The 144,179-nt window shown below is 40.2% G+C and overlaps 3 protein-coding genes across 6 annotated transcripts; 1 reads left to right on the top strand and 2 right to left on the bottom strand.

Annotated features, from left to right (window-relative positions):
- Nucleotides 1-24,330: 24,330 nt before the first annotated feature.
- On the bottom strand, nucleotides 24,331-31,254 carry FBXO4 (F-box protein 4). Of its 3 annotated transcripts, none has more exons than XM_068176168.1 (7): nucleotides 31,114-31,254; nucleotides 30,239-30,474; nucleotides 28,413-28,633; nucleotides 27,360-27,435; nucleotides 26,671-26,849; nucleotides 25,715-25,890; nucleotides 24,331-24,657 (listed from the first exon to the last, which is right to left on the bottom strand). In XM_068176168.1, exons 2-7 carry the CDS (start codon nucleotides 30,451-30,453, stop codon nucleotides 24,568-24,570), a joined length of 957 nt encoding a protein of 318 aa, XP_068032269.1. In that variant the 5' UTR covers nucleotides 30,454-30,474; nucleotides 31,114-31,254; the 3' UTR covers nucleotides 24,331-24,567. The 3 variants fall into 3 exon arrangements, with proteins under 3 accessions (XP_068032269.1, XP_068032267.1, XP_068032268.1); XM_068176166.1 differs by lacking the exon at nucleotides 31,114-31,254 and adding an exon at nucleotides 30,610-30,786; XM_068176167.1 differs by lacking the exons at nucleotides 24,331-24,657; nucleotides 31,114-31,254 and adding exons at nucleotides 24,943-25,331; nucleotides 30,610-30,720.
- On the bottom strand, nucleotides 30,897-34,474 carry RIMOC1 (RAB7A interacting MON1-CCZ1 complex subunit 1). Its single transcript, XM_068176169.1, has 6 exons — nucleotides 34,396-34,474; nucleotides 33,946-34,046; nucleotides 33,412-33,555; nucleotides 32,890-33,021; nucleotides 32,570-32,684; nucleotides 30,897-31,306 (listed from the first exon to the last, which is right to left on the bottom strand). The coding sequence occupies exons 1-6, from the start codon at nucleotides 34,463-34,465 to the stop codon at nucleotides 31,017-31,019; spliced, it is 852 nt and encodes a 283-aa protein (XP_068032270.1). The 5' UTR covers nucleotides 34,466-34,474; the 3' UTR covers nucleotides 30,897-31,016.
- Nucleotides 34,475-48,221: 13,747 nt separating this feature from the next.
- OXCT1 (3-oxoacid CoA-transferase 1) lies at nucleotides 48,222-133,559 on the top strand. 2 transcript variants are annotated; one of them, XM_068176162.1, is made up of 17 exons: nucleotides 48,225-48,457; nucleotides 52,311-52,419; nucleotides 54,183-54,273; nucleotides 65,546-65,681; nucleotides 69,551-69,700; nucleotides 74,673-74,779; nucleotides 81,477-81,537; nucleotides 97,139-97,246; nucleotides 99,815-99,926; nucleotides 100,390-100,484; nucleotides 101,151-101,199; nucleotides 104,346-104,418; nucleotides 105,184-105,259; nucleotides 116,645-116,734; nucleotides 121,491-121,571; nucleotides 123,572-123,673; nucleotides 129,890-133,559. In XM_068176162.1, the coding sequence occupies exons 1-17, from the start codon at nucleotides 48,392-48,394 to the stop codon at nucleotides 129,923-129,925; spliced, it is 1,542 nt and encodes a 513-aa protein (XP_068032263.1). In that variant the 5' UTR covers nucleotides 48,225-48,391; the 3' UTR covers nucleotides 129,926-133,559. The 2 variants fall into 2 exon arrangements, with proteins under 2 accessions (XP_068032264.1, XP_068032263.1); XM_068176163.1 differs by lacking the exons at nucleotides 116,645-116,734; nucleotides 121,491-121,571; nucleotides 123,572-123,673; nucleotides 129,890-133,559 and adding an exon at nucleotides 111,306-112,158 and having other exon boundaries at nucleotides 48,222-48,457.
- Nucleotides 133,560-144,179: the final 10,620 nt, after the last annotated feature.

Raw genomic sequence — 144,179 nt, 5'->3', positions numbered from 1 at the left:
ACAGGAGCATTACTAAAAATTAAATTGATAACAGAGACAACAGTTAAAACACAATCTTTTCCCACTCACTATTGGAAAAAAGCCGAAGGTTGAACAAAGCACCGGAAGTCTGCTCTGGGCTTTTGCTTGAGTAAGTGCAACAGTTGCAGGTTGTGTGTCGCTCCTTAACTGCAGTTTTAGAACTTAATTTTTGGTTCAGGGAGATTAAGACTGAGACAATATAGACCTGGGCATTTCCTGCTGAATTTCTAAAGTAATGGAATGTAGGATTGTGAATAAGGAGGCCTTCCAGGAGGAAAGAAGTGACAGAGTGCCCATCTCAGATGAAGAAAGCAAGGCACTAAAAGAAACCAGCATGACACAATAACTGCCGTGAGATCACGAGTCAGATTCACTGTGGTCCTGCAGGCCTTTCCTCATGCCTGTTCCAGCTTGGCTACCTACAACCAAAGCTGGAGGTGTAAGTGCAGCAAAGCAGATGTCCAGAATCACGGCACAGCTCTCTGAAGCTGTTGCCTGCAGTGTGTGGGGAGGATACTGCCAGCAGGAATTACCAAAGAGATGCCTGAAGGCATCTCTGGACATTGTGGGGTTTTAGAGGAGTTCTTAGACTTCTGGCTCAGGTTGCAAAGACTGTCCCAAGACAATATTATTCCATTTGGAGTGGTGAAGAGGAACCACTGAGCTTCTCACCCTTGTCCCTCTCCTCTGCACAGCAGCTCCAGCTCCACCTCTGGGCTGTCTCTCATGGGGCTCTCAGCAGCCTCTGAGGTACCCCACCTCCTCCTGAGAGGGCAGCCCAAGCTCTTTTCAGAAGAAAGCTGTGCTTCAACCCTTGAACCAAGCCTCACAAACTTCTGTTGTATAGACATCCACACTGCACTTGCAGCCCTGCAGATGCACAGGTGAACTGAGAGCTGCAGTACACACGCATGGCCATGCCCTGCAGTGCCATTTCTGAAATGCCTCGGCTGCTTCTGAGGGAGCTGACATGCCAACATGCCAACATGCTACTGCAGTAGGAAAACACCTCTGGATTCTGGATTTTGGGCTGCAGCAAAAACCGCCCCTGGGTTTCTCCTTGTGTGTTCGTCTGTTCAGTTGCCAGTCCCTTGGCTTCTCGCTGTATCCCTGTTCTCTCCCACTCCCTATCTTGCTGTTTCTCCAAAGCTTCTTCAACAGTCTCTATCCCGCCCCAGCCCAGACTTCGTTCTCTCCTGCTCATTCTGCTCCCTTCTGCTCATTCTGCGTCTCTTCCTCTGTCCCTGCTGCGTCTTCCGGCAGCTCTGGTCCCGTTCCCGTTCCCTGCCCCTCTTTTGCTCTCATTGTCTCCCCGTTCTGCTTCCGGTCCCTGTCTCTTCTGTCTTTATTTCTCGGCTCCGCTCCCTTTGCCAGGCTCAGCTCAGACTCCCAGGCGAATTGCCGCGGCAGCCGGAACACGGCGGGGAGCTCTCCTGCAGCAGCGGCGAATCGGGCCCGGGAGAAGCGCCTCGGGCCGGAGCGGGGTCGCTCCGAGCCAGCGGGAGCAGCTGGAGCTGCGGCCCGGGAAGCGGGGCCGACACAGCCCCACAGCCCAGTGCCCACCGCTCACGGCCGCGTGCGAAATGGCGGCAGCGGGGAGCAAGGAGGCCGCGGGCTGCGGGCAGCGCTGCTTCCCTGCCGTGCCACACGCGGCAGGCGGCTTCAGCAGCACCACAGGTGGCCTGGGGACACTGGTCCCACAGCTGGTGACGAGCCGCCGAGCAGCACAATGCTTCGAGTGCGTTAAGGGAGAGACTGGGTGTGTAGCCAGTTAAGGAACAAAGAAGGGCATCGGTACCTCCCCTCGAGCAAGGCGCCGAGGCAGCTGGGCAGCCTGCCTTGCTTCTGGGCAGAAAATGTCACCAAGAAACCTTCCAGCCTGGTACGGCCCTCTGCTCATTATGTGCCGCAGCCTTCAAGGTGGGCAGTGATCTGTGCTTGATTCCAGAGGATGGCATTGGCCGAGTTAATGCAGCTTGTCAGCTGGAGACTGCTTATGAGCCTTGGAGAGACACCCTAAAGGGGGAAATCTGTCAGTGCCTCTGTGCTTGCAGCTCTGAACACCTGGGGGTTAACTGGTGTTTCGTGGGCAATTATACCAAAGGTGTTCTAGAAGGCTTTCCAAGAGATTCTAACGCATGGCGCCTGGCACACCTAAGTCCTGAATACTTCCTTCCCAGAAGAGCTGCTAAGCTAAAAGGCCACCTGCGTGACGCTGCGCCCCCGAGCCCGGGAGAAGGTGCGCATCTGGAAACCGACCAGCCCGTCCCCTTTCCTCGGCGCGCGCCAGCCTGCGGCGCTCCCCGCCTCACGCCACGGGCAGCGGGAGGGCAGCGGTCCGGCCGCAGGGAGGAACCCGTCCTCGGCCCCGTCCGAGCAGGCAACCAAAGGGTATCTCTTCGTCTGACTGCAGTGGAGGAAAAAAGGAGGGACTCGCTGTCTGCAGTTCCAAGTGGCTTTTTTCTTTCCCCGAAGGGAGAGCAGGTGACAACACCAAAGCAACACCAGCAAATAACACAGGTGGAGAACCAAGCACAAGCCATTAGTGACAACTTATAAGGGGGGGGGGACGTGGCTCCTGGGAGGAGACAGCCTTACAACCACTGGGCTAACGCTAGAGAGGAGCTAGAGGAGGGACTAACACTATCATACAATCAATAAGATAGATGAGGGGCGGAAAGTATATGCGAGGAACCAATGGGAGGATTGGAGCTACATAAATGACATTAAAGGTTCTGGATGGAAGGATAGCATTTACATTGAGAGGGAATAGGGGCTGGATTACATGGATTGGCATAGAAGGGATTGGAAAGGGGCAGGTACAAGGATTGATGGATACATATGAGGAATGGGCACAACATGGGAATGAACCATTTTGTGAGGAGGAGCAGGGGCAAGGGAACAAGCCGTTACAAAATTGTTGAACTACAATACAGTAGAGACTTAACACATAATAGATAAAAAACACAATACTACACCCATGTTAAAAATGTTATCTGCAGGAACTGACACATCTGTGTGTGTCCCGAGGCAGTACAACATCGTGTCCGAGGACAAGCAAGAGGGAGCTCAGGGCCTCTGGTGACTGCTTGAGAAATCTGGGCCTCATGTGGTATTTACTTCTGCCGCATGCAGTGACCTAGACACAGGAAGGTTCCAGAGGTTAATACCTGGCACCCTGGTGTGCCCAGCAGAAGTGTGGGGCTTTGACCGTGGGTTACTCTACAGGACACCAGGCCTGATGGTGGCACATGGGCTACACCTGCCTCCAAGGCAAAAATAATCTTGGCTCCGACATTAGTGGGACTCCTTAAGAGAGCTTTACGTAGGTTTGGAAGTGGAAGGGGAATAAAGCAGGCTCATTTGGGAGAAGCATGAGCACTGCACACCCATGTTTCCATGACAGTGGAGGATGGAAGCAGTGCTGCCATCAAAGATCATGAAACTGTAGAAGTAAAGGGAAAAGCAGGTTTCTTGCCAGAATGCTGTCAGACAAAAATACTACCAAAGAAAGACACTTACAAGTGGGTTTTTTACAGCAGCCTTCATACAGGGCTTCTGATGGGGATTTCTGAGGAACAGGACCTGAGTGCCTTTGCATTCCCATGCACAGTCCTGTCTCCCAGAATTCATCAACCCTTCTCCATTTTACTACTTCCATTCCTACACAGAATAAGGAAATCAATAGAGAGCAGGGCCAGGTATTCACAGGCAACATGGGCGTACATTAGGGAGTTCACAGACACCACTTTGTTATGAGGTCACAGAGCCCTGTTTGATGTGAGGTTCCAGAGCCCCGCAGTGCTCTTCAGTGCTTGCTCTTGGCAACACTACAGCAGCAGCAGCGGCTGGAGCAGCAGAATCATGGTCCGAAGCCACTATCTCCTGCTTCTCTTTCTCCTGGCCCTGCAAGCCCAGAAGGCCCCGAGTGCTACAACACCTGGGCAGGGAGCAGGTAGGCAGGCAGGGGCCCTGGCTGGAAGCAGTGGGGCCAGGACTGGGGCTGGCAGAGCCAGGAAGCCACCATGGTGCAGGCAGTGGGGCAGACAGACCAGGGGAGGTGTGAGGGGCTGCAGCAGCTTTAGGGTGTAGCATGGAGAGAGGTTCCTAAGGAGCAAAGAGGTGGGAAGTGGCAGTTCAGGCCCAGAACCTCAGCATGGGTTATCACTCACTTCTGGTTATCCATCACTCAGCTCTGGTTATCCATCACTCAGCACTGGTTGTGCACCACTTAGTACTGGTTATCATCACTCAGCTCTTGTTATCATCACTCAGCTCTGGTTATCTGTCACATAGCACTGCTTGTCCATCACTCAGCTCTGGTTATCCAGCCTCCTGTCCAGGCTCCAGGCCTGAGGTCCCCACAGGTCATGTGGGCACGCCATGGCTTTTCACTTCATGTGAGAGCTGCCAGCTCTCAGTGTCCCAAGGGCAGCCAGACCCCCCTGCAGCTGTGAGAATACACACCTGCCTGAGCGTGCCCTGTCAATACCTTCCCACATCCAGGCCTTGAGGTGTGACCATGAGAGCAGTGCATGTCATGGTAACTTCTTGTGGGTGTTTGGTTGTAGTTGCGGACACAGAGAGAACTCTTTCAGCCTCTGAGCTGGAGCCAGATGCCATGCTGATTCCGAGCTGGTACCTCAAGCGTGAGTCAGTCTCTACCGCCTTCACAAGAATGAGCACTCCTTTCTCCTTTTCCCCATGTTATTAATGAGAAATACACCTTTATAGGTATAACATAATTTCATAAATCTAACAATAGGAAAGAATTATGACAAGGTGCCTGAAGAATTCCCTGAAGGATTCCCTGATGTTCCAGAGGAGCTCCTGAACACCTTGCATGAAGCCCCATCTGGTTAGTTTATCCAACTCTTAACCCTGCGACCTGGGAAGCTGAGTTTTTGGTGTCCTGGACAGCCAGAAGTGCTCAGTCACTGGCCTGCTGCAGGGACACTCCATTTCACACCTCCTTGAGTGAGCCATAGAGATGGTCCTGCACGGCGTCTGCTCACAGCTCTGCTTCCAGATGATTGCCAGGGTTATCTCCAGCTGCTGCTGCAGTTGTACCATTACTGCCCAGAGCTGCTGTGTGCAGACACTGGCATTCAGATTTGGGGAAAAGGCCTCTGCTGAATTTGTGTTCGCCTCACACTCAGCACAGCATGGAGGCAGAAATGATATCCCACAAAATCTTGGCTGCCCCTGCCAAACCTCAGGCTCAGGGATGGGCTGAAGCTGGATGCCCAGTGTGAGGGAGAACCTCAAGGGATTCTTCTGTGGGTCATTTGGCTGATTAAGTCTTGGCTGGTTTGGGTCTGCATTTCTTATTGCACTGCAGAAAATCCAGCTATGGATTCCTCTTGTCTCTGGGGACAGCGGGCTCCTCACTGCCACTTGCCAGAATGCCTGGCCATGGTACTGTGCTTCTGGTAAAAGACAGTGGCTTCTGGTTACAGTGCCCAATGTCTTTTCTGAAGAGACGGATTCTGAGACTGTGCTGGACACCTTCCCTGTGGAAGAAGATGGCAGCGTGCCAGGCTCAGATGAAGAAACGGAACCAATAGAGGACACCAGCACACTTGCTGAGCCTAAGGAATATTCCGGTGAGTGCTTAGGCAATGCTGTCTTGGAAGAAGAGCAGCTTTTCTGCTGAATCCCTGCAGTGCTCTCCAGGGATGAATTGCAGCGTCCACCACACAGCCCTGGCCTGCAGCTTAGAAGAAGAGATGGGAACTGTGCTGGTGCAGCTGCTCCCTAGCACACACTGGGCTCTTCTCCAGGAGAACTTTATGGGATCTCTCTTGTTCCTTTGTGCTGAGACACCAGAGCCAGAGGAACAGATCTCTGAAGACAATAATCCTTGGGCATCTGAGGCCCACTATGGGATTATCCCTAGTGCAAACTACAAACACTGTCTCTTGCATTGTCTTTTCTCCTGCCAGGGTCAGCTGCTGGGCAAAAAGCCAAGTCTGCTGGACAGTGGGAATTCAGCAAGAACTATGTTCTGGCATCTGTAGCAGTCTCAGCTGGGCTGCTGCTTGCAGCAGTGGTTGGGTACATAATCATGTACCAGCTGCTGAAGAGAGACAGGTGAGTTATTCATTGCTGCCATTGGCAATGAAGGGTTTGCACCATGCTGGAGTGCCCAGGCAGCTCCTAGCAGGCCTCTGTGGAAAGCACCGCAGTGCAAAGCTTTAACTGTGCTCCAAATTCATATCTATGATGAGTCTTCTTGGAAATCTGTTTCTACAGCAAGACTCAGGAAGACAAAGAGGCAACACCACAGGACTGGGACTCTTCCAGGGAAAGCCGTGATCTGCCTAGAGATGAAGCAGAGTCAAGCTGCCGCCTGTTTCCTGAGGTCTTTGCAGCAGAGCTTGCCCAGCTGTACAAGAACATGGGCACAGACCGCTCACCTTTGCCCCCATGTCCGTTCTGTGCTCTGGCTGATGGTGCCTCTTCACGGGACCACTGGATTTCCCTGGACTCACCTCAGCCCACACCATCCTGGTGCCCCTGCTACCAGTACCAGCAGGAACACTTTATATTAGAAGAAATGTTTAGTGATAGTGAGGGTTATTAATAGTGATAGTGATACTTTTAGTGGTAGTGATACTTTTAGTGGTAGTAATAGAGGTAGTTTATATTAGAGGACAATGATTATTTTAATGATAGCATATAAATAAATTTATTTCCAAAATCAGTTAAGTTCTTGCCTATTGCAGATGTTTCTTGTGGGGTAGAATGCACAGAGCTGGGAGCAGGTCTGGGGCTGGTAGATGAGCTCTGAGCAACTTGCACTGCAGTGCAGGACCTGTTTGTGCCAGCCTCAGCCTGCTTTCCCAGCAGTGGCCATTAACAAGGCTTTCCTGCAGCAGAATAGGGACACGCTGGTGAGGAGTGATGTCGCTGTAGAGCAGGACGGTAACGAGAATGACTCCAAATCGAAGGCTAGAGAATGAACTGATTTATTTCAAATGCACCGCTCCATATATAGAGAACATTGTGCAGACTAATTTTATTAGTCTTAGAGTAAAAACATCTCACACCATTGGTGTGCAGTGAATGATGCACGGTGGCAGAACATATCTATAAACAATGTGAACAACAAGATAGATTAGAGAATTATTTACATTCTTTCCCAACTGTCTCCCAGGCTCTCGCCTGGTTGGAAAACCTTTTCTCTCTGACTGAACTGAGAATATCCACAGAGTGACATGCAAAAACTCCTCTACGAGCTCATTTGGGATGCTGCCCTGAATCAAGAAATCTGGGCAGAGAGGGAAGGATGTTATGGGAAGGATGGCTGTCCAGTGCTGGGCACATCAAGGAGGCCTGAGATGGTGACTTAGATCATGGGGAATGTGGCAGTTCCTCCCCAAGGAGCTCAAAGAGGATCAAGGAGCAGAAAGCTGGAACTGGGAGATACAGAGGGGAAGGAATATGATAGTAGTCACAGGAGCTTGGTACAGCCCTCTGTTCTTTATGTGCTGCTGCCTTCAAGGTGGGCAGTGATCTGTGCTTGATTCCAGAGGATGGCATTGGCCGAGTTAATGCAGCTTGTCAGCTGGAGACTGCTTATGAGCCTTGGAGAGACACCCTAAAGGGGGAAATCTGTCAGTGCCTCTGTGCTTGCAGCTCTAAACACCTGGGGGTTAACTGGTGCTTCGTGGGCAATTATACCAAAGGTGCTCTAGAAGGCTTTCCAAGAGAATCTGTGCCTGTTGCATATAAGTCCTGAATATTTCCTTCCCCAAAGAGCTCCTCAGCTAAAAGGTCACCTGTGTTAACTCTTATCTGCAGGAACTGACACATTTGTGTGTATCCCATGGCATTACCACATGGTGTCTGAGGACAAGCAAGAGGGAGCTCAGGGCCTCTGGTGACTGCTTGAGAAATCTGGGCCTCATGTGGTATTTTCTTCTGCCACTTGCAGTGACCCAGACACAGGAAGGTTCTAGACGTGAATACCTGGCACCCTGGTGTGCCCAGCAGAAGCGTGGGTCTTTGACCGTGGGTTACTCTACAGGACACCAGGCCTGATGGTGGCACATGAGCTACACCTGCCTCCAAGGCAAAAATAATCTTGGCTCAGGAGTTAGCAGGGCTCTTGAGAGAGCTTTAAGCAGGAAGTAGAGAGGGAAGCAGTGCTGCCTACAAAAGCCATGAAAATGTAGCCGTGTGGGGGCTTCAGCTTCTGTGACCCCATGATGGTGTCAGCCAAGAGCAGTGGCTAAATAGAAGGATAGACATGACTGGGTTAGCCGAAATAGAAAACTTTAATAAGGAGAAAATAACAAAGTGGGAGGCCGAGCACAGTATGGGGTTAACTACAAAAGGCCAGGAACAGGGTATGTACAACAAGATATATATGGATGATTGCCAGACCCTGGGAGACCCTGGGGGACTGACTCTAACACTGCAGAATTATTGGGAAAAGCAGATTTGTTGCCAGAATGATGCCGGACTAAAACTAGCATCAAAGAAAACCACTTGAAGTTGCCGGACTAAAACTAGTACCAAAGAAAATTACTTGAGGTTATATTTTTTAACAGTCTTCATACAGAGCTTTTGATAGGGATTGCTGGGATTTCTGGATGCAGAGTGCCTCTGCATTCCTATTCAAAGTGCTGCTTCCCAGCATACATCCACCTTCTCTGCCTGTGCTCTTTCAAGGCTTGTGGAGAATGAGGAAATTGATGAACAGAGGGGAAGTCCAAGGATACACAACCAATATGGATGTGTATTATGGAGCACTGGAAGAGGGGTGCAAGGCTGAATGGTGGTGTGAGTGTACAAGATGCCACTCTGTTGACACTGTGCCATTCCTTGTGTCCACTCAGAGCCTCCCAGCTCGCTCCGGCACAGCAGTCGGTTGGAGACAGTCTCCCGTTCTCCAGGGGGCTAAGGCTTTTGGCCTTACAGAGTGAGACACTTGCGACGGTGGTGAAAATAAGGAGTCGACTCCGGTCAGGGGTTAAGTCCAGGTTTTTTGAGGAGAGCTCCAGAGAGATCCACAACCCAGGGGAACCAGCCGACAGAAGCCCCGAACTGAGCTGTGTAATGCAATATACATGGGGGTGGAAGTGTAGGAGGGGATCACCTACCCACCAGTGGGAAGATTCAGTGTGTGGGGATCGGGAATACAGCCAATCAAGGGGACAAATAAGGGTGCTTCAGAGGAGGGACCCCTGTGCCCTGGCCTATCACTCGACACCCCTAGTAGAAGTTTCTAGATTGGTGGGATGGGTGATTGAGTGATGGGCAGGACACCCGGGAGGAGTTGGGGGGATGACTAAGCATTCTTTGGGAAAACTGGGTGTTGGAATAACAAGATTGATAGAGAGGAGGGGAGGAGGCAAGAGGGGCAGAACCATTACATTGGGGGAGTACAGGAATGAACCATAGGGAATCGTAACTTAACAACGCAATACAACACTCTGTCATGAGGTCACAGAGCCCTGTTTGATGTGAGGTTCCAGAGACACACTGTGCTCTTCAGTGCTCGCTCTGGGCAACGCTGCAGCAGCAGCAGCAGCAGGAACAGCAGAATGTTGCAAGCAGGGGGGGTCATGGTCCCAAGCTACTACATCCTACTCCTCTTTCTCCTGGCTCTGCAAGCCCAGAATGCCCAGAGTGCTACAACACCTGGGCAGGGAGCAGGTAGGCAGGCAGGGGCCAGCACACAGCCCTGGCTGGAAGCAGTGGGGCCAGGACTGGGGCTGGCAGAGCCAGGAAGCCACCATGGTGCAGGCAGTGGGGCAGACAGACCAGGGGAGGTGTGAGGGGCTGCAGCAGCTTTAGGGTGCAGCATGGAGAGAGGTTCCTAAGGAGCAAGGAGGTGGGAAGTGGCAGTTCAGGCCCAGAACCTCAGCATGGGTTATCTATTACTCAGCTCTGGTTATCCAGCCTCCTGGCCAGGCTCCAGGCCTGAGGTCCCCACAGGTCATGTGGGCACACCATGGCTTTTCACTTCATGTGAGAGCTGCCAGCTCTCAGTGTCCCAAGGGCAGCCAGACCCCCCTGCAGCTGTGAGAATACACACCTGCCTGATCGTGCCCTGTCAATACCTTCCCACATCCATGCCTTGAGGTGTGACCATGAGAGCAGTGCATGTCATGGTAACTTCTTGTGGGTGTTTGGTTGTAGTTCAGGCCAGAGAGGGTTCTCCTCCAGCTCCTCAAGCAGATTTCATGCTGATTCCGAGCTGGTATCTCAAGCGTGAGTAGTCAGTCTGTATTTGACTTCATTGAATAAAGACTCATTTTCCTTGTGCAATCCATGGGAAATTTACCTTCATACTTACCTTCATAAATGATCTTTTATAAATCTAACATAGGGAAGGATTCCCAGAAGATACCTGTGGTACCAAAGGGGCTTCTAAGAGCATTGGTGAAAGCTGCATCTGGTTAGTATATCTCACTCTGTTAACCCTGCGACCTGGGAAGCTGAACTTTTGGTTCCTGGAGGGATGTGCTGTATCCTGGACAGCCAGAAATGCTCAGTCACTGGCTTGCTGCAGGGACACTCCATTTCACACCTCCTAGAGTGAGCCATAGAGATGGTCCAGCACAGCATCTGCTCACAGCTCTGCTTCCAGATGATTGCCAGGGTTATCTCCAGCTGCTGCTGCAGTTGTACCATTGCTGGACAGAGCTGCTGTGTGTGGAGGCCTCTGCTGAATTTGTGTTCACCTCACACTCAGCACAGCATGGAGGGAGACCTATCAGTCAGGGACTGGTTGAAGCTGCACCTCAAGCATGAGGCTTTAGTTGAAGGGATTCTTCTGTGGGTTGATTAAGTTTAGGGTGGTTTGGGTCTGCATTTCTTGTTGCATTTCAGAAAATCTAGCTGTGGATTCCTCTTGTCTTTGGATACAGTGGGCTGTTCATTGCCACTTATTAAAGTTCCCAGGTCATGGTACTGTGCTCTTGGTGACAGTGACTTCTATTTATGTCCCATGCTCTTTCTAAAGAGACAAATTCTGAGATTGTGCAGAAGGAGATCTATCCTATGGGAGAAAGTAACAGCGTGCCAGGCTCAGATGAAGAAACAGAAGGAGTAATGGATACCCAAACACCTGCTCAGCATGAGAGACATACAGGCAGTGAGTGCTTGGGAGATGCTGTCTTGGGAAAAGAGCAGCATTTCTGCTATATCCCTGCAGTGCTCTCCAGGGATGAATTGCAGTGCCCAGCACACAGCCCTGGCCTGCAGCTTGGAAGAAGAGATGGGAACTGTGCTGGTGCAGCTGCTCCCTAGCACACACTGGGCTCTTCTCCAGGAGAACTTTATGGGATCTCTCTTGTTCCTTTGTGCTGAGACACCAGAGCCAGAGGAACAGATCTCTGAAGACAATAATCCTTGGGCATCTGAGGCCCACTATGGGATTATCCCTAGTGCAAACTACAAACACTGTCTCTCGCATTGTCTTTTCTCCTGCCAGGGTCAGCTGCTGGGCAAAAAGCCAAGTCTGCTGGACAGTGGGAATTTAGCAAGAACTATGTTCTGGCATCTGTAGCAGTCTCAGCTGGGCTGCTGCTTGCAGCAGTGGTTGGGTACATAATCATGTACCAGCTGCTGAAGAGAGACAGGTGAGTTCGCCTTTCCCTTGAGTGATTTGTTGGTGGTGTGTGCAATTAAGTGTTCGCACAGTGCTGGAGTGCCAAGGTAGCTCCTGGCAGTGCTCTGCAGAAACCTCTACCATGCAGTCCTTTAACTGTGCTTTTTTCTCATATCTGAGGAGTCTTCTTGGAAATCTATTTCTACAGGAGGATTCAGGGAGAAAAAGAAGCATCAAGAGAATCCAACACTTACTATTTTTGGGACGGCAAAGATTATAGCAAAATTAAAGGTGAAGCAGAATGAGGAGATTGCCGAGGAGGGCTCAAGAGAGCCCAAGCAAACAAGTTCAACCACAGTTGCCGCCTGTCACCAGAGATCTCTGTTGCAAAGCTTGTCCAACTGTACGAAACCATGGATGCAGACCCCCCACCTCTGCCTGCCCCTTGCAGGTGCCATTTGTCTGATGGAGCCTTTTCACAGGTGTTCTAGGTGACCTAGGTGGTTTATATAGATATATTTATATATTTATTATATTTCTTGTATGTCAATACATGCAGTCTGTGTCACTGTGTTTTTAAGACCCAGAAACCCACATAACGGAACCTGTGTGTTTTGCCCTGGGTTCATGGATGGGGTGATGTGCTGGGTCCCTTGGAAAAAAGGGAATGGACACATACAGGCACTCCTTTGTTTCTCTCTGGGCTCTGGATGGGATTGCCTGGCACAGGTCTGCCGCGACAGCAGGGGGGTGGTAAGAGTGCTGCAACCTTCTTGAAGAGCGTCCTAAGAAGGATGGCTCAGAGGCACAGGCACGTCCTTCTCCCAGCTTGGCATGTGATGTTCATCTTCGGCTTCCTTCTACAGGTGATGTGGACAAAAGAGACTGGAGCTCTGTATGGCATTCCACAGAGTAGTAGCCTTTATTAAGAGCAGAGTCCTCAGTAAAGGGAGCCAGGACAGAAGCTCCCTGAATCGGGGAAAAACAGGGGTTTATATAGGGAAGGCCAGGGGTGGAACAAAATCGGTAACCATTAGGGTATGTGTTCAGGGGCTGGGCACAAGGGGAAAGACCAATGGGTAACAAGGGATTAACACAGAAACGCAAAAGCCCCGAGGGTGGTATTTGCTCACCCTAACTAGAAAGTGGGTAGTTCAGGGGTTGGCTCTCCAGGGGGGTGCAACAAGCTTTTCTTTTGCCAGATCTCCCATCCCCAAACTCCCCCTTATTGATTTAATAAAATAGCTTCCCCCAGAGACCTTGTGAGTAACTTCTTAAAACAGCTGAACATGCATAGAAAATACAAACAACTAGAAGGACCCAAAAAACATTTTTTAGGAGGGAACCAACCCACCCCTTGAGTCCCCAGTGTCCAAAGAGATTTTCGAACCATTGAGGCTCTCTCTCAGCCTTAAGTTCCTGGACTAGATTTTAGATCTTCTGGATTCTAATGTAGATGCCTTTGCTGTGGCTGGATAAGTTGAAGTAGCATAGCCCCTCGAACTCTTTGGAGCCGTGTCCATGGGCAAGAAGGAGAAAATCAATTGCAATTCTGTTTTGGAGTGTGGCTTGCCTGATAGTTTCCTCATCTGACAGGAGGTCACAATACAGCAGATGTTAAGTTGGCCTGCTTACCCAGCCAACACTCCAGGTTAGAAAGCTCACTGAGGGCTTTAGCGGCGTGTAGCATCCCATGAACTCTTGCTCTCAGTCAATTCCCAAGTCCTCTGCCCTGGCGATGGCAGTGACTAACTACCATAGGGTAGTCCTCCAGGGGGGAAAAGACAGACTCCCCCATGGACTTCCCCTGGTTTCTCCTTTCCCTGTTCCCTCACTGGTTGGATACCCCTGGTGGCTGCGCCCTTTCTCCTGGAGACAAGTCCCCTCTGCCCAGCCCTCAGCCCCACCCCCCACCCCTTCCCCTTCTTAAGCTGCCTGCAACACGTGGTGGTTCTCTTTCTCGCCAGGTTCCCTTTAGACTCATGTGACCTCGCTGGAATAAAACCTTGCAAAAAGAGCCTTTCATGCCTCTCTCAGATGCAGTGAGTGTTGTGTGAGGGTCTGACTGTATTGCCTGAATGTTAACTCAACCTGCTTTCCTACAGGAGAGGTTTGTTGGGAACAGATAATAGGCAGCAGCACCCACCATCCATCTCCTGCATTTTTAATGCAGCAGCAACCCAGGGTAGAAAAATGGATATCATCACCCTCTTCATATGTGGCCAATCAACAATTTGGTTATCGCAAACTTCATCTAATTGAGCTCTCTTTTTTGGCTGGCCAATTTATTCTTTTTCTGCCAATCATGAATCAGTGTTGAGTTTGGGGTCAGGATGGTAAGCTGGCCAAGCATACATGGACCTCCCTGCAGATGGGAGGGGATTCCTCCCCACACCCTCTCCCCACAAATCAAGAACACACCCCGGAGCAGCACACTGGGATGACAAGAGGAAATGGATAGTGTGTTGCTGGTATAATTGCACCAGTTAATTGAGTTGTAGATCTTGTTGGTAGGTGACACGTCTTTTATATAGATTAATTTTTGGTATTCGGAGGCAGGCCGTGCTTTACCTGATGGTCTGTAATAGAAATTAACATAGTAGGTGGCCTTGGAAGACCCCAGAAGCTCTAATTCTTGGGGTTCTTCTGGTGCATAGGGCAAAATCCTCATCCACTTGTCCCAAGTGTCCACCAGGATGGGCTCCTTCCCTGTGAAGGGGTATTCATTGGGCTTCAAAGGAATCCTTATAAAGCATTGGCTAAGGGATTCCTGGCACTGCCCATGGACAAGCACATGCTCTGTTGAAGAGTCTTTGCAAGTGTGGTCCAGATGTTCTCTTTGGGCTGTGCTACTAGCCAGGCATCCACCGCCGATGGTTTCAGGAGCATCCAGAAGACTAGGAACTCTAAGAGGGCTTTACTCGAATCTTCATGAAGAGTTGGAGCTTCTGTGAAGGGGGGTTTAAATGAGAAAGTGTTCGTTTTGGAGGGGGATCATTTTTTTCTGTCTTCTCTCCCGCACTTTTTCTAAAAATTGTGAAAAGGGGTATTGGGTTTATAATAATGAAGAAATTAACAGTTTTTTGAGGTAGTGGTTTGCCAGTGGGATCATTTTGCGCAGAGGGGACGCATGATCGGTCAATGGCAGCGGAAGCATTAAGCTTTTAAGCATTAAGCAGCATTGTAAGTAGAGGTTTGCATGGGGAAGGTAAATATTGGTTTCATGGGGAAAGGGAAAGTGTTGGGGTACACAGGTAAGTGGTGGAGTTTTTGGGGCAGGAAAGTAGGGGGAATGGGAGGAGGATAAGGGGAAAGGAGTTTTAGGAACTTTGCTTATTGTCTGTTGTTGGAGGGTAGCAGCTTCATCGTGTTTGGTTCAGTGCAGAATTTGGTCTGGGCTGAGATCTGGTGGCAGGACGACTGGGTCTCTGTTGTGGTCATTTTTGCCAGTGTCTCCATCTCCAGGTGGCTAACTGTTCGTCTTGAGGACTTGTGTGGGTGTCAGCAGATAGTTAGTGGTCTGTTGTAGGGATAGTGTTTGCAGGGCCCAGGTATGGTTTTATATTTTTCCCTGGGAGCCATTTGGGACCAGATGGTGTGGACACACAGACATACCCTCTTCCCCAGTTAATCAATGGGAAAGGCCCAGATGTTTGTTGTGATTCGGGGTCCTTAATCAGCACCAGCAGCTTCTTGGTGATCTTAGCTGGGGTCGAATTAGTGAAGTGCTGCAATACAGGGGGGGTCAGGCTCTGAGGATGAACAATTTAGGAAATTGATGACATAAAGAGCTTTGCAGAGCCTCTCAATGGGAGGAATCGTCTCTGTTCCTCCCCACTGCTGATCAAGGACCCTCTTAAGAGTTTGGTGAGTCCTTTCCACAGTTGACTGCCCCGATAGAGAGTGTGTTATGCCCACAGTGTGCTTCACTCCCCACTGATTGAAGAAATCCCTCAATGTGTGGGAGGATAAGCAAGCCCATTGTCTGTTTTTATCTGCTCTGGGACTCCCAGGGTGGCAAACACAAGGAGAAAATGCCGGATGGTGTGCTTGGCGTTTTCTTCCATATGGGCCAAGGCAAACACTGTGCCAGAAAAGGTGTCTACTGACGCATTTACATATTTGGACCTTCCAAAGGAAGGGATGTGCATGACATCAGTTTGGCATATTTGGCAGTTGTTGAGACCCCGAGGGTTAACCCCAGAGTTCATGGATGGAATTTGATATATTTGACAATTTAGGCAGGTAGTCACAATTGTCCTGGCCTGGTCTCATTAAAGCTGGACATTTTGGTGAAAAAAGGAGTGCAACAGCTTGGCCTAGGCGAAGATGTCGGGAACATAGGATGTTCCTGCAGGCATGGCTAGTGCGTCTGCCCTCTTGTTTTCCTCTGCAATGGCACCTGGGAGGTCAGTGTGTGACCTCACATGCATGATGCAATATGGTTGCTTTCTGTGGGAGATGAAGTGTATTAATTTAGAAAACAACTTGTACAAATTTGGGTTGGAGATCTCTTAGAAAAGAACATTCAGCCCTCATTGCTACTCTGGTGACGTAAGCCGAATTGGTCACCAAATTAAAAGGTTCTTTGAACTTCTCAAAAACTCTGATGATGGCTGCTAGTTCTGCAATCTGTTGTGATGCTTTGACCACCTGGACATCAGACTCCAAATTCTGTGTCCCGGAATCGTCCAAGTCATCACTGCCTTGTGGGATTTCCCTGAGCCATTGATGAAAACAGGGCTTTGAGTGGTGTTCCACTTTGTACTTTGTCTGTTTTGGGGACAAATTAAATACTGGTTTAAACAGTTTGTGGCCAGGGAGATGGATGGAAATTTGGCCTGTGTAGCTATCTAGGGTGAACTGGAGGCTGTTGGTTATGCAGTAAAGGCTCCAAATCCCCAGTCTTTAATGGAAGGAAAATGCATGTGAACTCACACCCTACAAGAGCACGGAGGCGGGCTCTGGCCCTTTTAATAAGTTCTGTCATGATTTTCTGCAGAGTAGTGATGGTTTTGGTGGGTTGGTTATGTGTGAAGACCCACTCAATGATAAGGAGTGGGTCTCTCAGTGCCCAGTCCCACTGAAAAATGAGCACATAGAAGCAGGAAACCTTACCCAGGATGGGCAGTTGGAAGGGCAGGCTGGGCTTGTATTGATGGGCTTTCTGCAAAGACAAGGCCTCCTGAAGCTTGACGATGGAGTTCCAGGCCTCCGGCGTGAGGGTGCGTGGTGAATCCAGCTCTTTGCTGCCACAGAGCAGGTTGAAGAGTGGCGCAAGGACCTCTGTCGTTATCCCCAGCAGAGGAGATAACAGAGGGAATGAAGAATGAAAATCTTGGGGTGTCCTGGGGGTGGAGAGGAATGTTGAAGAAGCAGTACTTTGATATTTATTATAGTGAGCTTCCAGCCCCAAGGCAACATGGAAGGTGAAGGCATGCCAGGTTGCAGGGGACCCGTATCTTTAATCACTTGATTTATTTTCCTGAGATTGTGGAGGAGCCTCCACCTATCTTTGCCAGGTTTTCCTAAAACAAAGATAGGAGAGTTCCAAGGGCTGTTGCTCTCAGTAATGTGGCCCTTGGTAAGCTGCTCCTCCATAAGGGCCACTAGTGTGCGCAGCTTGGTATCAGACAGGGGCAGCTGATCAACGTGTTAAAAATAAACTAGGCCAGCAACCTTTAAAAGGCGAGCCTGTTTATTGTAAACAAGGAAAAACGTTGGAAACTAGGCCCCAGGATAAGCCCAGGGCCTGTGCGACAAGCCAGAGTAACAATAAACTGCATGACATGTAGGGTGCTCCCTTGGGCTTTGAATTCCGCAGGAGGACCAGGTGCCGAGCACCTGGGGGGCTTTGAAGTCTTTTGCACCACTGGATTGGTGTGTTTCTCAATCCTTGCACTGGTTGGTCTCCTTTCTGTTCACTGGTTAGTCTATACTGCTGTGTAATCTTGACCAATCATTTCGGAATAAGTCCATTTTATTGGATGGCTTGTTCTCCAGTCACAGTTTAAGGTGTTCTCGTCATCTCTTGTACCTCATGAGGTAATATTATAGAAGGTTTCATCTAGTCAATCTGTTTGGTTCTTGTTATAGCCCATCTAGTGGTTACATACCCGTACATCAGTGCATTTAACTTAACAACTTATTACCTTAATTATATAATTAACAATTCATAACTTTTTAATATTACATTGATTATATTAATAAAAATTCATAACTTCATCTACAAATGCCAACTTATCCATAACAACTCCCCCCTCTAAATCTTTGATCAGGCTTTAGCCCACATCAAAACTTTTTATTAAACGGGCTTTCATAGGTTTGATAAAATTTTCTCAATTTCTGGTATTTCTCATAAGTTTCTCTGGCGGTTTCCAGGTTTTTTCCTCAATTATTTTCTCGCTCCATCATGATCTTAATTTTCTTGTCACTTAACTTCTCTAAGGAATTCTGAACAATGTTAGTAATCATATGGATTAAACAAGGTATAATACAAGGGAGAAGAATAACACTCATCAATACCCCTCCTCCAACAAGTAAGATCTTTTTCCACCGCCTTCCTTCCAGAAGGTTGTCCCGCCAATTAGCCTTTAATAAAGGGGTCCACTTCTGTACAGGTACATGCGCCAGCTTTCTGGTTTTAGTAGTGATATTTTTAATGGCTTTTCCATAATCATCAATCTCAATACAACATTCTGACGAGTTGAGTTTCCCACATACCCCTCCTTCTTCTGCTAATAAGTAATCAAGTGCTAGTTGATCTTGGTGGATAACTGTCCTCATCTGATGTGACTGCGTGGAGATTAGATCTAAGAACAGGGTTGATTGATTAGTTATTATTTCCAGTAAAGCTTGTAACTGGATAATTTGATTTAACATATAAATGGGAGTTCTATAACCATGAACCATCTTGGACCCAGATGGCAGGGCCATATGTGGTAAATATTCTTTCTGGGGGCCATTTATCTTCCCTCCACTTTTGGATTCCGCCAATTAAATCTCTTTTTGTGTTCCAGTTCATCATATAGAGGTACTCCTGAATGCTGACCTTCATCTCTTGGGAGTAAGAAGAAGGAGGGTCTGATAATACCTAGGGTGCAACTCCCCACCCAATCTTTGGGTAACATAACATAAGCCATTTTTCCACAGAGCTAAAAGAGTTCTTTCAGGGCCCTCCAAAACTTCAGAGGTCCTACAGTAGTAATTCAATTCTTACTCCAAAATTTAGAGATTTGGGGTTCATCACAGAAAGAGTTGGGCTCTCTGGTAATGCACTCATATAATTGTTCTCACTTGATGTAAGAGCATCCTTGTTTTTGTCTTTTAGACCAGTATAAATGAGCAGCCCGGGGAATCCACCACTGATGGGTGCTGTTGGTTTACTAGATACTGTTTGCAAGATAGCTTACCTACATAAGAGATATACTTTGGTCCCCTTCTTCATAAACATTCCTCACCAACCGCTTCTGACCTCAAGCTCCACACTTCTTCATCATCCCACTCAGGTGGTGATTCCTTTGCTCTGTCCTTCATCAGTTTCAGAATTTCCTGTGGGCTCAGAGCTATTCCCTCCCATGGTCAGATCTCTGCCATTCTAGTATCTCCACAAATCCAACAGTCAGTAATATTAAATTCATTACTTATTCTTTCAACCAGGTCTAAAACCAAATTTTTTCCTCCTAGGATCCTGATTCCCATCCCTTTTTTGGTCACCCTGTTTACTTCTTTTTCTTTTATTAAGTCTGGTTCATATACTCCCTTCTTTACTCTTTTTCCCCCAAGATTCCCTTCTGAGTATATCCATTTTTCTCTTGTAGAGCATTCTCCCAGCAATTTTTGTTTAAAATTCTCGATGTTTTCAGAAAGCCAATGGGTTTTGTCCTCCTCTACACACAGTTTTAGTTGTAAAAAGTCAATACAATTGGGACTCCGGGTTTGTGTGGATCCTTAGGACGGCACTCCAAGAGTTTCCTGCATAGAGAGGGTAGTAACATTTATCACGACTTCCCTGGATGTTTATTATTAGCAGTGCTAACATCAGCAGGGGTCTGGTACAGGACACTCTCCCAGCTGCCATGTTTCCCACTTCCTTTTGGGACAGTCTACAGACTATCTGTGACTCAGAGCATTTTTATGGTAAGAGTATAACCTGATCCAGTCTTGCCCCCTGTAATGTGTTCTTACCGGTTACTTTGCTTTGCAGTGACTCACTTCCCTTCTTGTATTGACTTGTATGTTTCTTTTTGGAGCCTGATTGCTAAGTGAGTGGGAAGATGCTCTATTCTTTGGGATCTCAGGTTTTTAGATCTGTAATGAGAAATACTAGAAATTTAAGATGGTCCATAATAAATATTTAAATAGCAATTAATAAATAACACCTCAATTCACAAATAACTTCTAACTTTTACATTTTATACAGGGTTAAAAATTCTGCCTCTTTTTTTACTCTACTTCTCCTGGAGTTTCTTTTTCAGGGTTAGTTTCATGTCTGTTGCATTGATCAGTGTCCATTCGGTAAGGGCTCATACCAGATCTTTAACCCTGGTGACATGAGTACATCCTCTCTCTTGTGTCCTTTCTGCAGTTTTGGTGGTTAGAAGGACCTGGAAGGGACCCTCCCACTTGGGGGTTAATGATTGTTCTTTCCACATCTTTATTAAAACCCAATCTCCCAGCTGGAACAATTTATAATCTCTTTACTAGTCAATGACACTCCTGTGGAAACTTGGGGTATTAGGGATATACTTGGGAGGAGGGGCTGAAGTATAGAAGGAGCAGAAGGAGGTACAGAAACTTGGGGTATCTGCGGAGGATTGAAGGGGAGAGGCTAGGGGCAGTGAGAACAGGGAGGGGCATAGGGTGAATAACAGGAGAGGGGGCTGTTGGGGATATTTGAGGGGCAGGAAAGGGCATGCGTTGGATAGGAAGAGGTGCTGGAGGGGCAGGGAGGGGTAGGGGTTGGATAGGAAGAAGTAACGGAGGAGTAGGAGGACGGGCTGCTGGGAGCACAGGAGAAGGAGGGGTGGGAGACAGTCCAATGGGTCCAAATTCCTCCTTTTCCTCTTTAGTCTCTTTATATACCCTAATCTTCTTATCCCAAACTTCATTTTCTAACCAACAAGTTGTGTATTGCATCTCTTCTTTGCTTAGAATCTCTCTTAAATTGATATGCCTATTTAGGGCTAGGCATAACCACTTCTCTTTTGACCTGTACCAAGGCAAATAGACGGGTCCTTCTTTAATACTTTCCTGTGGTGAAATTTCAACACAGTATTTTATCATTTTAATTTTATCCAATTCCTTTAAAGTTTTATCATTATCCCGATTTTCTAACATTTCTCCCAATGGACTGTTAGGTGGAATATCTCTTTGTTTTTTTTTTTTGGTTCTTCCCTTATGGCAATTCTTGCCTGCAAATTGGCCCATAGTTGTTCCTTATGAAGACAATTAAATAAATTAATTAATTTTTGGGGTGGTGACCAGAAAATAGTTAAAACTACTAAAATAAAATAAAATAAAAATAAATATCTATATGTGAGTAAAGTATAGAGGTGTGAGAAACTAGAGTAGTTATGGAAGGGAATAGGGATTCAAGTAAAATCTACAATGGGAAAGAAATAGACCAGGGGAGCTAAAAAAGAAAAATGGTAGCCTGTGGGAAAATAGTGCACCATGGGAACTTGACGTAAAACAAGATGGCTGCCTGACTGGATACATGCCCAGACCCTTCCAATCCCTCTGACGCAACCCCCAGTGCCAGTCAGCCATCACCTTTTCCCGGGGCTGAACCATCCCTTTCCAAGAGGTCTCTCCTCAATAACAAAATGGCTTCTCCCAGTTGCCAAGGGGAGCCATACACTACAACCCTTTATTCTGTACTAGTTGTTGCCCTTCAGTTATCACTTAGATCTTATCCTCTTAAAACTAAGAACCCCAAACGTAATGAACAAATAATTTTGAACATTCCCTGTGCTCAAAATAGGAAAACTAAATCCTCACACCAAACAAGAAGCAAAATGTTTACTCCAATACCTAATCCCACAAAATCACAGTACACACCAAAGCAAACAAAAGCCCCAACACAAACTAAAAACTCCACATTCATTCAAACAACTCTGGGAAGTGGTCTGAGAACTTTGGGCCTCTGCCTCACCCCAGAACTTCACCAGTCTCCTCCACACACCCCAATGAATCTAAATGAGCAATAACTAATAATAAATAAAATGAAGGAATATATTAATAAAACAAATTCCTCTAAAAGAATGCGCTCTAAAAGAATTACTTTGAATCCAAGTAGTCTTGGATTCAAAAGTAAAAGATAACTCAAATATATGCACAAACTGTAACCCTAACTGGAAGGTTCTAAACCTCCCTCTCACTCCTGAGTAAGGAGATTTCTCCCAACCGGTGGCCTTCGCCCTCCCCGGCCCATCACCACGCTGCGAGGAACTCTTCCCTCAGCCAGTCCCTGACTTGCCGCACACAGAGTCACTGGTTTGAGGTCCTAAGCCTTGGTCAGGCACCTGTTTCCTCCCCCTGCCCAAAGAGGAACAATCCCCAAACTGAGTGTGTGGTGGCCACACACTCAGTGGGTCTCCAGTTAGGAGTCTCTTACCTTGCCCCCAAGGGCCCTATTTCCCTAGACTCCCGGGACTTTCCCTGCGCTTGTCTTAGGGAACCATCCTCCAGGTTGTCTCAGTCGGTGGAACCCCCCTGCGCACCCCTGTCTGGGCCCCACCACGTGCGCCAGCTTCCCGATCAAGGGTCCAGAGATGTCCAGCCCCTCTCAGCCAGCCACCCCAATGCCTGTCACTGCTGCTGAGAGACCCTGGTCCTGGAGGTCTTTCTGACAAGTCAGAATGTGGTCCCAACCAAAACCCCACCTCCTTTGCTGCTTGGTCTAAGACACCCCTAGGAGCCCCCACCCTGGGGGAACGGGAGCCTATGTGGGTAAGGATGGCAGAAAGAAAGCACTCTCCCCCTTCTCCCATTCCTGGAGTCCCTCGGGGTACCACACTCACTCGTAACTCCACTCGCTTCCCTCTTTTCCCGGCTGGGCTCTTTGCGGAAAACCAAAACTGCGATGCTCAGAGGTCTGCATTTACTTCGGAAGTCCACTCTAGCTTTAAGTTAATCTAACAGGCGTTCTTTCAGAAAAATTACATACTCTACATTATCCTAAAAATTTGAAATGACAGTGAGTTATCTTAATTAAACTAGTAACATACAATAACCTTGTTCATTAATGACTGTTGATGACAATGGTTATTTGTTATGACAGTGTGATTGCAGTGTGTGAGCATATGTGCACACATGTAAGGGGCTTAACACACATAGGGAAGACTCTAAATATCATTCTTTAAAAAAGTATTTATTCCTTATTAAGAAAGTAGAAAAACAATCTTCCATAATCCCTCCATATTCGTAGCAGCTAACACAGAATCAGGTTGCTGCATTCAATCCCCTACATATAGACCACTACGAAATTAATGTGATTAGGAGAAAAATCACATACACCCAGCCACAAATCATGGAATTTTACCCCGAACACTCATAATCCATTGTGTCTGCTCTATTTTAAAGGGCAAAACACACATACATTATTTAATTAAAAAAAAAAAAAAAAAAGGACAAACCACAAAATTTTCATTGTAATGTTCTTCCGGATTTTCCCTTGAAACTCCCATGTGTCCCTGATTAGGACACACCAAAAAAATCAGCAAAAATGTATTAATTGTACATAAAGATGAAAAAAAAATATACTTTCTAGTTCATTAAAATTCCCAAACATCTTCTCAAATGTAATGTTTCTGACATGGCTGTGTTGATCATCACCCAAATATCCCAGATTGAGGGCAGTTACAGCTATATGTGCGCTATGCAATCATTTATCGAGGTACCAAGAAAAAATTGTGAGACACTTGAATTTCCATGATGACAGGAGAAAAAATTTTAAAAGCCCAGAATAAAGCAAATAAATGCCCTGGCAAGAAATCCAAGTGATGTTTCTGAACACCCAATAGTAACAACATGAAAAGGTGGAAGACGATGACTATCCTGAAAGACACCAATATGGAAAACACAATTCCAGCTTTAAAATGTTGCTTTGCTTTTCATAAAATTATTTGCAACTGTATAGAAAATTTCAAGACAGGTATAATTCACATCTGCAAATGGCCACAACTGTTTGGGAAACTTGATAGTCTATGTGTGCAATAAAGTCCTGAATGATCCTATTTAACATTTGTTCATGGAATCAGAGGCATATCCAGTTCAAGATAATGATTTCAGTGCAACAGAAAGCTAAAGATGCTGAAGTCTGTTGTGGTTGGTTAGTAAGTAAGATCGTAATAAATAGACAACAATTCATATGCAGGAGTGTTTGTTTGCTTCTAAGAAATTTGGTCTGGGCTGAAAATTCCCCCCACTGTTTTTTATCTAGGCATTTTTTCTAGAAAAATGCAGGGGGACTCACTTTTCTGAAATCAAGAGTTACTGTCTTTCTGTCAGCCTCCTACTGTACAACCTACAGTATATCTTCTTTGGTTAGGAAGTGTCACTGTGAAGATCTCCACTGAATATATTTACTAAATGTGTGATAGGACTGTGCTGATAAATTCACATAGTATTACATATTTATTTATAGAAGATATTAGGCCATCAAATATATTGGAAAAGATTGTACTCTAAAGGCCTCTGGTTGAAATGAGAGAAAAACAACAAAACAAAACACTCAGATCGTCCCTCCAAATCACTTCTTTATCGCAGCTGGAATCAAGGCAATTCTACTTGTACTTCTAATTGAGGACTATAGTTGGAAATATGTTAAGGATTTGAGTATGTGCAGTGAAACATATGCAGGTTTGCCTTATTAGTTTTCCCTTCTGACAGTACTCTTGCAAGACGGACAAGATTCTTACTTCAACTGAAATGGAAAATACCAAAATGTTTATACAGTGCAACAATGCCTAAACCTACTACTGAGCACTTTTATAATTTGCTTCTTCCAAGAGCCACTCAATTCCATTTAGCAATCCATCTAAAGTTGCAGCTACAGTGTCCTGCATCTGTGAAAATAAAATTAAAAGTCAATGTATTGGAGGTAACAGCTAATAGGATCTTACAGTATCTTAATACCACTTTCTGTCTATCTGTAAAGTCAGAAACACTCATATCAAATCTAAATTTTTATCACTAGTGTAAAGGTCCCTTAGACAAAAAAAAAATTATAAGAGTAAGAAAGCAAACAAAAAAAACCCCTCCTCATGTTAAGAAAGCTTTCACTCTTAGTATCAGATTGAATTTGTTTCAATTCACTTTGATACTAAGAGTATCAATTCACTCTGATAAAATCAATTGTTTCATCAGCTGTTCTTGAAGTTTACATTTACTTTACAGATGGCAATCCACTTGAAAAATCTTCTTGTTACTCTTAAAGCAAAAATGCCGTGAGCTTTAGACTTCTATGCATAGCATTAACACTCAGATTTTGTAATATCCCATCCAGTGGCTATTATAAATGGTATGTTTTTTAAAAAGCCTGTAAATATTTTCCTTATAAAAACAAAGAAATTACCTCAAATCAGTATTTTTTTCTGATTAAGTTATTCCTCAGCTACAGAACATCAACAAAAATTAATTCTGTGTGGCTGAACCAGGGTGATAGATACTGTGTTTGACAAACATAAAAAAAAAAGGTTCAGGACCTCACATCCTAGGTAGAAAACTGATCTGTCAAAAACTGAAGACATCACATCAACTGAGTGACAGTAAACAGTCTTTTAAAAATGTCACAAAAATTCATCTTGTGTCCAAGGCTGTGATTCAGGAAATTTATATTTAAATGAACTGAAGCTTCCTTATTCCCTTCAAGACCATCATTTGTCCTTCCAAACATTCTAGCTCCATCTTAAGTCTCTTGTGTGCTTTTGGGCAAGTCACTTAGCTCCTTGTTTTCAGACAGGCTAATAATTCATCTTGGAACACCAGAGAAACAAGATACTTCACTTAAATGGAAAGCTCGCGTACTAGTGTTCGGTTAGGTAGGTATAGTTAAGGAAACTCAGAGCCTAAATTAAATTTAAACCATAGAGAAACAGAAAATAAATGTTTAAGAGCAAGTACCATCCAGGGCTGATGCAGCAGATTTAGTTGCAACTGATGTGCCACGTAAACACATGGAATTCTTTTCACACCAACATGAGACACACAGGACAAAACCAGCAGAGGTCTGTTTGGAGGCCCAAGGGCTGGATCAATCATTGCCAAAATACGAGCCAGCTCCTCCTGACGATCATGCTCTAAGAAACAATTTTTAATATATGAGTCTTAAGTATATAAGGTGTTTTCGTTTTGGGTTTTTTTGTTTTTTTTTTTTTTTTTCAGAGGCAATTAGACAGAGGGCTGGAAGGGCCAAATGATCTTGTTCTGCTTATCACAAGACTTACTCATCTGCCCTTATGTTTCACAGATATTGATGACATTTAGATGTTAATCTCCATACATTCTACAGGCAGCCTATTTCAATCCTAACATCAGAGTGTTTTCTGAGTACCTCACAGAGATCAAAACTACAAAACGTCATTCAGAAATACTCATACACTGCACAGTCAGCAGCCCTTCCCTACTGAATGCACTTTTCTCTTAGTGTATCCCTTCAAAGTTTTCTTGCCTGTCTCTTTTCTGAGATAGCTCTCTTCCTCCATTCAAAGCTGATGAATGTAAAGACAATTACCGTAATTGTTAACTGGATTATCATCTTACAGGACTAAACTGATTTAGGCTAATTGCATTTTTTTACTGTTTTCCTGGTGAAGGTTGTTTTCACAGCACAAACAATGTATTTTCAAGTTTCTCCTATACACACCCGTGGGGTTTTTTTTTAATCCATGTAATTTCCCACATGTAATTTAGATAGCAACCATATCAGTATGTGCCAAAAACAGAACAAGGGGCCACAATCATTGACATGTTGATGAGAGAACGTCTAGAACAGGAGACCTCTTCAACAGCATACGACATAAAGAAATAGATTATCTAACACTCCAGTTATTCACAAAATATAAAGAGAAACCACTTACCTCTATGAGCTTCTGCATTAGCAACATAAATGAATCCATCAACTACTTCGCACACCTTCCTCACTTGAGCTATTACACTGTAGTGCATGGCTTGCTGGTTCCCTACTGTGCTGTTCTCTTGGTAAAACATCTTATTCACAGCAACAGCTTGCTCCTCCCTTGCTCTCCTCCTTTCCACACTAAAAGATATTTCAGTAGTCAGATTAACTGAGAATGCCAAAAAAGAATCTTGAAAATCGAAGTGGTGAAGGAAAGGGACAGGAAAATGGGCTAAGCCAGAAACATGGTTTCATTTCTCCCTGTCCCCTCCTGCCTTCCTTTCTTTCTGAGTGCACAGAGATGGTTGGCAAACTGCAAGATGCTTATGAAAATACAGTCCAGGATGAGTTCATAGAGTGTTTCCAAAGGGACTCAATCAAGGTATTAAGAGGGATAGAAGCACCTGTAATGTACCTGTTGTACACCTTTGGTACATACACTGTTTGGAAAAGCTTTATTACTTCCATGTGAAAGCTTAGTAGTTGAAAAAAGAAAGGAAAAGCAAAGGCAGGCATTGAAACTTCAATTTATAAGGGACAGCCATGCATGAGAAAGTGCACATGAAAGTCATATGAGAAGAGTATGATGAAGAGTCTGAAATAAATTAGAAACTGTACTTTTCATTTGGTGGAGAACAGATCTTATCTTACCTTGTGGTGGAATACAGTGTCACAATATTGAATTTTTGATTGCTGTTAAACTGGAAACTGACTCCTGATCCAATTCCTACAGTGAAAAAATGAATCTATGAGATTACAGCTATTTGGCTACTGAATACAATTAAGTGGTAGTTCAAAAATTCTAGTGGTGCCATAAAATGAATATATTCAAACCTAGATATTGCTGTTAGGGATAGCAGATTTACTGTTTTACAATTAAATTTTATACATGCTCCAATTGATCAGACTTTGAATTTCATGAAAATCTAGTCAGTGGTATTAAAACCATTTCCATATTTTTGATTATTAGATTTGAACCTAGAAATCTAAATCAGAAATTTGTATTTATTAGCTGAAACTGGCGTAGAAAAGGCTCCAGTCTGCTTATGAAAAGCTGCATTGAAAAGGACATATGAGAGAAATAAAAAACCCACTAAAAATAATTGTCATGCTTCCTATAAATATAATTTAATTATTCAAGTTCTGCTGTGATGAAATTACCATTAGTCAAAAAGTAACACATTTTTGTCTCTGGCTTGGACTGAAGTCAAATTAGACTTTCAAAGCTACTCTTTCAAACATCAAAAAAATCCCTCACCTGCTCTTTTAACTCTTCTAAGTCAAATTTACATAATTTGATACCAGAATGTAAGGATCAGCCTTGAGTTTCTGTGTAAAATCACAAATGTGGTTTTTAGCCACTTACTGCAAGCAGTACTGACAGAAAGGCCTGTCTGCACTTACTGATCACAACAGCAACAGTAACATGGAATTTTGGATGAAAATAGAAGTACAAGGAGCAAAATTATTCTTCTGACAAAATCCAAATTTAATCATAAATTCACTGAAGCTATTCGTTTGTCCCAAATGTTCATTGCTTTTAGCCTTCTGAACAAATCAGAGAGAAAATGGTTTGTTTTTACCATGATTCTACTGAATTTTAAGGATACAAAAAATCATTCCTTTTCATTATTTCTTCCTCAAAGTCTTTTGTGTTATATCTATTCACAAAATAAAAAGGCCAAAAGCCAAAACCGTCCTTACCATGAATTTGTCTATGAGGTAAGCCAGCTACCAGCAGAATTTCTGGACATGTCATCATCTTTTGTACTAAAGAGTTGTCCAGCTCTTCCAAACCTGGCCCAAACATAGCAAAGCGAGGTTCTGCCTGAGTGACCAGTGATTGCAAAAAGGAAGTCACAGTCCCATACCGGGGACGGCTTGATTTCAAACTTCTTCTACCCTGAGGACAGCTCCTTTTATATCTGTTTAAAATAGATGCAACTAGAAATTAAACACAAAATACAAAAGGGGTATTAATCAAACAAATTAATTTAGGTCCCACGTTTCTTATGCTTTGCTACTGGTACAACTCAAAGCATAGGTAAAAAATTATAAAGTTCCAAACTGATGGTTTCAAGCACCAATACAAAGCAGGCAAATCATCAGTTCTTTTGACATCTCAATACTGACTTTTTGGACCTCAGTACACTTCTATCTACAGATTTTTCAGTTTATTTAAAATAAAATAAAAATCACAAATTCCCCATCCTCATTGAATACACAATATAGGTTAAACAACATCAAAGCAGAAGAGTCACATTAAAAGTATAATTTTAAAAGTGAGCCTTGTGAGTGCATTTTAAACCCTAATAAAATTCTTTTGTGTTTATAACAAGTAACCACCTGAAAAGAAACATTCTCCCTGTAGGTAGAGAGCATGCAAGCTGTGGAAGGAGACAAGGGTTTCCTGCAAACTTATATGCTCATTTGGTGTGGATGCTAGAAGGCATGGAAAAACTGCTAATTGAGGGGAAGAAGAACAGTCAGACATCCTAGAGCAGCAGCTTCAGTTTGCTTCTGGAGTCATGGTAGGCTGCTGCTGAACAAACCTCTTCAAGGAAACATCACATGTGGGCTGCTTTATACCCACAGTGAAATGTTTCAGTTGAGATCAGCAAAACTGCTAAGTGCACACAGACACAATGGAAATCAGTGACAGGTATTTCAAATTGGTGGTTCAGACCTAAACAGATTTAAATCCAATTTCAAAATCGGTCCATATTTTGCACATCAAATTCTGGGTGTACTGTTCCCACCTTTTAAAAGGGGATGAAGTGCATGGATATTGCAGAAGTTAAGGCACTTAACACAAAGCAACGTGTTAAGGACCATCTTTGGAAAATGTAACTGCAAATAAATCAAAAATCCCAAACAAATCCACAGATCACTACTGCAAATCAAGGGAACTGAATGAAGTTTAGAAAATAAATCACCACAAACTAACTTGTTTAAAGAGTTCTTCTCAATCATCCAAACATATTTGTTGTGTTGCTATGTTTTTCAACTCTACTAGCAAAAACCAGTCTTTGTCTTACAGCCTTTGACAATCAGACCTAAAACAATACAATTTGTTATTCTGTGCACATTCTATGCACTTTTTTATTATTAGGTCTTCCAAATAAGATGAAAAACAATGAAGATTCATTTCATTTGCTGTAGTTTGAAGACTTCTTGGTACTTTTATGAAAGTAACTGTTGTGGCACTGAACCAAGATCAACAGTATGCTGTATTTCTGTGCCACAGCAGACAGTCAGTTTACAAAAACCTGCAACTTTTTATAGCATTAGTGTTGTGTTTTTTACAGTATTTTACATTCCTCTTGAGTTCCAAAAAGAAAGAGCTGACCAGATGATGGGGCACCAGGAAACTGTATTTCCAAAATAAACAATGGATTTGAGACACATCAAAATTTAAACAGCAGCTTACAACACAGCTTTATTTCTGTAAATATGAAACATGCCTGTGGGCTGAATATTACTGCTGTAGGCACACTTGAAGTCATGTAAGAGAATATGGAGATACTTACACTGCCATGTAATCATAGAGTGCATTGTCGCTGACGTCTGAAAAGGCTTTATTAAAAATATCCTCATCTGGAAGTGATTTCCAATCAATAGATGTCCAAGAGGGGAGATCCCGCAGGAGAAAATACCTCCATAACAACGGGTCTTGCACAGCTGCCCTCCAGTAACAACTCGTGCTTCCTAAGCGGCACAAATCTTGTGGCGAGAGGAAGGACATGATGTTCAGCTGCACGTCGATCTGAAAACCATTGAGAGGAGCGGTTTAACGACTCCCGAGCTCAGCAGTGAAGAAGGACGGGGTGGCACGCAGCGCTCTGCCCCCTCCTCCCCCACCACATCCCTGCCCCGCCCTGCGCCACCGGGCCCCGCTCACCGGCAGCCTCTGCAGGACGCTCACGCCCTCCGCGCCGTCCGGGGGCGCCGTCAGCGGGGCGGGCGCGGTGCCGCCGCGCTCGCGGGCGCCCCGCATCCCGCGCTCCCGGAGGACGCGCAGCCCGGCCCGCACCGCGGCCTCCCGGCCGGCGCCGCGCGGCTCCGCTGCCGCCGCCATGGCGCCGCCCCGCGCACGCTCCGGCAGCGCCGGGCCCAGCGTGGCCTCCGCGCCCTCACCCCGACAGCGCGCTGCACTTCGGACCGCAGGCCGGGAGTCCTTGGAATGCGTGTTTTTAATGCAACACAAGTATACATTTCGGTTGGGAAAAGAAAAAGGAAAGAAGTCAGTGACGAAGACTGTGCTCTTATGCCACCAGTTTTCTTTTAGCACAGACAGTGTAGTGGATCTTAGCCGTGGGATTTCACAAAGTAATGCAGCATTTGTTTTGCAGTTGTTGTGTTCCACCCTTGACCTTTTAAGGGTCCCTCACACACGGCCACATACTTTATTAACATGTTTCTCCCTGTTTCTTGGAAATCCAGCGATATGCTCTGTGATCTGCTGCCCAGGTCACTGTTAGACACAGGATCTATTGTCTCAAGGCTTTCCTGCTTCCCTTCTCCACAGTGTTTCAGTCCCCAGTAGCACATTTCTCCACTGTACATCATTGCCAGTAAGTGAGTGTCGCTAAATATACCTGCGGAAATAATTTAGATCAAGTACTTTATTGTTCTGCTATAAGCAAGTACACAGCTTGTTAATTCTTTTTCAGCAACAATGGGGAAGAAAATTCCAAAAAGACAGTATAAGTATATAATTATATAAACATATAATGCCCAGAAGAAAACCATGGATCAAGACCATGCTCATTTCTCTGTCCAGTTTGGCCCTCCATAATGTTAAAATCTTTCAAGTCTGCCATATAAATATTATTTCTATTAATTTTGTTTGCCTGATTATCTCATAGAATTTCAGTATTTCTTTACAGCCTCTTTACCACAGACAGGACTATACATATTTACTTTGGAGTATTTCTGTGCCTCCCACAGTTTAAGCCTAAAAGATACTGTCTGAGGTCATCGTAACTCAGGTTAACCAGCAGCAGCTTTATTAGTATTTGAATTCAAAGGCACACGTGTTGTCTTTCACCCAAAAAAATAATCCTGCTAAATAAATCCACAACTTGACTTTACATTATGGAGCTATACAACAGCAATGCCACTTTCAGATGAAATTAAACAAGAAGGTGCTGCATATCTTGCTACAGTCAGAGTAGAGCTGTTTTTGAGTGTGCTCAACATGGACATCATGTCCTCAGCACCAGGTGGTTTACCTTACAAATCCCCTCCTGCTTTATCACCCTACCTACATCACACTGATGCAGCCTAAGATCCTCCTAGAAACACTCAATAGGAATAAAATTTACACAAAGCTACATAAAGTGGTGACAGAGAACATTTGCCAAATCTAACCAGCTTATAGTTTTTACGTGCAAGAAGTCTGTAATTGTGTTTGTACCTGTGCTGTCCTAGAGCTAAAAGGGAAGATCAATACGTGAACCTCTGGCACCCTCTGCAGTCACGTTTGTGCCTTAAACATCTGTCAATTGTGAACTGGATGGTTCACAACAAAATACTATGTATAAATGCTGCCAGCGTAAAACACTACTGTGCATCAAACAGTCATTGCCTCAGTTCACCTCCCTCCAGTGCACTCATAAAACACCCGGAAAATGAGCACTGACACCTCCTAAAATTCACGAGTCAATAAAGAAAAGGGGGGGCACTCTTGCCTGTTTATTTGCCTCATTTATTATCTTCTTGTTCTAGTAAGTGTTAAATCTTGAACATAAACTAGGTCAAACAATAAAAACACACAAAAAAGCATTTCATAAAGTGAAGCAGTTATTAAGAGGAGTGGGTTAAAAGGTTTTTTGGAGTTATTTTTCGGGGTTTTTTACCTTCGCTGAGTAATCTGGCTGTGTCTTTATCTTCAAGTGAGATATCTTCATCTAGCTGAAGAGGGCATCTAAAGCTAAGCATCTTCATCAAGTACTGAACTCCATCATTAAGACACTGAGTACAGTTAAAAATGAGGAAAAAATAAGTTCTCATTAAATTAATTATATGCTGAAATACTTCCTATGAAGCCCCAAAATCCTAAATAAAGAAAAAAAAAAACAAAAAAAACACCCCAAAAAACACAGCCATATTTTAAAAGTGAAGAGTCAAACTTCAAAGCTGTATTCACAAGCTCATAGAACATTTTCATCTCCTTTACCTTTTTATATGTGGCAAGATTTTCTTGTAGCCATTCATTCCTTTCTTTTGCTGTGTGGCAATACATGTAAAGCAGGGCTCCTTTTCTCCAGTAAAGACATTCTAACAGCTCTGCACCAAGGATATTGATGGGCTGAAATAAAATCCAACAAACAGGTCTAACACAAAAATAAACCACCTGAACTACTTATAAGCACTGGCACACATGCAAACACTGCGTGAATCTCTTACTTCAGGGACTGTGTTTGACAGCAACACTCAGAGCAAGCTTAGCCTAACCTAACACTGTAGGTCAAATAGAAGTGTTAATTGCCTGTGGAACCATGAAATGTTAGCAAGAGAAATTCTGAGCACACAACAAGGCATTTGAAACAATATTTTAAGGAATCACTATTTAAATACCAAAAAGACTTGAAAGTGTTTCAAAATACTTTAAATTCTGCCCATCAAAAATACAAACGCTATGTCCCACTTTAGACTTTTTGTTTTTAAATAATGAATAATTCGCTCTCTGACTACTCACTTCTTTTATGCCGCATTCCCTTACTAGGTCTTCTGGTTCTGAAAGAACAGAAATAAGTTCTTTAAGTTTTTGCAAGGCAGATTCTTCTGGAAAATCTTCATCCACAAGCTGGTTTTCCTCAAAATATGTAATGTCTAGGACAGCCTATGAAAACAAGAACATATACAAAATAGAAATCCTACCATCAAAATAATCAAATGGATGTGTGTTGTAACATAGAAAACATGTTTGTTTATAAAACATTGCAATTTGAAGGTATTTTTAACACCTACTTGACAAAATGTGCAAGTTAGAAGTATTGAGGGATTAGTGATGATGAATGTTAAGCCAAATCCCTTTCTGTCCCTAAAGTAACAGCACAAACGACTCCAAGTTATCCAAGTCAAAAGTAGTTCCGTGCTTCACAGACGCTCACCACAAACCCACAAAGTAATGGAGCCGCCTTTCTAGCCCACCCTCCTTTTTTACACCAAACCGTCTTCCACACCCTACATACATTTTCTTGAAAGGCAGTTTGATGTCCATAACAAATACCTGGGTATAGAGCTGAAAAAGGGTGGAAGGATGTTCTTTCCCTTCCTTGCAGAGGTCCTTCAACTTGTCCAGATTAGCAGAGCCTTTCGCTAAGAAGATATCTGAGGGAAGATCACAATGCTCCCTTAGCACCGATGAGCACTCAGCAAGAGCTTTACTCACGCTCCTTTTCCACATGGCTTTATCATCCATCCCTGGGACATCTACAAGAGCGGCTGAATAATACAGCACTGAAGCAGGCCAGTCATTCTGTCAGACCGCACCTTTCATTATTAAATTAAAGCCATCCGCGGCCAGGCTCTGATGCTCCCACAGCGCACACGCCGTTTGCGACGATGCCATCGGGGCTGCCCGTGCCCTCGGGGCCACCCGCGCCACCCCCGGCCCCGGCCCCGGCCCCGGCCCCGGCCCCGGCCCCGGCCCCGGCCCCGGCCCCGTCGCGCCGCTCACCGCGGGCCCCGGGCGCCCCGAGCCGCCGGCCCAGCGCCGCCAGCCGCGGCCGCAGCGCCGCCGCCGCCATGGCCGGCCCGCGCGCAGGCGCAGGCGCAGCAGCGCGCCCGAGGGGCGGGAGCGGCTCCGGCCGCGGCTCCGGGGCCTGGCGGTGCCGCTGCCTTCCGACCCCGCCGGGACAACCTGCCCGGGACACCCGGCCCTCGATCCCGGCCGGACACCGCCAGCCCGCCCGCCCTGCGCGCATGGTTGGCTGGGACTGCAGTTCTGGGCTTGTGTGGGCGTGAAAGCTCTTTGATAACAGAAGGGTCTGGCGTATGCAACGCCCTGTCCGTCCCCCGGGGAGAGACCCTGTGTTTACAGAATTTACGGAATCAGTTTACAACTTGGAAAAGACCTCTGAATCCAACCTATGACCGAATATCACCATGTTGACCAGACTATAGTACTGAGTGCCACGTCCAGGTTTTCCTTAAACGGTTCCAGGGACACGCTTTCCGTGAAGCAATTTGAAAAATGTTTTTTGAATTGTTTTATGAAATACTTTGTGAAACAGTCTTACATTCAACCTAGATCTCCCGTGGCATAGGTTGAGGCTATTTCCCCTCTTCCTGTCGCTGGTTGCCTGGAGAAGAGGCCAACCCCCACCTGGCCACAGCCTCCTCTCAGGCGGTTGTGGAGAGTGATAAGGTCACCCCTGAGCCTCCTTTGCTCCAGGATAAACACCCCCAGCTCCCTCAGCTGCTCCCCACAGGACTTGTTCCAGACCCTGCCCCACCTCCATTGTCTGTCTCTGGACTTGCTTCAGCACCTCGATATGTTTCCTGAATTGCAGGTTGCAGAGCAGAATTTGAGGTGTGGCCTCACCAGTGCCCAGTACAGGGGGACAATCCCTGCCCTGCTCCTGCTGGCCACACCATTGCTGATCCAGGCCAGGATGCCAGTGGCCTTCTTGGCCACCTGGGCACACCCTGGCTCATGCTCAGCTGCTGTCACCAGCACCCCCAGGTCCTTTTCCACTGCAAAAATTTGACTGGGGTTTTGCGCCTATCAATGAATGCTTTCCAGCCTCACTGCAAAATAGGTGTTGCCCATAAAACAAACTGAAACAAAGGCAGCAAAGATCAAGCCCACACTTACTTTTCAATATATGGGTTTTTTTTTTTAAACTACATTTTAGCATTTAATTACTTAAAATACAGAACTACAGCCGTAAAAATACATTAAATAATCCTGAAACGAAATACCTTTGATTAGAGAAATGAAGCACTTGCTCCAACATTTTGTCCAGCTTTTAATAATACTCTTCATGAACTTCATAAATAATAAAGAGTTTGTATATATGAGGGGAAAACTGTAAGCTTTCCTTTTATTTTAACATCTTCCTACTATCTGACAGTCAATCATCAAATACTTCATGTTGTCTAGTTATAAAAGTGCTACATTTTATGATATTGTTTCCCTAGCCCTCTCCATATCTTTACCTACCTGTAAAAAGCTAATACCTCAGTGCCTATTCTAGTAAAGTAAAACAAACTCACACGATATTGAGAATTTTGTCAACTTGAATATTTTGAAAGAATAATTGACTAAAGACTTTTTCCCATTTTGAGGTCATATGCTGTTCATTCTGTCACTGCCTATGTTCCACCAAAGTACCTAAAAAAACCAACCAACCAACCAACCAACCACTCACTCACTCACCAAGCCTCCCCCTCCCTGCATTCCCCAAAAATAAAGTGTCACTTACTGGAGTGCTTTAGAAGTGAAAAGCTGTCTGGTTACAGGCAGAGTTATTTTTGCTGTTATCTGTCTTATGAAAGAGTTGCCAAACAGATTAAATACAACAAAAAAGTAGAACCTAAAAAGAAAAATTGTGTTTCTTCCCAAAATGGTTGATTTATAGAGGAAATCAGAGTTTTGATTGGATATGTATTGTTGTTCATTCCTGCATGGTTGGTTTTCAGATGCAATTTTTCATCAAAGGAACAGCTGTGTTAAGAATGCCAAAAAGTATTCTGGTAGCTAACCTGTGAGTGGAGGAGATGATGCTTCATGCCGTAAGTGAAATACAGCACTTTCCCTGTTGCCAGTTTTGGGACTGAAAAAGGCTTGTGAGATTGAGACATCATCCCCTTCTTCAGACCCTTTGCTTGCTTGGTCCTTACTTCTCCTCTTCAACCCCCAGCTATGATTTAAATGTTGCTTTTTTCATACCTAGTCAAGTGGGCAAGTGCATCAGCCCTTAATAGTGAAGGAGATGTCACGCAGCCTTCAAGATGTCTCCTGTAAAAAAAAAAAAAAAAAAAAAAAAAGTTAAAGAGCTCCAAACAACCTAAACCAGAACAAAACACGAAATGGTTGTATGTTGATTCCTTTGATAAAGGAAGTGGTATTTTTTCTTCCTGTGCTTCAGGCACTGCTGCAGCTTACTTTAGTTGTATCCATTTTAAAACTATGTGTATATGCAGTGACTGTTTATTCCCAGAAATTGTTATCCACTCTTTCTGTAAATATCCATTGAAATTGGTTCTGACCTTATCAGTTGCTGAGATGAAAGAGGTGTGTTTCTGTTAATTCCAAGCTGGTAAAATAGAAGCTGCTACAAAGGTTAAAAAGGTGGTGACCCACAATTCTCTTGGATTATTTGTAGTGTTTGGTTTATTTCCCCCAACTTGATTTTTATCATGAAATGTGTAAGGGAGTAGAAGACATCTCTAGAGGCATTTTTCTTGGCATTTGTTTCTCTCATACTGTACATACTCCCACTGGGAGCTGGTTTGTGAGCAAGAGAGATGACAAGACTTCTTGGCAAGTAACTGAGAGACTGCAGAGCCTGGAAGAGGGTTGAGGGGCTCAACCAGCCTGGGGTGCTGCCTCCTCACTACAATTGGCAAGCCTCGCCCCTGGCAGTCTCTGCTTCTCTCCTGCCTGGACTGGGCTCTGAACAGCCTCGTGCCCATCCCTTCCCCAAGCTGTATTCCCTTAGGCACCAAACCCCCAAGCTCTGTTTTGAAGTTTATGGAGCTGCTGTGCCTGCCTTTTCCTCACACCATGCAAAGTGCACCAGTCTGAAGACTGGTGAAAGACAAGGTGTCTGATTATTTGAGGGAATGGTGACCTCAATTGCCTTATTTTTTGCTTTTTCTTTCAACCTGTTAGAATGAAATCCCTGTCTGTCAGATATTTCAAGGAGAGTGGACTGGTTCAGGGTTTGCTGAACCTCTCACTATTCTTCCTCTCACCATTTCTTGGGAAACATAGCATGCAAATTTCTAGAGCTTCACATGAAGGTGCATCAAATATTTTTCTGAATATTTCTGTTTAAAAAGAGACTCCGAGTGACACCATAAATTATGTTGAAGCAAAAAAATATTTCACTTCATATTCTAGGGAACAGTTATGATGAAATGATCTCTGGTGAGGGAATTCAGGTGAGATTTGTGCTCTTTCAGTGCCTAGCACTACCTGTTTTAAGGCTACTGTTATCAATATGGATGAGGTAAGGTGTTTGCTGTTTAGAGACACGCTCTGTTCCTAAATTGATGGAAGAATAACAGGAAGAGTGTTATTGTGTGTCAACAGTGCAGTTGATGGAAGAGGGAAAGCTAGCATGATTTTGTCCTTCAGGGGCAATTGCCACTACAGTTCTCCTGATATTTTGGATCGGTATATAAATGTATCTCTATGTAAATGTGCATATATGTATACATGGGGTAAATATAAAGTAGATGCTGTAGATTGCTACATTGGATTCTGTAGCTTCTTCCCTTCCAGACCACATGCTCTTCTTGTTCTTCTGGTGTGTGTGTGTAAATGTGTATGCTGATAGAGAACAGGCTGGTTGTAATGATATGCTTGGGAGTTTTTTTTGTCCTATGGTATTCCATCAACAATTGCTAACTGCTCTGATATATGTAACTGTGAAACTGGGCTAGCCCGACATGTCCAAATACCTGAAAACTTGGAACATACTAGAATAAGTAATGTATTGGATATACATAGTTACTCTGCTTTAGTAGCTCTAGGACACATATTATTTATATTGAAAGTTAAAGAAACAGTGCTTAAACACAAAAGAATTGTTCCTTTGTGTATTTAATATTATTTAAACTAGGGAAATGTCTTTAGCTTTAATCAAAAATACAGTATCGTTTAAGAAATGCAGATTTGCACAGCAGGGATTGATAAATTTTTATCATTATTAGCAGCTTCAAGATCTTTTGAACTGTGCAATTTTTCTTAAACTGTGACACTTAAAATAGGTAATATTTATAATAACCTTATATGAATTCTTGGGGAAAGTAGCCAAGAGAGGAATTTTGGTGGGTTCAAGTGAACTGTATATGTTCATAGAATCACAAAATACCTCAGGCTGGAAGGAACCTACAAGGATCAGCAAGTCCAACTTCCTAATGTCCAGCCGGAACTTCCCCTGGTGCAGCGTCATTCCATTTCCTTATGTCCTGATGCAGGTCACCAGAGAAGGGAGATCAGCACCTTCCTCTCCTCTTCCTCCCTCTTCCTGGTTAGGAGGGTGCATATTCCTGTGAGGTCACCCCTCAGCCTTCTGACTGCTGACCATTTGGATCTCTGGAAAGAAAGTTAATTTGCTTCCAGCAAATTAGTCCTCTGACCAGAGGTTACAAAGCCTGATGCTGATGATCACTGGATTTCTTAATGCTTGCTTTGATTATGAATTGACTCCTAATGTTAAAGGAAAAAAAAAAAGATTGGGGAAAAAATGGTTGTGTGGAGGTGGATGTAGTTAGTAATGGAAAAAAAATAATGGAATTAGAGAGATAGAAAGATTAGATCAGACCTGATCAGACAAGACTCAGAAGTTGTTAGATTTATTCCTTAACTAGCAGATTCCTAACAGTTTTTGAGTCTGTGGTCAAAATTTGTGTTTAAAACTAAGAAGGAGAGTACCATGGATGTTCATACAGATGTATTTGGCTAGTTTGAGTTTGTAGCAAATAAAGCAACAGAGCATGCTTCAAGTCCTGTAGAAAATGGCAGAAGTTAGAAGACTGTATTTGGTACAGCGTCTTAGAATGACACAGAATTACTATGATTTCAAAAATAAGTATTTGCCCTTATTTTGCAAACATGAATAATTAGTTGAGGAGTACAAGAAGAGTTGGTTATAAAAATACTTGAGTAAAGCTAAATTTATTAAAATGTATATTTGGTCCTCCGCTTGTCTTTCATCACCGTATTTTTTGAAGTAGATATTTCTGTTATTGAATATAAGCAAAATAAATATTTGTATTTATGCCCAGACAATATGAAACTGAGGTATTTATTTACTGCATGTTAGCTTCATGGGGGTTGTTGTAACTAATAATATCTCTAGTAATATCTGATGGACAATAGTATGGTAATCGCCTTTCAGACACCCTTCATGTTCAGAAAAGGAGACATATATTCTACCTCTTTTGTTTCATGGCTTTGCAATTATCAGGGAAGGAGAATAAAACTGGAATTTACTCAGAATAATGCTAAGGAAGTGGAAAATTATTACCAAATATTTCCTTCATGTTTGTGGGATTAAGGACTATGAAATGATTTCCAGAATCTAGACTCATATGGAATAATGTCATGGGATTATTCATAATGTCATTATTCATGATATTATAAAGGGCAGTATCAAATTCAGTCATCCCTCTTAAAATTAGGCTGTGTAGTCTGAAATATATCCAGGTGAGAGCATCTGATATTCATATTGTCCATGCCAAATGTAAAATCAGAGAATAAGGGTGATCTGTAATGGAATTTTACCTTTGTGTCAATAGATGTGAAATATATTTATTTTGGAGAGGCATATGAATGCCAATGATTAGAAGTTGCTGGTGTGTCATATTTCTGTTTGTCTGATCTTATATGGCTGTTCTTTCTTCTCCCTGCTTTCTATTTTGTTTACAGTTCAGGTGGTGCCCTGACAAAATATGAACCAGCTGCTTTCTTACAGCCTGCCACTGGAACAATGTGGAACTGGATTTGAAATAGATTCTAAACACAGAAGGTAATTTAGCAGTTTGATATCTGGTTGTTAGAGTGGCATACACTGAACTTTGATCTTGGAAGTACTATCTTTTAAAGTGACCTCCATAGAAGAGGGGAGCATTAAAGACAGACATATAGAACTTCTTGCTGTTTGAGGGAGATCTGAAGTAATTTCTTTTTAGAAAGGAATCATAAATCTTCTGTACAATCATCTATAAGTAATGAAATGGTTTATTTTCAACAGGCAGGGAAATCTGGGTTTGTCTGTTACATGGTTAATGAACAAAGAATGGGGTGTACACTGTATGCCTTCATCCAGAGGAATGCTGCGCCTGCCACGTCTCATTTTTTACCTTCTGTCAGTGTTGGTCTGGGAGAACTTGCTTACATCAGTCTTCATCCCTGTCTCCAAATGTTACAGACCACTGTGTTTGTAATTTATAGTATTATTTCACAACTGACTTACAGCAAACACAGAAGTAATGTTCTTTGGTCAAACAGACTCTTGTTAGTTACTACATGTTCCCATCTTTAAGTGTATTAATTCTAGAGTCTAGTGTGATGCATTGGTTTGCAGCATCAGCTCTCTTGTTTGACTGAATGCTGCCCATTTCTTGCACAGACCTAGTGTGCAGCTGAATCATCAAGCTGATATCTGAATATGAGACTGTAGCTTCATTCTGAAACTGTTATGTGTAGCATTCCCAGAGAGAATCTTTATTTGGCATTTACTGATTTTTTTTTTTGCCTTTGTAAGAGGTTTTATACAGTTAATTCCCTTGGATCATAGCAAAATTAAATCCACTAATTGGGGTGTTGTATTAATCTATGTAGCACTTAGCACTGAAGCTTTTCTTGTTCTTCTGGGGTTTGTCTTGAGGGCAAAAAACCCAAACCAACATTCCTGAAAGGATCATGCAATGGATAAGAATAAATGAATAAAGCGTACTTGGGGTGTACACGAGACAGATGTCATGCCTTAGTCTGGCAAGCTTTACTCTTGGAAGAAAATTAGTTTAATCAACTACTTGGGTCTCTTGACATGTCTTCCCACTCTCTATGACACTGACTTTTAAACTGTGCTTACATGATTGCATCAGATTAATGTGGCTGGAAGGCTCATCCATGTTAAAAGCCTCCTGACCCCTCTTCCAGTACTACAGTGGGATGTTCAGCTATGCAAATCAATGCACTGCCCTTGCTTGAGCAAGAAGTCCGTGTTTGTTGTATGTTAGATGTGGAGGAGAATGTGAGGTATCTGTGGTGTTCTGGTTGGTTTGCTGGAAGTCTGCTACCTGTAAGTGCAACTGCCAAGAGTACCCTCTTGAGCCTATGCTCAACTAAATACCCCATCTTCTGAAGTCCTAAGAAAATAAATACAAACATACTGAATTTGATGACCTAATCTTGTCAAAGGTAATTCCTCTGTTACAGCGTGCAACTGTTGAAGTGGCAAACTATGATAAGTGAGGTTTTACACTGTGAGGTAAACAAAAAATTCAAGATTGTTGACAAATTTTCTGGTTCCTCTTGTGCATGACTTGCAAGCTAAGTGAAATTTCTTCAAGTGATTACTTGAACTTATTAACAATATAAATGTGCTACAAGCAAAAACTATCATGTTTATCACTTGGATAAATTATATAGTCATGTGAATTATACATTCTAAAATGATGTGGGAGTCTAGAGACCTTTTTGCCATTCCCATAGCAATTCATTTCAATCCAGTCTTACTGGTTACCTTTGCTACCTAATGTTCTCTATGCCAAACTTGCTACAGAAGTAGCACTTCATTGGTGCCTGCTAGTCTTAAGTGAGAACGGGCATTGGTACTGAGAAGACAAATGTCAAAGACCTCGAAGCCATTTATGTTAGAGAGTTCAGGAGGATGCCACGGGGTGTCACCAACGCGCTCAGTACAGTCCAGCTTTTAACCAGGACATCTCATGGAAGTGATGTCAATGTGAAATGATTGTGTTTACTGAAACTGCAAAACTCGAAAACCAGAGCATGGAAGTCTTCATCAACCTGGCCCCTAAAAAATACTATCAGGATCTCTGATGAGATGGTCAGATATGCTGAAATTGAGAGCAAGAAACCCAAGAGGTTTGCAACAAGCAACTGTGTGCTTGTAAATGCAGGGAATCTACTGCTTAGGCTTAGCAGACTTCAGAGCTCCTTATGAGTGTGTACTTGTAGAACTAGTTTTAAAATCAGACAGATTTACTTTACCGAAACCAGGGGATGGCTGAAGGAAAGCATGATCCTCTATGACTCAAGGATTCTAAGACGCCTTTTAAAAAGATGGAGAAGTGAATTGTAGCAGTTCATTTGAAACCACCTTCCAAAAAATTAACAGCAAATGTTTCATATTTTTCCATCTATCTTGTGTGCAAGTTCTTATATTTCTTATTAATTCTGTTAATTTGCTTGTGACTGAGAAATGAAATGTCACTGTAAAGGGCTGTCTGCTTTTAGACATGCAAGCTTTGGATTGTTGAGAATGCTAACCAAGCCATTGATAAGCTGCCCACTGTAAGGGGGAAGCGGTTCTGCAGAAGGAGCAGCTGTTCTGACCTCCAGACAGCTGCTCCTTCTGCAGTTGGATGGACTAGAATAATTAGGAAAAACAATTAGCATCCAAACCAGTTCAAAGATGTATTGGCACTTGCATGCATTGAATTTTCTCCCTTGTCAATAGATGGTAAAGTAATTACAAGGGCTTAGACTCCATGCATGAGTTTGTGTGCGAGATTCTTGTAGACAAGAAATGGTGCTTTCTAATTAAGCTCCCATGAAATAGATGGCAAAGTCCAAGTTTCAAAGAGGAAACCACAGTTGCAGGCGAAACCTGCTGACCAGGCAGGTGTTCCCTTTCTTCATTTACAGCTCTGGCAGCTTGGCCTTGTAGACTTATTGTATAGCACTAGCGAGGTGTGGGATAGGGTGTGTGCATGTGATCTGTTTACTCTGTACAACCTCTGCAAAAGAATACCTGCATAATCTCATTAAGGCTCTGTATTCATTCTGTATGTTGTGTATAAAATGGAAGGAATAAAATTGGTTTACTAGCAGCTTTATAAAGTCTACCTCCATTCTGTTTTTATGGTACATTCTGTTGCTCTTGAGCCTTATTTGAAAAAATATTCTGCAACTTATTAATGTAACATTGCATTGCAAAATCCAGAAAAGCCTGTTACAGTAGTGCTACCAAACATGAACTGACTTGTCGTGAGACAGCTGCTCAGAATTCCTGTTTACAGTTTATTGTTTCTGCAGCCACTTTTGCTATATTTACCCTGACAGCACCAGGGTATGGAGTGTAAAAAATCCCATTCTTTCAGTTCGATCAGAGGGTGTGGGTGGAAAGACTTTCTGATTCTGTTGCATACTTGCACCAGAAAATTCATGGCAAATGTGAGGTGTCAGAGGGTAGTAGCATTTTCTGAATAGGCATTTATACCGTCCTCCATAAATATCAAATACACAAACATACAGAACTTGTGCAGTTGATGTCTGCAAATACATGCTGAATAGACATTTTGGGGTTTCCTCACTCCTGCTGTAAAGGAATGATAAGTTACTTACCCTTTCTTCAGAACTGTTAGACATACTGACTGTCACTGTCAAAGGTTATTGCACTTAACTTTTTTAGACAATATTAACACCAGTTATTAAATGAGCAATATATAATTGTGAATAGAAGTGCTGAGGATCATGCTGAGTAACAGACTCTGTAGTTCTGTTTAAAGAAAAATGACACTTCAAGTGCTGTATAATTAGACCTTGTAAGTACTGTGGTTTTGAATTGAGATGCAGCATTGGCAGTGGAGAGAAAGTTTGAAGTTCTGCCATTTTTTAATACTACAAAATTTTAGTAACTACTTTATTGTTGATTTAACTGTTGATATTTCAGTGGCTACTTGTCAAGTGCTGTCAAGGTTAATAATTTGCAGTGGTAACTTAATTCTCAAATTTTGCTGAGTATAAAATATTCAGTGGCTTCTAAAAGTTATGCATAATTGCTTAACTTAGCTTGTAACAATAATATGATCATCTGACAAGATACAGAATATAATTTATATGAAAGTAGGGCATTCTAACCAAAATATGAGTCTGGTATAAGGAAAACTGGACAAATATGAAACCAAAAACAAAAAAAACCTTAAAACCCTAAGACTGTTTTTCATTGTATGGAACTCCTCATACAGTTAGGACGGGATGCTGTTTGTTTGGTTTGGATTATTTTTTTTTTTAGTTTTATTTTAAAATTTTAAATTAAAAAAAATATTTCTTAATTAGATGAGCTCTAGTATTCTACTGCAATTTGCACTGTAACAAAAATATTTGAGGACTTACTATTATCTGCTCAAGAAGTCCTTCATGGATGAAGAACTGCTCTTGCCAAAGGGGTGTTGGTTCTTCCTTATTATGTAGCTTCACTATCCTTTCATAATTTGTTATCCCTCTTTACCTTAAGCTAAGGACTATAAAAGAAAAGTTAACAAAGAGATTCCTCAAGAGGTTCAAGTGTTGTTTGCTTCAAAAACCTTGGCTCTGTGCTTCTCTTATTTGCTTTACATTTCCATAAACATCTAGAAAATGGCTTTTAGGGTTTTCTTATTGTTTGTTTGTTTTCCAGTTTAATTTTTTCTTTGGGATTTATATTTAATTATGTTTGAACTTATATTTGTTTAATCCCTGCTGACTTTCAACATATATAGTTTTAATTAGACTCGTAAATACCAATTTTTCTTTGTAATGACCTTCCTTTCACTGAAATCTTGTTAATAAGTAAGTTGAATATTTAAGTTCCCATGGCTTCCTAGTGTGATCATTAGTGATGCAGGTAGCAGCCCTTTTGTATTCCCCTAGTTATATATTCTGTAAGTGCTATGAGTTGATCTTAAAATTGTTGTATGTATCACACAGAGATCATAAGTATTTTCTTATTCTCATCATATTTGTTATTTTTTAATATTTTTGGTGAGTATCACGAGTTTTATATCCTCTCTTTGTTTGTTTTCCCTGTAGCACTCCATTCTCACAGGAATATGAGGATGCCATGAAATAATGTTTCGATTTTTGTCGACTTGCTATCCCATGTCAAGGGAATCAGATTTGTTGCACTTTTCAAAGATGAGTTGCAAGTGCTCTTAAATTAATAATATAAATAATACTTAACATTTTGAGTAATAACCAAGAGTACTGAAACACTAAATTCTATTAACATGTTGAAGATAAGTTTAGGTGTTGTCTGTGTGTTCTAGTTGCTGCAGAGTTAAATGAGCTTTCCCTTCTCTGTGGCTCCATATATGGTTTTCATGCCTCACTAACTGAATTTTCCTGTCAAGTTCTAATGGGTCTGAAAGAAAAGTAAATTGCTAAGTTTTAATTAGCTAAAGCCTGGGTGAAGTATAAATGAATTTAAGAAAAAAAATCATTGAGAAACAAAGTTATTTACCTCAGAATTCCAGTTCTTCCCCCTGTGCAGGTAAACCTCTGAACTACCTGCTCACTCTTTGATGTCTTCTTTGGACAATATTATTTCACTATATTGGTGTGCTGACTTTGACATCTTATGCTTGGTAGTAGTATAAGTAGAGCTGGTGTTATACAGTGTATATAATGATTAACCTGTGGTAGCTCCAGAATGTCTACCTGCTGACTTGTTTGGGCACCAAGGGTTCAAAACTCTCCTCATTCGTAAATGCTGTTGAATTTGGAAAGTGTTTTGACTCACATTTACTGCTGTCATGTGATTTACCTCACTAAACAAAATAATATATTGAAAAATTCTTAGTCATTTTAGAGACTAGTTTCACACTGGCTGCTTAGTTGTAGTTCTCATTGTATGAAAAGCTTTCAGAAATCTTAAAAAAGGTTGATCTACTGTCCTTTCTAAGCAACTCCGGAAGAAATTATTTTATCTACTCTTACAGTAATGTTTGGAACTTTTCTAAGCCAAAATAAAATGCTTACAGTCCAAAGCATGTGAACACAAAAAAATTGTGTTAACATAATCTGTAGCACCCGATAAGGAAAATTTAGTTCATAAACTAATTTATGTAAGTAGAGTAACCAGTTTTGCATAATAGATGTTCCAAGGAGGTATTAATACTCATCACTATACCTACTGCATGCAGTTAGTCCCCTTCTTTCAGTCTGCAAGGAGGAGCACTGCTGGAATCCCAAACAGTGCAAACTCCATGCAAAATAAATGCTAGTTCGGTATCTAACAAATACTCACTGCTGAACACTTTGATAAATTCTAGAGTGCACTCTAGAAATTGGTTTAAAGGAAGATAACTTACTGAAGAGAATAAACTTTCTTTAGACAAGTTTTTCTATGCCTTAGGAAGTTTTGTCATGAAAATAAATATTACTTAAGGAATTTACTTGTTTATACAAGATTTAGATAGAACTAAGGTTCAGAAATCCAGTGAAACTTTTATACTAATGCTTAGTCCTGGAAAAATACAAGCTGTACTGTTATTTTGGTTTTAGTTCATCATGTCCCTGTAATTTGTAGCTTTTTTTCACCTGGCACCATCTCAAACTTAACTGACTTGCTAAATATGGTGAATAACTAGAAAACTACTGAAAACTTTCACAATAGTGAAGGTGTCCCCACCACATTTCACTGGTATCTGCAAGGTTTGCCTGTTATGTGAACTGTAAGTACAGGAACCAGCAATTTTCAAAATGCTTACATAGGAGAGTGGCATGCCACAGGCCATGGACCACCAGCAGCAAGGCTGGAGCAGTGTTCTTAATAAAATGGGCGGGTTCTGCAGGAACACTTCACAGACCAGCAGCACACTCTGAAGACCTCGTTTTCCTTGTAGCTTATCCTTCCGCATGCTGATTACCACAATGGCAAATTACAGTGAGGCTGGCAGCTGCATTGGAAACTGCCTGGAAACAAGACAAGGGTCAGCATGACCTGCCAGAAGTGTGACCTCCCGTCATGTGCGTGAGGAGAATTTTTCTTTTCCTGCCTCTAAACAGCTTCTCACATTTTTTCTGTAAATCCTTCTGTTGCATTGGGCATCTTTAGGGCATGCACTGATCATTAGGGGTATTTTTAGGAAGTGTAAATAATAGCAGAGGCATATTTTGAAATTTCCTTCTAGCAGCAGCAAAAGGGCCAGCAGTTCACATCATGTGGCTGCCACTTCAACAAGTATACATCTATTCTAGTAACATTTTCCCACCCAAACATAGAGTCTCGGTGCTCTGTGAGAGCATGTGCTTTTTGGAGTCTGGGTCACCCTGAGGACTATGCACTGGAAACTTAACCATTTAGGCTCTGCCCTTTGCTTAATTCTTGTGTTGCTAGTCTTTGGTCACAAAGTGACAACATAGAAATTTAAGCAACCTTAACTTTATGGGGGAAACGGCTGAGATAGCACATCTGAGTTGCCCATCTGTGGCAATCGTGGAAAGGAAAACAGGAAAAAGGAAAGAAAACCATGAAAAGCTCTTGTTTTCTGAAGTGATTGTAACATTGTAACACTGATGTGCCTCTGGTTGATACCGTTTGCCCACACCTGTGTTTTGCGCGGGTTCTTATGGTTTCTATGAACAAACCACGATGGACCACGATGACGACGGAGCGGAGGTATCAGTGGAGCTGCAAGGAGTGGGGGCTGCTCCCTCCCGTGGGACAGCACCCGGGACGGGCTGCCTGTGCTCGGCAGGCGCGGAGCGGCTGGACAGCTCTCCCGGGTCCCGAGCGGAGCCGGCGGCCGAGGGGAGACGGGAGGCACCCAACCCTCCGGCCCCCCTCGGTCGGCGGCCCCGCCTCGGGCGCATCGACGTCAGCGCACGTCAGGGCCGAGCCCCTCGCCCTCCCTCCGCCCGCAGGTTCCGCTGTCCCGCCGCTGCTGCTTCCCGCGTCCCGCGTTGGGCTCCCGCAGCCGCCGCCCCAGCCCGGCCCGGCCCCCGACCCCGCTCTGCTCCCCGACAGCCGCGCAGCGCGAAGATGGCGGCGTTCAAATTCCTCCTCCCCGGCCGCCGCATCCTCCTTCCCGCCGCGCGCAGGGCTGAGGTAAGGGCGAGGGGCGGCGGGGAAGGCGGGTCCGAGCCCCTCCGCCTCGCCCTGCCCTCCGGGTGACCTTGGCGGGGCCCCCACCCGCAGCCGCCCGCGCCGGGATCGGCGTGTGTGGCGGGGGGTACCGAGCCCCGGGTGGGCGGCCGCCCTGCGCCCCTGGCGCGGCGCTTGCCGCCCCGCGGGAAGCGATGGCTTTGTTCGTGAGGGGTTTGTCCCGCGCAGCCCCGCGGGCCGGGCGGCGGCAGGAGGAGGGAGGGCAGAGCGCGGCCGCGCCGCAGGCCCGGGCCCGGCAGCGGGTGGGGATGCGGTGACCTTGAGAGGCTGGCAAGGAGGGCTGGCTTTGAGTTTTTTTGGTTTTGTTTTTATATTTAATTTATTATTATTAATTTAGATCCCCATCATTTCAAAAGGCAGCACAGTCACAGTGTGTTACTGTGTTTTCCCACGTTGGTCTCACCGCCTCCTCTCCCGGAGGTGGGCAGCAGGTGTGCGCAGCTCGCTGGCAGCCCCGCCATCTACTGCTACCCATAAACGTGTGCTGTGCAGCCGTGCAGCTCTCTTCCTATGGGAAGCTTCTGCGAAATCTCACGGATTTAAAGGTTTCCAGCCCACATGTAACCATAGCGAACTTATTTTTTTGTTTCTTCAGCCAGAAGTGTCTCTGTGGCTTTTCTTAATTTATTTTATTTGAAAAAGCTCACCTTCTCATGCCTATGTTTACTACTCCAGATATCCTTATGAACAAATCTTAGCACTTTCAGGTTTTGTTTTACTATGTCATATTTTTCCTTTTCCAGATAATTAAAATCTGGTGATTATTCTTAGAAGGAGCTCATCTGTCCCCATGTTACTTCCTTAAACCTGACAGAATTGCCACCAGTTCCTGAGGTCTTAGCTTGCTGCCTTGGTGTGCAGGAAAGCATGGGTGATCCCTGGTGCCTCAGGTCCCTGAAAGCCCATTGCTCTCAAGCAACGGGGTGGGTAGGAAACGGACGAGGAGAGGAACATATTTAGGATAGAAGAGCAGATACACTCATTAGAGATATCCAGCCTGTGAATGCACACTTGTGTAACACAGCGTTTCTGTTCACCACTGTTGCACACAGTCAGGAAGATGAAAGAAAAGGTACCATTTGTCCTCTGAAATACTTTACTGTGCGTGGGTACAGGGACACAGCAGAGGCCTGGCTTCCTTCCAGCCCTGGCCCTCAAGCCCTCTTGCAGCCCTGTTGTACTGTGATTCCCAAAGCTGCCAGCACTTAATACTCCTCTGGATTTGCTCTGACAGGTCCATGTCTTTCCTGTTCAGAGGACCCCAGAGCTGGATGCAGTGCTCCAGGTGGGTCTCACTGGAACAGAACAGAGGGGCAGAATCCCCTCCCTGCCCTGCTGCCCACAGGGCTCTGAATGCAGCCCAGGACATGTTTGGCTCTCTGGGCTGTAAGTGCCCATGACTGGGCTGTCGCCCTGATTTTTAAAAGTGTTAAGTTTTATTTTATAGTTCTTTTGAAAGTTTTAAAGTTCTCATAAAACTTCTTTAGCCTTCTGATAGTGTTTACATATTTGAGAGTCAGAGTTCCCACAAAATTTCATGTATAAATAGAATAGTTTACGTATTTCTCTGTGAGTGGAGAGAAATGATTGATTGATCTTTGGACCAGTGTGGTTGGAGAAGTGGTAATTCCATCCTCCAATCCACGGTCACCTTTGGAATTCTATAAATACCAGTTGTTTAAATAAAACTAGCTCTTTTTCTCTTTTGAATTTATTAAGCTTCTGTGTACTCATTTCGTGTCCAATAGTGACAGCTGGGGCATGTCCAGCCTCTCACCCACCAGCAGCACCAATTAGTCAGTGAGTTCTTCTCCCAGTCTGTACAGGCCTGGAGTTTCCCTGATGGAGGTGCAGCACCAACATTTGGCCTTGTGGAGCTCTTTAAGATTCCCATGGACACGCTTCTTGAGCTTGTCCAGGTCCCTCTGGATGGCATTGTGTCCTTTAGGGTTGTCAGCTGCACTGGTTAGCTTGGTGTCACCTGCAAACTGGCTGAGTGTGGAGCTGATCTGTCTTTGTCATTGATGAAGATATTAAGCAGTCTTGGTCCCAGCACGAACCCCTGAGGAACACCAATATCCATCAGGACTCTGAGCCTTTGGCCACACCCCTCTGGTTGTGGTCATCCAACCAATTCCTCATCCACCAAATCCATGCAATCAAATCCATCTCTCTCCAAATTAGAGACAAGGACATTGTAGGGGACTGTGTCAAAGGCTTTACAGAAGTGCAGATGAATCCATAGCGCTTCCTTTGTCCACTGATGTGGTCACTCCATCACAGAAGGAGTATGATCAGGCAGGGCTTGCTCTCAGTGAAGCTGTGCTGTCTGTCCTGAGTCATCTCCCTGTCCTCCTGTGCCTTAGCACAACTTCCAGGAGGAGCTGTGCCATGGCCTTCCCAGGCACAGAGGTGAGGTTGACAGGTTGGTAGTCCTGGGGTCTTCCTTTTTTACCCTTTTTAAAGATATGCACAAAGTTTCCCTCAGGGAAGTCTCAAGGGACTGCACTTGACTCTGTGACTTTTTGAGTACCATGGATCAGTGGAGAAACATTCATGGTATAATTTGGCATGCAGAAGGCTGTTGCAGTTTTTCTCACATGACATTGTTTCTTATGACCCACATACTGATTTTTTATTGAGACCTTCAAAGCAGAGGAACATCAGGGTCTCCACTGGGAAGGAGGTAAGCTTCCATTCAGAAGGGTTTTCTTAATATTCAGTATAAACTCTTGCAGCTTTAATTATAAAAAGAGAACAGCTTGTGTAATACTGAAACTGAGGCAAAATTTGTTGCCCTGGTTGTAACTCTGGGTAACTCTTAAGGTAACTCTTCAGCGAAGAATTTGACTATTGTCTTCAAAATGTGTAGATTACCTTGTTTATTTATTAATTTTTCTCTCACTTTCACAATATAATTTTTTTCACTCCTGCTATCAAGCTAGAACTTGAAACACCAGTAGGTAGTACTTTAGCTTCCAGATTTTCTGAATTTACTGAGACTGTTTCAACATCGTGACTTAGGTGTTAATTTTTCTTCTGGTGCCTGAACAAATACTTGAGTAGTACTAATGCATGGTATTAGTGATAAATATTAAAGAGAAAAAAGGTAACTGTGACTACGTACCAAACATTACATATATAAGTTATAATGACTGCTGTGTAATGGCTTTGCACTGTGAGGTCCACATTCGGGGGTGGGATTTGTATTGATTTCCCTCTTGCCCTCCATATTTCATATATTTCAAGGAGTCTCCTTGTTTATGGGCTGTTCTTCAATAACACATGGATCACTAAGACTGCGTTAGAAAGCTGTAAGATTGCACAGGGAAACTGGAGGAGGGTTCACTCTGTGGAGGGGTGTCCCTGCTTACCATACTGCCAGTACAATGCTGTCTTTTCTGTTGTTCTGTGGCTTCCACTCAAATTTCGTGGTGGTGCTGTCTTTCTTTCAGCAATTTCTGTTTGTGTTTAGTGTCTGGATGCCTTTGAAGCTTATGTAAGGAGACTGTGGATGGCTCCAATTTGTGCTGAGGAATTGCATTTGTAAATCTGTCCTCTGAAAGGAACAATTTGTCAGTAATTCAGGATGGAATTCTCTTGTTTTGGAGACCCATACTTTCCTCCCTTCTCACCTCTGCTCTCCCTTCCCCCCATACCCCCCCCTTAGTATTTACAGCAGCAATATCTTTTTGTATCTATTTCCCCCTTATCTAGCCAGAGGCATGGTCTTCATTACAAAGCTACTGTCTAATGCCTTTTGTTCATTTTCTTGTTCCTTTTATTGTTGTTGCAGATCTGTGGATGCTATTTTTCTACCAGCTGTCATCGCAACACCAAATTTTACACTGATCCTGTTGAAGCTGTGAAAGATATACCCAATGGGGCAACTATACTCGTTGGTGGTAAATATTTAAATTCTTTATGGTTGCAATCATGTTATGTTAACGAGAAACTTTTTACTCATTTACCATGTTTCTTTTACTGTTAACTAATTTGAGTATCCATGGAATTGCATGATTTATTAAACAAGTGGTTTCCTACTCTGCTCATGAGGGGCATACTCTTTCAGTGAGAAAGTCCAGGTTGTGTCCTAGGGAAGGGGAAAAAGCCTCGGAAAAATAGATTTTTTCCCCCGCTAGCAAAAACTAGACTCTATTTGATTGAATCCAGAAAATGAGCTTGGGAATTTTCAAGATAGCATTGTTATTTTCATAAACTATGTTATTTAGCATGGTTTCACATTGTCTGTCACAGCGTGTTTCGGGGTGGGGCCCCCCTCGGCTGTGAGTTGGCTGGTGGCAGCAGGCAGGCAAGGAGACTCCACACGGCTTCTGAGGGTGCTCATTAGATGAGGGGTTATTGGGGTCCTACCCCCGGGAGGCAGCATGGTTTCTGAGGGGGAGAGGGGAAAGGGGAGTGAGGGGGAAAGGGGAGGGGGAGAGAGGGGCTGAGGGAGCACAGCCAGGAGAGCCGGCAAAGAGAGAGAGAGAACCGTCCCCCCGGCACACTGAACAGGGAGATTCAAATTGGGCGCAGAACAGATCGGGCCAATGGGATTACAGACACAGGATACTGCAGGGGAGGAGCACAGGCTTGGAATAAACCGTACATTTTCCAGGGGTGAGACAGAGCATACCATTTAACTAAAAGATAACACCACAATTGTCATTTCACATGGTTTGATTATTTTGTTTGCATTCTCTGTATCTTTTGTCTGCCTAGTCTTTGGGTCTCTGTGACCTTCAACAAACTGCCTAACCTGTTTCTGTGTTAGGAAGTGAAGATAATACTTATCTATGTAACACCTAATGCTTATGTGTGGTATTTCCAGAAGAGTCAATAAGTTGCATCATACTAACTTTCACTGTGACCTGAACTTTTGGATATTCTAGACACTTTCCACAGTTTCATGCTGTGCAATCTGTATTTTAAAAAAGTGATTTATCTATTTCTTAGGTTGTTTTAATATTGCAGAAGTAATGAATGTAACATTGTAAAACACTTCAATGGAGATATATACCAAGGCAAAATTCCTTCTGCAGGAATTTTGTTTGTTTTTGTTGTTGTTAATTCGTGAAGAAAATAAGTTTTGAGGCCAAGGTAGGTTGGTCTTGAAGATTTTAGGGGTCTTTTAGAACCTAATTGATTCCATGATCCTGTGAAAAGGTAGTGCTTTTAGTGTGACATGTTATTTCATTTTAGATGTACTGGAGTCTTGCATAATAGATGGGAGTGTGAGGCTCTTGTACCTTGGTGGAGATCTAGATTACTGTGATTCCAGACAGATATCATCCCAAGGGTGTTCAGACTCCAGAGTTTTATCACCTAATTACACAGGCTAAGATATGGGGTGTGCAGCAAAGATGGGAAGATTAAATGGGTAGAAAGAGAACGAGGAATAATGGGTACAGGGAGGACACACATAAGGAGAGCCATGGCCCTGGAACACTTCCCTAAAGGCCCACCCTGATGGGTAAAGAGCTTTCTCCACACTAGGAAGTGTCTGGAGAGTGGGAGATTCCAGTACTAGAGTCTTTCTGGAAATGTTGATTTATTTAGTTAACTAAGGAGCTTCTCAGAAAAGATTTTTAATTCCCATACTTCTGAACATTCTGTGTTCTTTCAAACACTTGTTACATATTTTTTTTTTTAATATTTTCTGTAGGTTTTGGATTGTGTGGGATTCCTGAAAACCTTATTGGGGGTTTATTGAAGACTGGAGTAAAGGGAATAACAGCGGTCAGTAACAATGCAGGGTAGGTATTCATATTTCTGTGGTTTAATAAGTACAGACTAAAAATTCCAATTTTGTGAAAAGGTTGATATATATGAAAAAATCTTTCTTTTCACCATCATAATTTTATATTAACCAGGCAGCTTGGTTTGAAAGTGTTATTTTTGGAAGGAGCCCAGGAAGCTCGGTACTATATGTATACATGACTTTGTTAGAGACCAATTGTCATGATGTAGAGTTGCGGTTATATTACTATAAATATTTATATTTGAATTTATGTATATTTAACTGGTTGACTGTAACTGGAAAGTCTAACTGAGAGGCTTTAAATCTAGTATCAGTGATTTTGTATGTATGTTTTTTTGTGAAGTTCCAAATAGGGACATATTTTTTAAACTTAATTTGGTGCTTTCTGACCCTGTTACTGTATTTGTTACTTAAAAAAAAACTCTAAGGAACACAAAAACAGCAGAGAATATCTATGATGCATGAATGGAGAGTCTCTTTAATAGGTCTTCGGATTTTTGATTTATTTTTTTAAATGTTTGCCCCTTAAGAAATTAATGTGGAGTTGAAATTGAGATTACATCAGTCATGTATAATCTCTCATTTTCTCATTCAGGCTAATTTTTACACAAGATGTTCATTGTCGTAAGCTCCACAATACCTAATGATTTCCATATAGAGAAATAACCACAAACACTTCTCTTGAAGTGCATTGATGAAAATATAAATGAAATTAAATAAAAATATTAATATGTAAAATATTAATTGCACATTCATTGGATAATAGATGATTTATATTGGTATTTGGTACATACACTGTCAAGCTCCTTAGAATCTTGTGGGAAACAATTTCTGCTGGATAATAAAAAGGAGAAAGAAAGAGAGAAATAATTTTGAGTAGAAAGATCAAGCACTAGAGTAGAGATCATTAACTTTCTTCATAGTCTTGTTTTTGAATAACATACAAATATTTGCAGATAGAGAGATTGCACACATGTTCCTTAAGAGGAGGTGAAAGTCTGAATATGAGAAAAAGTAGAAAGAGGAGCACTGTGGAATAGGATGAAAAGGAAGACATTTTGTATTGTATTCTGAATATAGTTGCTGATGTTAAAGGTTAGAATTAATTTATGTTGAAATAATGTTAACTTTCCTGAAAATTCTTTGGGTTTTGAGGCAGAAGTGATTTCTGTAAAACTATTGGCTGTTGGCAGGAGAGCAAAATTTAATTTCTGTTCCCTTAAAATTAGTTTTGTATGAACATTCATGGAAGTCTGGAGAGTTTCTCACAGAACAGTGTAACAATTTGAAAATGCTCAAGGGCATCTAGAGTTTTTTCTAAAAGTCTAGTTTGCAAAAATACAGTTTTTACTCTCCTGTTGAACAGTATAATTTATTTTGAAATGTAATTAATAATAAAATAACTGTTTAATCTATCTTTGCATTTACCCTATTACTACTGTGTGGAACTTAGCCTGCTATAGTATGGTAGTGTTCGGGAGCCAGGTTAAAACACAGCTGTTGTCAGAAGTAAAGTCAGAATTTTCATCACAGCAATTGATGCAATTTCTAATCTTCTAATTAGCCTGAAAAAATCATGCTTTTCTAATACCATGCATCCTCTTAACATCTTCTAATACCATGTCCAAAATTTTAGTGATATTATCAAATATTGGAACGCTAATAAATGCTTTTACAACTGAAGTAGAACAGCAATCATATACCCTAGAGCAGTCATGTTTAAAGGGTCAATTTTTCCTGTAATGTTGAGGTGTCAGGCATTTTGTGGAATGGGTAATTTGCCACTTTCAAATTACCATATGGTTTAGTGTGCTTTTCTTTGGTGACCTTGTGTTGCAGTTGATGCCTGGCTGTGTTTCAGTTTCTTGACTGCAGCTGCTTTCTTTTCTCCAGCTCTTCCAGCACATAGGAGGTAATTGGTTGTGGTCAGGTTTTCTTGTCCTGTGGGGGTTAGCAGGCAGCTTATAATTGGAGCAGGGAAGGAGCCAAGTGCACAGACAGACAGCCTATTCTGGAGAGCAGTGCAGCTACATGGATTAAGTCACATGCCTTTCAATATGTGAGAACCACGGAATGTTACAGAGCTGTTTATAGCTAAAATAGCAGCAACGGAGACAGTGATTCGCATACATCTAAGGGAAAGCAGTAATTAGGAAGTCCTGAAGTGTTCTTGCCAACTTTTCTAGCTGGAAACAAGGTTCAGCAGAGCCTAGAAATGCTTGGCAGTGTCTGGAAACAACTTTAAAGGAGTAGGATGTTCACAAGTTCACATCCTACTTACTGTTCTGTGCTGCAGTGTAATTGGGAGACGATTCCTCCTGCAAAAACTTGTTCAAATCATGTAATTGCTGTCAAGTGAAGTCCTGTTTTTGACCTATTTAAGGCTTTTCAATGACAGGTTGTACAGTAGTGTATGGGGTGCTCTTTGTCACACTGCTCAGCTTGCTGTCTGCTGCTGCACATTATGCTCGTGCTTATGCTGTGTGCTAGCCAGTGAAACAGCGCCTTTAAGAGCAGTTACTCTTTTGCCAAGCCAAACAAGGCAAAGTGTTTGAAAGTAAAGCAGTTCAAATATCCAGTACCTCTGGTATTTACACAACTTGCTGCAGGGGAAACTGAAGCTTGTGAACCAGGGCAATAGTGCAAGATAACTGCGATAGATAGGTGTGCTTCTAAAATACATCCTCTCACACCTTCTCCTATAACTTGTTTTGCTTATATTGTTCATGCTGTAAATACTTTATTTACACTGTGTTTTTGTAAGCCCTTTAAATTGAGAGTATTCCATTTTAGTAGGCTACTAAAATACATTTTGTTACAGATTTTCTTAATTCCTGGTTTAATTATATTCGTTCCACATTTACTAGTATTAAAATTAATAAAAATATATTAAAATAGTAAATAAATGAAAGTGATTGGATTAATAAATAAATAAATAAATAAATTCTAAAAATCTCGTTTTAAATATTGATTCAGTAAATTCGCAACATAGCTGTGATTAGTATTTAGTACCTTTTTGGCTGTTTTCTCCTCCTCATGTAACGTCATATTATCTTGTTGCATACTGATTTAAAGTTACTTGGAACTTGGGACTTGGATGTATTGGCTCAGCCTATGCTAAGACCTGTTTTTTCAGGACCTGTGTTGCAACAAAAACTATCAACATAGCCAAATATTTAAAATGAAAGTTAAAAAATGTACATGAAATTATTATTTTTAATTAATTGTGCTTAATAAAATGGATAAATATTTTTGGCTATAATCACGTACTGAAATCAGCATTTTCATTGTATTTGCCACCTGAATAGGCTGAATTTTGCAGACTGAAAATGAAACCCATTATTTGTGATAACTGTGTGTGTGGTTTCATTGTTTTATCAGTCTTCGGTTTTGTCTTATTTTGAGACTTAAAAATGCATCCTTTTTGAATGCAGTAGTGTTGAACAAAAGGTTTTCACTTACACTAAAAATAGAGAAGTCACAGTTAAGATCATAATTGCTTATCACCTGGGTGATCATCTGAAAGGAGATTGACATCATCTGTCAGATTATCACTGGTTCAGACTGTGTTCTTATAAGGCATTATCAGTTTTTTGAATCTTTGGTCTCTATATTCTTTTTGAAGGTCTTTTAAAGTTACAATGTTATACGTTAGGAAGGAAAAGATGACTTTGAGATAAGCACTTGTACTTTTGAGCATGATGCCTGAGTGCCATTACTTATCTCTGTTAAGCATAATACTCTTGTTTTCTTAATGGGTTGGGCTATTTGTGGTTACCAAATCTCCAAAAGGCAGTACTCTCTGGGATCAGTTGCAGTGGTAAACTTACTGCACCCCATATTCTAAAGCACAAAATGTATCTTTATATTCCTAGCAATTAAATAATTTGGATTTAAGTCAGGTTTGATAAATGTTCTGTAAGTTAAGGCTATCTCATTTATTTGTAATAAATGTAAATTTATTTGTAATAAATGCACTCATTAATGTAAGTTAAGGTTGTCTCATTTTTCAGTCGTTATTTTTCTGTTAAAACCAGAATGTGTCTGCCATCTTTGCCATGGATTCCCTGGTTTATCTTGCATGTAACTCATGTGGCTTAATTCCACTGTTATTCTTACTAAAATATGTATCTATCTATCTGTCTTTATATTACTTATGCTTATTAAAAACATATTCAAATGTAAATGTGTATATAAAAAAATATTGTCATGTGGAAGATTGCATTTTAAATTCACAGAAGGTTGTGAAGTTTTTCCATATAGTATTAAGCACTGAGTGGTTTTAGTGGAACAAATTAGATAATCCCTTGGTTCAGAACGTTAAACGTAACTGAAAATGTCTGAGGAACAGCCAAGGAGGCTTGTATGTACACAGAGATGGGATCAAGGTGATGCTCAGAGTGTCTTACATTGTGTTTACCATTTTTGTATATTCAAAAGAAATTCTTCAAATATCCCAAATTAAATATATTTTCAGAAATGAAAAAGGCTACTAGTGACTCTTATCTCTCTTGGTAGAGAGAGAAGAGTGGAGTTATGTAAAATCCTATACATGGCAAGTTGCCAAAATCAGGAGACTATATATTTTCAGTGAATTTGATTATTTGAATTTGATTTTTTTTAATTGTCTGCATTCTTTATAAAGAATCTAATCAGATGCTTTATTACAGCTGTTAAATTGCTGACACTGTTTGAACTGCAAATCCCTGAAAATCTGCCTAGATCATCTAGCTAATTTTAGTGTGGAGGTGATTTAGGAGGAGGTGATTTAGGAGGTGATTTTGGCAGGGCAAACTGTACTAACTTTGTACTATGTGGAACTATTGAGAAATGAGCTGTGGAGATGACTTTCTGGTTGTAATGACAAATGAGAAAAAAATAGATATAGAACTCAGAATGGTTGAGGAATTGATTATAGAAATGACAATGGATGTTAAACCTCTGTCTTTTGGCTAGGTGACTTTTGAAATCTGATACATTTATGATGAAATTTAAATATTTATCAGATTACTTCTATACGATATACTTTCTCTATGAAGGAAAAATGTGGTACATTTTAGACATTCTGAAAAGAGTTGTTTTACTTGTTATTATAAAGACACAGTACACCATTTCATACCAGAAAGGAATGTGGAGAGAGGAGACTGCTGCTGATGTAACCATGCAATGTACAATATTTCTCCTCTTCAGAAGTTATCTGCCTTGTATGGACTTGGCCTATATGCCTGCACCCATCACTGTCACAGGAGAAGAGCATCATTTTTGGAGGAGGATGGTGGAGGAACAATACTGCCATTTTGCTGTGAGACTCGAGATGAAGTTATGAGGGCAGAGAGGACAGAGTTTCCATGAGAATACTTCAGTAGCAGAAGGACAAGGGTCCCGTGCAGGCACTGCAGAGAAGGAGTAGACAGAGAGGAAGGCTCAGGAACATCAGGCACACAGGGCTTTGTGATTTTTCACAACCAACCACCCTCCCTGCCTCCCTGCTTCCCTGCCTCCCTCCCTCCCTCCCTCCCTTTCCCGCTTCTCATTCCTGCTTCTCATTCCTGCTTCCCATTGTCTCCTGAACAGGACTGCCATAGCATATGGCAGCACCCTTACTTCTCTCTTCCTCCTCTTTTTAGTCTACAGAGAGCTTCATCCTCTCTTTTTTACTTTCCATTTAGTAAGTTGCAATCAGACATATGGGAAAATGTCCTAGGAAAAGAAGGTGCCTGAAGACAGTGTCAAGACATTTGGCTAAAGACAAGATACAACAAGGCAAATAAGCATTATACCTCTGAATAATTTACCTTTCTGTGAGCTGAATCTGTTTTTCTCTATCTGCTAGTTAACTCCTATTCCTCATCTTGTTCTCATTCTTGGTACCCTTTGGAAAGTGAGGGACAGAGAAGGAGAAACACAGTATCACCTGAGCTGGCTCTTCAGTAACCTTACAGATGGGGAAATTATTGTGGGACATAGTGTCATTGTTATGAGCCAGCTGTAAGACTGGGGATGATGAGCTATAAAGAATTGTTATATGATTGTCTACATTTTGCCCTGGGTGTGCCTGCACTTTTGTTCAGTGTCTTCCAGCAAACACCATCTAGTAGGCATTTATTAATTTTCTGCACAAAGGCCATTAAGGATCTTTCTAGTGCTGCCAGGATTATACTTTATTTTTGTGAATCTAAGAATGTGTGTCCCTAAGAACTCAGGTGGTATCTCTATCCACATAACTTTCATGTTGGTAAAGTTTCATGCTATAGTCAGGCACCCCTGTGAGCCTGAAAGCTTAAGTTTCTGCTGCTAAGAAATGCCACACTGGTAGTGATTGATTCCTTTTAGTTGGCAAGCATATCTGGTCTTCTTTAGGAACTGTGGATCTAACTGTGGATATGTCAGAAGGCATAATTTCATGTAACTTGGAGCAAATCCTCTTGAAGACTGAAAAGCTGATGTTGCAAATAAAATCAGCCTCTCATCTTCTACATGGAGAATGTCAGAGGAAATAGTTTCCTTTCCTCACCCCTAGCCTATTGCCAAGAAAATTTCTAGCTCTGGAACAGGTCCGTCTGTTACCAAGTTTCATGCTTCATTATGTAACACTTGGAGCTGATGAATACCTAAAAAGACTGCTTGTCTATCTCCAGAAGCTGACTGGTGTCTTTACATAAAATGTTTTCTAGGAGTAGGACCAACCATTTATGTGCATTTTTTTTCAGCAACAGCTAGTTGCAGAAAATCAAGTTTCTGCCTGAAGTGGAACCTTGCCCCAAGATTCTTATTGCATGCTTTTCCTTCTCAATCTGTAGTCTTCAGGGGTGGTGTAGTTTTACCCTCCTATCTTTCCAGTCCCCAGATTATGAGAAGAGGAAGATCAGGGGTTGTATCATGTTAGCTCCTTGATCAACATGTTTTAATTATCCAAAACTCAAGATATTAATTTAAATATTTTATAACTAATAATTTCTGGTCATGTGTAATCTCCTAGGAATATCAGCTTCTGGAGATTCTTTGAACAATTAGTGGAGGAAGTTATCTCTTCAAGAAATTTTGAAGGAGGCCCTCATTCTAATTGATGCTGCTTTCCATCCAGTAAAGGCAGCCAGTCTGTTTTGACCACACCCACATGTTTTAGAAACAAATATGTATCTTTACAAAGGCAGAGAGAGAGGAGAGTTGTAATTGTCTTGTGATGTTTCCTTTTACTCAACCCCCACTAACAATAAGCCATTGTATGTGTTGTGCCACAGTGTGTGACATTCCAAGTAGCCATTTTTTTCTGCATAAGAATGCAAATTTTTATTTCCTGCTTCATCAGGCTGTGTAGGGCTTGTTGGTGTGTGAAGCTTTTTTATCAGTTTGGAAACTTATGTAGTCTCTTCCATGTGATGCTGTAGAACGTGTTACGCTTGAGACACCAAAGAAGAAGGGCTGAGAACAGCAGATTATTGTTTATCTGCAGTGAAATACTGACATGTTGCCTTTGACTACTTCCAGTACACTGGATATGTGTGAGCTAGATCTGTCTGGGAGTCATATTTGGTGAATTTTTTAAATTAGAAAAGGCAGACATAGTTTTTAGCAGGAAGTTTTTGTAGGTCTGAGAGGGACAAAACAACTGGAATGAATGTTGATGATCAGAGCTCCTTAATTTTTCTTGTCTGTATCAATAATTTGGCATAACTTGGGTCACTGACATCCTTGATGAATGCCTAGTTCTCTTTTCCTATATGCATTTCATGTATTCTGTTGATTCACTTTTCATCTTAATACAGAATGGGCAAACTTCTAGAAATCCAAACACATCTGAATGTAAAAGAATGCATTCAGTGTCTAGCAGTAATGTGTACTTTCCCTTTTCTGACTGCACTCATAACAACTAGGTCAACTTTTGCCACACCTTCTTCCTTCCTATCTAGGGCAGCATATTTTTATTGCATTTAACTTTGTTTTAATTTGTAAAGGACCAAATCCAGCTTTTGAAATAGGTGTATGGGGTGAATTCTTTTCATGCACTCAGTAAAGGTTCTTTGTTTTTCTTTCTATGGTTGCTGTTTGATAGGTGGAGTGTTGCCTGCAAGGCAAATTTTTATAGGTAACATTTTGAGGGTAAACATAATTAAAGCTGAAAAGTTCAAAAAGCACTTGTGCTTAAAACAACACAATCAAGAAAGCAGCAAAAGACAGCAAGGGAGAACTAATAACTTAAAATTGCCATAGAACTGTTATATTGAGAGAACTATCCATAAACCAGAGGGTTTTTGAAAGTTGTAATCTTGGATAGAGATGTCACATGAAAATGAAAGGGTAGGGAAAATAGGAGTAAGAACAGTGTTTTTTATATGAAATATGTGTTCCGTGGGACATTGACATGTAAGAGAAAAACATAGGAAACATAAAATATGCTGAAGTGCTCAAAATGGGTTTTTGGAGGGACATGAAAACTGATGCATGTGAAAACAAAAGGGTTATTTTAGCTGGAACCTGAATACAGATTGCATCCTCAAAAGAGAAGGATGGCAGTGTATTTTCTTTCAAGAAATGTACATCTAAAAAAACCCTATATGAGTAATGGCAACAGGATTTTGTGCTGCTGCTCTGAAGATTAAATGCATGTGGGAGTTGAAATAATTTTGTGTTACCAGGCAGGCAGAGCCTCCTGGTGCATGGCTTTTGAAAGGTGAAATTCCTGTTCTCATTGTGCTAGGGAAATAATGTTTTATATGACCTTGTTGTATGCTCAGTAGCAGATCCTCACAGCAATTTTATTTTTGGACAAATTGGCTACATTTGAGGAGAAGAGAATGAAAGAGTGACTTAAGAAGTGAAGAACAACTTGGCATGAGTGTGATAGAATAACCTTTGTACAACTTTCTGCTTGGTTTCTTCATAACTTCTGAGTTTCATTTGATAGAAGATACCTCACAGTAGTAGATCAGGGAATTAAGTGTATCCACATGGAATCTTGCTGGATGATATGCAAAATCCTGTTAAGGACAATATGCTTCAGTATGCTTCTGAGAATGTAGGAGCAAGGATTGTGGATTTTAGTAAAATGAAGGAGAAATTCCTTTAACCATTACAAATCTGCTCCTGACCCTCTGTTTCCATCCTTTCTTACATCAATGCACACGGTATTTCATTGTCTTCATGCAGAAGTTTATTTTTCTATTTGGTAACTTCCAAGTCTTGTAATGATAAGAGTAGTGTTAACCACCTGAATGATACACAGAGATTGCAAACTCTGGCTTGCAAGCAGTTCAGGAAGCTTCCTGTTGTTCTTGCACTAGAAAGCACTACTATAGTTTTGTTTAAATTCTGCACTTTTGTCATACAGTGCCATAGTTACACCAACCCGTTTAACTTCCATCAGATGTTGACTGGTCTTCTACATTTATTTCCTAACTTTTATAATGAGACATCACAGTTTGATGGTTTTCATGTGAGAGGAATTGTCCTGCTTTGAATTAATCTATACAGGAAATTCTGGCTTTTTTATTTATATTCTATTTTGTAATCTCTTTTGCCCACAAGACTTCTCTTTCTTCTCTATTCTTAGCTCTTCTACTTTCAAACTAGGGGGTTTTCTTCTTGTGGAGGTTTAGAAACATGAGTTGTTTCTAGGCAACATACATTTTAGTCCCAAGGCTTTGGCACCAGAACATTTTGGAAATTGCATCGTGGTTAGATTTTTAACTTTTTTTTTAACCTGTCAGAGTTGGAGAGTGGAGCAAGCTTTTATAATAAATCACATTATTTTGTATCTAGATAACATAGAATAAATTCAGAGAACCAGGTCAGAGAACTTCGTTTCACTTCCTCTCATCCAAAGTGCTTGAGTATGCACTGAAGTGGGCCACCTCCTAAAAATAGTCCTAACCTTAAAATAGTGCTCATGATGCATGCAGTTGCGAAGGCATGTCGGTCCGTACAGCTCTCAGAGTATTGTGATGGGAGAGGAAGAGCTGGTGCTGGTCCTGCTCACTCATCCTCTCTCCCTTCACCTGCAGCACTGCAGCCTGTGCTATGGCTTGCAAGCATTTCCACTTTTATATTTGAAAATGAACACTGCATAATAGTAAAGTTTTTTAATCTGGTCTTTCTTTGGAACTCTTCTTCAGGAAGGGTGTTTTCAACAGGATTCATATATTGTAAGCACATATGTGTTAATTACAAAGTGCTGAATGATTGATATCTTAAAAGATTATTTTAATATTTTTCTGTATTTCTTATCTTGAAATGTCAAGCCATTGTGTGGATAATTAAATCATATTGAATTGAGCCAACTCATGGCAGCTATACATCATTTTTTGTGAGGTAATTCTGCATCATGGCATTTTTTTTCTAGAAGGACTGAGTTCTCTGCTTATATAATGCAGAGACTAACATAAATGTGGAGGAGCTTCACACACATGTACCAGTCTGCTGGCATTCTGCATAATGTGCTAAAAAAGTGAAAGAAACATGTCTTTATAGTATCATCTATGTTTATTTCCATATTTATATGTTAACCTCATACTTCCTTTAATTGAATTTTTTACAGAGAAACCTTGGTTGTAGGAACTCCTGAAAATTTTTTCTAATCCAGTAGTACACAATATAGCATACAAACATAATGAAGGATATCAGGATTTTAGAAGAACTGGCACAAGAAAAATGTTGTCTAGTATCTCTGGCATTCAGTTTCAGTTTACATAGACAAGAAAATCTTGTTTGTAGTGCCAAAATCCTTTGTTGGACTAGGCAGTTATTTAGTAAGAGATTTAATTATTTACTATTATAAGAAAATTTAAATACAAGCATTCTCTTACCTCATATAGAAACTAGCATTATAAATATCAATGTGCCTTTGTCCTTGGCCTGCTAAGCAATCACTTGTGTTTTTCCCAGTGAGCAGGAGTGTAAACAAAAATATGCCTTTATTCACTCAAAGCCATGTATGACTTTTTATTAATTTGCTAAGGTTTTTTAAAGGAGCAGATACGTAAAATAAAACTACTTGTCAAGCTGGTATTTTTGTCTGCTGACATGTGAAATGACTTTAACTGGAAGTTTTGGATGTATTTTGTGCCTTGGAAAAGATGAAGTCTGAACACTAACATATTAAATTTTAATTGTAGCTTTGATGCGTTACCCTCAAAATGCTGGAATTTGTTTTTTTGTCTTCAGTTCCTTATGTGTGGGGGAGATAACTCTTTTCTTTTTTGTTAAGTCATTACAGCTTATCAAGTGGGGTTTTTTTACAATGAAACTGTTTTGTCTGGTATTTCCTACAGTGTTGACAATTTTGGACTTGGTCTTCTGCTTCAGACAAAGCAGATAAAACGCATGGTGTCATCATATGTTGGAGAGAACGCTGAATTTGAGCGCCAATATTTATCTGGTGAGCTTGAAGTTGAGCTTACACCACAGGTAAGGAGTGTCTCTAAGAGGGTGATTTCTTTTCATCTAAAATACTGAGTAGAATAATGCTTAAGTGCTCTTATAAAATTATTTTGCAATACAAATGTTTTGCTTGTGTGCAGAAGACACTTGCCATCTGTGGTGGGCTGACCCTGACTGGATTCCAGGTGCTCACCAAAGCCTCACTTATAACTCCCCTCAGCTGGACAGGGAAGAGAAAATATGACAAAAAACTCATGGGTTGAGATAAGTAAAGAGAGAGATCACTCACCAATTATGATCTTGGGCACCATAGACTCATCTTGGGGAACTTAATTTTGTTTATATCAATCAAATTAGAGCGGGCTAAGAGAAGTAAAACCAAATCTTAACACCCCCTTCCCCTACACATACTTTACCCCAACCCTACCTTCTTCCTGCTCCATTGTGGATTCCCTGCAGGGTCACAAGTCCTGCCAGCAAACCTGCTCCAGCATGAGCTCCTCTTTCATTGTGGTCCCAGGTCCTGCCAGGAGCCTGCTCCAGCATGGGCTTTTCATGGGGTCACAGCCTTCTTTAAGGCATTTACCTCCTTGGGTGTGGGATCCTCCAGGGGCTGCAGGTGGATTTGTGCTCCCACGTGGCCCACCATGGACTGCAGGGGCACAGTTGCCTTACTGGGGTCTTGCCAAGGGCAGCAGGGGAGTCTCTGCTCTGGCACCTGGAGCACCTCCTGACCCTCCTCCTTCACTCACCTTGATGCCTGTTCCTCTCACATATTCTCACTCCTCTCTGCTCTGGATGCACTTGCATCTGTGCAAGAGGTTCTCCTTCTTCAGTACACTGTCCCAGAGGCGCTACCACTGTTGCAGATAGGCACAGCCTTGGAACCAGCAGGCACTGGTTCTGTGGACACTGGGGGAAGCTTCTGGCATATTCTCACCCTTCTAGCTACCAAAACCTTGCAACACCAATACACCATCTTAGGGTCATGCATCTGTTAAGAACTGACTGTCTTGTTATTTGTGTGAATTCCTTTAATTGAATTAGTTAATTAATAATAGATTATATTAATCTGAAGTATATATACACACACACACATACGTAAATTGTAGAAAAAGGCATAAAGTATGCTCAATACTGTGGCCCTATATAAAGGGAAGGAAGTCAACGAGCTGCTCTGTTCCCATTTGGTGGCAGGCTTTGGGGATGTTGCATGTGCAATGCCTGCCATCTAGTGTGTAGGAATCAAATTCGGAGATTTCATTCATTGTGCGACAAACCCCTTTTTGGCTTGTTCATTAACTCTTAGTGAAATTAATCTGTGTAAACTTGTTATGAGCAAATTTAAAACTTTACTTTTTAACACCTTATTTTTAATTATTTCAGCAGTGCCAAGCTACCCAAATAGCATGAATGTAATGACATCCTAAAATCATCAATATCAGTCATGTTCTATTGAGATCAACTTCTGTGAAGTTGGTGTTCTAACTTTAAAGACTACAGCATGTTAGTGTCTGGCATTTTCAGAGCTGACACATACAATTTGGGCTTTAAACAGCTATTTATATAAGTGTCTGGGAAAAACAACTGTGTTAAGTTTTTATTAAGAATAGTACCTTGAGTTCCCTGTCTTGTGAATCACAGAATTGATCAGGTTGGAAGGTCCAACCTCTTTACTCAAGCAGAGTCATCCCAGAGCACATGGCACAGGATTGTGTCCAGATGGTGCTTGAATATCTCCAGTGAAGGAGACTACATGACCTCTCTGGGCAACTTGTTTCAGTGTGTGGTCAATGTCACAATAAAGAATTTTTTCCCCACGTTCAGGTGGAGCTTCCTGTGCATCAGTTTCTGCCCCTTGCCTCTTGTCCTGTTGCTCAGGACACCTAAACAGAGCCTGGTGTCTCCTCTTGACACCCCTTCTTCAGATACTTACAGGCATTGATAAGGTCCTTTCTCAGTCACCTCTGCTCAAGGCTAAATAGGCCCAACTCCCTCAGCTTTTCCTCACAAGAGAGATGCTCCATTCCCTAAAGCATCTTTGTTACCCTTGAAGATGCTTTTCCTGATGCACCCCAGGACACCACTGGCCTTGGCCACAAGGACGCACTGCTGGCTCATGCACACCAGGAGCCCCAGGTCCTTCTCCACCAAGCTGCTTCCCAGCAGGTCAGCCCCTGGCCTGTACAGGTGCATGGGGTCATTCCTCCTCAGATGCAGGACCCTGGATTTTCCTGTGCTGAATTTTGGATTGTTTTTCTCTGCCCATCTCTCCAGCCTGCCAAGGTCCTTCTGAAGGGCTGCCGAGCTCTGGGGTATTGGCCACTCCTCCCAGCTTTGTGTCATCAGCGAACGTGCTGAGGAGGCATCTGCCCTTCCTCCAAGCCATTGATGAAAAGTTTAACAATACTGGGCCCTGTCTTGACCCCTGGGGGGGCATCACTAGTGACAGGCCTCCAACTAGATCCTGTGCCACTGATTGTAATGCTCTGGGATTGCCATTGAGCCAGTTCTCTGTTCATCTCACTGCCCTTTCACCCAGTCCACTCTTCATGAGCTTGCCTATGAGGATGCTGTGAGAGAATGTTTCCTAGAATTACAGACATTAGTGGAAAAGTTCCTTTTATATCCAGTCAGCAGACCTGAAGATAGCCAGACACTTGTCATGTCTGATGTTTCAAATACCACAAATCTCACAATGCATTTTTTTCCTTCCTATATAATGTTCAGTACTTTCATCTAGGGGACCATGAACTCCTTAGACACATAGTTGGCTCTGTGGACTACAGATAAGCTATGTAGATCCAGCATGGAAATAATGTGTCTACAGTATATAATGGGCAACAGTAAGGTGAATTAATTACCTGCTAGGAGATGTGGGAATTTAAAATACTTGTGTCAAGAAAAACAGTCTTTCCTAAAATAGTGTGGTGTAACCTTAGGCAAAATGGGAGACTTTTATATTATTGTTGCACAGTAAGGAAGACATCATGGTGCGATCTTGAAATGATAAGGCTTCTTAGAACACAGAATTCTGTATCATTGCATGGTTTGCATCTGCCTCTCACCACAATTTTGAAAACCAAGCAGAAGCCATGGTGCTTCTTGCACGATAACTGGGGAAAGTAAAATCTGTGTTGTAGAGGCTGTTAAACTGGGTAATTGGCCATGATATTTTTGTCTTGCTTTGAATCCAGGAGAATATAAAAAAAAATCTGGGAAATGACACTAATGAAAAGCAAACACACATCTTTGGCCTTACGTACATAATTAAGGCGAATGAGGAGTTTTTGCTGTTCGTGTCCTGTACTATAGCTGGACACAGAGAAGCGTGCAGACAGAGTGGTCAAAGAGAGTATAAAAACTGCTCTGTTAGCTTTTTGGTATTCTTGGCATGGGCAACCCAAATTACTGGACTCCTTCTTCCTTTCTCAATCTGCCATGCTTGGCTGTTTCAACTAGGAGTGGGTTCTGAAGTTTTTCTTAGAATATTGAAGAATGAACATCAATGTTCAGGACTGTTAGAGAAGAAAAATCTTCTAGGATATGTAGCCAGGTAGGAAAAATAACTCTGTACTCTTCTCAAGCATAATTGGTTGGGAAACAAACTGAAGGAGAGGAGACATAGCCAAGTGCTGGCATATGGGAGGTAGTTGTATGACTGTGTCATCTTGAGCAGTTCATGACTGTGTGTCAAGCATTTCTTGACATATCCAGTACTTGTCCCACATGGGGAAGCTAAAATGTGAGGAAGAAACAGATGATCACATCTGTCTATTGTGTGCAGAAGGAATACCTACAAATGACAGGATATAAAATAAAGTTATTGCAAGCTATTCACCAGAGTTTGATTTGTTGTTCCCAAATGATGATTTCTTAAATGTGTTTTCCCATAGGGTACACTTGCTGAACGTATTAGAGCAGGAGGAGCAGGAATCCCAGCATTTTACACCAGTACTGGCTATGGGACGCTGGTGCAGGAAGGGGGTGCACCCATCAAGTACAACACAGATGGCACCATTGCCATTGCCAGCCAGCCAAGAGAGGTAAGAGGTCTGATTGCCATTAGGAAGCCTTCAGCATTGAAAAATTAATTTCTAACATATTTGCAAGATTAACAAGTGTTTAAGACGGAGTTAAATTTAGCTTTACTGTATTCAGTTGACTGGATGTCTGTGGTACCAGATAGATTAGCTTTGCTTCCATTGCTTAATGCTGTCCTCTGTGATGTGTTGAAGAAGTTCTTACAGTTCTAGAGTGATTTAGACCTGGTCCAAGTGAAAGCCTTCCTTGCTGAATTACTTTTCACTTGACAGTTCTTTGACCAGGTTCGCCGTGTATTCAAACTAAATTCAAACTAAAACCTGTTAGTGGGGCAGGTGCTCCTTAATAAATACTGCACTATGCAGTAAGCAGCCCTGCAGCTGCACATGGAGCTTCAGCCTTGGAAGAAATGGGGCATTCTCACATTCAACTGGGAAGAGTTCAGTTGACACAAATTTCAGGAAATACATTTCCCAATATTTGAAATGAAATTTAGTCTCAGTTTTTAAAACTGCAAAGACATAAAAAGACTGTGGCTTTCAAGGGATAAACAAGGGTTTCATTTTGAAATTGGATGTAGAATTTGGAGAATCACAGAATCACAGAATAATGAGGTTGGAAGAGACCTCTAAGATCATCAAGTCCAACCTATGCCCTAACACCTCAACTAGACTATAGCACCAAGTGCCATGTCCAGTCTTTTTTTAAACACATCCAGAGATGGTGATTCTACCACCTCCCTGGGAAGACAATTCCAGTGCTTTATTATTCTTTCAGTGAAAAAATTTTCCTAATATCTAACCTATACCTTCCCTGACGTAGCTTGAGACTGTGTCCTCTTGTTCTGTCAGTGGCTGCCCGGTGGAAGAGACCGACCCCCACCTGTCTACAACCTCCCTTCAGGAAGTTGTAGAGAGCAATAAGGTCACCCCTAAGCCTCCTCTTCTCCAGGCTAAACAACCCCAGTTCCTTCAAATGTTCCTCATAGGGCTTGTGTTCCAAGCCCCTCACCAGCCTCGTTGCCCTCCTCTGGACACGCTCAAGCATCTCAATATCCTTCCTAAACTGAGGGGCCCAGAACTGGACACAGTACTCAAGATGTGGTCTCACCAGCACCGAGTACAGGGGGAGAATGACCTCCCTGCTCCTGCTGGTCACACAATTCCTAATGCAGGCTAGGATGCCGTTTGCCTTCTTAGCTACCAAGGCACACTGCTGGCTCATGTCCAACCGGCTGTCAACCAGCACCCCCAGGTCCCTTTCTGCCTGAACACTGTCCAGCTACACTGTCCCCAGCTTGTAACCTTGTAGGGGGTTTTTGTGGCCAAAATGTAGAATTCGTCACTTAGACTTATTAAACGTCATGCTGTTGGACTCTGCCCATCCATCCAACCGATCTAAGTCTCTCTGCAGAGCCCTCCTTCCTTCCAGTAGATCAACACAAGCTCCCAGCTTAGTGTCATCTGCAAATTTACAAATGAAGGACTCGATACCCTCATCCATGTCATCTATAAAAATATTAAACAGAACTGGTCCCAGTACAGACCCCTGAGGGACACCACTGGTGACTGGCTGCCAGCTGGATGCAGCACCATTCACAACCACTCTCTGGGCCCGGCCATGCAGCCAGTTCCTAACCCAGCGAAGAGTGCTCCTGTCAAAGCCATGGGCTGCCAGCTTTTCCAGGAGTATGCTGTGGGAGACAGTATCAAAGGCCTTGCTGAAGTCTAAATAGGCAACATCCACAGCCTTTCCTGCATCTACCAGACGAGTTACCTGGTCATAGAAGGAGACCAGGTTGGTCAGACATGACCTACCCTTTGTAAACCCATGCTGACTGGGTCTGATACCCTGGCCATCTTGTAAGTGCTGTGTGATAGCACTCAGTATGAACTGTTCCATTATCTTACCTGGTATTGAGGTCAGGCTAACTGGCCTGTAATTACCAGGATCCTCCTTCCTACCTTTTTTGTAAATGGGTGTCACATTGGCCAGTTTCCAATCATCTGGAACCTCACCAGTGAGCCATGACTCCTGATAAATGATGGAGAGCGGCTTTGCAAGCTCATCTGCCAGCTCCCTCATCACCCTAGGGTGGATCCCATCTGGTCCCACTGATTTATAAATATCCAAGTGTCCTAGCAGTTCTCTGACTGCCTCCTCTTGGATAACAAGAGGACCATTCTGATCCCTGGCACCATCTACCAACCCCTGAGGACAGTTGTCTTGAGGACAAGCTGTCTTGCCACTAAAGACTGAGGCAAAGAAAGCATTAAGCATTTCCGCCTTTTCCTCATCTTTAGTTACTAGCTTGCCTGGTCCATCCAATAAGGAACGGAGGTTGGTTATACCCTTCCTTTTACCATTAATATATTTGTAAAAACTTTTTTTATTATTTTTAACAGAAGTTGCCAAGTTAAGTTCAAAGTGAGCTTTGGCCTCCCTAATTTTTTTTCTACATGCCCTAGCAGCTCCATTAAATACTTCCTGAGAAATCAGTCCCTCCTTAAAAAGATGATACATCTTTTTTTTATTTCTAAGTTCCTTCAAAACCTCATTGCTCATCCAGACTGGACATTTGCCTCGTCTACTCATCTTTCGGCACACAGGGACAGTCTGTTCTTGTGCCCTCAAGATCTCTGCTTTGAAGCACACCCATCTCTCCTGGACTCCTTTGTTTTTAAGGGCTGTTTCCCAAGGAATTTTCCGAATAAGTCTCTTAAATAGGACAAAGTCTGCCCTCCAGAAGTCCAGTGTAGAGATCTTATTGATATTCCTCCTTATTTCACCAATTATCGAGAATTCTATAATTTCATGATCACTGTGCCCCAAGCGGCCTCCAACCTCCACATCACCTACCAGTCCATCTCTATTTGTGAACAGTAGGTCTAACATAGTCCCTCCCCTGGTGGGTTTGCCCACCAGTTGTGACAAAAAGTTATCCTCCACACATTCTAAAAACTTTCTAGATTGCTGTTTTTCTGCTGTATTAAGTTCCCAGCAGATGTCTGGTAGGTTGAAGTCACCTACAAGAACAAGGGCTGATGATCCTGAAACATTGTTCAGTTGTTTATAGAATAAGTTATCCACCTCTTCATCCTGATTGGGTGGACGATAGCAGACTCCCAGTAGGATGTCAGCCTTGTTGGCCTTCCCCTTAATTTTTACTCATAGGGACTCAACTTCATCATCATTAGTCTCAATACCTGTGACATCCAAAACCCCCCTAATATAAAGGGCCACCCCTCCACCTCTTCTCCCTTTTCTGTCTCTTCTGAAGAGCTTGTAGCCATCCAGTGCAGTGCTCCAACTATGTGAGTCATCCCACCACGTTTCTGTGATGGCAACTACATCATAGTTCTGCTGATGCACCATGGCCTCCAGCTCTTCTTGTTTGTTACCCATGCTGCGTGCATTGGTGTACATGCATCTCAGCTGGGCTACTGATTTCTCCCCTAACACAGTCTTACCACCCTTGGGCCTGCTTCCAGACAGCCCAGCTGCATCCCCTTCCCCCTTCAAACCTAGTTTAAAGCCCTCTCAATAAGGTCTGCCAGTTCATGAGCTAAAAACCTCCTGCCCTTAACAGAGAGATGTATCCCATCTGATTCCAGTAGAGCAGGTGCCATAAAGGTTGCTCCATGATCAAAGAATCCAAAATTTTGCCTATAGCACCAACCCTTGAGCCATTTGTTAATGATATGAGTTTTCCTATTCCTTTCATTATTTTTCTCTGCCACCAATGGGACTGAGCAGAACACTACCTGTACACCTGTCCTATCAACCACTTGACCCAGTGCCCTAAACTCCCTTTTAATCACCTTGACACTCTAGAGAAGGGAAGAGATGTCTCAATGCCATAATTTTTCTTGAAGAAATGGGTGGGGCTAATATTGTGGGTTCCAATTTGGCTGCATACAACATTAAATTTCACCTCAAGAGCATTTCTGGTGTAAAGGTAACTCCACCCTAACCCATGGTTTTCATGTATTTTATACATGACTATTTGCAGTATCTATACATTGTCTTAATCTTTTATATTCCCTTAATTTTTTTACTGCATACAGTAAAAAAAATTAATTAATTTTTTTTACTGCGTACATCATTATGATGTTTTACCACGTGGAAGAATGTTTTGTTAGTTGAACAGCTTATCATTTTAATACAATTTTTCTTCATTTGTTTTTCTTTTGACACTTGTGGGAAAATCTCACTTACTCTCCTTAGTCTAATAACTATGGGGTGCTAATAACATGTCTAGCATGATTTGTGCAATTCCATTCTCCACATCCATTTTACACAGAAGTGTCATTTTGTAAAGGCTCAGATCTCCTTTTATGGTACTGGCATGCTGATGTCTGATACCCTTTTCTCATACTTCCCCTTTCAGCAATTTTAAGCTCTCAAGTAATATTTGTGTATACTCTTACATTCTACATTGTTAAGAGAGGTGGTCTTTAATCTCTCTATATAGGATTGAAAGACTAGATCTGTCTCTCTTCTATATTTTGATTTCAGGCACAGTATCATTCATTCCAAATATTGATCATAAATGCAGGGGAAAGCAAATGAAACTCAGCCTGTTAGATGACATGATTCGAGATGTCTGTCTCAAATTGACTTAATTTTGGATTTGGTGGTGGGCAGTGCTTATGACCTTTTTCAGTAATTCTGCTTTAGCACTTCAGTTTTTGGTTAGCTGGTTGATGTGCAGGACAAAGCATGTCTAATTCCAGTAGATGGAGCAGGAAGAATATGGATTCTCATGATGTTTCACTCGAGACACTATGATAAAACTGGGGTTTATAGCCTTTCCATGCCTCCCTGTTATCATACAGCTTTTCAGTAAAAACTTTACAGAGTACAGATAGAAGTTGAAATATAATTGTCTGCAAAATTAACCCCTAAAATAAGTATTCCATGTGAAATCTGTTGGAAGAAACCTACATCTCAATTTTGGACTTTTCTCTGTAGGTGAGGGAGTTTGATGGCCGTCACTTTATTCTAGAGAAGTCGATTACAGGAGATTTTGCTCTTGTGAAGGCATGGAAGGCTGATCGTGCAGGAAACATAATTTTCAGGTATGACTTGTTTACTGGTGGGAAAAGATTATTTTACAATTTAGGTAATGAATGGGAAAGAGAATCCTGTCTCTTGTGTTATGGCAAAATAATGTTTTACATATTTCACATTCTTTCATATTGCCTTTCCCTACTGTCAAATTACACTGCTATAAAACACCAAAATGTAATTGCTTTTTCAAATGACTTTTGAGAATTCAAACATAGCTATGAAGTAAAGCATTCATAGTTAAAAATGAGATGCAGCAGACCAAAATCATTATGATGACTGTTGAGAAACTTAGTGACATTCTCTTTCTTTCAATATTCATGTTAGTTTGGGTCTATTTCTTGAGCAATTAAAGGCTAACCCAAGAAGTACAGGTTCATGTACAACAGAAGAGAAGGAAACGGAGTCAGTCTTCTGGCCAGTCAGTGATGGGAAAACTGATTCTGTCTAAAGAAAACTCTTTTTAAAATATATTTCATCTCAGTGGTGTAGGTAAAGGCACCATATGAATTTAAACATCTTTGCAATGAAAAGTTTGATGTTGTACTACTGAGAAAATCTTTTCTATGAGTTGCTCTGTTTTGTGTTCTGGTTTGTCCTGAACTGAAGCAGGAGAATGGTTTGCTTATGATAATGCCTGGTTTTTATTTGTTTGTCTTGTGGCTATCAGATGAAAAGGTGAGTGTTGTAGTTATCATGTGAAGTTTATTACAAGCACATGCTGATTGAGAGTCTGTCTTTGGATAGAACAAGTTGGAAAAGCAACTGAAAAATATGTGTATAATATAACACCCATAAAGTAATGCTTTTCTTTATGTGTTTATATGTGTGTGTATATATTTTTTTATATCCCACATAATTAATACTAAATTAAAATACTTGAAAATTTATAAATAAGTTTTTTTTTTTTTGCCCAACTCTTGACATCCTGACTTGCCCACTTACAAGACAATATAGTTTCTGATTGAAAGCTGAACTTTCTTGTATGTGTGCAGATGAATTTGATGGCTGCTAAACCACTCTCCTTAGGCTCTGGTACCTTGAATACAGGAAACACTCTTCCCCCCGGCCTTGTCTTTGATTCTGAGCCACTACTCTCTGTGCTTTTATCCTGTATCTTTCTACTGGTGCATAGTAGATACCTCTCAAAAGTTCTTTCATTTTCCATGGAAAGACTGGTTGTGTTCTCCTTTTACCCTCTTCCTTTATGTCCTTTTGTTGTCTATGCTTTTCCTTTTTCCTGTTCCTTTCAGAAGTCTTCATTATGTCTCCCACATTCACACAATACAGCTGATAATAGACACTTCTTCCATCTGGAGTGAAGACCTAAAAATCTTGACTACTCCCTTCAACTGTAACTAATTGAAGATGGAAACTAATCATCCTCTGGTGTCCTATTCCATACAGAATATTGCTTGCTCAAAGGAATGTGCTTATGATAAGCAGTGACCTGTTCTGTTTCTGGATGAGACGTGATTATCTCATAACATAGAATAAAGAAACATAGGGTCATCTTATAACTTGCTGTCTGCTACCACTTTCACAGCAGTGTGGTACTATTCAGAGTGTGTTTCCTGTGACTGTGTGAAGCCAATAGCAATGGTGTGTCTGCCAAACTGTTAATCTCCCTCAAGCTAAGAGCTTTGATAAATTTAGAGGATGTAAGTGTAAGTATACTTTAGGTACACTTACTTGGACCACAGGCTGGCATTGATTTTTGTCCTATTCTCATACATCAAGGTATACTGTTTTCTTGGAATTCAGAATAGCACCCACTTCTTTTAAATGGTTTGGTGGGGTTTTTTTTTTTTTTTTTTTTTTTTTTTTCTTCTCTAAAGTTCTACTTCATGAGTCCTAGATCTTTTGTCCCATACAACACGTGGTGACATTCATTTCAGGCATCTTCATGCTGAGTGGACTGTTCTGCAGCACTTAGCAGTTGTTAGCTTTTGTATAAGAAAGGTCTTAACCTCCCTTGGGGCTTTGTTCATTAGGGACAACATCAGGGAGTACCACTGCTTCTCTGGATAGCCAGAGAATCCCAGATTTGGAAGGGATCTTAAATACCATCCAGTTCCAGCCTCCAGCTGTGGGCAGGAACACTCTTCACTGAGTTGGGTTGCTTAGAGCTCCGTCCAGCCTGGCCTTGAACACTTCTGGGGCCGGGGCATCCACAACTTCTCTGGACAACCTGTTTCAGTTCCTCACCACCCTCACAGTAAAGAATTTCTCCCTAATATCAAATCTAAACCTCCCCTCTTCCAACTTGAAGCCATTCTCCCTTGTTTTGTCACTACGTGCCCATGTGAAAAGTCCATCTATATTGAATACTCCCTTCAGGTACTGTAAGGTTCTAATTGGTCACCCTGAAGCCTTCTCTTTTCCAGGCTTAACAATTCAAATTCTCTCAGCCTTTCCTTGTAGGAGATCTTTGATCATCTTGGTAGCCTCTGGACTTACTCCAGCAGGTCCATGGCCTTCCTGTGATGGGACCCCAAAGCTGAATACAGTGCTCCAGGTGGTTCTCACCAGAGCAGAGCAGAGCAGAGCAGAGCAGAGCAGAGCAGAGGGGCAGAATCCCCTCCCTCCCCTGCTGCCCACGGGGCTCTGGATGCAGCCCAGGACACGTTTGGCTCTCTGGGCTGTGAGTGCCATGGCTGGGCCATGTGCAGCCTCTCACCCACAGCAGCCCCAAGTCCTTCTGGGCAGGGCTGCTCTGGGTCTGTTCATTCCCAGCCTGTGCTGGTACCAGGGCTTGTCCCAGCCCAGGTGCAGAATCAGCACCTGGCCTTGTTAAACCTCTTCAGATTCCCATGGGCCATTTCTAGAGCTTGTCCAGGTTCATCTGGATGGCATCCCATCCTTCAGAAGTGTCAACAGCACCACTCAACTTGGTGTCATCTGGTAATTTGCTGAGGGTGCACTTGATTCCTTTGTCTGTGTCATTATTGAAGATATCAAATAACATAGTCCCAATACAGACCCTAGAGGGACACCACTTGTCACTGATGTCCACTGGGTCTCTGAGCCATTGACCATGTGTGACTATTGAACCAATTCCTCATCTACCAAACAGTCTATGCAATCAAATCCATCTCTCTCCAAATTAGAGACAATGATGTGGTGGGGCTGTAAAGCCATGTCAAAGGCTTTACAGAAGTGCAGATAAATGATATCTATAGCCATTCCCCATCCACTGATGTAGTCATTCCATCATAGAAGACCACTATATTGGTCAGGCAGGACTTGCCTAACAGATGAGAAGTTTTGATGGCTGTCCTGAATCATCTCCTTGTCCTCCCTGTGACTTAGCACACTTCTAGGAGTATGCACCATGATCTTCCCAGGCACAGAGGTGAGGCTGACAGGTCAGTAGTTCCCGGGGTCCTCCTTTATGTAATATTTAAAGATGGGAACCATCTTTCCCTCTTTCCAGTCACCTGGTATTTCACCTGACTGCCATGACTTTTCAAGTATCATGGAGAGTCATTGGTCTGCCTCCTTTGGCTCCCCTCCCTTTTTACCTGGTTCCATTTTGCTAGTTGTTCTAGCCCAATGTACCTCAACTTTACAAGCAAATATGTGGCTTGTTGGTGATGAAAATAGACTATTGACAAAGAAGCAGAAATGTTGAAGGAATAAGCTGAGCCAGAGCCTCTTCTATGATAGTCATGTCAGGTCATCTCTTCATGCTTCAACTGGTTCTACAATACATAAATTCAGCTCATACCTGAGGTGTCTCTGCATCTTCATATCACTAGATATATACTGGATGTAGTTTGTTGGTTTAGTCTGCTATGAACTAGTTTGCTATCTTTTGCCTCTGGGAGAAAAGATGTCATGCCTTCGGGTCAGTTTAGAAATCCAGTGGAACAATTGGAACTTTGTTCCAATGGAACTTTATAGATGTTGCTAAATCTAGATGTCCATACATTTTTCTTAAAATAAAAAGGCAACTTTGTCTAGCTAATTTTTGAATTTCCTACTGCTACTCCTTAACATTATTCTGCGTTGGAAAATAAGTGTAGTGCTTCTGGTTTTTTTTTCTTCTGGATGATGTGCTCTTTAGAAATAAGGCCTTTGATCCCATAAAACTTCTGGATGCTGTATTCTTTAGAAATAAAGCCTTTGATCCTGTAAAAGACTGCTGCTTCTGAAACAACTTTACTAACTCAAGAACAGTTTAAATGGCAGAAGCTTTTATAAATTACATCAGATTAGAGACCATTAGCTCTTCTCAATGTCAAATTAACATTGAAAAGCTTTCTTATAGTTTTTTTTCCCTATGTAAAAATAATTTTTTATCAGTTTCTTTTACTGATAGAGTAGCCACTACAATATTGAGAAAGTCTTTGGCTCAGAAAAGTAGTTACATGGGATGAAATAATGAATTGTTAGTTTTGTCATCTTCTCCCCCATCTGTATCCATTTCTTAGCTATTTGAATTCAGGTTCTATATCTCTGTTTTTCTTCTCATTTGCTACTCTGCCTAGTTTAGGGGAGTTTTCCCTAAATCACTACTAACTAGTATTGTTTTTGCCTCTCAAAGGAGAGTATAAATTCATGTTGTGGGGTTTTTTTCTTTTGTTTCTTATTATTACATCCTCCATTTGGGTCTGTATGGCCACCAAAAAGACCCATGGGCAGAAGATATTAATAGAAACATAGAATATGTTGAGTTGGAAGGGACCCACAAGGATCATCAAAGTCCAACCCCTGGCCCTGTACAGCACCATCCCCAGGAGTCACACCCTGTGCCTGAGAGCATTGTCCAAACACTTCTTGAGCTCTGTCAGGCTGGTACTGCGACCACTGCCCTGGGGAGCTGTTCCAGTGCCCAGCCATCCTCTGGGTGAAAAACTTTTTTCAGATGTGCAACTTAAACATTCCGTGATTGAGCTTCAGGCCATTCCCTCGGGTCCTGTCACTAATCATCACAGAGATCAGTGCCTGCCCCTCCTCTTCCCGTCACAGGGAAGTTGTACCTGCAGTGAGGTGTCCCCTCAGTCTCCTCCAGGCTGAACAGACTAAGTCCCCTCAGCCACTCCTGACTTGGTTTCCTCTTAAGGCCCTACATCATCCTTGTGACCCTCCTTTGGACAATCTCTAATAGTTTAGTACCTTTTTTATGCTGCGGCACCCCAAACTGCCCCCAGCACTCGAAGTGAGGCTGCTGCAGAGCAGAGCGGGACAATCCCCTCCCTTGCCCGGCTGACGATGCTGTGCCTGATGCCCCCAGGATAGGATTGGCCCTTTGTTAGAGGCTTTACAGCTGCTATGTATTGCCAACAAAACGGCGTTTCCCCAAGATACGTGTCTTTGGCTCTGCTTTGATTGTGTCGCTGTGTGCGCTGGAATCCCGTCCGAGCTGCCTGTTGGTGCCGGGCCTTGGCCGCGTCCCCGCCGCGCTGCGCCCGGAGCCACGCGGTGGCAGCAGCGCCCCGAGGCTCGGAGCGGCTGCGGCGCCGGGCACGGTCCTGCCGCCGAGGGAGGGAGAGAGCGCCTTGCAGGCCAGCTGTTGGACTTCATCGTCTTAAGGGCTTTTTCGCAGCTTAAAGGATTCTTTGAGTGTGAAACAAGGATGGTTGGGGGAAAAATGCTTCTGTAGAAAACGATGTGGCAAAGGAGGTTTTATCTTGTTTTGAAACCTGGTTTCATGGATTTTGATGAAACATTTTCAAGAATTATGCTTTTTAACAGAGAAAAATGCTGAGAAGCTAGCTGTGGAACACCATTAAAACTTTCGTAGTATTTCTTAATTATTAAATGCGCTGCGCAGCTTTGTTTGGTTTCTGAAAAACACATGGAGTGGCTGACACAGATCACTTGTTTCCCCTGTGCTCCTAGGATCTTGGTGCAGTTGCCAACACAGGTATACATGTTAAGTGTTGCTTTTATTCTCTAGAGGTTCTTTTTCCTTGGTACAGAAATGCTTTGTGGGCATACTTAGGATAAATGCCAGAGTCTTACAGTGAGTGCCAAAACTGACACAGCTTTGGTTTTTTTTAATCTTATTGGGTTTTTTGGTATTTGGTTTGGGTTTTTTTTGTTTTCTTTTGTTTGTTTTTTTGTTTTGTTTTATTGGGTTTTGTTTGTTTGTGGGGGGTTTTTGTTTGTTTTGTTTTGTTTGTTTTGTTTGGACTTTTTGTTTGGGTTTTGGTTTTTTTTTTTTTTTTTGGTTTTTTGTTTTTAGTTACGATAATTGGATTACATTTACTACTGGATAAAGTGCTATCCCAAGTCCTAGTCCAAGTTAGGAAAGCATACTTGAGAGATTGTTAGGCCTGGAGCTTGTCCCCTGTGGAGATTAATTTCATTCTTTGTGCAGTGAAATAATGGCACTGTACAAAGTCCAGCTTGCTGCTGCTTTTGGATCCAATAAATGAAGATATCAGTAACATACTCAATTTCAATTAAACGGTGTGCTGATTTAAAGTCAAAAGAGCTGTAATAAATACTTTCTAATGTAGCAAAATATAATTTCATTTCAGATGCATCTTACACAATTCCATAATACTTTTTTCTCCCTTACACTTTTTTAAAATTAGTTTTTCAGCTATTTGTATTTGGCAAAAAGCTTTGTGATACTTAAAATACAGACATTCCTCTAGTAGCTTATCTCTGAAGAGTCTTTCATTGTACTATTATGGCCTTTAATATTATTGATTTTCTTTTTTTTCTGGTGTTGTTTTTGTTTTTGTTTTTCAGGAAAACTGCAAGAAATTTCAACCAACCTATGTGCAAAGCTGCAAAGACAACTGTAGTAGAGGTAGGGAATTGAAACATAGTAAGCCCTATACTGGTATAGTCAACGTACCCCTTTATCTTACACGGTATTCTGGAGACAGGCTGTGGGGATTTCAGGTCATTTCAGGATTTCAAATCAGGGTCAGTGGTCTAACCTCTCTCCTTGGATTGACTTCTCCTGACACTATGCTCTGCTTTGGTGGGTAATTCCTTTGTTGCTGTACATATGATGCTGACCAGGACTTTGTGTTCATTGTGATCAGCCTTTGAAAGGGAAACAAAGCAAGAGCCTTTAAAATTGTTAAATAAAGTAATATGTGAATGAAAGAGGAAAAGAGTAGGCTTAAGCTATGCTTGAGAAGATTCACTTAAGACTTTATGCAAAAATTCTTGAAAATAAAGTCAAGTACATAACATTATAGATTAGGCAAACCACAGAGCTATCACGGTTGTGGTCTCTAAAATTTAATAAATTACATAAATATCAGTCCACAATGAGATACAGACATTTGGCTGTGTCTTGAGAAAGAGGATGGATTAGCTGATCTAGAAGTTTCTCCCAGTCTTTTTGCCCTTTTTCTTTATCTGAAATAATAATATTTAAAAATATGAAGCAGCCTACACTGGAAAAATATTGGTGCCTGGAGAGTTGCTAAGGCATAGCAATATGTAAAAGATAGACTGCTCTCTTAGCTTTTTCTTCACTCTTGGGTAAGTTTTTTTATATGCCTAATAAAAGCTAAATGCAGTTAGGCAGTAAGATCAAGACAAACTCTTCTGGACTATTTCTAGTAAACGGTGTATGGAAGAGGTTTTATTTCTTCAGGGCTTTTTGCTTGTTATGTTTGGGGCTTGACTTGGGTTTTTGTTTGTTGTTTGTTTGTTTGTAAGATGTTATTTGGAGAATATATTTGTTATATAAGCATCTCTGGATAATACATTTGGGAACTTACATTATTTCTTTGTGCTTTACAGAATTATCACAAAAAAATACCATGATAATTACCACACGACTTACACTGACAATACAGCAAAACATTCTCATGTTTTGTTTTTAAGAAAGGTTTCAAGTATTTTTCTATATAAAAATTAAATAAAGAATCCTTTCTTCTAGACACTTGTCCTTTATACCTTGTTCAGTCTGGCATTTAAAGAATTTAAGTAGATCAAAGCCTTCCACCTACATTCCATCTCATTTTCTCTTTCTGCTCTTCTATCCATGTATGATAGGCTAGAATTTTCTTGTCAGTGAGCAGCTGATGTGACATCGTTCTTGCTGTAATTCCATTTATCAGTTGTTAGTAGATCTGCTGTGAACTGTGTCCACTCTGAGTCTTATTGCATTTTCAATGCCATTTTAAAAATCGTCAATTTTTTTGCAAGATGCATTATTAATATTACTTTGCAATTCTGTTTTTTATGGACAAATTAGATGAAGATGCAAAACCACAGATTTAGGACAAATATTTTGAACCATCCTTGACTTAACTTCTAAATGTCATTCTTTCAAATTGGAATTCAGAATGTTGTGTTTGGGTGTAAGAGTTAAAACTCAGGGAATCAGAAGGAAATATCTTTATATGTTGTCTAGTACATCCTCAGTACTGAGCACTATAAACTGTCTCAGCTTATCAATAGGGAACTGAGGCAACTATAAATTTGAGTTTTACCTGACTCCTTACTTAATGTTGCTCAAGGCTGAAGGCTGAAATTCTCAATCCCATTTACAGGGAGAAGAAAAAGGTTTGTATAGGGTAGTAATTCAGATACTGTCTTGGCAGGAGGGATTTCTAAATTCTGGTGTTTCTTGCCAGCTCTGTTTCTGTTCTTCACTGGCTGAACATTTAACTGAATTCAAGCAGACAGTTCTAGTCTCTAGGAGTAGAGACGTGAAGCCAACCCTGTTCCTTTTCATCAAAATAGCTACAGGTCAGGCTTGTCTTCAAAGATAAAGTGATTGACTGGGGGTTTCAGAATTGTTTCCCATTTTGCTGAGATTTACTTTCGTTTCTGATCATTGATACAAATATGGAATAGTATTTGTTAAAGTAATATACTAATGAAAAATAAACTACTGGAAATCCAATCTCAATGTATCTGTGAACTTGTTGAAAAGAGGAAGTTAACTGGAAATCAATTACATTTGTTAACATGTCCTGCTAAGTTAACCTGATGACATGTGAAATCTGACATGCATACACAGTGAAAGACTTTTTTTCTTTACTTAATGCTGTTGTTCTTTAGTTTTAATCTGTGTGGTGTTTTACACACTCTTATCTGAAGTACAGATAAGACACTTAATAATTTGTAACAATTCAGAGGCGGACAAATTTTGTCGATGTGAAGGATAAGAGAAAAGAAAAAAAGATAAGAGATAAAACCGCCTCACTTCTTAAACTCACAGACTGATAGCTATTGTTGCTTAAAAATTCTCCTGTGTTGTGAGAAGCGAGATTGGCTGTGCATAGAGGCATCTGAAGAAGGAGGAAGTCAGGCTATACTATTACCTATTATGTTTGGGACACTCAGTGAAGAATTACTGATTTTTAAAATGTCAGATTAAACTTTCAACCTTGTTTATTTTGAATAGGGAAATGGACAGAAGTAGCCATTCAGTACTCATTTTGGGATCCAAAATATATTGATTGTAAGCTTCTAATTAAATGCAATAAGTGCTTGCTGATCTGCACAAATTTTTTGAACTGTTGCGTGCATCTCTTCTGTTTATTGAAGTGAGAGGGAGTAGAACCTGCTATCAAGATAATAAGGATGGGTTATCTGAGACAGACGGGTTATCTGTCTATAAAAATTGAACTGTGCCAAATCCAATGGAATTTCTACTTTAATTTGAAGGTGACCCATTATTAAAGGTCAAAAAATTTTCAACTGAATTGCATGATTCCTGATATTTGTAAGTTAACCTTTGCAGAGACAAATGGTAAATAATGTTGGTAGCATCAGTTATTTTGTCTTTATATAAAAGTGAAATGATGCAGGGAGTTCATCTGCTTCTTGCTTCAGCTTGCAGAACTTTGCAGAAGTTAAACATGCTGTCAGTCCTGTAGCTTTGTTTGAACCTAAGCTCTCACCCACTCAGCCTGTAGCTTTTAGGTTGTTTTTTCAGAGCTATAAACACTTCTCTGCTCCTGTAGCAAAGATGGGAGAGTTGAGAAATTGGCTGATACAAAAGAAACTCAATGGTCAGAAGTTATATACAAGCCACCAGTGCTTGTAAAGACTGAAAGGAAGAGCATGGCATGTGAAGAAACTTGAGAGGTTGTGTGGTGTTATAGATGTGGTAACACATCCAACACTGTTGAATGATGGTGAAACTGAGTTGAGGAGATGTCACTGCTGTCAGGACCCTCAACAGAGCTGTTGAATTTTGTAATGGGAAATGAACTGCAAGACAGCTTGGAGTTGCAGGGAGGCCTCTTGGATGTGTGCCTAGACTCCTAGGGTAGGGGCTGTGATAACAGGGTGATTCTTAACACATGCATCTCCCTGTAGAGACACCTCTGAGCAGAGCCCCATTGGGGCTTTTGGTCATGACGCTTCTTTTTTGCAGGGAATTGAGGCTACCCAAAGCTACGGGAGAAAATAAAGTGTGACCTTGCCAGATGTGGTGTCATGACAGCATGGGAAAGGGTGATAAAGGCTTGGGCTCTTGCTTTCTACCACAGAAGAGTATATAAATGTGTGTAACTGGCCCAAATAACCCTGAGCTCTTACCTGTTTTCTTTTTATTCTCTGCTGTGAGACCTACTGAATATTTTTACCTGGTGAAGTGGTTTGAGATGTCAGCCACTGCCACCGTGAAAGTGTTTGGTAGTGGTAATGGTCAATATGTTTAGAAATATTTATTGACTTGCTGTTTGAATATCCAGTTTGAATAATTTTCTTGTTCAGATCACAGAAGATGGCTAAATATGTCTCCTTGGGTAAATAGCATTTACACCTCAAATAATATCAGGGGAGGGGAAAAAAAGAGAGTATACTTTCTCATAAAAGTGCATTAAATAAAAATCATTAAGCCCTGCATTTTATCTCTGGTTGCCTAGTAACAACACAGCCACATCAGTGAGACCATTTTCTCAGGTACAATGAAATGCGTGGCACTAAGGGACAGAATCAGACTGAAATAAGCGATTTGTATCCTGTTATCTGTGCTAAATCATGGCATTTGCTTTTATTGAAGAAACTCAAAATGAACTTTTTTTGTGTGTATGTCTATACCTCCAAATGCTTTAACAATGGCAAAACTTACCTCACATGCATAGCTCTGTTCTGAGGAATTCTTCAAGATTTTTAGACAGTGATGGTTTAGTGTAAAAAATCTGTAAGTACCACTTTAAAGTGAAACAATCATCTAATAGAAACTTTTTGTTACCTGGGTGCTCCAGCCGTGGAATTCAAAAGTGAGCCCTGGTAAAGGATGGCTTTGGGAAAGGCACAGACTTTACATCAGTTTGTGTTTCTTTGAAACCACAGATCAGGATGAAAGACATAGAATTAAAATCCCGTGCAAATGGTGTAACCACTGAGCTTTTGTGTTGCTATAGCTTTTGTTGATATTATTTAACTGCTCAATGATTAGTCTGTATATGCTTAGGCAATAGTAAGGGAGTGTCCCATGGATCTGCAGTGGGGGAAAGCCTTTTTTTGAGAATCCTGTTTGTCACAGGATGGACGCTGAACTTATTAGTCCTGCCACATTACCAGCTGCTTTTGGCACAAGTGACAGTAGAATTCTACTTGCTATTATATGCTCCTATAATACATTATGTATATACGTGTATATACATATACATACAATAAATATATATAACTTTGTATCTTGAATATGTAGGTAGTTAGTCAGGGCTTTTGACTGCATAAGTGTATTTAGCTAGGCCTTAGGTAAATCCTGAGTCAGGGCTGCCTGTGGATCTGAATTTAGATAACCCAAATATAATGTATAGACATTACAATAACTTTTCCCAGAGGAATCTTAGTTGAAAGATTTGAGTGAGCACTTGTGGGAGAGCAACTTTGAAATACAAGCTTATGATTCTTAGAAAGTATAGAAGGGAAAATAGCAAAATATCAGGAATGTCTCTTAGGAAGACTGATTTTATCAACTCAAATACTTGGATTGATGAAGCCTTCTGGGAGGCATAGCAAAGAAAAAATGAAGTTAGGGAAACACTGTGTTAAATGATTGAGAATAAAATTTTCCAACATGGAGGAAGTATTGGAAGAGCAGTAGGAGTTTGACCTTGATTACAATCATTGTAATCTCAAACACAGAAAAGAAACATGATAGAAAGTGAGATCCAAGCTCAGATGTCTGAGGCTAAGCATTACAAAGCCAAAGCAAACCAAAAAGCTTAAGCTTCTGAAAAATATCCAGCCCAGTACAAAATAAAGTATACTTGAAAGTAGCAAGAAATCTTTTTAAAAATACATACATAGTTGACTGGGAGACCAAGAATACTTCACCACTCAATGAAGGGACTAAAATTATCAGTGCAGATTACAACAAAGGCTGAAGAGTTTAATGCCTTTTCTCCTACAGTACTGAGGAATGTTAACAACCAGTTTGGTGGCTATAATAATGCCAGTCATAGAAAGTTAAAGAGAAATTAGAGAAGGTTTGGAGTTGAAATTCAAGGACTACTAATATTGTTTTGGAAAAACAGCTCCTAGAAACATTTGCACACCACTGCCACAACAATTTTAGTTTCCCAAAAAGAATCCCACCCCTAGACTTGAATATTCTTTTACTGGTTTTATTTCTCTTCATTGTATTTGATTCCTTGCTTCTGTGTGTGCATGTGCTTATTAAAAACAGAATAGAAAAACAAAACATTTGTACAGCTGTGGTGCAGACCCTCTTAGAATGATTAGAAAAGTACAGGAATATAGGTAGTACTGGGCTAGAAGGGAGTTCATATGGTAGTTCTTGTCACATTTAGTTAACATGCTTCTAATTCATAGTGTGATTATTGGGGTGTCCTCTGCTGAGCCAGGAGTTGGACTTGATGATCCTAATGGGTGCTTTCCAACACAGCATATTCTATTCTCTGACTCTGTTCTAGTCTATGATTTTCAGGGGAATAAGCTTATTTGATAGTTAATTTGTCAATATGGGGTTTGTTGATGTTTTTTGTTTGGATGGGCTTTTTTGTTGGTTTTTTAACTGTTGTTCTTTTATTTCCTGGTTGTTGGTTTTCTTCCTACAATTGCTTTTCTTTTATATCTAATGTCTAATTAAATGGCTTCAGATTTGGCACTTTGTTGCTGAAGTAGTGAATAATAAGTAGTTAAAATTCGTAGCAGATCAAATTGTTGCTGACTGCTGTTCAGGTAATTTTACTTACTCATTATATACTGCTGGAAGATTTGAATCTGTTTTCCTTTTATCTGTCTATTATATTTTATTCCTTTCTAAATTGTATTTTCTTGAATGTGTATCATGAGTTTTCTCAGCATTCAGCTTCATAAGTTCATTGCAGATGTGAATGTATTCTTCGATGAAAAAAATTCCTTTTATCCTTGTCACATATGTTAAGAACAAATATGACATTCAAAACGAACAAGAAAAAGCAAGCTTATGGTTGATCAGTAGATACTCTAGATTGCCAGGAAATAACTGTGCTGGAGAAACTGATGGAAAGCTTCTGCTTCTAAAGCTAAATTTAGAGAGTTTTTCATAACATGTAATAGAAAGCCTCACAGACTGTGCATTTGAAGTATATTTCACTAACAGTACTCATGTCTTCTATCATGAGAATTTGAAAACTAAATTTAAAATACTCCAAATTTTCAGCTCTGCTCTGTATATAAGATGTGTAAATCAACCAATGACTTACCCGTCATTGCATTTAAAATCATGCATTATTATAGGACTGAAAAAATGGGAGAGTTTTAGCCATTATTCAAGGAATTTACAAGCTTATATCTGGGTGTCTGAAAGCATTAATTTGTTTTCTGTGCTATTAACAACACTGATTAAGATTTCTAGTATAGAATAAGAAAGATTTAACATCCAAACTGAAAGTCTTCCAAAAAATTGTATTCGGACACAAAGCAAATGTAACTTTTCAGGTGATCAGCATAGGAGATTTGAAAAGCTGCAGCTTCATAACTATTGCTGGAGTGAAAAATTTTGAGTAATTGAATCAGTAGCTCAGATGTTAGCAGCATCCTTTTAGCTCATGCAGCATCTCTCCCCTGCAAATTACATTGAATTACTCAGTAAAAAAGTGAATATTTAAAGAGAAGTAATGGGTTGAGATACCAAGATTGACTTGACTTAAATCATACTGATTTTTCAGGCTGTAGACAATGGTAAAAGAATGAACAAGGACAACAGAGTAGTTTTCGTTTTCCTTTTCTGTGTCCCAAAAAATTTCCTAGTCTTCCTCTTTTTTTTTTTTTTTTTTTTTTTTTAAAGAACTTGCACTCAGGGTGTCCAGTGTGTAGAAATGCACTCCGGACACCCTGTCATTTACCCTGAGTGAATTTATATTCCCATGAATATAAACAAAGATCCTTAGTTTGCAACTTCTGATTCATCTGGAGAAAGTAGTAACTATACAAATCTTAAAGCAACTTCATGTTTAAACAGGTGTTCCTGGATGTTCCTTTATTACAGAGAAACAAGCACACTCCTCCTTTTTTGTTAACCTTTGGAATAAGTCAAATGTATTTTATCAGCTTTCTTCTTGTTGCTGAAAGAAGTGGAGAAAGGCAAAGAGTTGTGGGTTTGATCCCCATAGGGACCATTCACTTAAGAGTTTCATTCCATGATTCTTGTGGGTTCCTTTTGACTCAGATGATTCTGTGAAATAATCCCAATCAGAATGGAGAAGGTGTGTAGCCGGTTGGTTCTGTAAGCAATGGGATAAGGAGTACATGTGCTCAGGACAATTTTTCACCATTTCTAGTGAAATCAGAATTTTCTTGTAAGGCTATGATAAGCAAAAAATTCCATTTTTTTAGTTTGAAGGACTGATTTAAATGTTTCTGCCAGCTTCAAATAGTAATAAAGTGCTTTTATGAAGTACTTTATATGTGGGGTTTTTAAAATTTCCATATGTGTCTATTACTCTCTTTTCCAGGCACCTTTTAGGAAGGATAATGATAAAATGCAAGAAAACTTTAATTCTTCTTAGAATATGTTACTGACAATCTCTTTATATACACATTTCTGTGGTCTGTTGAAAGTGTCTAAGCCACATCAATTGTTTTCTTTCTTTCGAACTTTTCCTTGAAAGATACTCTAGCTACCTTCTTCCTTGAAAGTGCGGAGAAGTTTATTTATCTTGAATATTTTGGGAGGTTGGGATATCTGCTATGGTTCGGAAGGTGAAATGGACCACACTAATTCCTTGTTGAGAAACAAAGCGGTAGCATGTCAAGTAATTTCCAGAACTCTTTGTAAATTACCACTGTCTCTAATGAATATCTGAAATAAAGAGAATGGATGTATGCATAGAACATGCCATTTTTGGATGAAGTTACCATTTTGTTACCTTTGCTGAAATACCTGCAAGGCTTCTTTTTCTTACCAGAGAGAACCAGCAACAAAATTAGCTACAAATCAGCAGCTAATACATTGTTTTATGTTGCTATTACTTTGCTATGTAACTCCTGCTGAGCATGCTCTGGTCTGATCCTTAGTTAGAGATACTCATTTAATCTGAGGGGGGTTTAGTTGCACTTAAATAGATTTTAAAGTACTAAACACACCTTCTTGGATAGTGCAATTAAATCTCTGATTTATTTTTTATTTTTATTTTACTTTTCTACTTCTCACTTCAGTATTTAAATTCCACTTAGTTAATTTTTGAAAGTAAAGCTTAAATTTCTCTCCTGACCTTTAAGTTACATTTCTTGGAATGTGTAGGATATGAGAGCTCTTCTAGTCTCTTTTAATTTGTCATTTCTCTGATATAAGTAAGAAGATAGAATCTTTTGTTGTGATTATGGTTGGGGTTTTTGGGGCGTTCAATTATTGCAGGTAAAATGTGAATAATTTCAATAAAAAAGTCAGTTATTTATGTTTACCTTTTAATAAGTTCAAAGGTTGTCAATCTAAAGCAATTTGAAAATAATTAACAAGGTATGGCAATAATGAATTTAAAGCAGCATATGCTTTTTTTTGCAAAAATGTTAAATTACATTCCAGTACAGTTAATATAGTTAGCAGCTATTCTGTTCAGGAGTGGCAGTATTTGGGATGTGGTCATTTCTCTTACTCAGCTGAGTAAGGATTAAACAGGTTCTTCTGCTATTAACTGGCCCTCAGCAAATGAAGACAATAATCACAAGTTGCGGGAGTTTTGTTTGTTGTCTTCAGGCTCTTCTTCCATTATTTAATTCTATGATTGAAAAATAATTGCATCATGTAAACAAAAAAAATATTTTCCAAAGTTTCTATCTCCAGATGTGAGATGATTTTGTATATATTCCACATGGATGGTTATGTCTTAGTTTGTGTTAAGAATCTAGATATTGAATACAAATTTGGTGCTTTTTCACCTCATTTCATCAAGAAAGCAGAAGTCACAAAATATGATCACAGCCAGCAGGAGTTCACTGATGACTTATATCAGAGCAACCACAGGGTTTTGGAAAGAATCACTCCCTAGGTGTGCCTGCTGTAGGAGCCTGGGTTGATTGGTAATGCTGGGGCTGCTGGACTGCTGATTCTTGAAGTAATCTCTCATGCTTTCAATTCAGGTAATTTTACCATAAAGTAATAGAGTAAAATCCAAATGAGTGAATTTAAGGAGGTAAGAAAGCAGCTACTTAATTTTCACTTTTTAGTGGATACAGAATTATATAGACATATTAGTGCATCAAACTCATCAAAGTCATCAAACAAGCAAGCCCATCAATTTAATGGAAGAACTTGCTTGAGAAATATCAGTATCTTCAAACTTTGAACATGTTCTTGAAAGTTAAGACTGTTGTGTATCCTCGCTGTGCTAATATGTGACTAGCTCAAAAATTTCTCAAGTGTAGTTCTATGTGAATGGGAGAACCTCTTTAGAGACTGGTGGTTAAACTTTTTGTATTCTTCCATGCATGCACACAGCTTTACATATACATAACCTTTGCAGATAATCAAGTATACTTCCTCTTTTCTTTGCGGTATTTATCCTGGAGCTGCTGTGTGTGAGTACCTAGAGCTGGTAATTTACTGCTGTCTGTTTTCTTCTCTGCTGTCAGCAGTACAATATGGAGGAAGATGTCAAATGTGTGGAATGGAAAGAGGCTGTTGGAGGAAATGGAGCAGGTGCAGAAAAGTGTGAGAGGAGATTAAACCTGAGGCAACTACAAGTTGAGGTGGTAATTGAGGAGATTCAGAGCAGAGAAAACATACGTGAATTGAGTATATTCTAGCAGGGGCTCCTGATTTAGGAAGATCTGTAGCCACATGACGAAAAACCTGGAGACAAATATAGGAGATTTATGTCAGTTTTGCTTTCCTAATCATCAGATACAACATACTGGCAACAGATCTCACTGTTTTTCTCTGTGGTGTTTACAGAGGATAAGAGTCTACTAGAAAGAAGGAAAACACATAAAGGTACATAAGATCTGCAACAGCATGAAACAGACAAATAAACAACTGCTGTGTGCTATTTCTGTATGGCATAGAGAAGGGAGCACAGTGAAATTACAAGAGGTAATAAGAAATGTTTTTCATAATAGTTAAATTTTAAGAAATACATCAATAGAGTCTCTTGGGTTCTAAGAAAATAATTAGTTCCTGGCTCATCAGAAGCTATTAAGAAGGTGATGTATGTCTAACCTCCGAGTGAGGACATCCTGCAACTGACACGTTGCTGGCAGCTGGGAGAATATAACTAGAAGTACCACACTGCCTTTTAAGATCCTATTGCTTTGAGGAAGGGCTGTTTGTCTAAGTGGACCTTCAGTGTGACCCAGACCAGGCTCATTGTGTGAAAGGTTCTCTAACAAATATGAACTTTACAGGTTTTTACTGTTCCCTGCCCCTCACTAAGCTTATGAAAACATGTTTGAAGTCTGATATGACCACAATGCGGTAATTGTTGATCAAGATGTGCCTTTTTAAGGCTATTTGGTAGTTGCTTGATTTTAAAGTTATAAAAGTCTCTTTTCAGGATGGATATTGACTGGCTGTCATTCCACTACTGTAGGATTTTGACAGGAGTAGAAATTTCATGGTCTGTCTGATCTTACACAAGGAACGAATTGAACTCAGAAGATCCTCTGTTTCATCTACCTGCTTGCAGAACTCAGTAACCTGCTTTGCTTTTTTCTGTAGTTAATAAAGTTTGTATAGTGTCGTCTTAATTTCTAGTGAACTGTTTTCAGAGTATATTTCGCAGTTTTAAAATATCACAGCTACTTGCAAAATTCAGTCTAAACAATTAATACTAACTTTTCTTCCCCTCTTGTTTGTCATTAACCATCATGAATGGTTGATCACAGTTTCTGTGATCTTGAATGCAGACACATAAAATTTATTCTTATAACCCTTCCAATGTATTTTAAGTTTTTTTAATTTTAAGATTTTAGAAATGTTACAATGGATTTTGCAGTAACATTCTGACTCTTCCAATAGTGAACTGAAGATGTGTACTGATGAGTTTGTCTTGAGCATCTAAGTGGCTAAATTTTATTTCATTCCTCTTCTTATTTTGGACATTTAACTGACTAATGTTTTATTTTACTAACATTCTGCTAGGAATGACCATTATTTCAGTTTGAAGAACTGAACTAAGATAATTAAGGTAGTGATAGAGAGATTGAATAAAGTTAGTATAAAAATAAGCTACTTAAAAATGCTTAGGTTTGTTAGGCTCTGATTTTCCCCCCGATCTCTTTTTTTCTTTCATACTCACATCTTTTTGGGTTTTTTTCTGTCATAAGGAATTAAATTGCAATTTCCAGTTATAGCTTAGTTTTAGGAAAACTGAGATTTAAAACCAAACCAGGTGAAAACATTTAACATATCATAAAGTACATAATTAGGTTGCAGAAATAGATAAAAGGATCACAGAAGCAAAGGCTTTTTTATTTTTGAGTGTTTCAGCATGAGTAGTTTGTCATTGTTATTTCCGTACCAATTTTTGGTAAGGACCCATCATTTTTTATTTTACTTATTTCTTATTTTCCTTACTTTACTTACTTTTCTTACTTCTATATCTATCAAGGTTCCCTTTTTCTCTCTATAAGCCTTCAGAAATTCTGGAATAAAACTAGAAGAATAGCTGAATTTCTGTAAGGAAAAGGAATTCAAATTGCTTTACAAAGGAAAAGTCGATGCAAATTACAGAAGGAAGTGATATTGTGAAGCAAAAGACCACTGCCTCTGTGAGTGCTGATACAAAAAGGAATGGCAGAAGGCTCTTGTGAATCATAGTGGAGAACAGCTTTTATATTCTGGGTGTACTTACAGATAAACCAGTGTTTAGGAAGGACTGAATTCATTAATTCTCCTTCCACTGTCAGCAATCGGAGAAGATTTGCAAGAACACTGTCCCCAGGAAGAAACCTCCAAAACCGTGCAACTCTTAAAACAATGAAAGGATTTTTAAGTCAGGCATCAAAGCCTTCCCCGAATAGGGAATTCAGACCTCGTGGATGTAAACATTTTCTGTCCTTTTGCACATTGATGAAATGAAGATTTAAGATGAATGCATGTGATCAAGGTCATCTAAAAGGTACCAGAGGATTTTGATTTTCTTATTACAAAGAGTACAGGAGGTGGTCTGCCCTGATTAGTTCCCTCTCTATGCTTTGCCAGACTTGGTGTCTCTCGGGTGGGATGACACATATTGATTTTTGATGTTTACAAAGATTCTTTTGTACGTTACAAATTAAAGCCTGAGGCAGGGTGAGTACAGAAAAGAAAGAACAGAAGCAGAGGTAAGATGAGAGCAGAGCAGGAGAAAAACTCACAGGCATCCTTTGAGTCATTAATATGGATGTGCTCCTGCCCTTCTCCTCGAGGCTTCATCTACAGAGGTGTTACAGGGCCGACTCATAAAGAAATAAGAAATCCGAAAGGGAAGTAAATACACCCACTGATCGTACTATAAAATTTACAGTATAATTGTTGTCTAGAAAGATACTTGGGCAATACCTTGCAGTGGCCAGAGGCACTAGGGTGCTGATTCCCATAGCCATCAGATTTCCTGGTGTCACTTCAGCTGTCTCAGCTTGATCTCTGGCAGTGCTGATGGCAGGCAGCCCATGTCTCATCATCCAATTCCCTGGGAGAGAGAGCTGAGCACTTAGACAGCATTTGTACTTCCTCTGCTTGAATTCTTCCTTTTCCATGTAAATGGGCTGATTATTTCACTTGCAGAACTGGAAGACAGTTAATTTTTCATACATCACATGCAAATTCTTAAACCCTTTTCAAAATTCCTCTTTACTGCTGTGGAGGTATTTGAACATACTTAATTTTAGTTACATTTGATGCTTATTCCACATAATGGTAGAACATAGAAAGGTGTTCCAGTTGTCAGGGATCCTTACTCTTATCTGAAATTCCTAGGACAAAATAGAGTTTGCAGTGTTATGTTCATTGAGGATAATGTTTGGAAATAATAGAGGAAAAGTTATCAGCCTGACTGCTGTGTCCCAAGAGACAAAATACAAACCAATTAGCAGAATGGCGTGACTGATAACAAAATCCAACAATTTATTGTTGGATGAATAATTTATTCGGTGTATTCTATGGGGGGAGAAACTCAGTGTGTCAAGTTTTCTGACAGCATAATTCTGTTCGAGTTTGTTGAATTGTGCCAAGATTTTGGTTTTTTAATCTCAGCTGCTGCAGCAAATAAATGTAGTTATTCTGTGAGAAAGTTCAAATCAGGAGCAATTAGCATTCCCCAGGCCTAGTTTTCCATCTGATAAGTGAAGACAAATTTAATTAGAAAGGGTGAATTTGGGAATTCTGCTGGTAGCAGATCATCTTCTTGCCTATTGCTTCATTGCAAAGTCTTGTCTCCTGCTTCTCCCCTCTTTTGAGGATGTTCTGACGGTAGTCACTATACCAAAAGTGCAGGGTGTTTCAGCTGTGTGCTTCGGGATTCTTTAATTTTACCTTGTGTTTGACTTGGTCTCCATATTAATCTTAAAGTGAGTGTATCAAATTAGAAACTTCAAGTGAGATGGATGAAACTGTAGCATTTTTTCATGAATACCTAAATCAGAATTTTCAAGATACTTATTTGATGGTATCTCCTTATCTTGTAGGTAAGGGCTGTCTGGATGTGAGGCTCTGTTCTCCATGAGCACTGAGGCTGGTGTTGCTGTAGCTGTTATTACCTTTTGCTTCGGATGTTTGCCTTGCAGATTTCACAGCACATCCTTTCTGTCTCATTAACCCAGGGCTTTTTTCAGGGATCATCTGAACCTGATTCTGTGATCTTGAGTTTTTAATTTTTCTTTTCCCTCTCCTGCTTTTCGGGTGGATTGGTTGGTTTCTTTGTTTGTTTATTGTCACATTTCAAGGCACAGTAGGAAGGTAATTGTCTATCAGATGTACTGTAGATTTTAGTATTGATCATATTGTCCAGCAGGTTGTCAGACTGAGTTTTAAACTCTTTAATGTTGCTTCACTGGTGACAGCTGTTCAGAGATTTACCCTTACCATACCCTGGGTTTTGTTTTGGGGTTATTAGGCTTTGGGCACTCCTAAGAATTTAATGAATCCCTGGTGATATGGCAGTTTGGAAATTGTCTTTTGATCTTTGAGTATGTTGTTATGTCCTGTGTAATAGATTGTTGTATGTTATCTTTGACTGTTGGGCTAACATTACATATTTTCCCTGTGGTTGGATGCAACTGCAAACAACACTAACATTAGGCTCTGTTTTGTGGCAGAGTGAGATGTGCTCTGTGTACCCCAGACTTGTTAAGGAAATAACCAGCCATGGCTGAGAATCTTTGCTGCAGGTATCTGTCCATAGCAGGATCTCTAACTAGATTACCCCCAACTCAGGTCTAGAAAGAAGGAAACCCCTATTGTCTGGGATGCTCTGGATAGGTGACATTTCAGATCTACTACAGATGGATGAGTGCCATTTTGTGCTGAATCTGTGTTTCACTAACTGTAAAGACTTCTAGATCTTCATTTTTTGTCTTCTTTCTTGCAATCCATTATTACAGTTCAAATGTTTCTATTTTAGTTTTGAGTACACTATGGAAAACTTTTGGTTCAGCTTCTGTGTTTGTGTCCTCTAAATTAATACTTCTGCCTTATTTTTTTTAGTACCTTGTTACTAGCATATTGTTTTCCTCTGTTTGGGCAGAAATTTTTTGTAGTTACAAATAACTCTGATGTAACTGTACATGGTATATTTCTTCAAGTTGGCCATACAAATGGGCCTGTTAAAACATAAATTACCTTCAATTTTTTTGAAGAAATATACTTTGAAAGAAGAGAACAGATAAGCATCTAAGTTAACCTGTTTTAAAGACTATATCTATTTTGTCCCATTTGTTAATTTTCTTGACGTGATCTGCTGTATATTTAATGTTTCATTTCAAAACTTCATTGGTATTAAAACCTCTCATTGAATAATTTTTTCAAAATATTTTTCCTTTTCCTTTTCACTCTGTAGGTAGAAGAAATTGTTGATATAGGAGCATTTGCCCCCGAAGACATTCATGTTCCCAAAATCTATGTTGATCGTCTGTTACAAGGAGAGAAGTTTGAGAAGAGAATTGAAGTAAGTAGCTGAACTTCTCAGTCACAACATATTTCAGCTTGGGGTGTATTTAAAATTTGCATGGTGTTTAGTCTAGCCACCAAGTCTTAGCACTGAGAAAATAGTGTGAGAAACACCCATCAAGTTTTGCTAAAAAGTGTAGCTTAGATAGGTACTTACATAGTTGGGTGGAGGCCTGAGGCATAAGAAATTCTTTCTTACACCTGAGACTCTATGGGTCAGCTCCTGAATAATTTAGGGCAACTGCCTGTAGCTCCGGATGACTGTACTGCAGTTGAAAATTTAGTGGAAAATGATACTAAATTCTCCTTCCCTCTCTCAGTTCACCCATTGTAGATACAATAAAGGGAACACCTAAACAAGGATCTGACTTTTTTTCCACTGGACAGCTTTTAATGGGGGCACGTAGGGCCAGCCTCAGTCACTTTTGTGCCTTACATTGAATTATGTTATGTTGCAAAGGTTCTGAAAACCTTTGTTCCCTTTTCTTTAATCAGGAACTTCTCTAACTGGTGGTCTTTCTGGTCTGAATAAAAGATGTCAGTAGCTGTTAAAATTGCTGCAATAATACTCCACCACTGAAAACACCCAATAAAATGATGAATATGTAATTGTTCTTTGTTGTTTCTATGACTTTGCTGCACTCAGACTATGTCCCTACATTCATTTTGGTGATGTGACAATGCTTTTAATGTGCAGTTGAAAATTTTGTATTTCTTCTGTGTCCCAATAGTCTGGAGGTGGGAATTGTTCATCAGAAAAGCTGGTAGAAGTGAAGATATATGACACAAGGAGAGAAAATCTGTGAGAAAAAAAGTGCATAAAGGAATTGTAATAATTAAACTTCTGTTATTAAAATCAAATAGTCCTAGGAAGTTGTACAAGGCCTTTTCTCCGAGCATTCTCTTTTGTGAATGCTAAGGTTAAGAAGTTCTTTTTTTAATTCTGTCTGTTAATTCTGCAAAAGCATATTTCATGTTGTTGAGTAATTGACTGCAAACAGATGGGTCAAACCTTTTTTTGCTTTTCCCCCTCTGGTTGTGTTGGGTCAGATTGCAATTAATGGCCTATTTTCTTCTTCTGAATGGCTGCATTATCTCCCAGAAAAGCTTTTTACCTTTTATTACAAATCATTTTTCATTTATTAAACTATTGGTTCTGCTGCATCTTGGCTGCATAAGGGAATACCTCTTTAGTCAATACCTACTGAATACCTGGCGAATACCTACCTAGTCGTCTGCCCCCTTCCCTATATGCTTCAGAAAAAACGGTGGCAGAGGTGAGGGGGTGAAAGCTACTATAAACTGCCAAGCAAAATTGTAACAGAGATTAATTTTGATTATGCAATTTTGTAATTCTGGCAGTGGCACCTCTCACTAGGTATAAGTATAGGAAGGAAATGGCAGATTTATTTGCTCTTCTGTTAAATTTTATAAATCAACTGGCTGTACACAGAAAAGCAGTGGGTAATGGTAAGTGGTGAGAGAAGAAGAAGAATATAAGAAATAAAGAAAAGCTAGTCTGTCATAATTCTTTCTGGCTTTAAATAGCAGTTCTTGTCTAATATGGCTCAGAAGTGGTCTCTCTAGCACCAGCTATAATTTCTATCCAGCCTTCTCTTTGCTGTATAGAAACCCTCTGTAATTGTTCCTACTTTATCCACAGTCCACAAGTGAAGCAATTCTAGGGAAAATCACCAAGGCATAAAAAGGAAGGTGATGGGAAATTCAAGAGGATTGATATTAACTGTTTCTGATTGCTTAAGGAGAAAATGACTCTGCAAAAATTCTTTTGTGGTGATGAAAAGTAACAGGATATTTGTTTCTGATGTGTTAATTGTAGCCTGAAGTAGGAGAAGATAAGAAGACATATGGGGGTGCAGGACATTATTTTTCCCAGAGGAATTTTATATGCATAGGAGAGATGTGCAAAGAGCATAATCTATGTAGACAGTAATTTAAAAGAAAGATGTTATGAACTTCTTGAATGTCATGGCATTTTCACCTACATGTGATTTACAAAACATGAACTTAAGATGAGAAAATTCCAGGAAACAAATTCATGCAGTGTGCAAGATTATAGAGAGTTATGTTTGAAGATTTTGATTCTTAGCTCCCCAGTATCTGTAGATGAATGGCATTTGTCTGTTTCATCCTTATAAATCTAGAATAGCTCATTGAATTGAATGAATGCAGAAAGAGAGCAGTATTTGTATTTTCAGCTGACATTTTATGAATCTATTTAGGTATCTCTGTGGTAATGAATCTCAGACTTGCTAGTATTTGCACTAGTGCTTGGTGCCTTCTTCACCACTTCTCTATGTATCAGGCTTGGCAATACAGACAAAGAAATAATATTTTTCTCTAAGGCTGTCACTGGCAAAATTTGATGACTCCATTGGCTTAGCTAAGCTTGAATGCATAAAATAAAAGGTCGGGTTTTTTGTAGAAGATGAATAAATAGCTTTATTCTTAGACCAGGTATCTCAGTGCAATCACAAATCAAGCTTTTGTGTCTTGAGAAGCAAGAATCTGTTTTCTAATCTTATGATTACTTCTTATTTTGCAGCGCTTATCAATCCGAAAGCCTGAAGACTCAACAGCCAAACAAAAAAAAGGAGACAATATGAGGGAGAGGATCATCAAACGGGCTGCATTAGAGTTTGAGGATGGCATGTATGGTATCCTTAAGCTGCTGTAGGTTAAAGTGATTGCTGACTAGAATAAGAAACCCATCTGGTTTGTTTAGAACAGGTTGATTAATGTGCTCATTGTCTTTACCGGACCCTGCGATTCTCTCATTTTATTAATACCCAATTGAAATAGAAGGGATACTAAGACATAAAATTCAGAGTTTTTATGTCTGGTGGCTTTGTTAGCAGTTGAATGTGTTACAAGAATTTCTCATAAAAGTTGGAAAAGAAGCTTTATTTGTACTGTCAATATTTTTATCCTATGTAGGATTTGACAGAATGCAATTAGACAGTCCAAATGGCAAAATAATTCATCACAAATATGAGGTATTTAAGTAAAAACAAAAGTGCTTGTGAAAGGAACAGTTCTAATCTACTCATAGCATAGCAGTAATTTTTAAAAATTTACTAGTTTGCAGTAAGTGTTTCTGCCTTAACCACCTTTTTTCAGCTAATCTGGGTATTGGAATCCCACTGTTGGCCAGTAACTTCATCAGTCCAGACATAACTGTTCACTTACAGAGTGAAAATGGAGTCCTGGGTTTGGTAAGAATGTATCTTGGTCAGTTATTATAGTGTTTTTATTTTGCTGTGGCTGAGTTTTATTTCCTGCCTGCCTCCAATTTGATTATTATATTATTAAACATATATGTACTATATTATGTCATCATAAAAATCTCACTCTACTGCAGAGAAGTTTTCTAGGAAATACTCATTTTGTGATTATGGTGCTACTTTGCTAAAGATGTCCTTAAGTTTCTGGACTCAAAACCATCAGGAATTTGCAAGACTAAGCATTGTAAGCCTTAGCAAACATAATTTTAAATAAAGCTTAAAGTGAATATTATTTTTACTGTCATATGGCTTTATGAAGTTTCAGTTATGACCTTTTTCTGAAAAAGTCTGTCGCTTTGATTAAGTACAAAAAGAAACCCAAATCAACCAAACCTCTCGCTTCATGATTGTTTAGTGATTCTAATATCCTTGAACGATATGTCCAACAGACCTGATATGTTACTTAATATAAACTGTGGCTTGTAATGTCAGGATTTTTGTCTGATAAAAAATAGAATTCTGGTTAAAAAAGATAAAAAATGCATGTCTGCCATGATCTGGTTTTGGTAATAAGCATTAGAAATAATATGAAAATTATTAATTGTATTTTAAAGGTATTTTATTATAAAGCTTGACATACATCTGTATTATTGTCAGGGTCCTTATCCACTTGAAAATGAAGTAGATCCAGATCTGATTAATGCAGGTAAATACTTAAATTTAATTAATGGAAAATTAATAACCATGTTAATTAAAAATTTTTCTTTTGATACAGTATTTGAACCTAGAGACCTGTTTTATTTGATAATAAATATTAATGCATTTGTCTTTTTTTAAGTGACAGTCTTCTTCTTTGGGGAGAGACTCTCTTCCAGGCCTCAGTAAATGGTCAAATATCCTTTTCAGAAGTGAGATTGTTTTGAGCAGCCTGTGAGGGCATATGGGTTTGTTTTCCTGCTGCTTTTCATTGAGTCATCTTGAAAATGGTTTTCAATGATTTATGCATGGGACATGTTTTAAAACATCCTGTGTATAATGGCTTGGTTTATTCCCAACCAGGAATATAACTAATTTGCATTCAGAGAGGGAGTGGCAGCCAAGGCAGGGAGAATGACCTGGGACCTGGCACACTGAGGGCACTACTGTGGGTGGCTGCTTTTGCCACTTTTAGCAGGGAATGGCAGTTCTCACATACTGTTGTTGCCCAGCTGTTTTAGGGCATTTCAGCTCAGGAGATGCTCTTCAATATAAAAATGTAAATTTCTCATTATTTAGTGCCCCCGTCTGATTACTATTTTTTTCATGGAAAAGTTGTGCTTGTGTACATTCTCTGTTTCCATGTAAAAATACCCTTAAATATTGCATTGTGACAAACAGAAGTAGGCCTTGTGACTTTGTTATTGATGTTAATGGTATAGGTTATACACCTGACATTTTAGACTTGTTTTTTCATGTGGAAAATATACACATTTCATATTTTTTATTCAAATATACACATGCATACATATAAATACATGTATGGGTGTCTACATACATACTTATACAGAGAGTACCTTTCTCAATGACTGTTAGCAACTACAATTAAACTCTAAAAAGTCAAAGGAGATAAAGCACTGACATAAAATAATTTTAATTTAATATCAGTCCAGCAATCGTTCACTGACTTGAAACATTTGCTGCTTGGCTCAGCTAAATTATACCTATCATAGTGCTATGTAATTGCCTCTGTTACTATATTTTAAATGTGGAGTTATTTGAGGCCATTTTCTGGTTTGAAATAAAAAATTATTTAAGAAATTGAGTCCAGCATTTCACCAGTATATATGTAATTGTTTCCAGCACTGCATGAAGGAATATATCAGAGGAGTCACTGGACAAAAAAAATATTTAGAAGAAGAAAATACTATGAATGAGTTATATGCATGCACATTAGAACTTAAGTTTTAAAATGGGTGGGTATGAAAAATGAACATGCTAACAGAGTGACAGTGAAAAAAAATGCCTAAGAACCTAACAGATTCTCTGAAAAAAATTGTACTTTAACATGGAAGTTGAGATGGTCTGGAATTGTTATTTATAGTTGATAAATATTTTTTTAAGGGTTAATGTGGGATACATGAAGCTAACATAACAGGTTAGAATGCAACAAGAAAATTAGATTATTGTACTATTGTTAATTCAATGTTAAGCAGCTTCAGATGTCCCCCTGAAGCTGCAATAAACAGGACATGGTATAGACAAACATCAGACCTACCACCAAAATAATTATTTCTGTAATTTTTGAAACATTCACATGGTTGGATTAGGATCATTCTAGGTCCTTTCCAATCAAATTTGTAAAACCATGTGAAGAAAACAGAAGCTGAATGGCAAAGGAATAGAAATTAATCTTGTTCTCATTCATTAACTGGAATGATCCAGTATCAGCTCCAAAGTCCAGTTTAAAGTTTTTAAAATATATACATGTTTTGGGCTTTTGCCAAATTTCTCTCTGCAAATGTAATTGTATTGCTCTGAAATATGTATGGGTTTTTCTGTTTGTCCCATTTTCTTAATGTCTCACATGAAGTATATCTTGACTGCAACTGAAAGGTAGAGTACTTTATTACAGCAGAAATAATTTAAAGTACTGACCTCCTGAGAGCATTTTAAGAAGTGGGTAGCGTGGTGCTCTTTTTACATTATTCTGTGGTCCTATGCCTGTGTGTCTTTCTTCTCATTATTACTTTGTCACTTTATCACGGGCTTCTCTCTCCATGTTGCTGCCTGCAAACCCTGTTTTCTCTTTCACTGCATTGGGTGGGTGCCCTGTAGGGAAAGATAATTCAGGCTGTCTCAGCAGGTCTGGGTCTTAGCATGATGAATTCTTGAGAAGTGTGCAAGACCACTTGTATGACCTTAATTCTATACTATTCTATTTAATGTCCATACAAATGGCATAAAATATACCTCAGATGAGTTTAATAATTAAAGCACATATCTTAGATCTCTAATTTAAGTTTTATGCACTGTTTCTTTTCCTATTCTCTTAGTTAATCTCATTGTCTTTTTTCCTCTGTTTTCTGGAAACTGTTTACTGATGCATCATTCCCCTTCCCCTTTGTTGTTGCAGTATGTCACATGTTGCTAAAATATTTCGGTTTGTTTTTTTTTCTCTCAAGTTTGCCATGCTTCTTTTATAATTTTACCTTCATCTGTGTTTCTTCTGCCTTATCAGAGGCACCCTGTGTAAATGTTTCTTGCTTAGACTGATTTAAAGAGCAGGCAGAAGAGGAAGAAAAGAACCCTGAACAGTCAAAATAAGACACATCCAGGTGTGCTCCATTGCTTGACTCAAGCATTGTTCAGAGCACAGTACAGAAAACAGAAGCGCATTTTCTTGTGCCCTTTAAAAAAGCAAAAATAGACCAGACTTGTCTTTTCTTTTTTTGTATTTTTCATCATTAGCACTCTAAACTGTTCAATCTGATCTGCTTGCTTTTCTTTGCAGCCTCTCTGTGTCCTGACAGCTTTATATTTCTGTGTTTCAAAAGACAGTTACTTCTCACTTTTTCTGTGAATGGAGAAGAAAGCTAAAGTCCATAGATATTTCATACTCTCTGGTGATCATGATGCTTGCCTGGAGCTGCTGGTGGTCAAACAACAGGCAATCCTATCATTAGAAGCTCTAACAACCTGCTTCACAATTCAATAGGATTGATTAGGTTTACATGTGATGTTGTAAGTTTAATCAGGTCTGTAGTTGTACTGAATCCAAAGGAATTTGATAAAAACCTCTTATTTCTTGGTAAATAGCTGCAACTTCATTTGTCAAAGAAACAAAATGCATACTGTAACTTATTTCTTTTACAGGTAAGGAGACAGTCACTGTTCTTCCAGGTTCTTCCTATTTCTCTAGTGATGAATCATTTGCAATGATAAGAGGGTATGTAACAACACAAACTCTGATATTTTTGAAATGGGGAAAGAATAAACTGCGTCAGTGGCAGAACTCATTAGTATTTCTTCCAAATGTGGTTAGCATTTAACAACCTGTAAAATTATCATGGACTTAATCAGTGATGGTTTACAGAGGGTTAAATCTAGCTATTGGAAATAAAAAACCACTGAACTAATAGATACCATGGTGATGTTTTTGCCTACCACCACCTGGCCATCTATAAACACATTTATAATGACATTTTAACAACTATTTTTTGGTCATTTCCAAGTATCTAATCTCTACCTGCACTCAGTATATTTCCTTTGCTCAGCTTGCAACTGTGATCCTCATTTCACCTCCTTAATGGAAATTCAATGTCTGCACCTGTTTTTTGTTTGTTTTTTGGAAAGGAGTTTGGGTGCAATCAAACACTAAATCCTAATGGCACTGAAAAGATAATGGGTGCATGTAAATATATTAAGGAGTGCATTAAAAAGTACAAGTTCAGAGGTGATTGACTGCACATGCAATTAACCAAACCAGACAAAAGTAGGAACATTTTTGAGGCTTAGTAGGCATAAAGAGACATTTGCATCAGTTATACATCTAGGGGGAAAAAAACCCCAACTACGTGTGTGACAAACAGTTGCTACCTTTGTCATATGCCACCATTTAAACATTGATGTAATGAGCATGAACAAAAGCTTGTTAAGATTTGTGGGCTGTTACTTGAACATGATATGCTAATTACACACTTTCTGTTACCAGAGGCCATGTTGATTTGACAATGCTTGGAGCTATGCAGGTGTCTAAGTACGGTGACCTGGCCAACTGGATGATTCCTGTAAGTAGGTTTTTGAACTACTGGCAGTGTACTGTGTTTAGTATAACACAAATGTAGCTGAGGACCAGGAAAAGGAGAAATGGGCAGAAAGTAGAATGGGGGTTGTGAAGCTAAAAGTAGTAAAGCAGAGGATATGTGTATTTTTCCTGCATACTGCTGGCACCAAGCAATCCATTATCAGAAGTCAGCCTTCTAAAATTATGCTTGTGCATTGTGAAAAGCAAAACATTATTTATGCAAGCCCTTTTCTTGCCTTTTATGTCCATGCCTTTCAAATATCTTTTTTTTTGACTGAGGACTGATGCTTTTTCTTGATAGTGATGACTCTTGTATGGTTGTACCTGGAGCAGTAAGTTGAAGGAAAGTGTAAACCAGCATGTAGTTCATTATAAAATCATAAAAAGAGCCTGCATTATTTTTCTGTATTTCTGTCAAAAGATTGTAGCATTGCCCTTTCAAATGCATTAAGAAAAAGCAATAATACTGTATTTAGCCAAACAGACCTTCAGGTTTCAATGATAGAAATATAAGCTAATTCCAGCATTATTTAAGCAGCTGATAACATTATGCCATTCTTTGAACTTTATGTTCTAACATTAAACATTAATGACTTTCATACTGTTGACAAGTTTGATATTTTCAATGGCTTTCAGTATGATACTTTCCGATATGGTTTGTATCAGAGATGTCTAGAAGCAAACTTTCTTATTAGCCTTGTTAAAAGTAATGAGACATATTTCTGTCTGTCTGAGCAGTGTTAAAGGCCTTGGGAAACTGAATAATTAGAGGAGGAAAAAAACCCAAATTAATGCCCTTGTCTCTTGGAGAAGCATTAGTTGGACCCAGAAGTCTGTGACTTCTACAGTAGACCTTTGAGCATGGAAGTCATGGAGCAGTGATTGTAGCATAAGGAGCTTTTATTGAGAGGGGACGGTGTCTGACATGGGAGCCATACAGGCAGATGTGGGAGAAAGGGTTATGTGAAGGGCTAGTCCAGGTGACTGTGTGAGTAATTGTGGAGAGTGAGAAGAATTATGGCTAGGTTGAAATGCATCTTTCAAGATCTGAACTATCAAAAGATGAAGACAGCATTTTGTACTAATAAAAAGATTTATTTACACATGCATTTCTTGAAACATTGAAGCTAAGATTGTAATCTTTCTCAAAATGGTGCAGATTTACATGTTCCTCCCTAAGTGCTTTATGTTCTCTAAAATATAGTGATTTTAGTTTTGCATTCATATATATCAAGAAGATTATTTGTTATATCTGGTACTGCTTATTTTACCTATGAAGTTACCTCTCAGTTCTGTTCAACCCCAAATTTATGAGTAAAAAGGTATGTTTTCAAAACAGGAAAGTATAAAATGCAACTTTCAATAATGTTTGACTTTTTGTTACCTTTGAGATGTACCTTTTTATTATATACTACAGCATGCATCAGATGGATCCTCATGACTTTTTGCTGTTGTCATTTTCCTCTCTTACTGATCTTTGGCTGTTTGGAAATTTGCTTCGCAGTGAGCTGTATTTACTTGTGAGTAAATATGCCAGTGACACTTTATAAATCCAACCAGGAGCCTTTCCAAGCAGCAATAATTTCTCTTTGGTTACTTTTATGGAGACCTGTTGGATGGATGATTCTTAATCTACTTTATTGATGTGTTACTACTATTCTACAGTACAGATTTTAAAAATGGGATGAACCAGCCCATAGGTATACAGATCTCCCTGCTTTTCTTGTAAATAAGGTGATATATTATTGTCAGTTAAATTTAATTATGGGCAAGGTGTGTTTCTTTTTTAGTTACAATATTTGTGTATGAATGATACAAAGATTGACTGCTGAAAACTCATAGTGTAAGGAAACTTCAAGCTGTATTTTATTCTAACATTTTTCACTTTTCATTTAGTTTTGGTTAAATATTTCTTATACACTGTAGCTTTTGGATTATTGTATTGATGGTATTTGCCATTTTTTCAGAGGCAAGAAATAGCTCTATATGTTTTGAACAAGTACCATTATGAAGCAGTCCTTTCTGTTCCATAAGAGCTTGATTACACTTGAGGTCTAGTGTGTGCATGTGTGTGTGTGTACATGCACTTACTATTAGGAACTGAGCTGAGGAAGTCTCATTGCAGTAATTACAGCCTTTTCTTTGCTCTTATCTGCTGACGTTTAATAGAGAGAAAAATCCCGTGAGTAAAAGAAGAAGAGGGTGTGAATATTTTAAGCACATGCAGTAAACAATGCTGTTTGCTTAGGCGGAAGTTGCTTCCTAAATACTGGCATTTATTGATAATTTTATTCCATTAGGCACTACTACTTAATGGCTTTTCGTCTTCCTCACTTTGGTATTTCTCCAAATAACTAGAGGGTTTCTGAGGAGGGAAAGGAGAAGGAGGCAAATTTCTGTAAATCCCCTGGGAACAGAATGCGGTTATGAGAAGTTGGCCAAGAGAGTTTGAAAAGAAACACGGAGGTCATGATCATGGAGTAGGTCAGATAGGCCAGAACAGATAACCCGTAGCTGCTGGTTGCAGCTGGATGGAGCCACATTTCATTTCATGAGTGCAGGACACTTGTAACCTATCTATGTGTCTCAAGTTAATATTGGAAATTGCTGCCAGCAGGGCAGCTTCCCAACATTTTCAGAGTGGCAGCATTAATCGTCTCACATGTGGTTTTAAAAGCTGTGGGATTGACTGCACATATCCCTGCATGTACTTGCTTCGTTTCAGTTCCTTTCAACTAGTGTCTTCTTGAAACCCTAAGAACAGAAGCATTTATGAAACAGCTTCTGCTGCTCTTCTGCAAGGGCCAAGTTTACTACGAAGTACTACAACTGCAAAATAGTGATTTTCCCCATCCTTCCTAAGAGAACACAAGTAACTATGATTATTGTTGTGACATGTATCAGTGGCTGGGAATAGGTCAAAACAAAACAACAGAACTTCTCCCATGTTCCCCTGTGACACCAAGGCTTCTGTCTTTTTAATATGCATTTCTGAACAACCCATAACATTAAACAACACTAATATGACTATTCATACAGCTGACACACTGTAGCAGCAGAAAAAGTATTGGAACAATAGTGGAGGGTCCCTGCAGCTGTAAGTTGATGAATCTGAAAGCACAAAATGGATGAAATGTCCATGACATCAGATTTCACTAGGCAGAAATTTCTTGCAAGGGACAAATATAACTATGTAGTAAATCATTAATGAGAAGGTAGCTTACTCAGGATGACTACAAGGATTTCATGAAGTTATGTAGGGAGATTATCAGAAGAGCCAAAGTCCAACTTAATTTGGCTAATGCCATAGAAGACAATAAAAGGTGCTTCTATAAATACATCAATAACAAAAGAAGGGATGAGGAAGTTGTTCATCCTTCATTGGAGGCAGGGACAAACATAGTGATAAAAGACATGGAAAAGGCTGAAGTACGTTATAACTTCTTTTCCTTAGTCTTTTATGGTAAGACCAGTTGTTCCCCAGGTACTGAGCCCTCTGAGCTGGAAAACAAAGGACAGGGAGCAGAATAAAGCCTCCACACTTTGGGGGAACTGGTCACTGACCTGCCACACTGCTTGGACACACACAGTTCGATGGGACCAGATGGAAGCCACCCCAAGGTACTGAGAGAACTGGTGAATGTGCTCACTGAGACTTTCCATCGTTTTCAAGCAGTCCTGGTTAATCTAGGAGGTACCAGATGACTGGAGATTTGTAGGTATGATGGCTGTCTGCAGAAGGGGCAGAAGGAGGATCCAGGGAATTGCAGGTCTGTCAGCCTTACCTCAGTGTTAGGGAAGGTCACGGAATAGATCATCCTGAGTGCCATCATGCAGGGCATACAGGACAACCAGGGGAGTGGACAGATGGGTTTAGGAAAGGCAGTTCCTGCTTAAGAACCTGATCTTCTTTCATGACAAGATGTCCAGCTTAGTGAATGGCGGAAGGGCTATGTATGTTGTCTACCTGAACTTCAGTAAAGCTTTTGACATAATTTCCCACAATGTTCTTCTGGACAAACTAGCTGCTCATGGGTTGGGTGGGGGGACACTTGGCTGGGTAAAGAACTGTGGGTGGCCAGGTCCAGAGAGTGGTGCTGGATGGAGTTGCATCTATCTGGGGCTTGTCACTGGTAGAGTTCCTCAAGGCTCAGTATTGGGGCCAGCCCTGATTATTATCTTTATTGATGATCTGGATGAGGGCATTGAGTACACCCTCAGTCAGTTCGCAGGTGACAATAAGTTGCGGGGGAGTATTGATCTGTTGCAGGGCAGGAAGGCTCTGCAGAGGATCTGGACAGGCTGCATCGTTGCGCTGAGGCCAGTGGTGTGAGGTTCAACTGGGCCAAGTGCTGGGTCCTGCCCTTGGGTCACAACAGCCCCAGCTAGTGCCACAGGCTGGGACAGAGTGGCTGGAAAGCTGTGCAGTTCTGGAAAGACTGTGATCCTGGAGCATGTCCACAAAAGAGCAACAAAACTGGTGTAGGGTCTGGAGCACAAGGCTTGTGATAAACAGCTGAGGGAGCTGGGGGTATTTAGCCTGGAGAAAAGGAGGCTCAGGAAACACTATTCTCTACAGTTCCTGAATGAGGTTGTACCCAGGTGGAGTCAGCCCCTTCTCCCAGCAACTGATAGTACAAGATGAAACAGCTTCAAGTTTTTTCAGAGCAGGTTTAGACTGGATATTAGGAACACTTTCCTCACCAAAAAGTTTGTCAAGCATTGGACCAGGTTCTCTAGAGAAGTGGTGGAATCAGCATCCCTGGAGGTATTTAGAAGATGTGTAGATATAGCACTTAGTACCCACCATCAAAGAGGACTGAGGACTGCTAGACTGGATTTGTGTAAATTCACAAGGGCAGACAGAATACATCCAAAGGTGCAAAAGAAGCTGGCCATTTCCTAAGGCAGCAGGCTCAAAGCCCAGTGTCCAGAAGTTAACAAGTAGCAGCCTCAGAGATGATACAGGACCTGACACTATTTACCATCCCCGTTCTCTACAAACAAAACAAATCAGGAAAATAAACTTTAGCTTTGTATATTCTTCAACTAGAAAATTCAAAATTAATGTTTAGATTGCTAAGGTAGTGCCATTAATTAACACTAAGAGAAGAAGAGAGTAATGTAATTTGTGCAGGAGGTGAAGTTTGGATACATAAATCTGTACCATTCTTTGGAAAAAAAAAATCTTTAAATTTTAGATTCAGCAGCCTGAGATTTTAATGCTCTAATTTGGACTAGCCAAACCTAAAGGATTAAAACATTAAGAATTAAATAAAATTACAAGAAAATTCTAACCTTTATCAAAGAAGATTATCTGAAAAGAAGAAATGAGGAAACCCATTCAAATTCAATAATAAAACATTTTAATTTACAGTCTATAGAGCTTACTATAACCTAAGGCATTAAGAATATAATTTTATAAGTTATTCATAGCTTTTCTACAGAGCTTCAAAGTACATATTTTGCACAGTTTTGGACACTTTAACCTCATTAGTAAAAACGTAAATTTGCAGAGACCAGCCAGCTCTGTGTCTGCATGAGGGTTTTTTGATTTTATTTTTGCCTTTAGCTATTTGTAGTGCCAAACCTGGAAACAGAGGGCTCCATACCAAGAGTTTTTCTTATACAAAATTATCATTTTTAATGGTGGAAGAAAGGACGCGTATCCCTGATTGCGTCCCTGAATGCCTGAGAGCGCTGTAGGTCTTCTCTGAGGAGCCCTACTACTGCTTATTTGTCGCTTTGCTTGGGTAGCAATGTCTTGCATAAGGCATATTTTCATTTTTAATCGAAACACATTGTCTAGTTACTCTCCTAGTTCTCATATTTGTGGCACTGAATGTAATAAACTCAGTGTTTTGTTTCAAGATGTACAGCATTGCAAGAAAAGTATTTTACCTATTAACTATAAAATGTGTGAAGGACTAAAATTGGGCTAAAATATGTATAAATAGAAAATATGCAGATTAAATATGCTCAATGACTGAGTTTCTCTGAGCAATAATATCAAGTTGTCTGATGTCTAGAACATGAGTAGGGCTACATCAGTATTTCAGCAGAGGAGAAGGATGGGACTTGCAGTTAGTCTCTTCCAGAGACTTCTTGGAAATCTACTTTTCAATGGGACATTGGTTTAGTATGAGAATGTATTGGGTTTTTGCAGATACACATCTTGAAATTACACCTACAGTAATATAGCAGCCTACTGCTTATGTCCCAACAAACATGTGCCTGAAAGCCCTGCAGAGCCTTTGCAACACAAAATTATAACTATTGCAAAAGTCCTGCATCCAAAGAGGAGAAAGAGAGTGTATTGTTTTGGCTCTACTTCTTCCACCTTTTTGATGGCTTTTTCTATCCATTTTCTTCATGTTTATTTCTCTTCAGACTGCATAGAATGAATGTAGGAGCTCCCTATTGGTATTTTATTCATATTCTTAAATTTTCAGTGTGGGAAGTGGCAGCTCTGTTTTCTGTATAATGAAAGCAAGTGAAGAAATTCTGCCTGTCTCAAAAATACAAGCATATGTCAAAGGACTTCTGATCTATGGGTTGGTGGTGAGAACTGTTACTATGATATGGAACCATCACTTTCAAGTGAGACTAGTATTATGTTGGCAATAAAATTAAATTATTGCATGCAGTGCTGTGTGTTTTGGAAATGGTATGCAAAGGTAAATGGACAGCTTAATTGTCCCATTACACTGAAATAACATTCATCACTGTAAAGCAAATCCATTTCAATGAAGCATGTCACAGACTGTTTTGCATTGCTCCTGAGATGCAGCTTTTCAGTGTATCCCTTTGAATTTTACTCTGTCATTCAAATCTGTTGCCAATGGTTATTTCAAGTTATGGGAGAATAAAGGAATTAAATTTCCCCAACTTTCTTAGCATGTGTCTCACGCAGCCCTAATTTTCTGCTTATGGAAAATAAAAATATAAATATAGTTAGTGCACATATTTGTGTATGTTAAATTTTAGGGAAGAGTTATTATTACATTTTGCCAAGAAACAAAAGTAATTCAAAAACTTATACTCCATTCTTTCAGAAATCAGACTTTTTGATTTTGCTTTTCACTATGTGTTTGTGTGTGTGTTAGGAGATCCATGGTTAACATTCTTCAAAACCAGGCTATTTCTTGTATGATTAAACCATACAACTAGAGATTTTTTATATCTTTTAAAAAAATAAATTTACTCAGTTGTGCATGTAGAGTGTGCTTAGTTCTGTTGTATTCTGCCAGTATTAACTTCTTGTTGTGTTGTTGCATTATCCACTCTTCTGAATGAAAAAACCTGTTAATGACTTCCCACTGTTTTTTTTTCTCAGAGTAATATGTAATCTAGCTGTCCTAATTGACAGTATAATTACAATAATTCTGTAAGTGGAACATATGTAAGGATATAAAGTCTGTAAAATAGAACAAGGAAGTATAGTTCAGAATACCTGAGCTTTATCCATCTTTTTTTGATACAATCTTCATCCAGTCTTTTTCACTGGAAAAATGGAAAGTGAGATCTGGAAGAGTTGTGACTTTCATTTTAGAATCAACCACAAATATACCCGTACTTTATATACAGGACAGGACTGTTACCAAGGGGCAAAGACATCTACATTTTTATGAAGTTAGAGTAGATTTAAGCATCTGCTTTTTTTTTATATTGCCTTCTGAATGTTTTGTGGTTTTTTTTTTTTTGAAAACAAAGTTTTGAGCTAATGCACACTTTCCCAAACCAACCAGGTGTAACCCCACAACTGATGAGATCATTAGGTATGGATCTGATGACCTCCTTCGCTGTGCTGTGTTGATGCTGACACACCTGTGCTTGCAGACAGTGTCGATGCAGAGGAAAGCTGTGTGACTGATGTGTGTTAGCAGTCCTGCAGAGAGGGGCAGAGCACAGATCTTTGAAGGGGCCTTCAGTTTATCCTTTTGATTGCATCATTAGCACAATTGATGGTTGTGATGGCAGTACCTTGTGTCCACTGCATTACCTTAGCTTCTGCTTTTCTCTGTGAAGTTTATATTGTTCCTGTTGCTCTGAATTGTAGTGTCTGTCCCTGGCATGATACAATAATTTCCTTTGATAAGGACAGCTTCCATACCTTTTTTTCCTTTCATACCTGACACCTCATCTGTGTCTGTGGCCAGGAGAGACAATGCTGATATCTTTAAATTCTTTGCTTTGTCCTCCTAGGCATCTTGTTCACAGTCTTTAGGGGGATGCCTGAAAACTGAGGTTAAATGGGAAGCTTGCAGTTTAAACTAGAAGGGCTTGTTATTTTCTGTAAGACTTTTGGAAACAGCAGTTTCACTAACTTTGAGCATAGTATGAGGCATGTGTATTTTTTTATCTAATAGAAGGAAGGAGAAATTTCAGACTGAATGTTATTTGTTTAGTACAGTATTATGGCAGTTGGTAACATGGGCAAGGACTCTTTGGAGGGAAATGGCTTGATTCCTTTCCAAGCAAGGGTACATTTTCACCTTGCCTGTGCTTTGATACTCAGTTTTAAATGGAATTATTCAAGATGCATCTACCACTGCCAAGTTTTCATTGTTTCTTGAACTCATCATTAGCATCTGCTCTGCTGTATTGTGGATGACCTGTTTGTCTCAAAAGATCATGTTATTTTAACTTAAGCAAACAGTTCAGGTGCATTTTTTGTATGATATTGGGAGCAGTTATAAAATTCAGTTACAGAAGAAAAGTCCTTCCCCCTGGGAATATAGAGGAAGGTGTTAAGGCACCAGCATGGATTCAAGACCTTACTAGTGTTAGAAGGCTCCTGAATTTTTCTCTTTTTTCTCATCTAGCTTTTCTTTTTATGTTTATCTGCTTGGATTTTCTTACAAACTGTTTCCTGCTTGCTGTAGCACCTTTCCAGATTGCTTGAAATACCATTTAGGCAAAATGTCACATTTTCTTGAAAAATATCTTGACTGTCTGGCCCACATTGGAGTACTCACAAGTTTCCATGGAATGCCAGGTTGTCTTGGGTGCCACATGTGACCAAACAAATACGAAAGTTCCTGTTTAGGAATTACTGTTAGGCCAATTTAATTTCTCAGGCTCTTTCATGTTGTATTTTGACCCCTCAGATTGTGTTCAGATATAAATGCACTAGATGAGAAAACACATACTTTTCTCTCATATTTTCTTAAAGATGCCCCATTACCACAATAACAAAATAATTAATTTTGCAATTATAAGAAATTTCACTAGTAATGTGTTGGTTTATTAGGTCTACACAAAGAAGCAGGAGAGCTGATGATCTCAATTAAGAAAACCCAAAATATCAGGTCCAAAATTTCCATGTCTTGCACGCTAGTATTATTTGGACTGAGACTTAGAAAAAACTGCTGATGAAAGCACAGTGGGAAAAGGAGAATTCCGAACTTGTATTGGAACAGAGAAGCTGCAAAGAAATTGTCAGCTTGTGTCTGTTCTCTACCCAACTCTCTGTATAAATAACTGCCAACACTGGACCTCTCAGAAGTGCATGGCTAATTCAAAAATCTTTTATTCTTACTTCAAGGTCTGTCTGATGAAATGGCTTTTATAAAAGCACTTCAAATTACCAGTGCTCTACCACAGCACTGTCTTTCCTTCTGAAAGGTTTCTTAAGCTAGCAGCACCATTGTAATTAAGAACTAACAAAAGTCATCTTAAATAAATAAATAAAGGGAGGGAGCAGGGTAGGGAAAAAATGAGTGAAATGTCTTTTTGGAATCACCTTTTACTCTTGAATATTTTAATTCAAATTTAGCATGCAGCTGTCCCCTTTTCTAGTATGGTGTTGGGGAAATTGTGGTAGTTTGGTAGGTGCACTGAGAGCAATATAAGTCTCTTATGCTTTGGATATTCCTCAAAATAAAAACGTGTCATTACTTGGCTAGTTGCATTTAATGCTGAATTGATTTGCTTTACTAGGCACCGCCCTGTAGTGATGAATATGTTTTCCTAAAGAGGAGGAGTAGATGAAGCAGTTTAAAATCCCTAAGTCCTTCTCTTCAGCTTGTATTTTCCTCTTTCTTCACACACAAAGGGATGATGTCTCTTCTTTCAGTTCTGTATGACAGCTTCTTCAGCAGTACATTTGTTGTTGACCTTCATCAGAACTTAGTTTCTCAGGAATTTACTTGTCGCTATAGGTATTTTGTAGTTAAGAGAATGAAAAAGTCTAGAAAATGAGCTAATAGCATTGTCAGGATAGTTGTATTGATAGCCTGATCCTCAATGCAAACATATTATGTGTTACTGTGGAGATAATATGTAATCCTCAGCTACTCTGCATTATCTTGTCATGGAGTTTCTGGCAGGCAGGTTAGAGGTCACTCCAGTGTCTGTGAGAGCTGTGTTTTCCCAGGCAGGATGGAGAATGATTTGAGCAGTGCCAGGAAGTTAAGGACAGAAATTAATCCTTTTCAGATTTCTATTTGCAAAGAAATATTTAGTAGTAATGATAATTTATGTGATAAATATTAGTCTGACTGAACAGTCCCAAAGGGCTTGTTTATAGATTTAGGAAGATGCAATTTGTTCTTCACTGTGCCAGCAGTAGGAAAATAGGAATATTTGTATGTGTGTGTTTGTGTGTGTGTGTGTCTGTGTGTGTGTGTGTGTGTGTGAATACTGCTGTTGTAGTTTGACACTGGCCAAATGCCCCAGACATCCATGAGTCGCTAGTTCACCCTCCCCTGCCTCAGCTGGGCAAGGAGGGAAAAAGGGAAAAAAAACCCAAAGGCTTCATGAGTGAGACAAGGACCGGGAGAAATATTTCAAGGGCAAAACAAGCTCAACTTTAGTTGCAAAGTTAAATTTATTACTAACAGAATCAGGGGAGGATTATGAGAAGTAAAATAAGCCCTTAAAACACCATTTCCCCTCAACCCCTCCCTCCTTCCTTAGGACATTCCAGTGACATTTCCATCAGCGGAAATATGTACACTTTGCTTTTCAAGGGACAAAACCATTGGAACTAACTTCATTGTTCCTCAGTGTCAGTGCTTCCACTAAGCCAATGATACTACTAAAGTTTTGCTTACACCCCAGGGAAAGAGCCATGGCAGTGGCAGTGGCTCTCCTTATTCTACTCATCACTCTTCTCCTATTTGCATCATTTAGAGCCAAGAATGAGACAGCTCTTTTCCCTCTGTTTGTGTTTGAATTCTGTGATTATGGAATAGGTGGGCTTTCGATGCAGGAAAAGTTGACTATCTTGTGCTGTCACTTGCAGCCACAATATTATATTTTTTAAAATAAAAGTAATAATAATAATAATAATAATAATAATAATAATAATAATAATAATAATAATAATGATAATAATAAATTTCCATTAAAAATTTCATTTTAGGGTAAGATGGTGAAAGGAATGGGGGGTGCAATGGACCTAGTATCCAGTGCGCAGACCAAAGTGGTTGTCACCATGGAGCACTCAGCCAAGGTAAGGCTCTGGCACCTCTTTCTAAATTTCTTGTGCTGCACAAAAGACAAAAAAATAAACAGAAAAAAGGGACATATTCATCCTGCTACTTTGTGAGGATTTGACAGTTTTGCTGTTAGTTATTATGGTGATGCAACTGGAGGCTAGGTTAATATAGCTCCTTTCCTCTAAGAAGTGAATCATTCACCATGGGAAAAAAAACCCAAAATATTAACTTCGTGTTTAAAAGCTGCATACATTTTCTTAGCTACTTCATGCAAATTTAATGGGGGTAGCCATTGCCAAAGCTATAGTAGATACTACTCTACTCTTTGCCTCAGAATAATTTGAAAAATGAGGTTTCCCATGGTTAAATTCTTGTTATGATGGAAAGATGCTTACCTTTGAAGCTGCCAGTCAAATTGGTACTGACAGCTTAATAGAATATATTTTTTTGGCATTATGAGATGCAGACTGCCTTACACTTACGTGTAAGTGGTTAATCTAGAGACTTCTTTGTGAGGTCATTGATGTAGGTATATGCTCTAGATAGAAGTCCCACCCAAAAGATCATAGGAAACTTTGCATTTGAAACTTCTAACATAGGAGAAAAAATGTACTGAAGGAGAAAACTCTCTATCCCAAATGCTTAAAAATTTACTTTTTAAAAAATTATTGTGTTTCTGTTATTCCAAATGTATTATATGTCTGCAACAAGAATTAATTTTGTATTTTCCAAAGTAATATCTCTAGTCAGAATTTGCATGGTAAACTATAGTAAATAAATAAATATGAGAGTAAATATATTAACAGCTGTTGTGTTTTTTAAATGACATTTGAAGAATTAATTTTCACTGGAAAATAAAAGCAAATATATATTGAAAAATATTGTAGTTTCACAGTTTATACTAAACAGTGATCTCAAGAGGCACATTTTGAGTACCAGGGCTGTTTAACCTTATAGTTGTCATGTTCATATGCATAAGTAAGCAAATGAAACTATTAAATGAATTCATCTTCATGGCTTGCATCACTATCACACAGCCTCCCAAAAACTGTAGTAACATGGGGAGTTTTCCATTTGCTCAGAGGTATTTGTGCGATCTGAATAAATATTTATGCTAAATATTTACTTACTGTGGAATTTGTTTAAGGCTTGGAGTCCACACACAATATAATCAAACCAGTTTTTCTCCTAAAGGTACTATTGCTAAAATATTTTTCCAAAACAGTGTTTGGAAATTGTTTGCTGGGTTGATTTTGTTTAGTCTGTAGGAGTACTGAAACAGGAAAAGAAGGAAAACAGAGATAGGTTCACTGTTATGAGTAGGTCAGGCATAGAGTTATTTATTTTGGTGTATGTATACCTACTTTGTCCACTTTTTTTCAAGTTGTGCATGGTGTACACTTCTGCAGTTACAGGTTTTCATAAATAATTTCTTCTGCTTTTGTGCAAAGGCACTGGCAAATTAACTACATGCAATATTTTTATTTTATTCTTATTTTAAAATGGCACTTTTTCCTCATAACTAGCCTCTTTCTGGAGTCTTCATGTTGATGCTTCTTGTTTGCTCAAATGTGAAGATTATGTCCTATAGAAATCTAGTGTTTAGAGAGCAAAACTTCTGTTGGAGTTTTCAGGTGCTCTTTCTTTTTCTTTTTTTTTTTTTTTTTCTTTTGACTAGTCAAATAAATAAAGCACCGTGAGGCCAGTTCTGAAAGTCAGAAGCCTTTTGTTGTGGGTAACTCCATCTTCCAGAGCTGATCTTCTACTCATGGCTTTTCAATTCTTTACACCCAATATTTTATCAAAAACTTACTGTATATGAATGTCTGCATCAGAGGAGCAATCCTGCTTCCTGCTCGAAGCCCAGTGTGCTACTGAGTGAAAGAACAGTTTGCATGTACTGGGACAGCAGACTTGTGTCTTCTGGCTCTTTGATAAAGGGACGTTTCTGCAAGCTTATTCTCCAAATAAATAACTCTGCCATCAGACATGTAAAATTCCTGTAAATCAACAGCAGTCAAGATCTGATGAATGGAAGTGCAGTGGAAGACATGGGGTGTGGGCAGTGCCTTCAATGGACATGTTCAAGAGGTGCTGCAAAAGCAGTTCTTGTGCTAGTTTTGTCTGATTTGTGATCTTGTGAAGGATCTTCTAATCCTTTTCAAGTTTGGTTATTTGTTTTCTTTTAATAATAGTGATGACTTTTTAAACATTCAAGTATGTTTTTAAAGAGTTTAATAGCCCTTCTCCTTTCAGTACACGTGTTGCAGTTTTTAAACACAGAAATAGGCTGAGTCCTTGCAGCACAGGCAGTATATAATTTACACTAAATTATGACAGTGGATCTAGTAACTGTCTTACCACTCAAATAAATACTTAAGGAATTTTACTCTTTTAGAACTCTGATATACAGTATGTTACAAATACAAACAAATATGCTCAGTCCCAAGTTAATTACATTTTAAATTACTTAAGTTTTTATATATAATGGAAAACCAAAATGTTCAGAAGATAGACGAGACAACTTGAAATCAGCATTGTAGAAGAATCATCAGCTTAAGAACTGCTGTTGAAGAAGGGTAACAGACAAGTACACAAAATGATGAGGGAGTGGAGTAGTTGGATGCAGAATTACCACTGCCTCATAAACAAAGTAGGGATAACTGACTGAAATTAGTTGAAACAAGAAGAAACACTTTCCACAGCCAGCTAATAAAGTTGTGGATGACAGCAGAATGATGCAAAAATCTCAAGGAATTAAGTCTATATAGAAGGGACTAAACTATTTTATGAGGTTGAGTTCATCAATGACAATTAAATACCACTGCCTGGAAACAGTCTCTGTCTCAGAAAATCTGTGCATTACAGCATTATCAGGAACCAAGAGGGCATATTTGCAGAAGGGTATTTCAATTTTTGCTGAATATACTTAGGCCACTGAGAGACACTTGACAATTGGACCTTATGTCAAATTAATTAGTTTTTCTTTCTTTTTTTTTCTAAATTACATACATGAAGAAAAGAATAATATAATATAAGCTTGTTATTTAATGTCTAAACAGTCCCTGTGCATTTGTGTCTAATTTGCTAAATACTGCCTGAGAGAATTAGAAGTCTTTACCCCCATACCATCATTGACATGTTTTGGAAAATACAGTGATGTAAGGGCTGGTAATTGTTCTATGTTGTGAAATGAGTTGCCTACAATGTTCAGAAAAACAGAATGGAGATTGATTGAGGAATATCCAAAGCATAAGAGACTTATATTGCACTTGATTTGGGCATGACTGAAACATGGAACACTGAATTGAAAATTCCTTTCTGTGAAAAGCTCTGATTGTAATGTGTTGTGGAAGACTAAGACATTTTTGTCTTCAACAACAGAATTTTTTATTTAACGCAGACTGGAACACCTAAGATTTTATGTATCTACCCAATAGTCTTTTCCTTTATCTGAACAGATCCTGAATGAATCTGAATAAATTCAGATGGTAAAAATCATGCAGTTCCATTTAAATTGCTCTTTTTACAGTGCCCTGATGGATGTCTTCCAAAAGTCACAGAATCATTTAGGTTGAAAAAGGCCTCTAAGATCATTTAGTCTAACATTTGAAAATTTCAGGAGATGCATTTTGTCTTTAAAGCTAGCTGTTGATACAATAATCTTCAGCTCAAGTGTTAAGAAACTCAAATGTATCAGTTCTCAGGGTCACAGGAGCCATTCAGGCTGTCACCTCTGTAAGTCCATGCCTTTCAAACTTCAATTAGGTACCACGAAGAAACACTTCATTTCACATGGCTGAGAAGTGCATCTGATATGATACTGAAGGTATTACAAATAGCACAGATTCATATTGGCTCTTAGGCAAATTGCACAAGGACATTCTCAAGATGGACAGGATATAAAAGTAAATAAATTGAAAGTAGATAGAATGAAGAAATAGTTCCTCATAGAGGAAGATAAATTCAAAAGCACATGGATTGCTCATTGTGTTATCACTCAGGAGTCAAACTGGCTGTGAGATGGCCCCTAATTAAGCCTTGAGGTAAACTGATGATTCTAAATGGTTAAATGAGACATGTAATACTCTGAGAGTTTTGAAATGCATAACTGAAAATTGATAATTAGACAAAAAATTAAAAGCATGGCATAATGAGAGAAGTGTGCACTTAATACTACTTCTGTAAAACACTTACAAATACTGACCAAAATGATCCTTTTACCTTATACCCATTCATAGCTCTTGCAGCCTACATTGACTTGGTATGATCTAGAGACTTTTTTTTAACTATTATTTTTTTTTAATGAAGAAGAAGAAAGGAAAAAAAGACAAGGACTTTCTCAGAGAAAATATGGATAAATAAACTGGATTTACTGTTTTGAGAGCATGACTGTGCACTTGAACTCTGAAGTTCCTGTGTGTGGCTGATCCTGCACATACTATTTGTGATTAAGGATAAGACAGGGAAACATGTTGCCCATTGTGTTGTTCCCTAATTTTTGTCCTCCCATCAGTGAGGTTCCATATATCTCTTGTCCTCACATTGTAGCAGGAAGGGTAGATTATTAAGCAGCAGTGTGCAGGACTTCTGAACTCAAGAGTCCACTCAGTGGTACAGTAAGATTCTTACTAGTCAGCCATTGAAGAGAATTTGAAGAGTGTTCTGAGCACAATGAATATTTAAATAACACTGAATGGCTACAGCTGTGATTTTCATTAACATATCTGATTTTTTTAAAAACTGATATTTGTATATTGTTAAACACAGGGAAATGTCCATAAAATCCTGGAAAAATGCAGTTTGCCACTTACTGGGAAACAATGTGTTGACCGCATCATTACAGAAAAGGTAAAGTACTTTTCTTGACCCCTTGTTAATAATTTCCTCCTCTATCCCTAATAACAATAGCAAAGCTTACAAAAATGAAGAATACATTCGGTATCTATTGCCACTGAAGGGAAAAGATGGCCTTGGAGTTCAGGTCCAGAGGTCTTGAGGCTCATATTTTTCCTTCTAAAGTTTTGACATCTAGCATAATGAACTGTGCCCTTAGATGCCTTTAAAACAAAGATGCCACATATAACAGGCATGGAAAGTGTGTATCTCCTTGTTTTCACCCAAAGTATTTCTGAAAATTTGATGTGACATGCCAGTTTTCTAATATGGCTGTAATTACAGCTTGGGAGGCAAAGGTGCATTGTTGTTTGCTTTTGTTAGGGTTTTTGTTGTTTATGTTTGTCCTTTTGTTTTGTTTGGGGCTTTTTGCCCAGCAGGGTACACATAGGTTGGACAATTGGCATCTCTTTCATATATATTACATACTGTTACAGAGAAACCTGTGGCTGTAGCAGAGCTTTAGTTCTTTTGCCCTTACTTGATTCCATTTGTGAAGCAATTTATTCTTCAGTGGAAGTACATATGAGCATCTCATACTGCTGCTGCTCAAAGTACGTTAGTGGATATTTTCAGCAAAGGATAAGTGACTTAAGGTTTTTTGCTGTAATCATACTCCTTTTATTTTTGGTGTTTACATTTTTAAGGACTTAGAGTACTCCCTCTATGAGCCATCTTATCATGTGAACTAGAATGCATCAAATGTGCTGATAAAGAATTTGATTTCTCATGGTGGGATATTGCTACATCTAAAGGCTTTTTCTTCATGAAGGGAAAGTATATTAAAATATGGACTTTTTTTTTTTTTTTTTTTTTTTATTTAGCCTTCTACCAACTGGCCACATTCAAATGTAACGTACAAAGAAAATGAGAGGGAACAAGGACTAATAGAAAATAAACAAGTAGAAATGTCTCTAATATTTGTCAATTACCAGATCTCATGGCTCTATTAGGAAATGATACAAATGTGGAACAACATTTGGATAGTGTGGCAAATTCTGTTTCCACACTAATATCCCGGAGTGTTCCCTATGCCTAGCTTCTCTTTTAAGACTTAAAGAAGCTGTCCTTTACCAGTCCCATAAAAAGCAGTTTAATGTGCCCAGAGGACAACTAGGCTTCAGAACACTTCTGTGACAAGCTTATGACTTCACTTTCATTTCAAGTTCAAGCTTTGCTGGTCTTTTCTACTAAACTTTTATTTTTAAGCAAAATTGCTTTAGACCTTATGGTTTCCCTGGCAACTAGATTGCAACCTGTGTATCTCCCTCTGGTAGGCACTATTAAAGTGCACATTGTTTTACAGGTATTTTTATTTGATGCACTTCTAAGTCTCAGGTGGAGTGCATATCTTATGAAGACATCAGAACAGTCTTTGCTCCTTCTGCCTCTTCCTCTCATGCTTTCTTTTAAAAATACTGCAGGGAATCTTGTCTTTCACTGCTAGCTTCTCAAGATTCTAGCATTTGCATTGGGTATGCAATAGCTGTTGGAGAAACTTATAGTCAGCCAAAGATGATCTCTCTACTGGCCATGAAATGAAGTAAAAGAATGGGGAGACATTCTCTTCCTGTTTCTTTTGTGGTCTCTTGGTGGACATTGTCTTGCAGCAAAGAACATCTCAGCACTTTCCCTTCAACTTCCAATTCTCACCACATTGGAGCAGCAGGTATGGTCCACGTTTCCTGCAATGATGAGCAGTTGCACTTTTACCCCACAAAACTAAAACATACTAGATTCTAGATATTTTAGCACATCCTAGATTCTCTTTCTCAGTACAAATAAATGTAGCAGAAACCTGTATTAGTCAGTCATGAAAGTGAAAAGTGGCATCTTGTGTTACTGAAGGAATGCTATCTACTTCAGCACACTATTTTGTAAATGTTACTGCATTTACATCCTCATTTTCTCTTTTAATAATAAAAACATAATTATGTGCTTTTTGAACTTAATAGGCAGTGTTTGATGTGGACAAGAAGAAGGGATTGACCCTCATAGAAATCTGGGAAGGACTGACAGTAGATGATATCAAGAAAAGCACTGGCTGTGACTTCGCAGTAAGTAATTTTACAAACCAGTACAGTTTGGAATCAGAACAAATATTCTCCACAAATACTTAACACATGAAGGCTTGTAGTTGAAGTAAGTTTCATATTTATTGGCAAGGACTGAATAAATTACATGTAGGATTTACAATGAAAGATAATTTGGAGCTAATATAGCGTGATGATGTTGGAAGCATCAGAAGCTAGGAAAACCAGGAGAGATGGAGAAATAACTTAGAGTAAAAAGACAAGTGGAAAGGAAACTTCTCTGCTTTGAAGATGGGAGCCGATTCATCTCTAAGGGATGGATAATTTTTTTTCACTGTATAAGCTAGTTTACCTGCTAAGTTTCCATGCTGTCTTTGGTGGAGTTGTGAGTCTTCTTGACAGGAGTGGCTACAGTTGTACCCTCTGTGTTAGTAGTGCCAATCAATGAACTGCTCTAAGACTGCCTTGTACAAATTGAACTTATGCTCTGCATTAATCCAGAAAGCCCCTGCCTTTTAACATTCACATTCATTCTTAAGTCTCACTTAATGCAAGCATAAAACTGCATAATTAATGGAAAGCTGTACCCCTCTAGAGTGTAACTGGATGCATGTATAGTTGATAATATAGTTTCTTCTTGGCCTCAACATTTCAACATCAACATTTCAAAATCTTTTCTTCTGTGTTGTGAAGTCTTTTGGGGCAGTTCAGCTCTCCTTTGGCAAGGGCAGCAAGTATGACAGTGTAAAAATTATGCTGTAAAATTAGTTCAGGTATATTTAGTAATGAAGTAAAATACTCTTTTTTGCAGTGTTTCATGGCATGGCTATGACACCTAATTGACAGCAGAGCATTTAGTATGTGCAAGGGTTTTTTATTATGGGTTTGAGCATATTCTTGGTAGTAAGGAAACTTCCTGAGGAATGAACCTCTGAAATTTCATTTATTTTCTGTCCATAAGACAGTATTTCTGATAACTAAATATGATTATGTATGTTTCTCCTTAGATATTTTAAATAAAGATCTGTTAACTGCTGAAAGTACCTTTAATTATCTGAGAAAAAGATGCTGGATTAAAGACTAGTAGCCTGCAACTGCAAATTGCAGGAAGCTGCTACAGAATCACTTTGCTGAACCTAGATATGCTGGGTTACTAAAATTCCATGTAATATTTTAGGGAAGTCATTATTATTTTTTAATTCAAAGTGGAAGCAACCTTCCATACACAGCAGTTCTGTGTGGAAATGAAATGATTCATTCAGCTTCTGACTTTGAGGTAGTAAAAAATTACCAATTTTTTATAACTATGATAATGTCAGGATTTCTTTTTCTTGAGCTGATCTGTCTGTCAGGTAGCTAGCATCCAGAAGTAAAACATAAAAATTATCTTTATAGGTTTGTATCTATCGCAGTCAGTCACTTTGTTTTGTTATTTTGGATTTAATTTGGGGAGTAACTTCATGATGAATTTGAAGGTGCAAGGTTTAGTAAGCATTTAAATAGATGTAAACTACAGCAAAGGACTTCTGTTTTCAGAAGACACTGAAAACACTCCTTACTTGTTCCAGAACTGCTTGTCTGAAAGGACCTGGGTTTTTTTTGGTTGAGATAACCGAGAGATACCTATTCAATTAAGTGGTGTTTCCCGAAGTAAAGGCCAGTGTTCCTATGCTTAAGGCAGTGAAAGCAGAAGCAAACAAAAAATTCAGAGAAAGAAGTGATAAGGTTAAAAAGATGGGCCATGAGATTAAGCTTTGCAGCAGGTATGACAGGGCAAGGCAGTTAGGTCCAAAGAAAAGATTAACACTACCCACTGTTCCTTGGTGCTTTCCTGGAAATGTTACAAAGGAGTGATATAAACTTCAACTCTTTAGTGTAGCCTGAAGTTAGGAGTTGATGAGAGGTATTGGAACAATTCCCTGACTGGCTCCCTGGGATATGTGTCTCTAAGATCAGGAAGGGACCCTTCACAGGCATTGTTTCCTAATTCTCTGGAAAGCAAATTCCAGCACAGTCTGCTTTGTTTGGCTGCCACAGTTACTCATGAAATCACAAGCTGTGGGCATGAAAAATGTAGTTGCTTCTTGGTTTAGGCATTTACATGTACTTACCTTGAAAGCAGTGGCTTGCATAAGTGTTTGCAAAGCAATGCTTGTTTGCAAAGTGTGTACCTCTGCCAGAGCACAGGTGTTGGTGTAGGTGTTCGTGTGATGTACTTATGGCTCCTTACAAAAGTGCCCACCGTCCCTACAGCACTGCAGATTGAAAGCATGACACGAACCTCAATTATTTGTCTATTAAACCTGTGCCATGGAAGCGCACTAGCCCTTTCTTTCTTTCTTTCCCCCCACCGCATCCTGTAAAGAATGTTTCCAGGCCATAGTGTCCCAGTCCTGCTGTCACTGAAATCCTTACCAAATCTTCTGTGGAAATCTTTGACAGCAAGACTGGGTTGCTGTTGTGTAATATTGGACCTTTGATGGCCTGAATTACATATATAGCAAACAACTACAGGTTCTTTGCTTAGTTTTGAATTTGATAAAATAGGAATTTGAGCATAGTGATAGGCAGTTATTCAGGCTGCAGCATCCTTGGTTCTTTTTTTTTTTTTTTTCCACATTTCAAAACTCTGCCTCAGGCTCTCTTGCAAGAGTAACAGTTGTGCTTGTGATTATTTCTGTTCACTGAATGAGACATCTTGGGTTTATTTATATCGGTGACAGGAGCTTTAGTGATACTGTATTGTCACAGTAAAAGCAGGATCATATATTTTCCTAATTTGAAACAGAGCTAATCAGGGGAAAATGAGGAGTCACCCCTTTTCCTAGTAGCTTTTTTTCCAGTAGATGCAGTATATGATCTGAACTAAAACAAATGTCTCTCTGAGTTCACTAGAAATGAGATTTTGAGATGACCGTATCTTTATATGTAACTGCCTCACCCCATGTAGACTGCTTCTGTTTGGAGAGGAGAACTTCATAGTCTTTATGGCCACATACAGTTCCATTTCACAGCCTGCTTACTTACTTGGAAAAACCTCCTAAAGAACATTTGCAAAACAAAATGTCAAAGGAAACACGATTTAGAGTCAACAGTCTTCAGTATAGACTGGCATAATTTAAAAAATAAACAATTCGCCCTCAATTTTACTGTGAAGACAAAATGTTGGCTTATCTTGCATGCTTAAATAAGATTTGCTGTAGCCTAGCATATAGATCACCTTGGCAGGCAATCTGTTTGGACTTGTACTGCCTTTTACCATTGATGAGACCATGACACAACATACTTTTGCAGATGTATTTAATTATAAAAATAATCAGGATAAGTCACAAATCCCCATCACAAACTTTTTTTTCCCCTTAATCTTAAAGCTTGTTTTTTCAAAATGTTCAAAGATAACATAGTGTATAGAAAAAGCATCTGCCAAGGCTAGCATGTGTTTAAAAAGGAATTGTCTGTCCAAGTTCAACCCCTGAGTTCAAAATGATAGAGGATATAGATTTTATTTTCTGGAAATACATTTTCCTTTGAGGAACATTTTCTTTTGAGGCTGTTGCAAGATTGAGTTGATTACTACATGGATGTTGTGGGGTTTTTTTCCTGATCAGTCACCTCTACTGCAAAAACCTTTAAGAAGAGATTTTTGTATGATGTATATGCACATATATATGTGATGTTAGAATTGTGGTTTGCATTTCTCTGAAATGAAAAAATAGGTGTTAATAAGAGATAAGCAACTTTTATTAATTTAACAAATAGATGCTTTTATTCTGCTTTTTTTTCCTTTTTTTTTTTGAAGGGATCATTTTAAATTTTTGAACACTAACTTGCTGTTGCTTCCTTGTTAAGGCCAATGGAACTTAACAGGATTCAGCCTTATTCAGAATCAGAACCTGAAGGAATGCTCACTTCATAGAAATTCAATGAAATAAGCATAGGGCTATTTGGGTAGCTGAAGAGGGTACTTTGGGGTTGGAAATCAGAGATTCAACAGGCTTGGACTGCAACAAGCCCCAGAGCCCATGTGTCTTCTTACCAGTTGAGAGGCCATGTACTGGACTGCACAAGCAAACTCCTCCCGAACACCTTCCTGTCCAACATTAGCAAAGTATTTGAAGCTTCCAAGATCAGGTTTTCTTCCTGTGAGTGAAGTAATATTAAGACTGTGTTGCTTAGGAGGTACCGTAGAAAGTAGCAATTCTGAAGCTGTGCACTGTGAATATGGTCTGTATTAAGCCCCTTCAAGCCCTTACTAAATGCCTTGCTCTTAGCACAGACTGATACTGGATTGACTGTCTCTAGTGGACTCAGAGAGTCCTGAAATGCTTCCTACTTTTCAGACTTGATTACTCCTTCTTTCCAAGCACAAACCATCTTTTTTGTTACACTGGCATTTTTCTGCTTATTTAATCACATTTTAGTTACAGCAAAAGTTGCGTTTGGGTCCAGTTCTGAGTGGTGCTGTCTCTCACCACCTTCCTTATCCTGAGAAGACATTACGGCACATCAGACTCACGGGCATCAGACCCATCTAAAGTGGATAGCAGTACACACAAATGACAGCTGTTAACGTCAGATGTGCAGACACCACATTTAATGTAATATCCTCATCAAATGTAAAACACTTGATGTTTTGATGGTTCTGAAATCAACAACATCAGAAAAATAGAAATCTCTCCAGTAATTGCCTTTGTTGTTGTTTGCAGAATACAGATTTTAGTGCTTCTGTCTTCATCCTCCAGTGTTTAGCTTTACTTCAATGGAACCATCCCTGTCTGTGGCACAAATAGGCCCAAATAAAGTGAGGCACATAGTAACTTGGACTCTGAAATGTTGAAACATTTCTGGAACTAATCCAGGAATGCTGATGCATTGTACCTATTTCATCTATTTATTATCCTAGTTCACACACAACTTTGAAAAAATCAATGAATTCTTGCTATCCACTGAAAACATTTCATTAGCATTTGATACAGTAAACACATTCTTCATGAACTAAGTTTTCGTCAGTGGCTAGTCTCATAAGTTTATAAATGATGATACATAGTGGCTGGAGGAAAGATCATTTAGAAACCTAAGTAGTACAGAAAATACAGCCCTGTACCTCTAAAAGAAAAAGGCATTAATGCTTGAAAAGGCACTTATATATTATTTTTTCATGAGTTAGTTCCTTGAGTACTGTTAACTGAAAAAGATGGTTTAAGGAGGCAGGAGGATGCAGTAGGTGATGCTTCCATGAGGCATATTAATCATATCTAGGAGCCAGATTATCCACAGAACTGTTTTTCATCCTGAAAAAGTAAGATCACATGAGTTATTTCTGATCTTCATCCTGGGGCATCACGCTGGGAACAGGAGATAATTAAAGAGGCTTGGATCTTCTGTGGAGACCTATTCCTCTGGGGTTTTGTGTAGACCTGAGTGGGAGTTCAAGCAAATGTTAACCACTGCTGCTATACAAAGTCTTCACTCTGTTGTTCCTATTTACAACTTCTTTCCTCATCTACCTTCCTATTTAGGCTTACTATATTTCATTTTTGGTCTGCTGTACATATTTTAATATCACTAATTGAATTTTGTGAGTAAACAAATTAAAATAATAGAATACATAAATGTGTCCTTACACAAAAATTAATGTGAATGGGAAAATGCAAGTTTTTTTTAAAAAAAGCAAAATTGGAATTAATTCTTATAATCATTAAATAAATAAAACTGAATGTGAGTGGAAGAAAGACATTTAAAAATATGAAATATAAATTTGATATTTTATCATCATCAAACAAATAATCCCATCACATGTATCTATATACAGTAGTTGCAGAGTGTTTTTTGTTTATGTATACCTTTGCATATCCCCTGTTCACATGCATCTTCCGAAATTCAGTTGACTGTTACTGCACAGAAGACTGTTTAGGGGACAAGTACAGGTCCATCTGCCCAAGTTTAATATGCTTGCATTCCTACACCAATAACCTATCTCAAAATAAAGCTGAGAATCTGGATACTAGCACCACACGTATCTTGTATTCTTGCATCAGAAAATTTAGTTGTCGTTTTATTAAACGACATACTGCAAATATGGCAGGTTAAATAAGTACAGTGTCTCTAGTCTTATAAGTACAGTGTCTCTAGTCTTCAGTGGTACATAGTAGATACAGGTGGGAGTGAATGTTGGGTTGTACTGCTAGATCTTATCTGTATGACAAATCTTGTGGGGTTTTTTTCCCTTCTTTTTGCTAGGTTTCACCGAAGCTAATACCAATGAGGCAGATTTAACTGCGAATTACAGACTGGGCTTAATTTGCAAGAAGGCTTGTTTCCAAATGGAAGAAATTGATTACTGTCTTGCAATGTTACTTTTTTTTTCATTTTCTTTCTTTTTTTTTAAGGGCTCTCTAAGTAGTTCTAGATAGTTAAACTCAGACTGTAACTGTAAGCCTAATTGTATTCTGCTTTCATAACATTAACAACTTTAATGGAATGGTGAATATATTCTCTAAGTTTTGAATCATGCTATAGTAAAATGTTAATGATCATTGTAAAAAAGAAAAAAAATGCCTTGTAGTCTCTCTGCCAAATACTAGGGTTTTTTCTACACAGAATTAGAAAAAAATAATGCAAAACTTATGATTGCCTTTGTGTTTGCTGATATCTATTGCTCTGGAACTGTAGCACTTATCATGTCCATTCTCCTGTAAAGGTGTGGGTCTTTCTTTTCTGGGGTGGTCTATAACAACTATATGTATCTGTAGAGAGATATTGGGAGTATGGACATTCCTTTTCCTGAACCTTTTCATCAGTCTGTAACAAAATTGTTTAAACCAATGGAAATAATTGGGACCTAAATATATCTGCTGTTTCCACAGTATGTGTCTGTTGGTATTGAGAGGCATACACCTCCCAAACTCCAGCTGTGACCCTTCATATTTAAGTCATACAAACTAGAATAGGGCTAGTGTGAAGGAGGAAGATGAAAAAGTGTCCATCCTCATGCAGACAAGTGGTAGCTGCACAATTTCCCACGTGAACTGCTCTTATTCTCCAGATCTAATGCTTCGCCTTAGCTCCAAGTCAAAGGCAAATTAATTTCATTTCAGGAGTCAGGTCTGTCCTTCCAGTGTCTCATAGCGAAACAGGGGAAGAGAAGGTTGTGGACGCTGCTGAAGGGAATACAGATGGTTAAGGGTAAAAGCAATATGCACCACTTGTCAATCAAGGCACCAGCAAAATCTAAAGAGTTTGGAACCCAATTTCATCATAACTTGAGACAATCAAAACGAAAAGACATTATCTCAGAGTAATTTTGATGAAGGCCTTATTTTCCTGTTAATTACAAAATCATTTCTATATTTTGTTACTTTTGCAAACAGATAATATGACAGCTTTGGATCTCACATACCAAATCAGTAAAATATGTCTTTATTATATGGAGCATGAATTGACTGGAAATCAACATTTACTAAAATACAATATTCTCTCCAATATAATGGTTTCTGTAATTTCTGTTATCTGTATAAATATGAACATGCAAAACACTTCATTTAAAATGTAAATGCACAAGAAGAAGTTTACATAATGCCTATCCTACATGTAATAAGCATGTTCAGCACATGACATAGAAAGGCATTCTAATACTGAGTAAGGGATTCACCATAGTCAGTGTGTGTTGTGGAAGGAATGTAACACATTTCTCAGGCAACCAGACAGAAAAATTGTGCAATACTTAGGTCTTGTACTAGCCTTTGTACAGCATTTTTTCATTCTAAAATATGAAATGCTTTTCTTTCATGGAAACAGCTACAGATTTTTTCTCGATCCACACATGGGTTTTACAGCCATAAAACTGCTTCAATTGGAGTTATTATATTGTATAGTTGCACTTACCCTAAACAGTTCTTTGATAATCTCTTGTCAATACCATAACAAGATACCCTTCATTCCAGAAAGAAATAAACAAAATGCCTTTGTAAACACCGTTATGCCAGTACAAAAGTATTCCCATAATACTGAACTGTGACTTGAACTCCTGGCTGCTAGTGGGTGGTAGGCCATTGTGTAGCCTGAATCTATAGGCAAGACCTGATGCTGAGCCTGTGGGAAAAAAATGTGTTGCACCAAGACCAGTGCTAATTTCATGATTAATGTATACAAGTGATTTGGTTGGTAGGTAATTTTCATCAAAGACTTGAAATTACATTTATTGTAGTGCTCCAGGATATCTTAACACAGGATGTTAATTTTCACGTTTTCTCAATTTAGGCTATTTATATGTATTCCCTGTGTTACTCACTCATTCCACACAAGTTAAGATTGACCATTTTGTTTTCTGTGAAGGTAGATTCAAGTTGTGCTCACAGAGGTTTGGAAGATTAAAAATCTGTTTATAATAAAGCCTGACTATTTTAGCTCACTGTAAACAGTTTCACTTTTGAATAGAGCAGCCCAGAGGCCTCTTCCCTAATCAATGAAGACACTTCAGTGACAATTCTGACCCTTGTTATACACAGCAAAAGGTGCCTGTCTTTACCTTCTAAAGAGCTGCTCTGAGGGAATGCGTGTAGTCCTTGAAAGCATTTTGTTCATCTTCACTCAAAGCTCTTTTATATATTACCCCAAATGGGTGATGGTTTTAGGGGAGAATTATAAAAACTATTGTACAGGGGAAGGCAGTTAATGTTAACTTATCAATAGGAAAATAACCCCACAAAACCAAAAAGACCAAAGAACACAAATATTTAAATAGATGGGCAAGTCTTAAAGAAATCTATAAATGAAAATGTTGATCTATTGCAATTACCTGTGCTACATTAGTTGTAGGACTGATTAGTTAATTACAGTGAACATTTACACATCTATCAAGTACAGGAGAAGTGTCTGAGGGCAGGATCAGATGGACACTTTGCTTTGCTGGTACACGCACAGAAGCCATTGTTGTCATTAATACATGGCTATAAAAAGACTAATAATCTGTTAATATCTAGGAGTTTAGCACCTTGGTTTCTCAATCAAAGAATTAGGACCCAAGAACTTCTTATTTCCAGCTTTTCTGGTTCTCCACTTACTGCCTTGTGGAATGACAGCTGTGTTCTCTGCCTTGTCTCCTGTTGCTGGAAAAGGGGATGTTTTTCTTCCTACCTCACAGGGATGTTGTGAGGAATAAGAAGCTAAAGTCTGTGCAAGAGGTTATTTGTTTCTCTTCAACTTGGGGATCAAACTTGATCAAGAGTGTGGAAGATTACTTGAAGACTGTCATATGTGCTGTACATTTGAGTTCTGTGTCTTATTTGTGTCAGTGTTAATGCAAGAGAGTAAAAGTACATGGTGCTGAAAATTGGGGATAAAAGGAGAACAGGCTCTCTCCATATACAGCAATGATGCTGTAGCAAAAGGAGACAAGATATGTATGTAACACGTGAATTTTTGTATCTTGAGGACAAAAGATTGTGGTAAAATATTGGTATTGTTATGAAAATGTCACGAGTCCGCACAAGATAACTGCAACAAGCTTTGAATCCACTTTTTAAACTCATTTGTTAAGCAAAATAAAAATTAAAGCACTCCTAAGTATTTCCCTCTCTGTGGGCACAAGTGTGGTTCACAGGTAAGGTATACTCTGAGCAGTAGTTGCAATAGTCATTATTGCAGAGATTAAGGTTTATTGGGACTGAAGTAATTCCCTGCTTGAAAGCACTTCACACATAAGGACAGTTGATACTCTGTCCTAAAGAAGATGATGATTCTACTATATTATTACATTGGACTTCATCATATATCTTACGGATTTTTTGTCCCTGAAAAAAGAAAAAAAAACATAGAAAACACAGCTGTGCTGTAAACTCTGCAAACTAAACATCAAAGTCCTTCCTATGTATTTGCAAAACAATCAATAAAGTAAAGGTTTAAAATCGCAGGTTTTGTCTATTAATTTGTCTGTTACCATTTTTTTGTGGTGTTCTGTTCTGCTTTTGGGAGAAGTAATAGTTTAGCTTGTGTTCACACCAGCATATCACACCTCAGCACATGGCAAAACATCAAGGTCTTGTCTGAATGTGGATGGGTTTGATAAACAGAAATAATGAAGTTCAAAAATCAGTTAACAGCTGGATTCTACATGTTCTCTCTTCTCACTGATGTCTCTGTTGGGTCAATCTCAAACATAATTATCACATTCATTTTCGAAATGACTTGTTTTTCAATCTAGTTAAATAATGGACTGCATATATAGTCCTTAGAGAAGAGATTTTTTACCTTTTGATTAAAACTACTGTAGAACTGATCACATTTGAGATGTTAATCATCGATGTTAGCGTGTGGCTGCACACTGAAAATTGTACTAGATGACACATGAAGACAAATTCCATTAACCACCTAGTGAATGATAAAGTAGATGATTGCAAAGGGATGAAAATGTCTGTGTGTAGTGGGATCATCCTTCCATACCTGTCATAAGGTCATGCATAAATGTGTCATAGAATAGTTTTCTCTTCAAAATCATCAGAAAGCAGGTTGATAAATGTGAAGGAAAATGTTTATAGAGTAATTTTAAAAAACCCTGATGTTTTTCTCTGAAATGAAGCTCTTCAGTAATTTATATGTGTGGTCAAAATCCAACATCCCTGTGTAGGGGGCTACAAGGTAAGTGCCAAACCCTGGAGATAATACAGCAATCTTGCAGCTCTGAAATCCACTCATACAAATATGGAAGGTTATGTTTTCCTCTGACAAGAGGAGAAAGTTAGTTACAGGCATATCTGAGAAGTTTTGTGGTACCTTATATGTTTTCCATTTTACCTGTTGTGCTGGTTTGGGTTTGGGTAGAGTTAATTTTCTTCACAGTAGCTGGTATGGGGCTGTGTTTTGCATTTGTGTTAAACACAGGGTTGGTAACTCAGGGATGTCTCCCTTATCCTGAGCAGTGCTTGCTCAGATCCAAGGCCTTTTCTGCTTCTCGTCCCACCCCACCAGGGAGGAGGCTGGGGATCACAGGAGCTGGGAGGGAATTCGGCAAGGACATAATTTCTTTGCTGCACAGCAGTAGTCTTCTGAGAGCAGAACCCCTCTTCTGCACATAGCCATCTGCTCCTGGAGACCAGGGATCTTAACATACCCATTCCACAGTACGTTTGGCAGCTTTAAATGAAAGAGTTTCAGAGAACAACAGGATGGGGAAGGAATTCCTTTTCTGAATGTATTTACATAACATCAAGTGTTGAGGCTCCAGCAAAAGTAAAAGTAGCTATTGTGTTTGTGTTATGAAAACTTGCTGTGTCTTGTTCACATGTTTATGTACATATTTAGAAGAAGTAAGGGCATGGGAGAAATCCTTGCCTGCAAGGTGATTGGGTTCTCCATGTGCCTCCCATGATACTTTTTATAGATTGTATTTTACTGGTGTAATGGCTTGCAGAAACAAGCAGAACATGACTTATTTGTGGGAGCAATAGAGTCGAAAACTAGAATTTTTATTTCCATGTTCTTAAACCTGTCCCCTGAGCATGTAATTAGAGAAAAACTGTTTAATATGTGTAAATCTTGGATAGATTATTAGACTGCAGCTGCTGTAGTGCTTTTGGGCATTGCCCCTGGGGCTATTGCACAGGTGAGAAATGCTTCCCTTGGTGCAGTGCAGATCATCATGCTTCTCTCAAACCTGTGCCTGTATGAGGTTCACAAGCCAGTGTCCACCCACCTGGCTGCTAAAGGGTCTCACCTTATATGTAGGTTTGTGCTATTTTTAACATAGAATTGGCACAGCCCCAGCTCCTTTGAAAAATTGTGATGATGTTTCTTTCCCTGTATTAACTCAGCAGGGAGAGTTTTTGCAAAGGTTCAACTCCTAACCCTGACCAGTAGGATTCAAAGTACATCTTTCTTATCCCAGGAAAACACCTAACCAGCCATGCTGCTCAGGGAGCTGGGTGAGAGAGCTGCTCCAGGGAGTGATGTCTTCTTTAGCAGAAAGGATGGCAAAAGCCACAAGGCTGTGAATGAAGTCAAGAAGGAGCTGGAAATGTTCATGTAGTGTGCATTTGCCCAGCAGTGGCAAGACTTGAACTGTCCTTCAGAGGATGGCTCTTCTTTTAATAACATGTGCTTTCAAATGGGTAAGCAACTGACTTCCCCTCCTTTCTGTCTGTCCCATGTGTAGGCACCTACTGCAAGGTGTTTCAGGGCAAGCAACAAAACTGGGAAGTCTCTTAAAGAACTGGCAGGTCAAGCAATATACTGCTATGGCACCTCAGCACAGTACAGGGAGGGATTTTCCCTTTTAAGATTGGTTTGTCTTAATGAATCAAATTTGTTTGTAGATGCCCATGCTAACTACTTTTATTATTTGAATAAATTTCTAAATATTCCCTTTGGTTTTGTAGCTGGAAACTACATACTACACAGGTAGAAAAGTGAACTGAAAACTTCTCTAAATGCAGGGAAAACCTGTTTCAAGAAGAGCAAAAACAGCAGCCGGGAGGAGAATTAGTTTGCAGAAACTGAACAAAAACAAACTTATATGAAAAGCAAACTTGTATGTTACCACCCAAAAAGCAAAGGTAAGCCACAGAAGCAACACATTTGTGCCACTTAAGAAAGTACACATTAATGCAATACAAATTCAATCTCATCTGTTTAAGCAATGAGTGAATAAAGACTATGAATTGGATCTGATGCCTACATCCTGGAAAATCACGTTTCCCCAACCCGTTTCAAAAATTTGGCTGTATGAGCAATTAACACCATCACTCAGATTTGTCCAAAAAACATGGCAAGCTATGTGATGCTATAGCAGGCCAGGCTGTCATGTCCAGTAATATCCCTAAAATTGCAAACTTTAATCAGTCACTGATTTTTGTTCAATTCCATCTTGCATTTGCTCCAATAAAACCCATCACCCATGCTTTCCTCTTTCTGGCACCTTACTAATCCTAAAGAAGTAGCTCCCTCTGCTTAAGGAAGACTGCTCAGTTTTCCTGCTTGCCTGGACTTGTTCTTAGGGGACGGATAGGAAGTAGTAATGTGTGTGCCCTGTTCTGAGCCATGCCAGCAGGGGAACTGAGACCAGAATAGCAGAGCGGACATCAGGGGCAGAGATGGTGCTGGGGAATGGTGTTAGAGAGCCACTGCTGAGCATCAGCACCTCTGGTGTTCTGGCCCGTTTCTAATGCACTGCCACTTACACATCTCCTTTCAGAAAAAAACCCAGATGCATGGGAAGTTCTTCTTTCTGTTTTAAATTTTATTTCAGCTTGGAGATCACATGGCTGCTCTGTTTGAAAAATTAAAATAATGAACTCCAATGAAGAGGATGAATCTAAGCGAAGAGCCAGGGGCTTGGCCACCCAAGCCCTGGGCATCTTCCTGATTGCAGTGCCCACTGGGGCAAGAAGGAAGACATCAGGCTTGGCCATGGCTCTTCTCAGATCATAGATGCTTGTCCTTACACAGTGGTGGACAGGGCTGAGAAAGGCTCAGGACTTCTTTGGAACAGAAGGCAGGAGCTGAAATCTGGGACTGAAATGGCACAAATCCATTTTTCTGTCCTGCATGGTGGAATCACTGCTGGAACTCTCAGTTCCACCAGGGGATGCTTCTCATTGTAGTGCTAATACTTCTTCAGGATTACAGGCTGGTATTGCTGATTTTCTGCTGCTGTATTGATTAATACCAACATTTTCAGATTCCTGTCTTCTTCAGACAACCTTTGGCCTGGAAAAGGAGAAAAAAAAAAACCAAAAAAAAAAAAAAAAAAAAAAAAAACTGCATAAATCTGCTAGCTATAAAACTGAAGGATGGTAAAATTATTCTGTAACAGTATATCCATATTCTCATTAGAGCAATTCAGCATTTTTAGGACATGTTAACTGCTGCAGCAAGAAGAAGAAGCTGCAGATCAATATAACATAAACCACAGCTTCACAAAAGCCAATTTATAATTTTCAAAGTACTTTTCCTCCATTGTTCAGGAAAGTCATCACTGGTACACCAGTGGGACAAAATTACAGAGAAAGCCTCAGACCACTTTGGATGTGGAGTTGCAAAACTCATCCAATCTAAAAAAACATTGCCATATTGTAATGACAAAAACCTGGACGTAACCTATCACAGAGAAACTGAGAAAGGGGTATGATCACTGATAACTTCACTTCAAAAGTAGAGAGGTCACAGCTGGTAATTAATTATCCAAATCACCCCTGAGTATAACTCTTCCAAACAAGCTATCTGACCTGTTGCAAAACAATCCCTCTGAGAAAGCAACAACTTGAGACCTTTTTTCCATGGGGATTTTAACTTTGCAACAGACTATTTTCACAGTGGAGCTGAAAGGGGTAGAGAGACCAGGGAGCAGCACCATCACATCATGGCACTGCTGGTCCTGGGGCAGCAAACCCACCCACCAAGGTCATGATTCCTGAGATCCTCTTTGGGGTGATCTCTACGAGTGCAGGTGTTGTTTAAACATATCTTCAAATTTAATCAGATTTAAGTGTGTACTTGTGGGCCTCCAGGAGCACCTCAAGGAGCGTGAGCTTACAGGTGAAGGTAGAGGAAGTCAGACACCGGGCATTGTGACCTGAGAGGGCTTTTTGGCTCCAGCAGGGCGTGGCCAGGCAGGACCCACCAGTAGATGGGGAATCTGCAGTGTGTGCAGGACACACTGCTTTCCCAGCGAAGGTGGGAGGGGAGGGCTGGGAAGTGCTGTGCAGGTCTCTCCATGCTCCCAGTTCTCATCTCCAAGTCTGGTCGAGGCCATGCAAAGCTGTGTGATGTGGGCAGACCCTTCAGCCTGCTTTGCAGAGATTTAACATCTTTTCCCAGAGATGCTGAGTGCTGAGCCCTGGCTTAGATGGACACATCTGAAAGCTTTCTGTATACAGAATGGTGCTTCTGAAATGACAAATTTTGGCAGTAACTGACAATTTCACCCCAAAGGGAGCTCAGTTCTTAGTACAAGACAATATGCACAGGATGATGCTTTAGCTGGGGCAGGTGCGTGGGGAAAGTGTGGGGAAGTAGAGGTTGCCCAGAGCAATTTTAGCTACGTAAACATTAACTACTAAATGTGTATTAATTTAGTGAGATTGTGGCCTAAGGATCCCAGGATTACTGATCCACAGTGTAGGCTTTCATCTTTGAGCACACAGTAAATATTTAAAGTACTTGGCTTTCAAGTATTAGGAAGGGTTGCACTAAAATCTAGATATAATCTAATAATTATATAATCTGAAATAATATAATAATAACAATATCATATTCAACTAGATTTAATGTAACAGGTTCTGTAAAAATCTAGTAAATTAAGAGGGTAGGAAGTGAACGGCTTTCCTGTGAATTTCTTACCACTCATCACTCCAAATTTTGTATATTCACACAGTGCTTCATAGTTTAAGGGAACTTTGTAAAATCAAACCCAGCAGCGGACATTCATCTTCATAATTACTGGGGCCAGAGAAGAGGAGGCAAGCTCTAATTTTACCACCGCTATCCGCAGGTGAAGCCTTCAGTAATAAAAATTAATACAGCTGGAGTCCCACTAGTTACACAGAATCTTTAAGGTGGGAAATGAAAAAAGATAACTGGGTTTGCTGAATAAATCACCACTGCCATCCCTGCTGGGGAATGTGGTTACATGTGTCACAGCAGGAGGAGGTCAGTGTCCTGTACTTAGGCTCTGTGCAATTACCCAGGGGAATGGTGGTGGTGCAGCTGGAAATGGTGCACTCAGCACATCCTCATCCACAGAAGGATAATTCCCAAATGCACTGAAATGACAGGAGGAAAGGTCAATTCTTAACTGGTGTCTGGCACTAAACTGCAGAGGACTGCAGAGAAGGAAAGTTGCTATGTTCTCTTAGATGAGTTAAGCTGGTGCTCTAACATGAGCATTAATTCCTCCCAAAGCATGATTTGCTGGGGTGGTGTGAGCCCCAGGGTTTGATTGCTGCCTCAGCTGTGAGGCTCTGGATGGCAGGATGCCAGCCAGCCCCTACAAACACCTTCTGCCAGCTTTGTTGCTGTTAATAATTTTTAAGGCATCACAAAACATTAGAGGTCGTTAGGCATAACATGGAGCTGTGGCTGAGATATTATTCAAATTAGTGATATCATTATTCACTCTTATTGCTATTTGAGTGTTCACAGTAAGATTGCAGAGGTATTTGCTAACCCTAGTAAACAAAAAAAATCCCTGCAGCTAAGAACCATCTCTAGAAAGCACAGGCAGGGTTGTCTCTCCCACGTTGTTCCTCCACTGCTTTTCTTTCCCCCCAGTCATGTACAAACACAGTATTTTTTCACCCTTTTCCCTGTGTGGGAAAAAGAAAAAAAAATTTCTTATAACAAGAGTTTTTTTAAATACCTCTTCTTCCACATGATCCTAACAGGATCCTCAGCATGTGCACATCTGTGTGAGTGTAAGATAAAGGGGGAGAAGATGGTAGGCAAACATGGTACTGTGATATTAAGTGGCATGGGACTAGAAATACCACAGGATCATTTAAGGATAATTTTAAACCTCTTTGGCCAAGTCACCATCTCGTTGCTTGTCCTGGAAAAGCCACTATGCATCTTATTAAAAGCTGTAGTGCCTGAAAATCATGTGGCCACTTAAAACGAGGGAAGAGTGAGACAGCAAGTAGGTGAAGGTTTAGCTTTCAGAATCTGACAGCTTTTTAGATCACTGAAGAGCATAAAGTTTACCAATTTGTATTTTGGACAGTGTTAGAACTGACAAAACTCATGAAGTGCTGTCAGGGCAAGATCTAACCTCAGTAGTGGAGATGTGTATTGCTTTCCATGGATTATTCTTGGATAGGTGGAAATAAATATCTCTGATTACTAAATGGGAAATATCTGTCATGCCAGAGGCAGGGTACCAATGTGAGCCTGAGGCCACTGCTGTCCTTGGGGCAGCTGAACCTCCAGGCAAGGACCTGCTGGGGACCAGGGCTTGGGATAAAGGTGCTCTTTGTGTGCTCAGTATGGACTCTGGCTTTTAATCAGGCCCTGGAATAGCCCCCAGAGGATCTTGGAAAGACAAAGTAAAAGATAAGACTTATCTAGAAGAACCAGCTAGTTTTAAAGTTAACAAGTTTTGGAGAGGAGCAGTTGCTGTTCTCCTAAGCACAGGAAAAGAACTTTTTCCTTGTCTATACCCATGGCTGGGAAAAGTCTTGTAAAACTTGTTTTAAACAGAAACTTTTGGCCAATAGTAGTAGTTTTCCTCTTACCAGAAAAGTTACTATTTTTCCTGCCATCTGACAGCATCATTAGAGGCTTATCCTTTCCCCTTAACCTTCACGTCAGCTGTTACTGAGTATAAAGCAGGTTTGACCATCTGCACGTTCCCCCTATTAAATGCCCTTTTCATAATTAATTATATAGTAACTCTCCCAGGGTGGAAAGTCTGGCAAATAATGGTGTATTCCAATGCAAACATTCTTTTGATGAGGGTGAACCTGTTCCAAGTGAGCAGGCACAAGGGACAGTGCAACCTCCACCCACGCCCCTACAATGGGGTCGTTTCTGTGACGTTTCTGGCTAAAGGGACTTACAGGATGCTGTTGTTCAAGGCGGTTTCCCAGGTTGCTCACAATGGAAGTCCTCAAGTAACCCTAGAAAAAGATGAGGATATTACATGACTATTTATTGGGATTTATCATGCTGTGTAGAGTATTGCGGGGCTAGAGGGAAGTGCTGCATGGAACATGGGGAGAGGTGCATGTTCCTGAATTATCAGCAGGACAGGTTTCCTGCTCTGTCACAAGATAACAGAGAGTAAAGTGCTTTAGTCTGGCAAATAAGACTGCTCTCAGCAGGAAATGCAAAAAAAATCACGGATTTTTTTCCTTTTATCAAAGCTGAAAGCTTTACTGCTGAAGCTGTGTTGCCTGGTTTTGCGTATCCACCCACCTCAGCATGCCTGAGGCCCCTCCACCCTGGCATCTCATGCCACTACAGCCAACACTTCAGCAAAAGAAATGTTCCCCCTCAGGGAAACTGCAACACTAGCAAAAGCCTTGGAACAAGAACTAAAGGCAAACAAATGGGATTTCAGACCTTTTTTTCCCCTTTAAGTAAGGGTCACTGGAGTGGCTGAGCACCCTCCCAGCAGCTTTCAGAGCAGCTGGTCCAGGATTCTCCTCCATCACCCTCAGTAGGGCTTCACCCCTGTTCACTTCCACAGTCGTGCCACAATGGTGCTGGTTTCAATTTTTTCTCCTGGCAGCTTTTCATGGAATTATATTATTTATAGTCCTGTGTCCATTCACATAATCATTACTCTCTAACAATAAACTTAATAATGCCTTTGCAAGCCTTTGTTATTTGCTGAATGCTGTGGGGTGCTGTGTTTCAGAGCTATCATGCACTTTACAGAGCCTATGATTTGTCTCTCGGGTATGTTATCTTGCTATTAGCTGTAAATAGGGATCTAGATAATGTTTTACATCTGTACCATTAAGAAGCAACAAATTAGACTCTTCCCTAGCCTCTTCTGCTAGCTCACTAATCTTTGTTAACTTCAGGAAAAATGGAGGTGGGGGGGGAATCACTGTTTGTAAAGATACAGAGAAAATTCCACACTTTGTATGCTTGAGACCATAACAATTGATATTTTTTTAACTAGATCTGGTCGAAATTCAATACTCCTTTTCCTGGGAAAGCCACAGATTGTTGCTATTTGTTTTCACAGCAAAATGAAAAGGAAGACCAAAGCGTGAAATTTCCTTTACAAAAGGAGGTAAATATTAATTTCAAATCTACTATTTAGAACATTTTGTTTCAATGAAATACAAAATAAAATAGTTCAGAATAAAGATCCACTTAAAAAAAGAAAAATATAAAAATATTACTTCTTAGTGCAACAGAAGCATTTATTTTCAGTGTATTTGCAAAATAAAATAAGCAGCTTCTAGATGTTCTCTGTGAAGTTGTTTTCAAGGCTGACCAGCAGCTTTCAAGATGTAGATAACTGAACAAAAAATGCAGAAGTTGGCCATCCCCAGTGCTGGCGAGGTTTTGAGCAACTCCCACAAGGCAGGGGAATAAACGCTTTTTCAAAGTTTCTTTCCACATTGGCAAAGAACCAATCTTTTGGGTTTTTGAAAGTAATGATTCTGTAGCTGAGGTTTTGAAGCTTAAAGAGCAGCTTAGTTTTGGACAAATGAGCTTTCCAGATGGACAGCCTCTGCTGGAGAGTGGAGGAGATGGCAGGACAGACTAACTGCTTGGGTCCCTGCTGGCCCCTTACCCTCCTGCCTGCTTTGCCTGGACTCTCCCTCAAGGGTGCATCCCACTCAGTACAGCATTTCCAAAAGTGATGTGTTCAGAGGTTTGAGGTCTTGGCTGAACACTCTGAAACAGTTCAAACACCTTGAGAAATGTTTAGACCCCCAAAGGGGTCAACACATCATTGCCTGGACACCAGGAAACACCCCACTGGCAGGTTTTTGCCTTTTTCTTACACAGTTGATATGTCATCTTGAGTTTTTCCTTCCTGGGAGCACTGTCAGCACCTGACACTAATGGAATAGAGCTAGGGAATTCACTGCCAACCCAAATGCATGAGGAGACCACTGGAGTGCACAAGTGTTGGTTTCTTAACCAAACTCATATTTTTCTGCCTCTTAACATATTAACCAGACTCACGAGCCAGCCTCTCTGCCCACAAAACCGAGTGATTTGTTTTGTTGGAAACTATAACCAGGATGGAGAGCAGACCTGTCCACAGCTGAGCAGACAATGATACCTATGAATACCTCATTTTGGGGTGGTGTTTGGAGTAAGGGGAAATCTTTTTATCACAGGATCAGTGAAGTAATATGAGCAAGGCCGTGATTGCCTGATGAAGCTTAGTGCACTTTCACAAGATCAAAGTAGCAGACCTTAAGACTTGGGGTTTGGGAGGAATATAGCTGCTGATGGGCACCATAGGATGTAAAACTCTGCAAAACACTGTTCTCTTGATTACTCATGTGAAGGTACACGGGGTTCAGCACAGCTTATCAGCACCTCACAGTGGTAGGCACTGTCCTGCAGTAATGCATGCTTCAGAGAGAGCACAAAAAACAGCATCTGGTGATGTGTAGGATGGCATCCACTGTAACAATGACTGATGGAAGCAAATAAAAGTTTTATGGAATATTCATGGCTTTCTTAGCTGCTCCCTTTCTACCTTGAAGTGATCACCTGATGCACAGGGCTAATTTTGCAGTGTTGGTTTCACTCCCTTCCAGTTCTCACTGCTGAATTTCACCTGCTTTTCTCTCTCTCACTCCACAGCTGGGCAGTGATCCTGGCCCCAGGGTACAACATCCCAGGCACCCAGTGAAGGTAATTGGCTGCTTCTCTCTGAGTACTGAGATACTTGCTAAGGGAGACTCACCCCCTCTTCTTTAAATTCTCAATCTTCATTTATCTCTGGGGTGATGAGCAATTTTTACTACTTGATTTTCAGTTCATAAAAGCCAGCAGTTGGAAGGGTTATCTGTGATTTCACTCCCTTCATGTGCTCAGAAATGTTTCTAAGAGAAGCAAG

Source organism: Anomalospiza imberbis, chromosome Z (assembly GCF_031753505.1).
Source record: "Anomalospiza imberbis isolate Cuckoo-Finch-1a 21T00152 chromosome Z, ASM3175350v1, whole genome shotgun sequence".
Taxonomy (NCBI): Eukaryota; Metazoa; Chordata; class Aves; order Passeriformes; family Viduidae; genus Anomalospiza; species Anomalospiza imberbis.
Note: the sequence above shows the minus strand (reverse complement) of the source record. Positions and strands in the feature narration are given on the sequence as shown.

Excerpts from the sequence above, each read along its gene's own strand:
- FBXO4 (XM_068176166.1), bottom strand. The coding sequence starts at position 30,786 with ATGGCGGCGGCAGCGGAGCCGCGCGGCGCCGGCCGGGAGGCCGCGGTG. Across the intron at positions 30,475-30,609 it reads GCGTCCTGCAGAGGCTGCCG|ATCGACGTGCAGCTGAACAT; the intron begins GTGAGCGGGGCC and ends AATGGTTTTCAG. Across the intron at positions 25,891-26,670 it reads TAATGCAGAAGCTCATAGAG|AGCATGATCGTCAGGAGGAG; the intron begins GTAAGTGGTTTC and ends ATTGTTTCTTAG.
- RIMOC1 (XM_068176169.1), bottom strand. The coding sequence starts at position 34,465 with ATGGCGGCGGCGGCGCTGCGGCCGCGGCTGGCGGCGCTGGGCCGGCGG. Across the intron at positions 33,556-33,945 it reads TTTTTCAGCTCTATACCCAG|GCTGTCCTAGACATTACATA; the intron begins GTATTTGTTATG and ends TTGTTTTCATAG. Across the intron at positions 33,022-33,411 it reads GGGAATGCGGCATAAAAGAA|CCCATCAATATCCTTGGTGC; the intron begins GTGAGTAGTCAG and ends ATTTTATTTCAG.
- OXCT1 (XM_068176162.1), top strand. The coding sequence starts at position 48,392 with ATGGCGGCGTTCAAATTCCTCCTCCCCGGCCGCCGCATCCTCCTTCCC. Across the intron at positions 101,200-104,345 it reads TCCAGATCTGATTAATGCAG|GTAAGGAGACAGTCACTGTT; the intron begins GTAAATACTTAA and ends TTTCTTTTACAG. Across the intron at positions 121,572-123,571 it reads ACCGCATCATTACAGAAAAG|GCAGTGTTTGATGTGGACAA; the intron begins GTAAAGTACTTT and ends TGAACTTAATAG.